General features: G+C 39.1%; 7 protein-coding genes and 1 pseudogene across 15 annotated transcripts in view; 6 read left to right on the forward strand and 2 right to left on the reverse strand.

Annotated features, from left to right (window-relative positions):
* LOC145486788 (proton-coupled zinc antiporter SLC30A8-like) overlaps nucleotides 1–7,134 on the forward strand; it is an 18,736-nt gene extending 11,602 nt beyond the window's left edge. For 2 of the 4 annotated variants that reach the window (XM_081465500.1, XM_081465499.1), the window contains exons 2-6: nucleotides 699–953; nucleotides 1,453–1,547; nucleotides 2,548–2,902; nucleotides 4,054–4,174; nucleotides 4,821–7,134. In XM_081465500.1, the coding sequence (XP_081321626.1) occupies nucleotides 720–953; nucleotides 1,453–1,547; nucleotides 2,548–2,902; nucleotides 4,054–4,174; nucleotides 4,821–5,125 (1,110 nt within the window). In that variant the 5' untranslated portion in view covers nucleotides 699–719 and the 3' untranslated portion in view covers nucleotides 5,126–7,134. Of the gene's footprint in view, nucleotides 954–1,452; nucleotides 1,548–2,547; nucleotides 2,903–4,053; nucleotides 4,175–4,820 lie in introns of those variants that run through there. The other 2 variants (XM_081465498.1, XM_081465503.1) reach the window with 2 other exon arrangements.
* A 3,306-nt stretch (nucleotides 7,135–10,440) lies between these two features.
* Nucleotides 10,441–20,629, forward strand: LOC145486789 (uncharacterized). Its single transcript, XM_081465504.1, has 5 exons — nucleotides 10,441–10,713; nucleotides 11,041–11,155; nucleotides 17,212–17,581; nucleotides 18,002–18,066; nucleotides 18,865–20,629. The coding sequence occupies exons 3-5, from the start codon at nucleotides 17,219–17,221 to the stop codon at nucleotides 19,238–19,240; spliced, it is 804 nt and encodes a 267-aa protein (XP_081321630.1). The 5' UTR covers nucleotides 10,441–10,713; nucleotides 11,041–11,155; nucleotides 17,212–17,218; the 3' UTR covers nucleotides 19,241–20,629.
* Nucleotides 20,630–21,702: 1,073 nt separating this feature from the next.
* LOC145486725 (uncharacterized) lies at nucleotides 21,703–24,990 on the forward strand. The gene is made up of 4 exons (XM_081465439.1): nucleotides 21,703–22,466; nucleotides 22,614–22,666; nucleotides 23,124–23,277; nucleotides 24,007–24,990. The coding sequence occupies exons 1-4, from the start codon at nucleotides 22,173–22,175 to the stop codon at nucleotides 24,382–24,384; spliced, it is 879 nt and encodes a 292-aa protein (XP_081321565.1). The 5' UTR covers nucleotides 21,703–22,172; the 3' UTR covers nucleotides 24,385–24,990.
* A 5,891-nt stretch (nucleotides 24,991–30,881) lies between these two features.
* LOC145486783 (bromodomain adjacent to zinc finger domain protein 2B-like) lies at nucleotides 30,882–55,337 on the forward strand. Of its 4 annotated transcripts, none has more exons than XM_081465490.1 (41): nucleotides 30,882–31,197; nucleotides 31,549–31,658; nucleotides 31,868–33,547; nucleotides 34,910–34,973; nucleotides 35,636–35,750; nucleotides 36,758–36,850; nucleotides 37,476–37,599; nucleotides 38,610–38,702; nucleotides 39,277–39,369; nucleotides 39,923–39,997; nucleotides 40,279–40,340; nucleotides 40,782–40,847; nucleotides 41,419–41,463; nucleotides 41,657–41,722; nucleotides 41,816–41,878; nucleotides 42,037–42,114; nucleotides 42,646–42,757; nucleotides 43,609–43,742; nucleotides 44,129–44,239; nucleotides 44,691–44,800; nucleotides 44,976–45,050; nucleotides 45,453–45,708; nucleotides 46,197–46,256; nucleotides 46,407–47,499; nucleotides 48,001–48,073; nucleotides 48,207–48,289; nucleotides 48,777–48,958; nucleotides 49,352–49,406; nucleotides 49,867–49,969; nucleotides 50,321–50,379; nucleotides 50,592–50,625; nucleotides 51,144–51,282; nucleotides 51,802–51,891; nucleotides 52,141–52,197; nucleotides 52,436–52,548; nucleotides 52,792–52,831; nucleotides 53,006–53,221; nucleotides 53,670–53,743; nucleotides 54,266–54,347; nucleotides 54,473–54,561; nucleotides 54,905–55,337. In XM_081465490.1, the coding sequence occupies exons 2-40, from the start codon at nucleotides 31,586–31,588 to the stop codon at nucleotides 54,545–54,547; spliced, it is 6,216 nt and encodes a 2,071-aa protein (XP_081321616.1). In that variant the 5' UTR covers nucleotides 30,882–31,197; nucleotides 31,549–31,585; the 3' UTR covers nucleotides 54,548–54,561; nucleotides 54,905–55,337. The 4 variants fall into 4 exon arrangements, with proteins under 4 accessions (XP_081321616.1, XP_081321617.1, XP_081321619.1 ...); XM_081465491.1 differs by having other exon boundaries at nucleotides 31,549–31,652; XM_081465493.1 differs by lacking the exon at nucleotides 39,277–39,369.
* A 2,542-nt stretch (nucleotides 55,338–57,879) lies between these two features.
* Nucleotides 57,880–70,902, reverse strand: LOC145486785 (chondroitin sulfate glucuronyltransferase-like). Its single transcript, XM_081465496.1, has 8 exons — nucleotides 69,213–70,902; nucleotides 66,230–66,458; nucleotides 63,293–63,426; nucleotides 62,646–62,848; nucleotides 61,658–61,921; nucleotides 60,868–61,063; nucleotides 59,721–59,936; nucleotides 57,880–58,964 (listed from the first exon to the last, which is right to left on the reverse strand). Exons 1-8 carry the CDS (start codon nucleotides 70,221–70,223, stop codon nucleotides 58,737–58,739), a joined length of 2,481 nt encoding a protein of 826 aa, XP_081321622.1. The 5' UTR covers nucleotides 70,224–70,902; the 3' UTR covers nucleotides 57,880–58,736.
* A 1,357-nt stretch (nucleotides 70,903–72,259) lies between these two features.
* LOC145486705 (uncharacterized) lies at nucleotides 72,260–88,136 on the reverse strand. The gene is made up of 12 exons (XM_081465414.1): nucleotides 85,473–88,136; nucleotides 82,318–82,388; nucleotides 81,429–81,515; nucleotides 80,830–80,908; nucleotides 79,368–79,447; nucleotides 77,870–77,981; nucleotides 77,031–77,089; nucleotides 76,769–76,888; nucleotides 75,764–75,849; nucleotides 75,501–75,592; nucleotides 75,253–75,339; nucleotides 72,260–74,327 (listed from the first exon to the last, which is right to left on the reverse strand). Exons 1-12 carry the CDS (start codon nucleotides 85,567–85,569, stop codon nucleotides 73,516–73,518), a joined length of 1,782 nt encoding a protein of 593 aa, XP_081321540.1. The 5' UTR covers nucleotides 85,570–88,136; the 3' UTR covers nucleotides 72,260–73,515.
* A 6,255-nt stretch (nucleotides 88,137–94,391) lies between these two features.
* LOC145487360 (cytosolic Fe-S cluster assembly factor NUBP2 homolog) lies at nucleotides 94,392–99,915 on the forward strand (annotated as a pseudogene). Its single transcript, XR_014049397.1, has 7 exons — nucleotides 94,392–95,353; nucleotides 96,235–96,366; nucleotides 96,795–96,883; nucleotides 97,378–97,511; nucleotides 98,102–98,173; nucleotides 98,633–98,723; nucleotides 99,204–99,915. The product of XR_014049397.1 is annotated as a cytosolic Fe-S cluster assembly factor NUBP2 homolog (transcript).
* Nucleotides 99,916–120,666: 20,751 nt separating this feature from the next.
* The window catches only part of LOC145486784 (uncharacterized), an 81,043-nt gene continuing 58,875 nt past the window's right edge, over nucleotides 120,667–142,834 (forward strand). The window contains exons 1-16 of one of the 2 annotated variants that reach the window (XM_081465494.1): nucleotides 120,667–120,854; nucleotides 125,351–125,482; nucleotides 126,473–126,507; nucleotides 129,071–129,109; nucleotides 130,656–130,709; nucleotides 131,838–131,981; nucleotides 132,799–132,870; nucleotides 133,512–133,556; nucleotides 133,659–133,712; nucleotides 134,499–134,552; nucleotides 135,365–135,418; nucleotides 137,151–137,204; nucleotides 138,674–138,727; nucleotides 139,881–139,925; nucleotides 140,902–140,955; nucleotides 142,036–142,080. In XM_081465494.1, coding sequence (XP_081321620.1) covers nucleotides 120,785–120,854; nucleotides 125,351–125,482; nucleotides 126,473–126,507; nucleotides 129,071–129,109; nucleotides 130,656–130,709; nucleotides 131,838–131,981; nucleotides 132,799–132,870; nucleotides 133,512–133,556; nucleotides 133,659–133,712; nucleotides 134,499–134,552; nucleotides 135,365–135,418; nucleotides 137,151–137,204; nucleotides 138,674–138,727; nucleotides 139,881–139,925; nucleotides 140,902–140,955; nucleotides 142,036–142,080 — 1,005 coding nt within the window. In that variant the 5' untranslated portion in view covers nucleotides 120,667–120,784. Of the gene's footprint in view, nucleotides 120,855–120,912; nucleotides 121,974–125,350; nucleotides 125,483–126,472; nucleotides 126,508–129,070; nucleotides 129,110–130,655; nucleotides 130,710–131,837; nucleotides 131,982–132,798; nucleotides 132,871–133,511; nucleotides 133,557–133,658; nucleotides 133,713–134,498; nucleotides 134,553–135,364; nucleotides 135,419–137,150; nucleotides 137,205–138,673; nucleotides 138,728–139,880; nucleotides 139,926–140,901; nucleotides 140,956–142,035; nucleotides 142,081–142,834 lie in introns of those variants that run through there. The other variant, XM_081465495.1, reaches the window with a different exon arrangement.

Here is a 142,834-nt window from a genome sequence, read left to right on the forward strand (position 1 = left end):
TGCATCTTCTCCGCCTTGCAATTGATTGTTTTTCTTTCTTCATTTTTCTTTGCTTTTTCTGTTTCTTGCTGGAATGAATATCCCTGTGATGTTATTTTAAGCTCGGAGGATGTAATGTTCATAACGTCACAAGCGTTAGGCCGCGAGTCCCCTCCTTGATAGCTTAGGTTTTCTGTCTCTTTTGCGCTTTGTTTATAATCCTTTCTTGACTTTCCTTGAGTCTGGTAGAAAGGGGGCTGAAATGGAAAGAGGTGGGGCGGGGGGGGGGGGACACTCCTATATATAAGCTTTCTGGTATGTCCCGCTGTGAAGGGTATCGTTTTCGGGCAATTTAGTCTGGGATAGGGTATGGAGGTCAGACAGTTTTGTTCAAGAATAGGGTATAATTTAGCGGAGACGTGGCCACTGTATAAATAATTTAGTCTAGAACAGCGTCCTTTACCCGGGGGTCTATAATAGAAATTGAAACCCAAAGTGACTTTTTAAGATATTGGTTTAGTTAACGTATGTTAGACTACGATAGTGATAAATTTCTTGTTGGAAAACAGCTAGTCTGAGCTAGGTTAAGGGTTTTTGGTGCCTAGTCTAGAATAGTGCGGCAAAATCAAGCTGATTTTAGTGTCCCAGCGGCACACCCCTGCCCAATTATGTACAGAGTTCTCCCGGGGGCTGAAACTCACTTGATTCGTTCCTCTCAGGGAGATTCAAACCACGTGATCATGTTAGGAGTGGATGCGATTCTTATTATCATAGTCAGCCTGGTGCTTTCGTTGGTGATCGTTTTATACATTGCCCTGGTATTGAAGTTCGTAATGAGGAAGGCGAAGGAGAAGAGCGTTCCTAATGACCCACACACCTCTTTTATCGAGTGCATGTCTGGGTGGCATCCCTTTAGAGTGGCAAATACCAAATGTGTACCTATACAGCCCAGGACGTATGATGAACTTAAAAAGGTAACAGCTATAAGTATTTTTTGATGAGTGCGCGGCTAGGATCTGCTAACAAATATCTTGCGAAGGGAGAGATCTGGGAGCGAGGTTAGCTGCAGTTACTTGATCATTCTTTCTTAATTTATTTACCCTCTTTTATTAAATTCAAGACAAGTTTTCAAAGGATACTTGGACGAAATTCGCTCACGAAAGGATGTGGGGAATCGTAATCAATGAGGGTTTTTATATAAACCACTAATCACATAGAAAGATCATGAACTGATTATATTTCACGGATAGTCTTCAACTTGCGATTGAAGTTTTTGTCTTGATCAAACATCAAATTCTCAGAACTAACGTGAAAAGAAATGCGTGAAAATGAGTAAGGAGAATCGATATTGTGAAGGTGACTTTCATTGAAGGCGTATTTGTAACAACCCCTTGCACGTCTTTATGTCAAGAGCTGGGGTCCTGTTAATTTATGTCAATAATGTGGATTGATGAGTATGAAGATTCTTTGCAGAGCGAGGAGAAGTTAACGGAGACAGGATCTATGACCAACTCACCTGAAAAAACCGCCGGCAAGATCAAACTCTCGTTGCAATACGACTCCATGAGGTAATAGGGTTCAAGACACCTACAGAGCACTTCTTCTCAGCTACATAAAAACGGTTTATTTGTCTTGATGGCCTAGTCAGCAGTCAAAACGGACATTAATAGAAATGTATGGGGAAATATTTTGACCTTGGAAAACAGACTCAGGCTTTAACGACTTGATATGGCACGAATCAAAGCCTGATTATTTTACAAATAATTTCATTTCTTATTGGTAGCAAAACTGTAGTTTGTACAGTCAAACTTCTATTAAGCGGCCCTCTGTTAAGCGGTCACCCTCTATTAAGAGATCACCATTCAAATTCCCGAAATTCGCTTCACGTATTTACATCTCGATGCGGCACTGTTTGGACTTCCCGATTGGCTAATTTTACTGTAATTCCCCTCTGTTGAACGGTCAACTTGTTACATTCGGTGGTCAAATGGAGCGCAGTTTTATGGTCACGAAGAACTCTCATTGGCTCTGAACAAAGTCAGTGACTTGCTTCACCAAATTATGCAACCCTAAATCACAGACGACCACAAGTGATTTTTTCACTTCATGTTAAGTGAGATGCCGAAACTGCTAATGATCCGCTTTAAGGCAAAGACGCTCGACGCTTGCCCTACGAACGAAATTACTATAAAATCTGTTGACTAGTGCGCGGACTCCTTAGATATACTTAGCGTTACAGTTGTTAGCACAATAAATGTAGAGTGCGCGCTTACTTTTGTTTTCTTGTTCAATTTTTTGCTCTATAATGCGCCGCTAAATTTTGATCACCTCTTTTAAAAAGTCAGCCTCTATTGAACGGTCATCTGGATATTTCCGAAGGGTGACCGCTAATAGAGATTTGACTGTAATTGTAAATTGCAATTGTTTACCGTTCAAAGTTTCTCAGGTCCTCCAATTTGCTAGCGCTTGTCGCGATTTTTGCTCTCGCTCTACGGGATTTATGCCTAAAACGATAAATAAACCAAAAGCAGTGAATAACGTCCTTTTTATCTTTTTATTCATTCCCAGGTCTACTCTGATGGCCACCATACACAAGGTTGAATTACAAGAAATTCCATCCTCAAAGGCTGATGACGAAAACTATTACGTCACTCTCAAAATCCTGCCACAAAATCACCGCTCATTCCAGACCAAAGCCGTCAAAAAAAGCAAAAGCCTCGAGTTCAAGGAGCGGTTTGAATTTCGAGTGGCGTACGAAAAGCTTCACGCGCAGAGTTTGAAGGTGACACTATGTAGTTTCGATCGCTTCTCACAACACGAGCCTCTTGGTGACCACACAGTGCATCTCGCTGATCTAGAGGCGCGCGGGCTCAGCCTTTCAAGGGAGATATTGCTGTTTCGTGATATACAAACGGTTCAAAAGGTAATGAACACCGCCGTATCATAGATAACCCTAACAACAAATTTAAACCTACTACAGCCGCCGAACATTTCCTGTCCTCTCCTAACCACACTGCTAACGACATGCAGTTAATCCCCATCGAAAAAATCTTTTCGAACCGAGACTCTATCCGTAAGGTCAGGGAAGCTTTTTTAATTCAAAAAGGCAGAACAATTGATCCTGATGGTCTGAACATCCGCGAAGAAACATATTAATTGTTTCCATTTGTTTTCTTTTATTATGTTATTTTATTTTACCGTATGCTTATCCTTAATTTACACTATCAATTACTTTTACGTATTTCCGGTATTACGTAAATATCGGCTACATAAAAACACGTCCCAATGTAAAATTTTCATTGTACCTGAAGAAGGCTGGTTTGGCCAGCCGAAATATAGTACACCTTCAAAAAAATCATCCTACGTTGTGTCGGTTTTTGCTTTTGTATTCTTCAAAAGGTAAGGCCGCTGGAAAGTCCATGATTGGTTGGTTGGGCAGTCTGTCCACAGACGTTTTTTTGTTTTGCGATTTTTCGTCGAGCGTGCGCGGAGCGCGAGAGCGTCTTTGTCTAACCCCACCCCTTGCGTTTTGGCTCGTTTATTTCTCACGCGCCGGGTTAATGTTTTGCTAAGCTCGACGAACTCGACGAACTCAAGACAAAATATAGCAGTCAAGTCATTCGACTTACTCCAGAAGTATTGAGTACCTGGAATAAAACGAATATCTTCTCCTTCTCTTACATTGTGCTAAAGAATCATTCACGATTCCCTGATGTAAACGGTCCCAGATCAGCTGGTATAGGGAGCCAGGCATTCAAGGGAGACATCCTAGGATTGAGGGACTCCCAGGGGGGGGGGGGAATGCATGTTTCCTTGATCCCTTGAAAGATTCTCATGTTCTCCCCTGTTCCCTAAAATCGTTTCGCCAAAGTTTCCGTGGTTAGTAGAGATATTCCTTGTTCCTTTAAATTAATCCCAAAAATATCTCTTGTTGTCTTGAAATAAATGGTAATGTTCCCTTTCCCTCCCACCCACCCCCCCCCCCCCCCCTGGGAGGCTCTCAGGATTTGTAGACTACAATAGTCATAACGGGCACCTGTCCGATGTAATTCTATCTTCTATTTTCTATTTTAGGCAACGGGTGTTCTTGGGGAGTTAATGATTTCCCTGGGATATCTTAGACTCACCGAGCGATTAACAATTGTGGTAATCAGAGCAAGAAGCCTCGCCGGAAGAGAGGACCAAATAGACCCAGGCAAGTAACGATCTGTTAGAGCAGTGATCGAGATCTAGCTTCTCTATAAACTGTCCAGGAGACAGGTGACGATAATAAAGAAATTATCAACCATGGAATATCAGCTTTATCTGCCTCCAAATTCTCAGAAGTAACACTGCCGGAAAGAAATGTATGGTGATCGGTTAGGAAGATTATTGTTTTAAGATTTGGGCTTTGTTGAACTAGTCGGTAAAGTTAATGAGGGGTTTGCTGTCTGCATCACGAATTCATTTAGCCCTGATAAAACACGTAAAGCCAACATTCCAGCCCAGTGGCCCATCGAACTGCCGCTTATATCTGGTGTTCGTAGCATGAAGCGACTAGAAGTGTTTCTACTCCCTCCCCCCCGCCACCCTGGATGAGATTTTAGTCTATCATAGCGTTACCCCGGCATTAAACTCGTTAATACCCCGATATTTTAAAACCAGAGTCTTGCCAAAAAAACACAACACAATAATCCCAGCCCAGGCCACTCGATTCGAAATCTAACACACTAACCACTATGCCACCACGCCTCCCAAAGCCATTCTGAAGTATAAAAGGGGCAATTTTTCTATTACATGTGTTACGTAAAACGGAGATAACACGAACATTTTGATGTGAGATTTTGTTACCTCTTTTACAGCTGTTTATGTGGAAGTCTCTTTGATACACGAAGGAGGAATACTCAAGCAAAAGAAAACAAATATCAAAGAGCCTAACAGGAATCCAGTGTTCAACGAAACGCTCACATTTCACATCCCAGTCGGGATCTTGCATCAAACAAGTTTCATGTTGTGCGTGAAGAGCCCAGTTCTAAAGGGGACTGAGGACAAGTTACTTGGGAGAGTCTTTCTTGGACCAGCAACTACCGGGAGTCAGTTTGATCACTGGAACGAGATGAGAATTAACAGCAAGCCAATAGCCCGCTGGCATAAGCTGCTCGATTGACAGCTTTAATGTTTCAAATAGGTTTTCCTAATGAATGAACATCAAGAGATTGATGCTGTTTATGCTTAAAAGACCATAGTCAGCCACACCTCCGTGTTTTTGTTTACATGCCAGAGTTTGGCTATTATATTTCATTCGGAGCATTTTGAAACGAAGGAAATCACTGTCATTGGAAACTACTAAGCTAGTTAAACATACTTTCAGGAACACAACTTACAGTAAAGCGATAAGATGTCGCTTCACCAAGCAATATCAATAATTTCGATGGCATCGAAAATGGTGGAGGCTAACTAGAGTCGTTTAAGATTGCTACAGCGACACATGCTTGATAAGTAATATGTTTATTGAATTTCTTTTATCAAGTTTCTTCTTCTGTGGACAAGTTATATTTCTTTCCTTTACCAACCCATGTTTCAAAAGAACACCTCAGCATATAGGGTACATATATATATCTTCAAATTTTGTTCTGTTGGATTTGCATGGCGTGTAATTAGAAAGTTGCTCTACTTTCCACAGAATCCCCATATTCATTAAGGTTGTTAAGGGCAAATACCATCAGCTGGGAATTATACACATTTTATCAGATGAGAATTGATCGATTTCTTCAGAAATTGTCAAATAGTTTGTACCTGGGAGCTCAGTGAATTTCAAGAGAACCCTGTTGTTGTAAGCAGGCTTAAAAAAGTGAGTGAAGGAATACAAATCGTGTTTTCACTTCATATTCACTTTCAAACAAGGACGTTAGAGACAGTTAACCTTTCTCAGTTTTCTTCCGTTTTACGCAGTGTATAATGTCTGAGGAACAAAACAATGTTATGGGCTACCGTGGCAAAAATTTAATACATCGCAGGACTGAAGCTAAATCCAAAATTCAAATTTGGAGCGAGGCCTCCTGAAAACTGTCATTTGCTATATTCTTGAGTGTTTTAGCAAACTGGATGAGGCGGAAAACTGGAGCAAAAGCACATTTACGGCAACAATCTCAAGACATATTACATACTAGACATCAATGGTTTTGTGTCCAGTTAAATCAGGGTTTTGTAAAAAGCAAGTATAGCGTTTGATTCTGCTTGAAGTGTTGCATCGATGCAAATTTTTGGATAACCGGATATTAAAAAAAATCCGAGGCAAGTAAAAAAGAATTGAAATTGAAAAGTTGCTGTTAGGTTTTTTAATTTTAGTTTTAGATTGAAGAGCTTAGTCTATTTTATTCCTGATCAACATTTCTTCAATACCAACCGATGTATTTTGAATTCCGTTCTTAAAAACGTTGAATGGGAGAAACGGATAAGAGTTATAACCCTGCATTTTTTTAAATTTCTACAACATTTCAAGAATAAAATTTTGAAAGAAATATGTCTATCTTATCCTAGGGGAGTGTTTATGTAACGTTGAGGCGCCTGGAAATGTGGTCAAACTCTGTCTCGAGTGTTTAATATATCTTCTCAATGGAAACAAGAACGCCGGAAGGAGAAAAAACAAACGGAAAAACAAAATTGTAAAAATCTATGCTAACTTACTACGGCAAGATGACTTTCATTGTATCTTACTTTTGAAGTATTTCACAACTGCTCCATCACTTTGGTCATCCAGAATAGCTTTACCTACGAGTGGAAGAAGATTTATGTACGTCTCCCCTAGATGCAACAAAAAAGAGAAAGGTTTAGTGAGAAAGGGAACTGTTCAAGAGGCCACGGCAGAGGGATGCAATTTTCTGAAAACCTCTAACTACCCAAAAAGCGGTATAAAGAATTTTCCTTTCCGCCTTCGTCCTATTGGTTGACAATGTGCTATTCAGTACAGTAATGTTACCTTATTTTTCTTCGAAAAGGCTTATTTCCTTGACCCCTTTGACATTCTTAAACAACACACTTTATTTACTCCATTTAGTAATTTATATATATACATTTATTTCAAATGATTTTTTGAAAAATTAAAGGTTTACCAGCTCCCTTTCATAACTAAAAAGCTCAGCTAATCAATGTTCAAGCCGATTTCATTAAAAAAAAAAAAAAAACACTCTCTAGTGTGTGTCGATCAGCTTCAGTGTAAGGTGTCATTTTTCAGAACTTCTGGGCACTGATGTATTCTCATGATCACTAGCTAAAGCCTCTTCCAGGCGTTCAGTTAGTTGAGGCGCGCAGCGCGAAAGATGGCGCACCCCTTTTTTTCGCGCTGCGGCCTTTCCAGATATAGAAACAAAAACATGCCAATTCCCAATGTTTTGATTTTACATAATACACGTCACATCATCCCACAGTAATCGTAATCTGACACAGACGCACCATTCTCGTATTTCACTCGTTTACAGGACGACGGCAATCTTAAAAGTAGTTTTGAATTTTGTGCCCTGTGCTCTGGTTATTTGCCTTAGAACAACTAGAAGATTTCAACATTTCAAGGTACTGTCGACATTTCCTCTAACTTAAAGTTTAATGCGGATGAAACTCGTGCGGTATGACTCAGTCGAAACAACAGCGGAAACTGCTTTCGTAAAGCATGATAGAAAGATTTGTATTGTTTAATTTCTTTACGTTTTGAAACAAATCTACCTTAGTCATCCTAAAATATAAAACACATCGATTTGAACATTACATATTTAACGAATAGTTATCATTTTTTACTGGGTATCTTTGCAATGGCGCAAAAAGCAGTCGACGATACATTGGCGATACAATTCTCACTCTTTGACTCATTTGCTATTTACAGAATTTTGCCTACATTATAGCCTTGCTTTTACTTCAATGTCATTTCTCAGTATGTTATCTAAATTATAGCAGAACTGCGTTGTTTCAGTACTTGCTACACGCGAAGAATCACAACGTAAAGTGAATTAATTAATATTTTCTGTGCGCGCGTTTAGATTGCTTAGAAAGAAAACATGGAAAAGGCGAAGTGCATTCCCTCGTTCTTATCACCATTGACATCCCTAAATGACCACTGGAATGGGCTAAATGCCAGACGAAGGTGGATATGAGCGAGAATTACTATATCATTTGTTTTTTATTAGGTCCTGACCGCACGCGATAAAATATTTTACTTTATTTCGGAGAAAACGAACACACACGGTTATTATTTTCTCCACGATCAAGTTTCTTGTGGAGTTAGTGACAGTCACGTTTTCTTTTTCGTGGCGATAGCGATTAGTTGATGCGTTCTCGGCTAAATTGTTAGAGGTGTAGTAACCGTTCAAGATGATAGACCGAGTTTGCAATCCACTCAGCAATACTATGGAGGAGTGGCTGGGGCAGAAAGAACACAAACAGAAAGCGCCTGTGCGTTTATCCCAACTCGAACACCTTGCTTAAAGCGTGTCGGCACTCCTACGACCCTTGTGGCACTAAGAGAACGTCTTACAGAGAACATATTGGTGGTTATTGAGGCTGGACATGGTTCTACTATTTGCGAGCAGCGTCTCCTTCGAAATCGAAGGCCGACTCTGCTCGTACTGTATGGTTAAACAGCCTTTCAATTACTGCGGAGGCCGACCAATGTAGTGTTGGGTTGGGTGGAAAAGAGGGTTGGTGTGTTAAATTGGGGGCTTATTAAATAGGCCAATCTAAAAATGGCAAGATTCTACTTTGGCCTAGAGACTCGTGGAATAAAACAAAACAAATTGCTGATTTCTCTAACAACCTCATCACCCTGTTATTTCCCTTAGCTTTGCTGGCAGGTTAAAATGTAAATATATCGAGATAATTTTCCACTGAAAGCGCTGTTATTTATATGACCGAGAAAATTACTTCATTGTTATTGGCTGAAAGCAGGCAAATCTATAGCTAACTTTTTATTTGCTATGCAGTGCAAATAAAAGCGCGCGCATTCGACATTTTCTCGGTCGTATAATAAACGAGTTATTATTTGAAAAAAGCTAGACGAGCAATTTATGATTTCCACTACTCGTGATATTTGAAAATCTTTCAAATTGCACTTGCCTAAAAGCTCGCGCAATTTTGAGAGAATTTTTGAATATCACTCGTGGGGTAAATCTTTAATTCTACTCGCATTTATGTGATTACCTATACTAGTGTACATGTAACAGATCGGTAATTACCGTCAATACCTTGAGCACAATTTCCCGCCATTGGTTGCACGTCTTCCAAAAAGCTCACGGGTAACATTCTTTCTGACTGCCTTAATTTCGTTATAGCTTGTTTTAATGCCGGTAGGCTCTGAAAATTCCGTGGTTCATCGAGACATTATCCAACTTAAGATTTTCTTTCCTCTGTCCGATATAATTGGAAATGAGGTGAAAAGACGAGCGCGTCCTTGTGGTGCTGCAAAAAAACCCTCCAATATCTGAAAGGAGGGTGATCTACGTCTCTCGATTCTAAAAAACATGTCACATTTCGTCGTTTTCCCAAACAATAGAGAGCTTGATTAATTTAACAGCGTTTAATTCCAAATGAAAAGACGAAAAATTAGCCGCCGCCGTTTGCGTTATCCAAAATACGCAGAACTTAGTCATTTCACGTTGTTGTTTTGCAGAGGACGGCAAAAAAATGTGCAAAGGTTTATAACGCATGTGCACAGCTAGCGTTCTGCTCATCAATTAAACCTTTTGATGGCGTTCTTGTTGCCGTTGGATAAGGCACCAGCGGTATTTTATTTGAGGTGAACAGTACCTTATGTAAGACGTAATTCTGGTTTCATCTTAGATCTTGATATTTTTCGCTTTATGTTCAAATAGCGCTATTTACAAAATAGTTGTGGCTTTATATGAATTAAAACACCAAAAACTATCATTCAGAAATTAGTGTCGCATCAACTTTTTAACGGTTTATCTACTGTCCGTTAAAATTATTCTGGAATTATTTTGTTATTTATTATTCTCTCCCGCAGCCTTAGTTCTTGCGAACCGATATCTTAGTTATATTGTTGAGTTTTCTATAGAATAACATATTTAATCGCTAATACAATATTTAAATATCGACTTATCATTCTCTAATGATTACTTGGTTTCTTTAGTCACTTGGTAACTTTTGTTCATATGAAGTTCTATTTTCAGTTCAAATTGAATACGTCGTTTTAATGAAAAATCTTACCCGGAGGCCAAAAATTTAATTTCAGTGTTGCGTAATGCTGTTTGCTAATCTTACTTCACTTAATTTATACTGCATTCGCCTAATCTAATTAATATTAGTTCTGTTTTCTCTCTGAAAAAGCAGTTTCTTTTCGATCAGTGTAGTTCCACTTAAGTTTTTTATCCCTCTCTTAGCGAATTGCTTGCCATGGACGAATTTTCTAGGACTTCGTGATTTTTCCGCATTCTGGCGAGACCGACGGGTTAGAACACGCGCTGCGTGCGTAATCTTATTGGTGTTTACGTTACGCTTTGTTCAAATCAAGCGAACTTAGGGAAAACGTTACTATTTTGCAATTCAAATTAGCCTAATAATGTCAACATGTCTTGAAGCCGTTGGCCCATTAGTATAAATCGCAAAATAACGGGAAGTTTGAAAATCCAGCTGATATCCACCGTGGAAAACGTTACTTAGATTCGCCATGTGAAGTTGAAATGATTGCAAGAGAATAAGAAAGTTGTGGTAGAGATGTTTTCAAAATGGTTTATTCTCTTGCGAGAATTGGTAAGTCAAATTATCAGGCCGTTGTATGTGACGGAATTGAAACAGCTTTGGTGTGAGGTTGATATTATTTTGCTTTGAAAATATCTTGCTATCGTATGCACTGTCATGTGATTTCTACCCGTGTCTAGATCTCTCCGTAGCTTTGGGGTGGAGTAAAAAAAATCGCGGCACCTCGCATTTCGTACAGGTTTTGTATGACTTAGTGAGGCTTGTAATTTTCAACGGCTTTATTAATTTTTTTAAAGCTCATTTATGTAAATACACTTGTATTTTTAGGAATAACAACACTTCTGACAATTCAACATATATTGTTTCTATTCCCAACAGATGTGGAATCAAACCTAGAAATCTTGTTCTTTTCACCTCAAACCAAGCCGGAGAAACTAAATTTTGAAGATCGAAAGCGGAATTTTGAAATCCTAAACAGTTGTCTATTAATCAGGTGAGTAAATTAAGCAGCGACGGGTTTTTTCCACTCATGATTATTTTGAACGTGGTTAATAGATGTTTTAGTCGCCCTCTATTTCAGAAACGTTTGAATTAACACAAAGTGAAATAATATTTAAAAGTAATGAAACAAAACGGTTTCACACTTAGGATTAATGAAAATGCTGAGAATTATGTTTACTAAGTCATGTAAATAAGGAATTTTTAAATGCTGCGGGGTTTGACTTGTTCGCAGGGCTCCTTACTGAGTTCTTGATTCTTTTTTTTTTTTTTCTTTTAATTCTTCACTCAAACTTCGATCTAATTAAAAGCGCAGTTTTTTCCTCTTCTTAACGAGGAAATAACTTTTACACCGCTCAACATGATTACCACTTATGCTCAAATAATTTCATCGTGGAGCTGTTTTCATTTTACCTAGGCCTTTTGCAGCAGCTGGCGTTATGCCACAAAAACAAAATAGGTAGTATTAATAACTAGTGAAAATTTCGAAATAAAATAGTTTGAGAAATTAAGCAGTGGGATTATTTTTCTCTGTTTTTCTGAAGTGGAGAATGGTTTGTGGGCGAAGGTTGTTCCAGTTGGATTACACTTGATGCTTTTACTTGAGACAGTTTGTGTCTGTTTACATATAATCAGTATTATAATCAGAATAAAGATAATCAATCTTCTTGATAGATCTCCAAATTCTCCGAACTGAAATGAAAACAAATATAGAAAAATCAGCAAGAAGAACTGAAACTCCGAACTGAAAAATGACTTAAATATAAATGGAAAAGAACTGCGAAAGGAACCGAAAATTTCCTCCGTGCTGCGTTCGCAGCAACATTTTTCCGTGTTCGCAAAGTTGCTTTAAATCTTCCTGTTTTTGTTCCGCTTTACTTAAAGATTTCAAGGGTGAACTTGCTTTTACATTAGTTCAGCTGTGTATGCATTCTAGTTTTTTTTTTGTCCAATTTCGTCACCAATCTACGAATAGTACAGCGAGTTTTGGCCACGCGCCAGGCTCCATGTTTTGAAAAAATGGCGGGAATTTCGTTGACCGTGTAAACAAAAATAAGTTACGAACTTTATATGCTTTTCCAATTTTTCTGGTAAGCAGCAACATTTTAACGTCACTAATGGAAAGCTGGTGTATTGTTTTCGCGGGCAATCATTTTTTTTTGGACAAAATTAACCTAAAGACGGTTTCCGAACCCTTTTTTTTTCCCGCGGTATACAATAAATTTCGGTGCAAAGACACTTTTTCCACAAACACTCTTTACATATTGCATCCATATAAGCAACCTACTGAATATATAAGCAAGGGATTCTCTCAGCAGGCAGGGGGAGCCTTCTTTTCTTAACAGTGAAGTACAAAAAAAAATTCATGCTTGCCCACGTGTAACTAAATCAACCAAGCGACATCCTCGCGTACCTTATTACAGTCCGCTGTTCTTTCCACTATTGCAGCTTGCATATTAACCTGAGCCCGAAAGTAAGGCTAGGGATGTTGAGAAAGCTGCGCAGTACGTTTTCCAAGCAGAGTTCGTCTTCAATTTCCATTCCGCATCAATCTCATTCCCAAGTTGACGCGCTATGAGGATTATGACACCTAACTGTTTTATTACCTTTTTTTTTAAAAAAAACCTTTTTTCTAAATAACTCGGGCACGGCTTAAGATTTTACTTCCATTTTTTCGGAAATGTTCAATTTTATAGCGACAAAAGTAACCCTCTCAAGGTATTGTGTAACCTTAAATGAGCGCTCTCGCTCGCTTAATAATTCAGGCCCTTACAGTAAAAGGGCCTGGAAGCAGGTTGTACGTCAGCAGTTAGCGTTGCATGTCATTCTATGACGTTCAAAAAATCCGCCAAATCGAGGAAGGGAGGTCCTAGGTACTACACTGGGACTTTTATGACGTGTATAGTTTCAAAGAAATTGAATATCATGTCAATATCTGACCTCTCCTTGCCAGAAGGATTATCATGCTCTCCTGTAGTCCAGTCCCGTAGTCCAGTCCTGTAGTCCAGTCCTGTGGTCCAGTCCTGTAGTCCAGTCCTGTAGTCCAGTCGTTTAGTCCATTCCTGTAGTTCACTCCTGTAGTCCACTCTTGTTCCTAAACTTTCCCTCTTCAGCACCTATATAGAGCGGGGAGTGGGGAAGAGAGAGTAAGGTACTGGACTATTGCTCTTGCATCATCATAATTGTTTGAGGTGTCACTGTGTTCTTAAAAGGGAAATTCGCACTTCAAGTTTGATCGTGAAATTGTTAAGCAAAGTGGTTCTGGTAAATTATTTAACATTGGGCTACTTTGCGTAATAGCCCAGCAAGGCCTAGAACAGAATTAAATCAATATGATATAATTAAATAATTTATCCTCCGAAATTTCTCGAAAAAGGAGTTGTCAATAAGAACGCTTTGAAAACTTGTGGAAAGATAATCAACAAAAATACTTCTTTTTAAAATGAATGGAGTTTGTTTCCGCTCAAGGAAAATTCAAAGGAAAGATGAAATCGCCAGAAGCTAGACCAAGCTAGTCGCTAACAGATTGAAGATATTCTTTTCCGCTGTCTAAGGAGTTGTAAGTGTAGCAGTTTTTGGTTTCGCTTTTAACCTCAATTATATTCAATGTTTTTTGTATCATTTTGTGTTATAGTTTGCAGTAAGTAATATGATCTCAATAAGGAGAACTCTCGCCTTAAAATAATATTTTAGTAAGTTTGAAAAGGCCATATTTTTTTTATAAAGGGGAATACATGTAGCCGATGTTTAAGGCTGGAGAAAATGACTGAGTGACGATAGCGCTTTAATCCGACGGAATTCGACTCAAATCTGATGTACCATATCGTTTAGATGTTCTCCGAGCTTGGAAATCGAGTTTCTTGCAATGTAAATAAGGGCTGTGTAATATTTTTATTTTTCACTGGGGTCGGTGCGTTGAATTTCAAAATTGAATAGCAATGTAACAAAAAAAGAACTCTCTACGCAAAAAAAAAGTTAGCAGTTCGTGCGCTCCTTATCTGTAATCAAGTTCTAGTTTTGGTCCGAGTATTTTTTATAGCAGCAAAAAATGTGAAATCCGATATTACCTAGTCGCAGAATTGCATGTCTGTATTTATGAAGCGCCTCAATTCTGTTTTTAGTTGTCATTTATTTTGATATTGTGAATAAAATTCACTTTCATGTCAAAATGACCACATATCGAGATTAATCTCCGAATGTAAGCAAAACCGTTCGGGCTTAAAATGTTTTTAATTGTACAGTGCCCCAAATTCTGATGACTTCTCTTTATCTAAAAAATCTTTGACTTTTTAACAAAGAAGAAACGCACACACAAATTGTTCTTGTTACTCCGCGAAGGAATCTTGTAAATTCAGACCAACATGTCTTTACAGCGATGATCAGTTTGAAAGATGAAGTGAAGCTAGTCGGGGTTCAAAACATGTTTAATTAGCGTTTATAATTTCGCTGTAAGTGTTCCCACTTTTATACCTTAATAAATTGACCACAAAGAAAAAGTACTAAAAGTTAATTTGCTTTGAATCAGTAATAAGTTTTTTCCCGGGTCCGACCAAACGCTGCTTCAGTGGTGTGGTTTGAAACACGATGAATTAACTGCTGCAGAAAACCTGAGCGGCAAAACAGATCAATCAGTTCGTTCGGCAATTTGGTTTTGTGCAGCAATGATGTGGCGGTATTTATTGGGCGGCAAATAATCAGTTTTTAGCAATGCGGCACCTTCTTAGTCGCAGAACCTACTGAAGATTTTCTTCAAATTTAAGCATCTCTTTAATTTATAATCGATTTGGGTTATGTCGTACCTGTATTAAATTTTATTACAAGAGAGTAGTTCGGCGCCGGCTTCACAGTGTTGTTAGTTTAGATACACTCTCCCTTCTAATCTGACGGATACAAATTGCAAGATAACATGCGAGAAAACCTTTATTTATTACCTTGCTTAAGTAGGACGATTATCTTTATGCGTCAAATGCATTTTTAGGTTGGAACTTTTGTATCTTTAAGAACACGACTGAAAAGTTGATTTCCACTGAATCAATAATGATTTTTTTCTTGCACTATTGGGTACAGTTGAATTGAAAATACAATCCAAATAGCAAGAATTGTTGTATGTAATAAACATTGAACGTTTGAAGAGTAATTTTTTTCACTGGACAAAATAGTCTTGTCTCTATCAATGCGACATGTTGAATATAGTTTTAACTTTTGCCTTGAAATCAAATACATACAAGGTGTTAAAAGTTAATTACAATTGAATCGAAAATTACCTACTAACCGTATTGTTTTAGCTAAATTTGAATTGGCAATGCAATAAAAGTAATGAGAAATTTGCATGTGTAAGCTGTCTGCATTCTGAGTTCGTTCGAGAAGTGACTGAGTTCAGCGAAATTTATCTAACTCCTCAAAAGTCTCTGAGAGAACAAGACTTCAAGAATTTTAGCTTTGTCTCCCCTCATTTGAAACTGAACGATAGCACTTGCTCAGTTAAACAATGCACTGAGTGGGAATTATAAATTATAATAACAACAACCTTTTCCTCGAATTATAAATTGTTAACTGATTTACATTGAACCAATAAATATGTATAGTAGTATTGACTTAGCTGCAATTAAATTGCCTCTATTAGAAGCTAATAGAAATAGCAAGGTTTGTTGTCTGTTCCCTGAGAGATCTTCGCTGAAGTGGCTTGAAAACAAAATGTTGTGAGCAAGTTTAGTTTTTGTACAACCGACAATCAGTTACTCTTTTACAATGCTAAGAGTGCCATAACATTTTAAATTCACACCCCTTTCCATTCTCCACTCTCAATGACAATTAATTTCAGAGCAGAATTCTCGACCGAGCCGCCGCTAAAGTAATTTGAACTTAGTACAGTAGGGCCGGTGTAAGTTCTTTTCAGTCTATCCTCAAAATGGCATATTCAATCGATTTCAACGACTGAATTAATATAAATGCTCTTTTACACAGGAAACTGCATTTGCTTGCCACGTCTTCTGTTTGATCAGTTGTACGCAAATTAAACTTACATTTTAAAATGAGTTGAAACCTAAAAATGAAGCTCAAAGCTTAAATTTCGTTGGAAGGTAATTGCGACGAATTTCTGTATGATTTATCACTTCCCTAGTTTTCTTGGCATTTTTAAACATGTTCTCCAGGTTCCTTCTCTTATAACTCAATTGTTGTAGGGTAATAAGCGATATCTAATCGAGAAATAAAGATACGGTCCACTTTTATTCAGATTCACAGAATGTAACAGTGACTTTAGAGAGTTTAAGTAACTACGACGGTGACGCCGAAGATAACGTCGTTTAAAAAAATTAATTCATATTTTACCTACGAATCTCTCTATTAAGTTTGTTTCTCTCTGTCAAAACTATCTCAAAACTGAATATGGAACACAGTGTTAGATTTGAAATATAAATTTTAATTTTTTTTCGTCGTGGTTTACGTTCTCCAGGCAACGCAGAATTTGGTCACTTCACGTTGTTAGGGAGCTTAAACTTGGTCATTTTACATTCTTGTTTTGCAAAGGACAGCCAAGAAATGTACACAGCTTTATAACGCACGTGCACAGCTATTGTTTTGCTCACTCAACTTTTTGTTTAGTGACGTTCCCCGCCGTTGCCGTTGCTGTTGTAGTTTTCTTAAATTCCCTTGTATGTGATTGGGTTGGTCAGTGGCGTTGTGATACCGCCTAACCAGGTACAAATTCACTGGACTAAATCATAGTTTGAAATGCATTTACTAACTTTGGAGCAAAACCTTGTTTTGTAGTGAAGCGTTCAAGTATATTGTCTCAAAAAATTGTTAACTTGAACAAACCTCTGTGGGTTTCGACTACAGCAAGTTACCTAGCAACCGTGCTACCCAAGTAACGATGACAGCTGGCTCTTTCATCTTCAGTGGTCAGGTTTCGTTCGAGAACTGTGCTTAGTAAACAAGACGTCAGGGAAGCAGAGACAAGGAGATTTCATTCGTATTTGAGTTTGAATAATCAGGCCTTAAAATTGATCCCTAACGTGCTGAGACGTTGTTTTACAATATTTCTTTCAGCTGAAAGATGCAAGGATATGTGGTGGCTGTGTCCGTTATAGCGGGTGGGTGTGTCTTCGCGGTCCTCGCCTATTTAGCGTTACGAATCTTCAAGAAAAACGCAGGACGAAACAACAGCGACGCGGAAACAACAGGATTGTGTCCTCCGAGAATAATACTTACATCAGACAGTCCTGGACAATCTAAAAGGAGATTATACTCGCCAGCAAGAGAGAGGGCTGCGTCGAAAGACAGAGAGGAAAAACTGGCTAAAATAAAAAAGAAAGAGAAACGAAGAGAGATAAAAAGTTTGTGGCTTCCGAAAAAGAAGACAAGCTTGCCTATGATGCAGGCTACAATGGTTCAACCTGCAGTTCCGGAGCAACACAAGGTTTGTAAGCTGTTCTATAACCGCGATTCGTGGACGTAAAGCTGCTTCTTCCTCGCGTGATCCAATGACGAGCGCGAAATGGATTTTCCGGACTTAGATGGATCGTGGCTTCCCGTTAAGCCGGCAGATTTTTAGACCACTGTTAAGGAAACAGGAATTTTTTTCTCGCCAAACCGCGTATTTACTATTTGTTTTTTATTAAGATTTTTTATTAACGGACTAACCGAGAACATTTCAAAGAAAAAAATTGAATACTGAGGCTATCGTTCATTTAAGGCGATAGAGTTATTTGACATTGTTTCTCTTTGCAGACAAAGATAAAATTTACAGATCCTAACCACATTATATTACTGCTTAAAATTTATATCAGAGTTAAAAAGGTGAAGTTTGTGTTGAGTTCTTTTGTTTGATTTGCACCAGGAACAAGGTGGAAGGGGCCGATTAACTTTCACACTTCATTATCACTACCAGTATGCATCCAAGTCGTAAGTTGATTTCATTGTTGTTGCGATAATGGAACGACTGCAGTTGGTGAGAAAAGTACGGAATATTTTCTTAATTTAGAAAAATAAACCACATCAAAAAACGTATGTTTTAGCGTGATGTGGAGATGCTACAAACACATCTAGACATAGAAAATCCATCAATACTGGCTTGCTTTTGTAGAACAGTACTGGACAATAGACTAGAACAAACTGCAAAGTGAGCATTACTAACGATAGCAAAGATGGGCATGGATTACACTGATATATGAACTAACTCGAAAACGGAGACAGAAATCATAGCTAGAAAACAAGAAACCCGACAGTAATGGTTTGATTTTGTAGAACAGTACTAGACAAATGACAGGATTATATTACAAAGTGAAGATGAATAATTAAGGGTGGTAAGGGTGAAAATGGAGTAAATATGAACAAAATCATATTAAACTGACGAGAGGCTGGTTTGAAATTAAGGTCGGATCACCCTTGAAAGTAATAGTTTACAAGTAACCCAGACTACGAGTGGTCTCTCTTTTGCTTGGTCCGTCTTGCGTGACGCAAAAGACTGAAAACAGCCCCCAAAAAATTTCCGCGCCCCAGGATTTCGCGCGGCCGTTTTTTCCTCGAAGTTTATTGATAGTCACTCTCGACGGACTGAGCGAAAGAGGGACTACTCGTAGTCTACAAGTAACCGTTCTAAAATAGGTAATTTCTTTTAGCCATAGCTTTCTGTAACGTGGTTTGAGTTCTTAAAGACCATGGACAATGTAAAGCGATTTTTACTACTTGTTATCCTCCTAGATCTGTGCTGCTAGTTAAGCTGATCAGTGCCCAGGACCTACCGCCAAAAGATGACGAGGAGTTCCTGGACGTGTTTGTCAAAACTCAACTCGTGCCAAGCCGCAAACGAGTTTACATTTCAAAAGTGCACCGAGAAAGCTCGAATCCACTGTTTAACGAGGCTTACGAATTTGACATCGAGTATCAAGAACTGCAACAACAGAAGCTGCTGTTTCAAATCCTTGACTATGACTGCATGTCTCGATACAAGCCTGTTGGCGAGGTCAGCGTTCTTTTGGCAGAATTGGGTACACATGGATTTAACATTTTAAGAGAGGTATCTCTGTGTGTCTATATTTCTAGGCCTCGGAGAAAATCAACGGCCAGCGTCTATTGAGGTCTCTTTATCTTTCACGTGAAACATTTTTATTTGTGCGCGTGGCTGAATCTTTAAACGACTACAAAATAACTCAGAGAGTGTTCCAACATCAATAAAGTAGAAATATATGGACCCAGTAGCACGCAAGTGAGAGAGTCTGTTTGAGAGAATTTGACTATTATCACTGTGGTTTTGCGGAAACGTTCTGGTTCTACTCAGTTCAGGGACGACTACACCACAATGTAAATACATGTATATTTGTAATATCCTGCTTGTTTTCAGGTTTTTTTCTGTCAGATATCTAGGTGCAGGTTTACCTTATATATGTATATATGAAAGCGATTTTCCAGCGACTATCTTGAACGTGAAATTAAAGAAATGAGCCTGTCGTCAGGCCTGCCTTTGTGCAATAAGCCAATCAGAATTCAAGTGACGAATAACAGGCAAAAAGCGCGGGAAACTCCTGTCATCGGCCGCGGCTGCAAGTCGAGTGCACCCGATTGGCCGGAAAAGACTTTTGTTTTGTCACGTCAGAGCACATTGCGTCTTTTCGAACCATAGCTGATTAGTAAAAATTTATTTTTGTTATAATACTATTTGAGAGTTGTTGGTTAGCCTTTGTTTTAGCAAAGTTTGCATGAAAGGAATTAAGGATTTAAAGTCTCAGGCAGTACCAGTAGGTATTTCGTTCTGCACAGTGCAGAGTCTTTATAAGAGCCAAAAATGAAACCATGATTGTTTCTGCAAGCCACGGGAAAATCGCTTTTTAACTTACGATACATCATAATATCAAGTTGTAGATATTTTCACACAAATACACCAAAAATAGATTGAAAAGGGACACAATCATAAATTGTATAATTGTTAGAGAAAAAACTTAAGCCGCATCCACATGTATCCGGATATTTTGAAGACGGAGATTTCTTTCTCCGTTTTAGCCTTCCCTCCACACGTAAACGGCGTTTTCGAGCACCGTAAACATAAATTTTTGAGAAAAATGCTCTCCAGAGTGGAGAACAAGGGCTATAAAACGATTGACCAGAAGGCCTGCTACACCACGTAGATAAGTTCTGGGTCACGCCAGGACAAACATGTGCACGTGGGATAACTTTGTTGACCAAATTGCCAGCAACGCGCAAGCTTTATAAATATAAAGTCGCTATCGTATTTCCATCGTTGTAGCCTTTTCGTGTGGACGGGCGAAAACATTCCAACGGTGGACGCGTATTTTTTTTTTTTTTTGAAAACGGAGAAAAAAATCTCCGTTTTAAGAAATATCCCGGTACGTGTGGACTCAAAATATTTCGCGCGTAAAACGCGCTTGAGTTGTGAACAATTATCGAAGTTCTGTTATTTTTGTTAAATAAAATGATGCGATCCAACGAAAAACCTGGTGTCTGATTATAAGGGACTGAATTAGGTCGAATTAGGATCATTGTGTAAAACTGCAATTGGCGCAAAACACTCACGCATAATTTAACCAATGAGATTTGCGCGCACGTCAGATGTACACGTGCAAACTTGTAAAAACTTCATTCCTGTGTAGATGACCACGTTGTTGGACAAATAACTCTCTGTAGAATTTCACCTTTCGATGATGGAATTTTTCTGGTGTCGGCCGTGAAATTCTTTTATTGGAAATCACAGGTTAGTGAGAAGTGTTTTGTATAACAATTGTTTTCTGTATTATTTGGCCTTTGTGAAAGCATTTGCCGCAAGTGGTTGCATTGTACGCCATCGAATTGCTTGTCGCGATAAATGATATTTTAAATTTGCGCTTATTTTTTTGCTTAAAACCACGTACAGTTTTCGTCACTGAACTAGGGGACGCTTCTCCTCTCCCTACAACGTGAAGAAATAAGAAACTACACACAATTATTTCTCGATAATTCTTAAATTCAGAACTGATGTTGCCAGGGATGCATGAGATTAATTCTGCCCAAAAATGTTTTTAAAAAGTCCACTGTAGCTGCTTATGTAGAAAATAATCTTTTTCAACTTTTAACGCTTTGTGGCTTTATTTACATGCGTTGCAATTGTGCTTGAATGCGCAAAGCTTGTGATTGACAAAAGGTTACTCGTGATATGATTAAAACTGGACTTGGCCAATAATTTGACGTCCGTGCGTGGTCTAAAGTTGCTGTTGTACGGTTTCTTTGCATATTGCGTTTTAATATGAATTTCCTCTATTGGTGTTCACATTTTTCCTCGCGAAACCCCCCTCCTTTACCCATGTTACATGCTTCTTATTTCATGACAAACGGACTTCGTTTCACTTGACCATTGCCATTCGCAATCTCGTTCCCAAGGTCCTCTCGAGAGAGGAAGAGAAAGGACGCTGGGAACGAGGTTTCGTCGTTCGTGCCATTTAGGTCCCGTTCACACTACGCCGAAGAAATGTGAAAACGTAGCTTAATTTCTACGCGCGGTTAAGACTACCGTCCACACTATTCCGTCACGGAAACGGAGCTTTTCCGAAAACGCTCTTCAAACCGGAGGAATTCAGTTGAAAACGCTTGCCACGCGCCTTAGTGTGAACGGAAAAAATTGAAAACGGAGCTTTTCGAAAAAGGTGACATCACGATAATCATGCGATTTCACTGCCCGAGGTTTTCTCAAACACAAATCCAAAATGAACGGTTATTATTGCGTTTTCAAATTTCTCCAGCCAAGTGTGGACGGAAAACATTTGATGCGTTTTCAGAGTGAAACTTCCGTTTTCAATTTTCACCGGAGTAATGTGGAAGAAAGTTTTGATCCGATTACAATTGCGAGATGGAGTACTACTGCGACTTTTCAAACACAGTGCTAATTCTTTCGGTCACCACATTTCGCGCCAATCCTTGTATTCGAACGTAGGGTTATTTAAAACTCCCTGTTATTTTGTTGCCACTAGATTCTCACATTTCTGAGGCCAAGGCAGCACCGTAGCTACCAGTCTCCTGTCCGGATGATGACTACGGCGGTCGCTTATGTCATCCCTTTTATAGTGCTGTTCTTACTGTTTAGTGGCTTAGCATCAAGTGTCCTCATCTGGAGGAGACTCCTGGGACGATTTCGGAAAAAGCGTCGCCGAGAACTGACTTCAGCTGAGCTAAGGCAGAGTGGTATTCCTGTGATTGAGAGCACTCCATTTTGGGTTCCCGGCAGAGTAGGAGAACTTATCGACATTGAGATACAGCCCTCGCCACACCTCGCGATGCCAATCACCTTTTCTACACCAAAACCACGAGGTGGCAAAGTGGTGCGTAATTAGTATACCAGTCAGGTGCAATCGAGAAAATATTGTGGCAGCAACATAGTACTAAGGAATGAATCAAATGACGTTATGATTTCTTCATCAGTGTTCAGTAACGCGGTAGAGTGTACGACAATCCCACTTTTTTTGTAGGATCAAGATCAAATCCCAAAGCTCAAGTTTTCAGTTCAGTATCACAAAGCTAGGTAAGTTGTTGCGTTCTTTCTTTATTGTTATCGATCGTGATTTGATTCGCATGACTTTCCCGCGCCTGCCGAATGTCACGGCTTCCCGCGCTTTCCCGCCATGTTTTCCCGCGCTTTCCGCGTGTGCTTCAAAGTTTGCGATCTGATTGGCTAACTTCTCTTTTTCCACTTAACTGAAGTGATTTCCTTTGGTTACTCAATATTCAACGAGTGTGTGTTGGATATGAGATGGTAGATAGCCAATGAGGCGCATACAGCGCCGAGTTCGCGATAATCATCTAATATCCAACAAGCGCGAGTGGAAGAAGTGTTTTATTAAAAAACGTACGCAAAATATGGAAAACTAAACTAAAATAAAAATAAAAACGCCGAAATTACCCGCACACTTACCACATTTGTAGAACATGGTATAATGGCTCATACATGATGGATAAGCCAATGAAAACTATTGATTTGCATTATCTAATGATCCAGTATATATTATTAACAGCGGCTTCCTGGAAATTCAACTGCTGGAGACAGAGAACCTTTATGAGGGCAGTCTGGAAGCGGAGTTCGTCGAAGATGATTCCTCGGTGTTCCTGTTTGCCAACGTTCAACTTACTCAGCAGGTTAGAGAGGGGTGAATTGTGGATATCCCATTAGAGGGATCTGAGAATTCCACATCCCATTAATTCAATAGGCCCTTTGCACGATCCGATCACATGGTACGGAATTAATTATGCTGGGACGCAAGTTATACAGTGGGACTTCCAAACAAAGGAACTCGTACCAGTCCAGCCCGACTTTCCTTTGTTTTGAAAGTCCCACTGTGTAACTTGCGTCTCAGCATAATTAATTCCGTACCATGTGACCGGCTCGTGCAAAGGGCTTATTGCAAAAACTAACGATTTTTCTACTCGATATCCCGTATTATTATTTTTCCCCCAAAGATCCTGTATTCCGTTAATTTTTTTACCTAAATATCCCGTATGCCCGAAAATCTCTAATAGGGCCTCAATTACATCAGTGCTTGGTATCTGCAGATGGTTGTAGAAGTTCAAAGAGCTTCGTCACAAAAAGTGCACATTTTGAAGGGAACAAATTTTCACGGTTTGCCATTCGTGATCCAACTAAAAGTGGTCTTTCTTGGGCTAAACAATTTTTTTGTTTGCCTTCATATTGTTTGCTGTTTTTTTTTTGTTCTTCTGAGGGTCCTTTTTTGACGATTTTTAAATGCGGATAAAAAAGTGTCCGAAAATAAAACCGTCCAAACTATTTACAGTACAGTATAAAACTTTTTTAAAAAAAAATTCCAATAACGTTTTTTAAAAAAGAATTTGATCATTTTTTTTCTTCAGGAGAAGGCAAAACAGCGGTTACGCTTGATGTCTCGCCGCCGGCGCCGTCGACACAGGTCATTTGAGATCGAGATGGACTATGAAGAACTAACAGTGCGGACATTGCAGTTTTGCGTCATAGGGTATGACGCGTACTCGAGACAGAAGGTCATCGGTGATGTGTTACTGCCACTTGCTGAACTTGCAAACCAGGGAATTGATATTACTAGGGAACTCGTCATGTGGAGGGACATACAGACCCGTCAACCGGTAAATAACAAAACTAAAAAGGCAACGAGAAAGGTCGCCAAACAAAAGATGACCAGGGGCCCGTTTCTCGAAAGCCCCGGAAACGTTTCGGTCCCGAAAAGCCATTTTAAGTTGATCGGTATTTTTTAAAGACAGAATGGTGTATACGCCTGAAACTCCTTGTACGGAATGGAACCTCTGCTTATACTAAGAATATGTGAAAAGAACAGCTCTGTAATCATAAGGTTTGAGGTTTTGCTACGGCTTTTCGGGTGCGAAAACTTTTCAGGACCTTCGAAAAACGTGCCCCTGGCTCCAGTTGTTGAAAGGCTGGATAACGCTATCTGGCGGATGATTGTTAACAAAGCAAACCAGGCTATCTGCTGGATAGCGATTTATCCGTGTCGGTGGATTGTGTTAGAACAACCGAGCAAGTTCAATAACTTTGCACGTTCGTTTTCCATCTTGGTACATTTCCTGGCCGTCCTCTGCGAAATTAGATTCTACAAGGACGTGATTGAGTGCCACAATCGAAAGGTCTCTGATGACGTAAAATGGCCAAATTTGTTTCGTCAACCTCGACGATTCGATTTTCGATTCGGTTCTCTGTTTGATCTCCAGGCTCTCTCTTCTTTGCCTACCTTGTCGCTGAGAAGAGGAGCTCTCCTCAACGACAAAGGAGGCACAGGAGAGAGAGCCTGGGATCAAGGTTGCTGTTTCGTTTGAATAAACGTGATCCACAACAGTAAATTTTTCATGTTTGAAGTTGAGTTTCTCTGGGCATTCAGGTACTGAGCAGGACAGAGAGACACGTTGAAAAATAAATAAATAAATGAATAAATAAATAAATAAATAGATAAAAGCGAGATTCTTGATTACAAATGGCAGAAAAGACCACGATAAACTAGTTGTGAAAACATCGAAATAAAAGCCTATTTCAGAGTCCTTCAGGCTTTCAGATATAAAAACAAACAGCAAAAAGCCTTTTAGATCTTTGTTCCACTAAACCATTGCGAAACAATTATTTTCGTGTTAGAATATGGTGTTCTGATTTCTTCATTTTCCTCACCTGTTTTGCTATATTTTAGCACTCATCATTATTACGTGAGAGAATGGCAGCTGCGGGTCCGGATCTGTCTACCATACAGCCCTCTCGTTCACAGGAAGAGTGTCAGGCTGAGCCTGCGAAGGACAGCGACCAACCAACGGAAACTGAGTGCTATGCTTCCTGAACAAAACCACGATAAGAGCTTTCCCGCCAGAGGAAACCTGGGGCCTATCGACCTGACAATGCTCAAATTATTGTTACAGTTTCAATCGCATGATTCGACCAACATAAAGGGCATGAACCTTTAAAAGACAAGTGCTAGTAAAACAAAAAAGAAAAAAGAGGTCAAAGAGCCGGGATGGGTAACAAATTCAAAAGTTTACTTAGAAGGCTCTATGAAGTGAGTTTGCGTGAATACAAGTCTAAAGTCACTCCCCCGCTGGACAGCTTCCTTCGCATCTATTAATTGGCCGTCACACAACATCGTTTCTTATTCGAACGAACTTTCTTCGTCCCGACACTCGTCAAGCTGGCAACCGTAGAGAATCCAATCCATCCCAACAGTGGGAAGAAATCTGGATGTAAATTAAGCCGAGAACTATTTTTTTCCACTTGATAATTTAAGTTTTATAACTTTTTAAAGATCTGGGTGAGACCAACGTGTTTGCAACAACATGGCTGCACTGTTATGTTTAAAAAAAGGAAAACAAGTTAGTTTTTCATGTACTTACTCGGCCACGTCGTCCAGTCCCTGATTTCTCCCTCCCCTCCCTTCATGAGAGATGAGCCCGGCAGATTTCAGGCTAACTTGCATGCGCATGCTCAGGACGCGGCCATTTCCTCTCTCCCCCTAAACAGGGGAAAAACATATATGACAAAACATTATGAACCGCGCACACCTAGTGACCGTCTATATCAATTACAGGGAGAAACAACTGAACAAACGTCAAAAATCTTACCTACAATCATGGACAGAAGTGTTGACACGTTTGAGCAAACCAAGCGCTTTCTATCGTCGTCCTTCCGTAATTGAAAAAAAATTTTTTGCCGATAGTTAAATCCCCCATCCCCTTTTTCAATCTTGAAATACGCTCCGTGGACACTGTCACGTGGTTAAAACATTGAAAAAGGGAGAGGGGGTGAAATGTGGAAATTGGAGACTGAAAAACTCGCGCGTTCAACGAAACAGGTTTTTTTTCGGGGAGTGCCTCAACTGCTTTTGTCCATGATTGCAGCCCTTATCTGCTAAAAACCAACAGCATGCAGTGATCATCAGCTACTACAGTACCTTCAGATAGAGTACTTCATGATGAAATCGGTGAAAAGTCGTTCTTTGTTCTTACTTATTCTCTTGAGCTCAAATAACTGGTATTTCACGCGTATACAACGCCGTCCATAGAAAACAACTAACAGCAAATTTATTTGTTATCAATTGGCCATGTGTGGTTAGACTGGTTGGGTTAAATTCTCGAAGAGTGCTTCGGAGTTCGGAGTTCGGCCTCCATGCGCGCGCGTACACACCACACTCTGATTGGCTCGCTTTGAGCATGCGCGTGCAAGTTATCCTGCACTTTCTCATCTCCCGCAGTCAACCCCTATATAGCTATAGAGCAGAGAATGGAGAGTCAGGGCGCTTTCCATTCGACCAAAAATTCCGGTGGGAATTTCCCGAAATTTCCATTGGCGAATGGTACAGACTTTTCCAGTGTGGAAAACGACAAGCCGCACAGTTTTGTTCGCTTGGAATTTTTCAATGACTTCGAGGTTTAAATCGCAAATATAGAAGCAAACAGAACACTAATATGTCGACATCGTGACTTTTTATAGACCACAACAGCGTGGACCTTGTACAAACCACAACGGTGCGCAGCGAAAACGTCGCAAAACAAAGGGTTTAATGAGCGTTATAAATCTTACATTTCTTAGCCAAGCTATGCAAAACAAACGAGTACACCACAGGGGCATTATTTTAAAAAAACGCTTTCTTCACGAATTTAGCTGTAGCTAGTATTTATCGACATATAAGTGGAAAGATTGTAAAGTATTTCAATTTTCGAATACCCGTCGCCGTCATCCTTGCGTGAGATGTCCAACTCGCTGTCATCGCGGCCAAAAGAACTAGCGCTGATGAATAGGAAATAGCGAATTTGCATAATTTCCGAAAAAGAGGACAACCTCGTGAGGTATACCCAAATTTTCGAACATATTTTCCTGGAAATTTCTGTTCCATTTGATTTTCATCCCGGCATTTCCAGAATTTTCGGTTGAATGGTCCGCTTTTCGGAAATTCAACAATTTCCGGATTTTCTGGAACTTTTCCCTGGAAATTTCCGTGCCATTTGTCCCCGTTTCGAAAATTTCGGAATTTTTGGTCGAATGGAAAGCGTCCCCAGCCTCCATAAGAGAAAAAAACACAATTTGCATTACTTATTATACTGTATACGACATGAAGGACGCCATGTTGAAAACGTTTATGTTTAGTAGCAGATATATGCCCCTGACGATTTACATTGATTTCTACCATTTCACAGGGGCCGCTACTTTTTGCCAGTTCAAATTAAAAATATCACTATTAATCATTGATGCATTTGTTGCAAAGAGGTGTAAAGTTGGACTCATCAGGTGGAATGGGGGGGGGGGGGAAGGGCTTAGCCAATAGGCCTTCTCTATCCGAGAGAGAAACAAATCATTCTTTGTGGTAAGTTTTTCCCTCCTTGGTGACCCGTAAAATTGCGCTCCTTTCGCTCATGTAGGGAAAATTCGCGGGCTCTGAGGACGCAATAAGCAAAGAATACCAGGCAAGAGCTAACCAAAAGGGTTAGGAGAGGAGGACGGGGTGGGGGGGGGGGGGGAGGTCGTGATCCTGTTTCACGCACGATTTTAACAAAATTCACGCGTCACATATACTTTAATTTACGAATCACGTATTTCTTTAAAAGAAAAAAGAACAGAAAAAGTTGCTTTTCACGCGTCATACATTAATTTTTGCCCTGATCACGTGTCATCCTTTGTCCCCCTCGGGTTTATCCTCGATTCTCTGTTTCAAACAGTGCTGTTGAGAATCCCTTTCCGATCTCCGTAATTCTCTCCCTACTCGAAAGTGCTCTACTTGTAGAACACTTCAGAATCAGACGAGCTCTCTTCATCCGCTCCATGTCCGCAGCAGATTTGACTACATAGTTCAACTTTGTCCCGTGCAGCACAGCTTGCTAATACCGGAAATCCTTCCTTTAGACTATAGTCTTCTTACGCAAATAAATTAAATTATATTCACGAAAAAAGTCTTTCTAAAATCGCGAATATTGCTTTGCTATGTTTCGGACAAACTATCTCTGAACGTCCGGCGAAGCAAACCTCAGCGCCCCATATAATCTAACCAACCTTTTAATATATGACCAATGACATTTTTTTTTTTTATAAAAATATGGAATTCAGTCTAAATCAGTGTTAAGTTGGGAACAAACCCAACACGTTTATACAAAGCGGCCTGGTTAAACTGGTTTACTCCCTTCGCGCTAAGTAGGGGTGGTTCAGCCGGAAATCAAGGATCAAATAATTGAAACAACAACTTTATCCCTACTAAACTTCCCTTTGGATCATAACTTCAGACGCGTGACTCCTGATTCGCGACAAAGCTTTATATCACGCATTCTCTAAGAGGCACCGCAAGTCACGCTTTGAACAAATTTGAGGTAACTTGAAATATGAAACCGGCACGTACAGAATAATAAAATGAGAGCATCGTTCAGAAACGTGCTAAAACAAGTTTTCCCACAATAGATCTTTCTCCTTATTTGTTAGGTTTAGAAATATATGAGATTTACGTTTTCAAGCAGTTATGTGTGATTAATTTGAGCAGTGTACCAGCGCCCGCAGAGCAGGAAGAAAAATGAATGAATGAAAAAAAAAAAAAAAAATATAACAAATACAATTTTGAAAACAATAGGAATTGCATAGTATGCGCTATCTACAAAATATTTTTACCTTTGGCAAACAATTTTCAACCGAAAAATAATAAACATCTACCAAGGGAATGGCAGTATGTCTATTTTGCTATTTTTAATCGGTCTGATCAATTTCTACCACGGCATTCAAATTTACTACATGTGCGCCCGTTTTATTGGACCATTTGCCTTATTTTGCTTACCTATCTCAAAGGAAATTGACTTAGCCTGGGCAAAATTTGCATTTCCAAAAAGACAGGGTTCTTTTCTTTGCTGTGTGTCTTATTTAATCCTTTTCTGTTCGTTTCTAAGGGTAAGCGACTCCTGGTTTGCCGAGGGCTTTGCTTTGTCGACCCGATCTCGATGGAGCTCCAATTAACCGCTTTGTTTGGGTTTTCTGGATTCTGTTTTTGTCTCGTTTTGACAGTTGATGAACGAAGTGCATAAAATGCAAATATGTGTATTGAATTCTGACCAATCAGCGTACGAGAATTCAATAGTTTTACGGGTAATGACTCTGTTATTTAACAGTCGCCGCGGACTCGCGAGTTCGTAATATTTTTACATCCCTGAGAGAATTCATGTTCTCGAGTGTTTTACATAAATCAACTTTTCATTTCGCGGAACCAATAATGCGCGGCGTCTCTGACAGGAGAAAAATTCTTTTCGCGTTCGATCGATGGCTGGATGTTTTGTAAGATCGGAAAACGGTGCAAATAGCCTCATTGAGTTATTGTTACTGTTTGTATACTGTTCCTGTAAAATTCCTGCCATCGAAAGGAAATAAATTTCCGCAATAAAACCCTACCTGACTGATATGTTTAAATAATGAAAAAGCCGCATTTTTTAATTGTTACACGTCTACGCTGTTTTCTTTGAATCTTGAAAACCAAAACTTGTGTTATATTCGCCTAAAGCGACAATATTTTCCTCGGTAATTTGAGATTTGGAGGGCAAACAACTACTTCATTTTCCTGTCCTGTGGCGGAGTCTGTAATGTTCAAGGTATTTCACATGGACTGTTTGATTTTCGCCGTGTATTCGTCATTTCTAACTGTATGAAATGTTCTCTTATATATTTAGATCATTTCCACACTAGTTGCGTCCCACCATACTGTGATCTTGTGTATTTTTAGACCACCGTAGCGGGCTAAACCACTCGGACGGGGTACGATTATAAAGTTCCTCAAACACCACCGATTACGGGCCGATCGCTCCAAATCATTACACAATCGAAATAACTTCGCTCGCGTCAGCAAACACGGAGAAGAATACCACTGAAAGTTTTCAATTTTGAAACGTTTGATTTTGGCAAATTTACATAGTCACAACCAAGGGTTTTCCTTCAGGCTCCATTTTTACCAACCGGCGAATTTCAAGGCAAGTGTTTTCGCTGTCGTGGCTAACTTTAAGTTCGTGATCGCAAAAGATTCCCTCAAGGAATGCTAAATAAGCAAAAATGTTGTCTACGAAGCTTTTCCGGTCGCCGACTGGCGAGTATTCGAGGGGAGGAGTAATGAGATGAAAGTGGTAATTCTTTACCGTAACTCGTGGCGTAGCGAGTCAGTTTACTTTTGATTATTTCACGAGGCATTGTTTTACAATTCTGTGACGTCACGTACCACATGCGCTTTATGCTTTCCTTCGCCCTTCTTTCCTCAATATCGCACCAAACAACCCTAAAAGGTAAATTTTCATGTTGATTCCAAGTTTCGCCGCTTTCTTCAATACTCCATAGTATTTCGAACTTCGGAGACTCTTAAGTTGTTCATAAACTAGATTTGCACACGTGTTGCAGCATTTCCAGAGCTCGATTTGCAGGTTTCTTGAGCTTTCGAGACTTAAAATTCCCTCAAAACGCCATCCAAAATGGCTGTTTTTGTCTTTCTCCGACGAAGGCCAGATGATATGTAGGGGACAGGCTAGAAGTTACAGAAAAAGCTAGAAGCATATCAAGAACAACTTTTGCCGGTAAGAACTCGATTTTAATGTATTTCCAGGCTTCCTATCCTTATCAAATAGTTTGTAACTTTCCTCTGCGAACTTCGCTTGAATTTTGTCGTTAAATTCAGGGCGGGGAAATAGTCGGCGAAGCAAATCGCTTTGGTGTGGAATCTTGACGGTTTTTTCAACTTTGGTCGATCGAACAATACTCTAAAATAGTTTTTCTAACAGTTGTAAATAAACATGTGTATTAACAACGCATAATACGTCCCTTATAGCTCGATATTCCTGATTCGGCGTAAGCACGCATTTCGTGGCCACCAACATACCTATTTAATCTATTGTTTCGTCCGTTGACATCGTATTTCTAATCCTCAGGCATAGCTGCAAGTCCTTAATACCTCGCAGCCCTGGAATGGATCCTCGAGATGTCCCAAATCACAGTCCCGCACATACACACAGCTTTTTCGATGGCAATCCAGGTGATGGTGTGTTTTAACGTCCTGTCTCGTTCAAATGGTTTCCTAGCGTTATTTCGCCGTTACAAATCAAACCTCGTAGAGATTTCGTTTTCGTTGTTTTGTGATCTTTCTTCAAAGAATGCTTTCTTGAAAGTTAGCCTGGTTTGTTTCAGAGTTTTCGTAGTTTAGTCTCTCGGTGCAAACTGGTCACTCGTCTTTTGAATCTTTTGTTGTAGGCCATCCAAACACGGTGCTTCGTTCACCCCCATTGTCCCACGATCCTTCTTATGGAATGCATCCCAGTGCGTTTTCTATGATGGGAAGAAGACCAGGTTTGCCAGACTTTAGGGGGTCTTTAGATCCAATATTGGGCTCCCAGAGCAGCCTGACTTCCCCAGGGGCACTGCATGGTTCATTAACTGGTGGTGCTGGCAGCGCTGGTTGGTGGATGCCGCCCCATCCTCACGCCCACGGAATTGCACCGGAATACTTCACAAGTCACATCCCTGGAAGTTGGCTTGCCCACGAACATGACTGTACTCTTGCCAATCATGACAGACTTGAAGAATGCTTATATCCATCGGCCAGGTCCAGGAGTACTATGATGAATGGTGTCAATTCTTCTAGTGTTTTTGGAAGTGGCTCGGGAATATTTTACCCTCCACCCACAAGTCCACAGTCTATGCACAGTTTTGTTCATCAAGCTAGTCCCACAACCAATAACTCTAAAAGTGGACTATCACATTGGAGTAGTCATGGCAACCATGATGGAAAGGGCGTTCTTGATCTGGGAGACAGCCGTGATCTGGACATGATACCACGATTGAACAGAAAACTGAGTAACTGCAGTGAAGAAGGTAATGATAAAGACAGTGAAATGAGACCGAGTGATGTGGTATCACATCACAAAGAAAGAACAAAAGATGCTAAAATTGAAAGAACAATGGCCACCAACAACATTTCTGAAAATACAGACACAAGATCTGGAAATAAATTGCCGCCTGAACGAAATTCAGAAAAAAACAGTTCAAACATTCAAAAACAGTTGGATCACTCTGAGCATAGTGAAAAGAGCAGTGTTCAAACTCATCAAAATAGTTTGTCAGTGAAAAAGAATGAAAGTAAGACAACAACAAGAATTTCAGAAGCGGATCACTTGTCACCAAGTATTGCCTCGATTTCGGAACCTAGTAAGTCTTTGCCAACACCTCCAAAACTGCAAAAAGTGAAATCTGGCCCTCCACCTCGACTGCAAGTGCCAACTTCAATTTTAAATAAAACTGAAGGAATTGTTCCCACAAAACCCGAACCTCACATTAAAGCAGGAAAAGCGATTTCCTCTTTACTTAAAGAGGAAATGTTGAAGCCTACGAAAAAAGTGGTTACAAACTCGACAAAGGCTAAACAGGTACTATTGAAGGCAGATACAAAAGAGAGCGCAGTCTCTGGTGAAGTGCAGAGCAAGTCAAAAAGTACACTTTCAGAACAGAAATTGGCAAGCTCCTCAAAAGGTTTACCTGGGGTTGAAAAGCCGACATCTGGCCCAGCTCCAAAACAGCCAAAGGTTCCATCAGGTAAGCCACCTTTAATAGCACACTTCCGCGATGTAAAGTACAATGAGGATAGCAGTGATGACGACACTGACAGCAGCAATGTAAGTAGTGGCAGTGAAAGTGGAAGCGGCAGTGATGACGAAAGTGAGGAAGGCGAGGAAGGTGAAAATGAAGTAGACAGCAGCGGCAGTGACACTGACAGTGATGGCAGTGATGAGGAAGAAGAGGGAGGGGAACAGCATGATGATGACGATGATGAAGAGGATGAGGATGATGTTACTATGGAAACCCAGGAAAGTGGGGCATCTTTTGAGGAAATACCTTATTCTTCAAGCAAAAGGAAAACAGATCAAAACTCTACAGGTAATTAAGCACAATTTAACTTCGCAGTAAACTTGAAAGTGTTATGTACAGTACCTGGGATTCCTCTGATTGGCTGTTAAAAAGGGCAACGCTTGAGAAAAAAAGTTCTTGAACGTTAAGGATCAAGGACATGTAAAATGTCATGTTTCATGAACCTGATACAATGCAGCATACATGTTGCTGTTTAATGAAATTGCTAAAGTTGTATACCGCATGCAGGACTGAGGTTTATAACTGGCTTTGGTTTTAAGTTCAGCTTGTTGTTTGTTTTCTTTGTTTTTCAGATTATTACTAATATAAATATGAGACAGTGAGACTCTAAACTTGCTTGAAATATTTCATACAGAAAACAAATTTAAAGCTGCATGATACAACTTTTTAGCAAGAAATGTTTTTCTTGTGATTATAAAGTTGCACTTACATTGTCTGATATTTAAATATGAATTTCTAGTTAAACAGTATAGAGAGGAAAATGCATGGGAAAGTATAGATACAGAATATCTCTTCGAATGTTCAATGCGATATCTCAGAGTGAGCGCAACACATGAGTGAGTTACAAAGTTCAACATGTGAAGAGATCTTCCATATCTTCAAGCAACCATGTATTATTTTGTTTATTATATAAACATACCGGTAACAGCATTTTTGACAATTCTCCGAAGATTTCTGACCACTTTCCGAAGATTTCCAAAGATTCCCAAAAAATTGTCCAAAGCCCACATCAGCGTTTCTGAATATTTTCCGAAAATTTCAGAAGATTACCAAAGATTTCTGAAGGTAATGGAAGATTGCCAAAGACTTTCAAGGAAGATCCGAAGATGTTTTGATCATTCATGAACAAATTTAAGTACAGTTTAATGGTCAAACATGACATCAGTGAAGTCATCAATATCTTTACTAGTGAGGAGATGGAAAATACAACACCTGAGTCCCGGATGTGGTTCCTATGAATTTTACGAGTGGTGAATTTTATTTTATCGATTACACTTGAACTTTAAAAGTAATTGTGTTTGGTGTCAAGGATCGAAGGGTTTTTTAAATTGAGACAATTAAACTTTATGTAAATACATACATGTGATTGTTCCAGTAGGAGCAGCAAGAATTTGCTTGGCAGTTTACTGGGAATCACTATCTTATGCACTTAAAAAATAATGTCAAAATGTCTGGCGTTGCTTGTGATTAAACGCTTTAAATTTTTGTCTGAAACAATAGAATGCAGTAATTGGATTGCAGTTCAATTGTTATCTTAAGCTCTTTAGAATGTATTAATCTGCCTGATTTAGATACATTGCAACTGCATGCATGTGTCCAGTTTTCAATAAAACAGTTCATTCATTTACATCTTGAAAAAATTTGTTGTAGGGACTCCTAGAAAAAGACGTCGAGCAGTGGATGAAGAAGCAGTCCAGATTCCTCTAGCTAAGGGGTACATGTGACAAAATGCTTCATAAATTGTTTTTCTCAAAATAGCTTTACATAATCAAGTCAATTAACTCCTACTAATGCTTATTTGAATGATCATTTAAGAAACTTAAAATTCCATAGTTTTTCAACTCCATGGTATTTTTAACTATTCTCTGTTACTGACTGCAGAAGGTATTGTATATTGTGCTCTTCTAAGGAGACTTGTAGTATGTAGTGAAAAATCCCAAAGTAAGCAAGAGGATTATCTAGGAGCAACATTTATTTCACGATAAATGCCAAACCAGTCATATTCAAACTTGTATGAGATTGTTAAATAGCTTTAATCTGTTTATTATTGAATCAAATTGAACATTTTTGTTCTGCTTATCTTGCTTTGAAAGTGCTCAGCTACTCTATTTTTATTTCTCTCTGTTATCTTTAATTACTAACCTTGCAGATTAGAAATGGAAATGAGATATTTAATCAACTATAAATCTTAGCTTTAAACAGATCACAGAAGTGAATTTAATATATATTAAATAGTTTGCTTTAATCTTGTCTAATTTTGAATATCCATGCGTGTTTTATCTTTCAAGTTCATGAGACAGAATATTTATTTATTGTCTAGAACATATTGATATCCAGACTTCCTTTGATAAGTGGGAATTGTGTTTTGTTTTGTAGGTGGCGACGTCAGACCCGCCTTCGTCAAGTTGGTGCTTCTGGTGGTCTAAGAGGCGATGTGTACTATTTTGCTCCTTGTGGGAAGAAACTTCGTACATATCCCGAGGTTACCCGAGTGAGTATGGGGAGTATAGCTACTTTGCCAGTGAGAACTTGATTTAGTATGTTCAGGGCTCAAAAAAAAGTACTATCTGGTCATCCAGGACATGTAGATTCTCCTGCTGGCAAGTACATGTAACTTTTCATTCTAACTTGCTCGATGGACAACGGCTCAGGCAAGTCATCTGCTAAAACTAAAATAATAAAAAAGTAAACTAAGACCTGGTAGAGAAAGCAAAATTTGAGAGCTGCTTGTGCAAAGGGAAAGCCTGAATTCAATTTTTTTTTCAAGTTCTGAGTTCAATGTTCTTTATCACTGCCAATGATCAAGCCAGTTGAGGAAACAAATAAAAGCTGATCATGGTAAATTCCAGCAGTACTCAAGACTCACTTCTAACAATTTAATATGGTGGCATAGTGACTGCTGACATGTCAGGTTTTATTGGCCAAAACAATTTTGACTAGTCAGGTTTTGGTGTAGTATTCTGTGCATACCTCGGTACTGCTCTTAAGATCTGGACTTGAAACTTTTATTAAATTTTTGGTATTAGAGAGGTTGACTTCAAAACAATTACAAATTCAAGCTGTCCACATTTCACCTTTACCTTTGTGTTTAGTTTGAATCACATGGCAGCTACCTGTATGCTGAGTTTGAATTTTTTCAAATACTGTAAGAATAGCTGTTTTTACAAGCTAAAGAGACTAGAAGAAATACATGTAGAACCTACATGTACAAGCCAAATTGGAGCTTGGACAAAGCTGCCATTTCTGTCTTTCTAAATTTACCAAGTTAGAAACTTTTTGATTGCTTTAGCATAGGTTTGCCTCAATCTTGTTCTTTCAACTGATACATACATTTACTTCCTGGTTGTCTGTCACTCAGGTGTTAAAAACAAGAATTTCCAGCCATAATCATTTTTGAACAGGCATTTTTCTGAATTGGAGGTAAAAACCAACTCAGGAAGAGCCTATTGTTGTTAGTCTTTAGGAATTAAAAAGAGATTGTTTTTTTTTTCCCCATAGTACCTTAACAAGAATGGCATCACTGATGTAACTCTGGAAAACTTCAGTTTTAGTACAAAACTCCATATTGGAGAGTTTCTGGAATGTAAAGAGGTTTGTTGGTTTTGCTTTAATGCATGTGCACATTTAGTGTATCTAACACATTATACTATTCCATTAAAAAACTAAAATATGGTTCTTGTGTGAGTGTTTCAATGGCCATGTTCCTTGTTGATTGTAATCAGTCAGGCAAATGCAATAGGCCATTTCCAAGTGTCCTTTTGCCTCTGCATCAACACGAGTCTAAGTGCGAAACCATTCATATAAAAATGAGTTCTCCTTACCATTTCATTTTCATATAAATCAAAATCATTTTCATAAGAATAGTTTTGCACTTAGACTTGTTTTGAAACAGAGGCAGAAGGGAACTCGGAAATTGCCTTTTTGGGTGCTATTGGAAGAACTTGTCAAACAATTAGACATATAGTTCATTGTTAAATGTTGATTTAACTTTTCTGGTCTCAAGCTTGAAATATTAACTCTCCTCACTTCACTATTATGTTAGTTCATCTGGAGAATCTGCTTCTGCATCTGGTCACCCTTCTCTTGGTCTAGGCTCATGGTTTTGTTTATTCTCAGCACCTATCTTGTTGACAGCACTGTGTCTTGTACGGAGAAGTTAGACATGTGAGATGAATACACTTGAAACTCAGTGGATTTTTATCTTGTTTCTTATCAGGGATCTGTTTTTGAACCTCTGCCGGAGGAGGAAGTTCACAGAAGAAAACAGGCTGAAGAGGAAAAGAACCGAGCCAAAATGGAAAAACTAAACAAAAAACAAGAGAAGAAGCAAAAACAAGCTGGTATGATTTAACGTACTTTGTTAATTCTTAGTATAAAATAGGCCAATTTTGAAATGTTAATAAAAATGATAGCACTGAGGCTTAGAGGGTTAAAACAAAAGAAGAAAATTTTTATTTATGCCTCAGCCTCAACATGATTTCTTTAGCTTTAGTCCTCTAAGCCTTTGAGCCTTGTTAGAAAAATTTTAGTATTTTGAAATTGGCCTGTCGAACACTTATGCATAACTTTTGATTGATGTTTTGCTGAGGTAAACTGCTTACATGTTACAAGTACAGGGTGATGTGATGTAGTTTGATCTTTTGTGAAATACAGTGTGTTACTTAGGTGTGAAGTATTTTGAATTTGTGTAGTAAAAAGCTGAAATATTTCTGGTTATTTTAAGCAGCTGTAAAGGTGAATTGTTGATATCACTTATATCACTTAATCAATTGAGGAGAATAAAGCAGATTACACTGATGATATTTCCTACAAATTATGCATTTTTTCTTTGAATTCACACTTGCTTTGTTTGCAAGAATGAATACTGAAAACGATAGGAGATCACCATTATTTACCATCTGTGTGATACTGATAAACTTTGCGAATGTTTACCAGCCTTCTGATTGGTTGATGTACGTCTGGGATTGCCAAGTTTTTAAATATCTTTTTGACAGTTAACTGTCCAGTTCAGATTGTTCTGAGGAATCAAACTATTAACTGATTGAGTTGATGAGAAAAGTGTAATGTTGGATTTCTCACTGGCACATGCTGCTGTATCTACCTCAATAGGGCTCCAAACACCTTCTACATGTATCTTGATAGTGTACAGCTAATGTTCAGTACCTTAGATGAAACCCTTCAAGTCGAAGCTACTGAGGCTCTACAAATGAAAATTTTCTTCAAGCTTTGACTCCCTTGAGAGAAAACTGGACATGCGCTGTCTGCCAAAAAAACTTGCTTCATACTTTTGCAAAGGTTTGAGTTGTGCTCCAAATTTGATTCAGTGAAGGTGATTTCAATTTCACTGCAGAAATGGTACAGAAAGCTGCGGAAGCTAAACTTTTAAGAAAGGCTCAACGGCAAGCTGCCATGGATGCTGCTAAGATGGCCAAGAGAGAAAGAGGTTAATTAAGAGTAATGCTAATTTGTAATGGTAATAGAACTGAGTGGATGCAATTCAGAGAGTAACCCAACAAGTAACACTAAAAGCAAACCGGTGTTAATTTGGAGGCTGATTTGAAAATGCTGGTACAATTATTCCTGAATTGTAAGACACAAAGTCCTATTGCCAATGAATCATATCACTAACAAAATTCAAGACTCAGAATGCTTTATTAGCCTTTGTTACCAAAAAACTTAGTTATGTTCCATTGGTTCTACTGACAGAACCAACAAATCAATGGAAATATTTACAGCAGTTATAATTGGACACCTGTGATGTGTGTGCTCCAATTTACGGCAATTCAGGTCTGTGGAGAACCAATCACAATCAAGAATTTTGTTATTGATATGATTAATGCTAACTTAGTTATTTAACAGAAGCATATGCCATCAATCATGTAATGTGATGGTGTGTGCGTCACAAAATAATTCCAACATGTGTGTCTTATCAGGACGGTGTCACCTGTCTTAAGACACGCTTGTCCACTTAATCTTGTACTTAACATTTTTGGCCATGTCTGACCATTTCATTTCAGAAATGGCCCAAAAAGCAGCTGCAGCTAAACGACTAGAAAAAGTGCAACGCGAAGCTGCTTTGGAAGCAGTTAAGATGGCCAAAAGAGAGAGAGGTGTTTATTAAATTCACATATTTATGGCTTGCTGGCATTGCTTTTAAAATTTTGAGAGTTTTAAATAAAATACTGTTGTGCAGGCATGGCAATATTATTGTAAAAATATTGAATAATATTTGTTTTGTGTGCTTGTGTCACTGTAAACCACTCCCAGATCAGTGATGTTAATCATTCCAAATTTAAAAATTGTTGGAAATCATCATCAAGTTAAGACAGGTTTGGTATGTCATTCTCGTCAATGGTTTATTGTGAAGCAAGCGACTGTATGATGTTTCAAGTGATGCTGGTGTCATAAGAATTCTTCAGAGTGTTTGGGTTTGTCATGTTGTTCGTTTGATGCAAGAATGGTTTTTCTCTGGCATCAAACTGTGTCTTTGGATGCAGCGGTGTAAAATGAGCTTCCCTGTTTCATTTCAAGATGTATCTGACGAAAGAGACTTGTGTGGTGTTTGTTGACGTATCATGTTCCATGTTACAATATAAATGTTATTGATACAAAATAAAACCTTATCACGGTACAAATGTGACGCGTCTGCTTGATTTCTCATAGCTGAGGCAAGGATGCGTAATAAGGCAATGAAGCGAGAAGCTCTACAAGCAGCACGAGAAGCCAAAAAAGAGAGAGGTAAATAATGCATAAATAGATCTTTGCTGTTTATTTTTCATGGCTGGGTTGCCAGGATTTGCCAGCCATGGGAGCATCTAGGAGCTGGCTGCCAATAGTGCAAACTCCTGGGTGTCTCGGGTACCCAACATCCACTTTATGAGGCAGTTGTTAAGAGTGTACCTGTATATTGCTACTTGCCCTGCAATCTCTTAAGTCCAAGTGGCCATATCTTTTATACTTTTTGAAGCGATGGTATTTAGCAGACTGATCTGACAGAGTTTACTTCTTTTTATTTTCAGTGAGGATGCTTGCAGAACAGAAGCGGCTCGCTAAAGAGAGGGCTAGAGAGCAGAGGCAGCTGGTGAGCTACTGCATATAATTCTTCCTGTTTAGCTTGTTTCCACAACTGGCAAAGCTCCTAATGTAGTTAAAACTTTTATCAGATAGCATGCTTAGGTGACATGGTAGAAACAACAGTGACTATAAAACCAGAATGCAAAGAAACTTGTGTTGAATAGCCAGGGTCTGGTGGATTTCATAGCTGGTCTTGTGGGTCTGTCCTGATGGGTAAACTAAGGTTTTTTTGGGAACGTTTTTCAAGACATTCAGATTACTTGCAAGTCTGTGGAAGTATAATTAAGAGATTTTTTTTGGGGGGGGGGGGGGGAGGGTGGGCCGAGTGAGAAAGATTTGCAGGCTTGTTTATCAAATTAACTCTTGAAGGGCAAACATGGAGATTGGTTTCCTTTGCACCCTGTAAACATTAGTAGTCATACAGACTGGTAATTGATCATTTCATCAGGCTCGTCGAAAAAAGAAGGAAGATGCAGCTAATGCCAAGTATGAAGATGCCATGAAGAAGGCAAAGGTAAAGAATAGGCTGTGGGTCTAGTTCTTTTAGAAAAACAAACTTTTCTGTTTAGATTAGGGAGCTTGAGCAACAACAACAGAGATGCTGAGGATGATGCCTTGTCCAAAATGAATTTATAGTTTACCAGCAAAATTTGCAATTGTCTAGTTCCGTTCAGTATGCCAATGGCTCTAAAAAACCTGGTCAGGCTTAATAAGCAATGACAGTGTTCAATTCCAAATGGAAATATAAAAAATTAGATGTCACTGCTTGCGTTTCTCAAACTATGCAGAACTTGGTCATTTCATATTCTTGTTTTGGAGAGGACGGCCAAGAAATGTACAAAGATTTATAATGCACATGCACAGCCATTGTTCTGCTCATTATACCTTTTGTTTCATGACATTCTCGTTGCTGTCATCGTCGTGGTTTTCTTAAGCTCCCTAATAACTTGATTGTGGTTTGACTTTGAAGCAGAAACTAAATATGACATATTACACAATGTAATGGAATGTCATGTCATATTTCCTCTCTGCTGAAAGTGTCCTTGTTTGAAATGGCGTCTCTAATTTTCATTGTTTTTATTCAGGAAAGGGAACTTAAACGACAACAGGCTGTCCTACTTAAGCAGCAGGTATGTAGTATGCTTTTAAAAAATGTTATTTATAGTTTGGCCTGAAATGAGGCACAATAAGATAAAGCTTGGGCAGACTTCATACACAAACTAGCATACAATCATGTAGAACTTTACTTTTAGTTGTCTAATAGTACTTCTACTGTAAGGTTGTTTTTCACTGGATTTAGCTTTGCCTTGATCTTTGCTACAGGAAAAAGAACAGAAGAAACAGCAGCAAATGATGATAAGAGCAATTGAATCTCAAAGGAAACAAGAGGTGTGACATTCATATGTATTTACCTGATGTTATAAAAAAAACCAACACCAAATAAAAAGTTGAGAAGTAAGTCTCTGTCCTGCTTGTTTTCAGGAGCGTGAGAGATTAAAGGAGGAGAAGAAGATGGAAAAGAAGTTGTTGAGAGAGAAAAAACTTGTAAGAAATGTGATTGTTATATCTTGACCACCAGTCACTTTTTTGTTTAATTTGCTGTTCTATTGCTATAAATGTAGAGGTTGTTGTCCACCTACATTTGTGTCATCTGTTTCATACATAAAACCCTCTTCTCATGTTTGGATAACAATCTTTTATAGGAGCAAAAGAGAAGAGAAATGATCTTAGCTCGTGAATTAAAGAAACCAGTAGAAGACATGGTACTCAAGGATAGTAAGGTAATAATTCATTTTTGAACTGAAAGAAGATAAAGTAAAGCCATGAGGGCATGTCGAATGTGCCCTAGTTTTGAACTCTAATTGGAGTGTGGAAGGTGTGGTGGCCTCATGGTTAGTGCATTCAACTCTGGATCGAGCAATCTGGGTTCAAGCCCTGGCCAGGAACATTGTGTGATATGTTCTTGGGTAAGACACTTTACTCTCACAATGCCTCTCTCCAACCAGGTGTATAAATGGGTACCAGAGAACTTAATGCTGGGGGAGGGGGGTAACCGTGCGATGGACTAGTATGTCATCCAGGGGGGAGACTAGTTGCTTCATGCTACAGAAGACGAGATAAGCTCCGGCCTGATGGGCAACTTGGCTCAAATACAGACTACCTTTTTATTATAACTGGATGGTACTGTTCATCAGTTTCACTTGTGTTCTCACAGTTGTCACAGTTTGTCAATTTATCATTAAGTTTACAAATTCAGCTTTCCACTATATACTATACAGACAATAAATTAATTTTCAATTTTTTTTCTTAAGGCCTTACCTGAGTTGGCACGAGTCTTAGGTCTTCAGATACCTGGAGGTGCATTTGCAGACTTACTGATGGTACAAGAATTTGTACACAATTTTGGTGAAGCTTTAGATCTGGGTAAGAACTTATTGAGACTTCTCAATGGCTACTTTCTCATTTCATTACTGATGCATTGTCAAACAGACAGGTGATAACAATTTTGAAAGTCAAGAAAAAATTGAAATTTGCAAATGAAGAGAAAATGTACTGAGCTTAAAGCTAGTTTTCGGATGCACCCTTAAACAGAGTAAACAAATTGAACATAATATAGTTAACAATCTCAGATATTAGGAGGCTATCTAGTTGGCTTTTTGCAAACTTGAACTTGAGACTGCCAAGAACAACTCCAGCAAGTTTCAGGATGAAGGTCGTGAACCAGGGATTACAAAACAGCTGCATCAAATCAATATGTCGGTTGCCTCTGTCAGTTGGGGGAGATTGTCTTTTTATTGAAGCATGACCAAATTCTTAGAACTGACAAAAAAATGATATGCCAAGCTTAACTACCAAATGTAAGTCCAGGAAAATTGGAGCTCCTTAAAGCTCAGTTGAAATAGATGACAAGGGCAGATCCAAGATTTAACAAGGGGGCGGGGAGGGGGGGGGGGGGTGATGGCTGGTACCATGGGGTTGCAGAATCAATGATGCATGCTCTCCAAATGTTTCAGTTTGAGAATTGGAACCTAGTTAAAACTTGTTACACTAGAAATACTAGCTATACCACAAAGTACAAATTACAATGAGGTACCTGTCCAGAGAGTTTCCCTTTATTTCTGCCATAATCAATTTTGTTTTATTTTTGCTTCTCCAAAAATGGTTGCTAGCCACCCAATCTGCCCCCTCCCCCCAAATCCGCCCCAGAATGATAACCACTCCCTACACCCTCACCATGATTAGTGTTGCCCTGAACATTTTATTTTTGTCTTCAGATTCTTCTGAGATCCCTTCTTTGTGGGAGATGCAATCATCCTTGTTAAACGACAGCAGTGAGGATGTTCTGGTGCCTCTGTGTCAAAGTCTACTTATCTCTGCTTTAGAGGATCCAGGATGTGAGGGACCCAATGTGAGTATTAAAATAGTGTTTGGCAAAAAAAGTGCATGTTGTCTTCTTTACTCTGTCCAGAGCAGTTGAGTTAAAAAAAGTTTGGTCTGCAATGTATTTCTTGTCCCTTTCGTTGAAGTCTTTAACACGTCTCAATTTCAGCGATATTCCTTTTTGTAACTCTGGATTAGTTAATATGTTTAAGTTCAGTCAAATTATATTGCCTTATGTCAAAATGGGATCTATTCTAACAGGCACTAACAGATACTAAAGTTGTAAATCACCAACTAGTAAAAAAATGTTGTCAATGCATTGGCTCTTACCAAGTGAACATGGATTTGTCAAGTGCAGCATCATAATACATGTAGTATTAAATTGTGACTGGCATTTTTGTCATCTTTCAACAGTCTTTTACAACGTTAGGGGTTGCATTAGCCAAGGTGGAGCTGAATGAGGCAAATTTCTCAGAAGTTCTTAGACTTTTTATATTGTCAAGAAATGCTGGAGATCCACACCCGGTGAGGAACATCATTACTTGAAAATTTTTTTAGCTGCTTTTATTTTCTTTCACACTTGCAAACATTATGTTTGAATATAACTGATTTCTGCTTTCAATATAAAATAAAATAATAACATAATAAAATCCTTGGTTACCCACAGTGTCCATTTCACATTGTGCTCTTTTTACAGAGCTTTGCAATATAATTACAAAGAAAATTCTGATAAAAAAAACATAAAATGTCAAAAAATATCAACGCATAGTCTATCTGAAACATGTTACAAGGATGACAAAGAATCATCAGCTTGTTTTGATATAATTATCCAAACTAAGAATAAGAGAAATTTATAAGGTATTGACAGCAAAAGAAAGTCATACAGTTGAACCTCCACTAACGGCCACTTCTTTATGCTCCCAGTGGACAGTCCATACATTCCCTGCCATACTAATTCTGTTATACTATCTACCAGCTCTCAGATGCTTTGCTGAGCACCCCATTCCAAGCCCTAACAATGTCAGATAAGGCTGGAGTTATGGCTTACCTGTGCAATGAGCTGCTTTGTAGCAGAACTATCTGCAGGTATGTTCATTATAAGTTTTACTTCTGCTGTACTATAATTTAAGGTTACTGCTGTATTTACTGTTTCTGACACAGGTACTGCATCAGAGATTTACCGTCACTGGTTTTAGTCTGTCTAATTGTGTCTAATAGTGTTAATGTCAGTGTTGTTGAATTTTTACTATGTATTTCTCAGGGAAATTGAAAGCAGCATCGAACACATGTCCAATTTACGGCGGGAAAAGTGGGTGGTGGAAGGCAAAATACGAAAGTAAGTCATTTACGTATTAATGTAATGAAGTAATTATTCATGATTTCACTTGCAGGAATTACTTGGGAACACAGTAGCTCTCATTTGATGGTGTATTTTTTACCACAAGAGTATCTCAGTATTACATATCTCTAATCTTTTGCTCTACAGATTGCCAGAATAAAACTTGTCATGAGAAGTCAATGGATATAAAACCATGAACAACTTAAATTAACTTGCTACTTCCCTAATATAATGTGAGGAATATCATTAGCAAGAACTGCCCATCACTTTCTCTAGAAAACAAGGCTTCCAAAGTCTACTGGAGGGCTGCTTGGTACTGTTTTTCCTAATCTATAGTTCTGTAAGAACTCTTAATATTAAGATCAATGAGAGAAACTTGTGATTTCTTGTCTGATTCAGGCTGAAAGCTATTCAAGCTGAAAAGTATCCAGTTGTAAAGGTGAAGAAACCTCCAGGCCGTCCGAGAGCTGATGTCAACATTGCTGACCCTGAGGGAGAGAACAGCAACTCCATAGCTGATGACAGTATGCAGGGGAATGAAGAAGATGAGGAGGAAGAGGAAGAAGAAGAGGACGATGAGGACGATGATGATGATGATGATGGGGAGGGAGGTGGTGACGGAACGCAGTCCAGTGAGGAGTCTGAGGAAGATGATGTGAGTGAAGATGAGTTGTCATTGTGATCAATGTTGAGTCAGGAAGGAGCTTTCTGCTAGACTATTATATTGAATATTTCACTTGCTGAAGGCTGTCGCTCCAGAACTCACATGATAGGTTACATTAATCAGCTGCTGAACACCCAGGGCTTAATGTCTTTCATTAAGGTTGACATACACCAAGGGACATGTCACAGTGATAAAATCATAACTACATACACCAAAGGAAAATGTAGCAACGATATGTTGCAGCAACACTTCCTGTGGCTCAAGGGTATGTGTTGTGTCAAAATGTAACTGATAGATTTCCTTGTGTGTTTAGTACATAGAGTGTATGTGAGGTTTTCTGCTGTTAAAGTAACATGTCCCTTTGTGTGTGGCTACCTTCAGGCTTCCATGCCACTCTATACCTCAAAACTATGAATATGCACAAGAAAAAAGTTAAAAGAAAAACAGAAATTTTAAGCAAAGGAAATTATATTTTTTAGGATGGAGCTGAGCCCACAACTCAAGAGGAACTTGAAAGGAGGCTGAAGAAATTTGAGAAGGTGAGAAAAGAATGTAGAGTGACTACTTTTAGTTTTTGTGAAATGTTCTTGTTAAATGCCCCTCTTGCATTACTCTATTTTTAATCCACAATTTAACTTGGCTGCATTGAAATAAAGCAAATAACACTTAATTTAAAACTTACCTTACAGAAACATGCAAAGTTTCGTTCCAAACTGTTTGGTTCCTCTCATGCCTTGCGAGCACTTTGTCTGGGTCAGGATCGGTACAAGAGACGTTACTGGATTCTGCCTCATGGAGGAGGAATCTTTGTTGAGGGAATGGACACAGCTGAAAAAGAAATTGTCCTCGACTGGAAACCCGAGGGTGAAGACATCAATCACTCTGAGGTCAAGCATGAAGGAATGCAGGTTGACGGTGTAAAGGAAGGACAAAAAATAGAGCCATGTAGAGATGCAGGGGCAGAAAATCACACAGGAGCTGACGCAGGCTTGAAGTCTCCAACAGGACTTAAATCTCCTCTTAAATCACCTGTTCGTTCTTCCTCGGAAAGTGTTCTCAAAGCAGACAATAATACAGGTATGGCCTCATCAGGCGACAACAAGGTTGAGGTAAATAACCATCACGGAGGTTCACAGACCCAGCCCGCTCAGCCAAAGCTCCACAACACACACATTACATCTGCAGCAAATAGGAATGCTTTGGAAATCCAGAGAATTGAAAACCTCTTTAGAAATGAGGCATCAACTTCTAAGTCTGGCTTCACTCAGCAAAAGCATTCTAATGTACAGCGAGCTCAGGAAAGAAATTCTTGGTTTAGTCTCCTTCCACGCATGCCTTGCGACGAATCTTCACTGACTCTTTCCCATACCCACAACAGTGGGCACTTTGTCCCCACGTACAGTAAGAGAGGTGATACAGACATTATGAGTGCGCCTCCATTGAAACGACCACCTGGTCGACCACCTAGGATTTCCAATACAAATTATGAAAGTGCAAATCGTCAAGCTGGCCCTAGCTCTTTGTCACAAGGTGTAGTTCATCAAGCAGCCACCATTCAGTTTCTTCCTCAGCTACCCATGAAGAGGCCCCCTGGACGGCCACCTAAGTCATCTTACCAAACTTTGAACTTGGTGTACGTGGATGGGCATCCCCAGGGCAATATGCCGACATCTACCTTGGCACTTAGCACACAGTCAGCTTCAACTATGTCACTGTCATTTGAGGAGTTGAAGAGGAATGTACTGGAGTCCCTGATGCAGGAACCTGCACCAATTCCACCTGGTAAATGATTATACTTACACTTCATTAGTAAAAATAATTAAGTTTGGAACTTGAATGTATTACTCTTTAGCCTGTTCTTGTGCTGAGAGTGCCAAAGAACAACACTTTTAATTAAGGAAAATTTGAAATGAACAGCATGATGTTAAATTACTGCTCATTGGTAATTGGTAAACACCATGTGTACAAATGATATTACTACATGTTGCTGTCCTCGGCTGAAATCCTATATTCATGGTGCTAACTCAATGAGCAAAAGTGGAAGGAGATATTGTTAGTGGTACATCTTTTAAGTAATTGGATAAAAATTGCTACAATAGGGATCGGCACAATAACAAAACCAGTCCGCAATTGACCCTTGATTCCTGGTGAGAACTCAGTTTTATCTGTTTGTCCAGTGTCTGCCCTTCAATAGTGAGCCAATCTAAATTATGTTTTGCCTTGACATGTGAATAGGTTAGTTACAAGGAGAAGGTGTTATTGGTTGTTTTGTTCTTTGTTTAGAGTTGCAACATGGCTGGTGGAGAATAACAGAACCATCACAACTGAAGGAACTTGTTAAAATTCTACACTCAAGGTAAGTGAAACAGTCGTGCTCAATTCTTATTCCTTTTATGACTTACCATTCATTTTCCACCTTATAACTCCTCTTTTACAATCTGCTATGGTAGTTTTAAATCAATCTTGTTTGGCATTCTTTTGCTGTGCAGAGGAATAAGAGAAAAGATTCTTCAAAAGAATTTCCAGAAGTATTCAGAGTATGCCAACAGCTCATGTACAAAGGGTGATCAAGGTACGTAAAGTTCTATGTAACAAAAATGTCAGTAAATTGTGATTATCTCTGGCTTGTGCAAAGCCTTGTGTTAATTTTGTTTTAAAACCTTGCAGTGACGTTTGCTATGAGGTGAAGTGGCCTTGCTTATTCCATTGTTTTCTGGATCAAGAGGTCCAGGATAAAACTCTGGCAGAGTTCATTGTTCTTTGGTCTTAAACAAGGCACTGTACTCTTCATTGTTTCTCTCCACCTAAGAGTAGAAAAGTAAATGCCTGTTGAAGAGGAACCAGACAATTCTTTGGGGATGATGAGGTGATCTCAACCAGAAATTGAAAGGGGGGGGGGGGGGGGGTCATGATGCAATACCTTCATGCTGCCACAAATACAAGACAAAAGCATGGACATAACAATTTAATTAAAGTTGAGTTCAATTCCTTGATCATTTCATAACTGAATATTTTCAATTAACAAGTATCTTTTGTTTCTCTTTTCATGAAAACTAAAGTTGAGAGTGATTCGGATGATGACAATGAGACACCAGAGAAGTTGTCATGTTCTGAGAAAAACAAAGGCAATCCCATTGATGATAAAATGTTTCCTGAGGTAGCATTTGCGGTTGACAAAGCTATTCTTAGAGAAGTTGAGGAAATGGAAGAGAAAGTATTTCAAGCAAGTTTGCAAGTCAAGGTAATTTTTAATAGTTTTTTTCTGAAACTTTCAGAACCTCTCCTGTTTACATATAAAGAAATAAAGTAAATAGATCTTGCTCTACAGGGGACTTTTCGGTGTTAAAATGTTTTTAAAATGTTTTGGGCAGTTTTACTGCTGTTCTTCTGGCATTGTATTTCCAGCTCAATATGGCATGTACATGAAGTCTGGTACAACTGATCGTCAAGTAGATCCTGAACAGTTTCAGTTGGCTTTGCTGTATCAATGGCAATGTTAGCACGATTAAGAAGTACTGACGAAAAAGCGAAAATTCAAGCAGATTGTAATTGGAATGGTTGAGGTGTCCACTCATCGGATTCTCTCTTTACTGTAAGGTTGTTTTAGCTAAAGTAGGAAACTTGTTTGTTTCAGGGCTGGAGGTTGCCTTCTAAAGCTTCAAAGGGCCTTAGTCATAATCCAATGTCTGGTGAGTGAATCATACACTTTTATAGGTTTTCCGGTAAAAGTTTTAGAAATCATAGCTTATATACTGTTCAAGGATTTGCCAAATTGGTATTCAGTGTTTGTATTGATTAGGATTGTGTAACTTTTGTAATGTTGCATGGAATAAAATTGGTTTTATGATCATTATTTATACATATATGTTCAGTTGTGGTGATCTACACCGAGTATTCTCTAGTGCTAAAACTTTGGCTCCTTTGGTGGTGCAAATAGAGTGAGTTTGCAAAATAACTGTTGCAGAATGTTAGCCTCATTACATGTATGTCTTTTTTGGATCTACGTACATAGCACCTTGTGGTGGTTCCTCTCAAGCACTGGCAGAATTGTGGCATGAACAGATTACCTTTTCCATATGTTTATCTTTTACAATAGATTGTTTTCCTTCTTCTTGCTTTAAGTATTACACTTCCTTTTAATTTACATAGAAACAAGTTCTGAGGACAATCCATTAGCAATTGCAATAACAAGACTGCTGGCATTGGAGCAGGCTATAGAGAGACGCTATCTGAAGCATCCCCTGAGAAATGAGTAAGTCACTGCTGCTTTATTCCATCCAGTAATCAGCAAGACATTTGTGGCTGCAAGTCAAATAGGCCATTACTGAACTGGAACTAGCTTGTAATGGAGGCTCAAAAGGGGCTAATATCAATAAAAAGAGATTAATGTCATTTGCATGTGAAAAGACTCCCCGCATTAGCCTCATTTGCAAGCTAGTTCCAGTCCAATACCAAGAATATGAAAATGGTCTAATCTTCAGCAGGAGTTTAGAAAGTCTTTGAAAAAAATGAATAGAATTTAAAGGTTGAATGTACCATTTAACATGTGAACACTAATTTCAAATTCAGGTGTTAAACTGTTGTGAATGTATATTTTTTCCAGTAAACTACACATTCCTGCAAATATTGGTACAGCAGCTGCCCCAGGGGAGGTACCTACGGGTAAGTTTGTTTCTGTCAACAATGGTTTTTTTGCATGGGTCTTGTTTGGAAAACTTGAGTTTTCTTGGTTCTGGTTGATTTATTTGTTTATCCCTTGTGGAAAATTGTTAGGTGTAACATTTTGGTCACCACTATTTTCTTTGTTTTTAAATTGTGATAAGATTTTTTCAAGCAACTTGTGAATAGTTTTTCCATTTGTTTTATTTTTATAGAGGATGGGCAACCAAAAGAAGCAGAAAAGATGGAGTAAGTGACATTTATTTATGCATTTGATTTTGAATCTATGTTCCACAGTATTTACATAGGGCACTTTCCATTCAATTAAAATTCCGAAATTTTTAAAACAAGGACAAATGGTACGGAAATTTTCTGGGAAAGTTTTACAGAAAATTCGGAAATAGTTGAATTTCTGAAAAGCGAAACATTCAACCGTAAATTTTGGAAATTCCAGGTTAAAATCAAATGGAATGGAAACTACTTTTATGAAATTTCACAATAATTGGGATATACAACTGTACCTTTCAAAGGTTGTCTTCTTTTCCAGAAATTCCGGAAAATGTTGTTCCATTTGCCACAGGAAATTTCTGTAGATTCACACGGGAATTTTTCATCAAATGGAAAGGACTCAAAGTCTTCAAGGTTTCTTTTAGTTTTGGTTATCCTGGAAAATTGTTTCAAGTTGAGGAAATTCGAATATATGGTGTTGTAGGAATGTGAAACAAATTGAAATTTGTTGAAACTTAGAGTGGTGTTATCATTTGTAGGGTTGATATGGAAATGATGACCCCTGCACTAAAGATATGGCGTAATGCAGTTGTCACCTCACAGTCTGCCTCTCAGCTGGCCATGTGCCTGTTTATGCTGTATGACTGTGTAGCCTGGGAAAAGTCCATCATGAAAGTGGTAAGTGTGTTGAAAACTACTTGTGTTGAAAACACCGGGTTTAGAGGCATGGGTGTTATTTTTGATGTGCATCATGTGTAGGAGACGATAATGATGATGAGGACAATAATGTTGATGTTGATGATGATGATGATGACGATGACGATGACGATGACGATGACGATGACGATGACGATGACGATGACGATGATGATGTTAATGATGATGATGATGTGGCCTGTATAAACAGACGTATAGCACTCTACGGAGCTATGCCATAATTATGGAATTTTTCGGGTCAAATCTTGAGCAGAAAGGGCGGGGTGGGGGATAAATTGAGCGCACCACCCGAGACGTGTGTTTACTTGGGCTTTGGATGGACTGCCGAGGCGACCTCTGTGTGTTGGAGAGTAGTGGGTTTGGAGAACAGCACTTGAGAAAACTGATGATACTTTCCAGGCAGCAAGGCCTGCAGAGTGAAACTATACAAACAAATTTGTGTCTTGTTTAACTTTTTTTTTTTTTCAACTTTCCCTCAAGTTCTGCCAGATTTGCCGCAAAGGTGATAATGAGGAGTTACTTTTGCTGTGTGATGGCTGTGACAGAGGCTATCATACGTACTGCTGCATGGTGAGTCGCGTGACAGCATTCAAGCTAAGAATTTAAATAGTAGACTTCTCTGTTTTTAGAATTTTGAAACTTTTGAAGTTTAGCGTAGTTCCTTTGACATCTTGCAACAATCATATAGCAGCATGGTATTCCTTCAAGATATTGTTTTCTTTGCAGTCATTTCATAGTTATTTGGTTTGAGTTTGAAGTGTTTAATGTTGTGTGGACTCCACGACTGTTTCCGATTAATTGCATTGTGTTTGTCCACAGCCCAAGCTGTTGTCGATACCCGAGGGGGACTGGTACTGCACTGACTGCATTGTTCTGGTGAGTATGCGCGTTACATCAAGCCAGTTAACATTCCCTTGTTGATTATCTCATGTATTCTCCTAACCTGGCTTCTTGGTAGTGCGTTGATAAAGTAAGATGAAATAAGGTTTTCATAACCCGTGGGCAAACGTGTAAGCAGTTTCTAGCGTCACTTATTTCTTCAACGTAGTTTCTAGTGTTGACGAGTTGGATTTTGTCTCGGTGGTCACATTGTATTTGTCTGATGTCATTTCAGGCCGCTGGGGGTGACAATTGCTGTATGTGTGGCGGAGCAACAGGCAAGATGGCCAAATGTGACAACTGCCCAAGGAACTTTCACTTGCAGTGTCTTGAACCGCCACTTAGCAAGTACGGATTGCTGTTAAGAAACAATAGGCCATTTTCGAGTTGCCTTTTACCTCTGTGTGAAACCGTTCAGATGAAAATGTGTTCCGCCTAGAGGTTCATTTTCATGCAAATCAAACTCATTTTCATATGAAAGGTTTTCTACGCGGACTCGTTTTGAAACAGAGGCACAAGGTAACTGGAAACGTTTTGATCTTTCTTAAGCCGTTTGTTTTCTTTGCTTACCTAATGAACTTATCTTTGTAGGGTTCCGAGAGCATCATGGACCTGTCCAAACTGTAAAAGAGTAAGTTTAATGTTGTTCTTAAATCTGTGTACTTGTAGTTCTTTATTCTTTCTTGGTGCCGAGTTTAGGCTCATATAACCCTGCTCTCCTGGGGAAAAACTGACAGTGAAGTACAAAGGACGAACTTGAATAATTTCCGCTCGGTAAAATTTGATCTTATTGTTGTAACCGTAGAAGCGAAGCAAGCCACGCCGGAAGCGGAAGTTCAAAGAAGAGGATGACGAAAATGACGACAGCCGGCCTCTCACCCCTCCCCCTAAGGAAGAAGTACGCCCACATGCTAACCGGAAACAGGCTTCCAAAGACATGGCACCGTGCCGCATGATCTTAGCGGAAATGGAGAAACATGAGGATGCTTGGCCGTTCCTGGTTCCGGTTAACCCTAAACAAGTGAGAGCCATGATCAGGCGTTTTCTAGTTGTTTGTCAAAAGTTAGCCCTTGATTTCAATTTACTCGTGGACGGCGGAGAGAGGGAGAGGGGAGGGAGAGTATACTGGCCGTCCCTCTATTTTCTCAGATAGGGGAGCCGCCATTTTGAATACCGTGACGAAAATACTCAAGGAACTGGGTACGAGGTGGATGAGTGCGTGAATCAATATGGCGGCTTCACGAGCAAGTATTGCAGTTTGTCGGAAAAAAAAATGAAGACTGTTCACAATGGAGGGGCGGGAAGAGAAGGAGAGAGTAATAAAGACTGGGAATAATATATGTTCGTCTGCTTTTGCCCAAAATCTTAAGAGCACAGTCTTTGTATCGACTTCTTTGTATCGTATTTAGATTCTCACGTTAACATCTTTGAAGCCGCTAGTAATTGACATGCTCTTTGTGTTACTTTAGTTTCCAGAGTATTACAAGATAATAAGGAGACCAATGGATTTCCACACAATGAAGATAAAGCTTCGTGACTGTCAGTAAGTGTTATGTATGGCCCTTTCTGCATGGTTTAGAATTTCCTTCAAATCGAAGAAAACGTAAGTGACGTTTTTTCCGGGTTCAAAAACGCCAAAAATGAATTTAAACCAAACCAAACCAAAAGGGAACTACATTGAGACGGATTTAGCAAGATGGGTCATATTTCTTCATTATTGTTTAATGTGGACTGTGTAAAGCGGTCAGTGTGCTTAGCTACACCTAACTAGTTCACAAGCATGCCACTTAAACTGAAAGAAACAAATATATCAACTAAACATAATATGCTGAAAATCTCGACTGATGGGAGGCGGACCAGTCGGCTATTTACCAATATGACCGAGGAGTTGAACTGGGGTCTACCAAGAAACAACTCCAGCTTAGTGGTCAGAGAGGGACTTGGACCCGCGACCTTCGGATTACAAGTCCGTCGCCCTAACCACTCGGTCACGCTGCCTCCTCCACTGTTCAAATGCTGCTGAAATATTTTAAAAGTTGTAATCACGGGCTAATCTTATCAACAGGTATCCAGGACCCGCTGATTTTGTGGATGACGCACGAACAGTTTTCTTAAACTGTGAAGAATTTAACGAGGATGACTCGGAGGTGAGTCACGTGACTTACAGTGGAGCTGTGGCCATCGGCGCTCAATGCTGGAAAAATTCCTCGATACACTAAAGTCCATTTGATTAATACGTTAACGATCAAATGTTTCTCTTTTATTTCTTTAGGTTGGTCAAGCTGGCAAACGACTTTTCCAATTCTTTGAACGACGCTGGGAGGAACTGGCTCCAAACAGCGACTAAGGTTGGGAGGGAAGGTACGAATTTGCTTTTAGTTTCTTGGCCTTCCCACAAGCCTGCTCGGTAGGCGTATTTTTGGCGCTCGAGTATTAGTCTGCCATCTTGGATTTGGTAACTGTGGAGGGTTGGGGCGAGGGAAAATTTGCCGAGGGAGTAGGTGAGCCCCATTCCTCTATCGGTTTAGCATTCAATTACAATCCAAGATGGCGGCATCGGGAACCTGGTTTATCGAGCGTTCCGTTCCAAAATAACGCCTGTTCTGCAGGTTACCTTCTCATCCGCGACCAAACTTTCTTCCCCAGGTGAAGTTTCCTTTTTGACTTACGTGTGTCTTTTTCTTCTTTTTTTTTTCATCAACAGATTTACTGAGATGAAATGAGAATAACGCACGTGGTTTCAGTAGTTTCTTTTGTTTTTTTTTTTCTTTGAATGCATCACAAGCAGAGGTTTAAGAGTTTGAATGAAGTGAGAATTTGGTGATCATGATGTTATTTTGGGGATGGAGATAATTTTTTCGTTAATGCAAGTCACTGTTGGAGTTTTGTACCGAATAATCAATAACTATGTAGTCGCTAACTGCCACGTCAGTTGTAATCTGTCAATCAACAGAAACCTGTAAAACTTGTACATAAAAGGATTGACTAGTCAGCCGACAATACGTATTTAAACCAGTTAGGAACCGTTCGTACCCACAGAGATCAGTCAATGGAGTTTTAAAGTAAACGCTTTTGTATGACATTTTTACTCTTGTAGGCTTGATGAAATAATAAAAACATGTTTTGGCTATTTTTAACTGCTCTCGGCTGAGACCATTAACTGTCTGCCACTGTCATGCGCGTGACTTGGAAGTTTGGTGCCCCATCCACACTACGCCGAAAGAATTTGAAAACGCTGTTTTCCGTCCACACTACGCCGGAGGAATTTGAAAACGCTGATTTCCGTCCACACTACCCCGGAGGAATTTGAAAACGCTGTTTTCCGTCCTCACTACCCCGGAGGAATTTGAAAACGCTGATTTCCGTCCACACTACCCCGAAGGAATTTGAAAACGCTGATTTCCGTCCACACTACCCCGGAGGAATTTGAAAACGCTGTTTTCCGTCCACACTACGCCGGAGGAATTTGAAAACGCTGATTTCCGTCCACACTACCCCGGAGGAATTTGAAAACGCGGTTTTCCGTCCACACTACGCCGGAGGAACTTGAAAATGCTGTTTTCCGTCCACACTACCCCGGAGGAATTTGAAAACGCTGTTTTCCGTCCACACTGCGCCGGAGGAATTTGAAAACGCAATAATCGGCGGCCATTTTGGATTTGCGTTTGAGGAAACTCGGTCAGGGAAATCACATGATTATCGTGACGTCATCGTTTTCGAAAAGCCTCGTTTTCAAAATGTTTTCTGTTCACAGTAAAACGTAAAACCGGCGTGTTCAAATTTCTTCGGTTTTTAGAGCGTTTTCGAAAAGCTACATTTTCGTGACGGATTAGTGTAGACGGATCCCCGGGGGACGGAAGGCCTGATCGGAGAAATAAAGCTCCTACGGTGTATTGTGGACGGGGGCTAATACCAATATGAAGAATACTCATTGAATTGTTCACAAAAAGTAGCTTGTGAGATAAATCAGAAAACCTTGTTGCAGCGTTGCCGCGATCAAACGTTCAACTCCACTTCTCTTCGCGCTTTCAATGCTACAAGGAAAACTTGGCGAGACGTTCAGTCCGCGGCGTGTTACAATAGGCAGTTCAAGTGTATCTTTCGTCTAAGAAAAAATTGCCTTGTGTTAACGCAACTTTTATTTCCAAACGCGCGCACACATTCCTGTACTTGTTATTTTTGTGGGATGCATCTTCGTTTGGATGATGAGAAAGTGTAGAGGATATACGAAGGTAAAGCGCGACAGAAGATCGGAAATATTGACTTCAGGTTTGAGTGATCTTTGGGGACAGTTAATTCTCTAGTGGTTACATTAGGAATTCAGTACCTAATAATGAACAATCTAGAGCCTGCTGGTCTGGTGCAGTCCTCACACCCTCCAGTCCTGATATTTTGCTACCTCGGTCGAGCTGATAGAACACTGTTACACTGTTCTTCGACGAAGAACGCGATATTTATAGAGTCGGCTGGTAGCAAAACCCAGGCAAAAAACCATACTTAATAGAGGGGACTGGTTATGAAGCCCGCCAAACATCAAAGAAGCAAACAACGATGTCAAGATTTATGTTGGAAGGTCCACAACCGTGCACATTCTTTTGTTTTGCGCTCATACACTATGCATGAAGTACGTAACCAAAACGTTTCTGTTGGTTTGTTCCTCAGTACGGAGTAAACAACTATCGTGTTTTGTGCACGGTCGAGGCCAAAAAACCGAACAAAAACATACAACGATCTCCCCATTCCCCTCTGTTAACTATGAAAGAAACCCATCATCATTCACCCAAGAGCCATTTCCAGTCACGTGTCATTTGGAATCACCAGTCATGTAATCACGTGATTGCGGACGATGCTGCCAGCCTAAGTTCAAGAAACATGTGAATAATCCTAATCAGTGTAATACGAACAAAACTGAATACAAGCAGTCAAGTTCTCTTCACGCTAGCTGTGTCTGCATGTTGTTCTTTAAAATACACTGTAACCAAGTACGGCACGTTCATGATATGATGACTGGGTTATGTTACCCCAGTTTATGGTATTTACCTCATTAGCATACCGCGCATCTAACATGCGACCAGGCGAGTTTATAAACGGACTGAATTTGCTTCTTGTCTTTTACCGCTGGCTCAAGAAACTACACTCGTCACCTCAGAAGCTACGTGTATCAACTCTGAATAATGAAATTTGAAATTTGAAAAAATTGAGCTAATTGAAAAGAAATTTAAGCCCGATGTATTTTAATACTCTTTGTGCTACGCACGGATTTAAAACTCAAACAAAAAAGTTTAGGATAATTAAAGGGTGTTACATCCAGCAATTTTGCCGTTTTTGAAATCTGATAATCCGTTCAATACTACACGCAAGGAGGTAAAAAATCCAGTCAACACGAAGTTCAAAAAGCCCTTTTACCCGTTACTGTTTCTGACGCATTTTTTTCCTTTTGAAAAAAAAAAAAAAGATTTGCCAATGGGCCACATTCGTATTCTCGGTATTGGACTGGAACTAGCATGTAATGGAGGCTGATGCGGGGAATATCATGAAAAAGAAATGAAAGTCATTTGCATGTGAGAAGACTCCCCGCTTTAGCCTCGGTTCCAAGCTAGTTCCAGTCCAATATCGAGAATACGAAAATGGTCTTTAAGGCTCGTATAATCTGAGGGAAAGATTAAAAACTCTCGATACTATCACTTTCTCCGATAACTCATTTATTGTAATTTTCTTGTACAAAATTAGAAGATCTATCGTATCTTTACTTACATATTCCTATAAGTTAACATTCATTGTTAGCCATTTGTTAGACTAATAAAAACTGTAAAGTTTCTTAGTCGCCTTTTCGTTATGTGGCAGATTCCTTCTCATCGTAAAAACTACAAATACTGTTTGTCATCTAGCAAATACTCAGAGTAAAAACAAACATGATTGAGAGAATGCTAATCTAACAACATTCATTCAGACTTGAACTTTTTCCGTTTTGTGGAGGAGCGATCCAACCCCAAACAAATCACAATTACAATCCATTCTCGGATTTTCTTTGGCAAGGGGCTGATACTGTTACCGCAAATATCTGCTGAACGGGGCATCCCTTACTTAATAGCACTCCTCGGGAGGTTAAATATTGAACACAGCTTGTTAAATAAGTTGACATAAGCTTATCTTTAAATAACAACTTGCTTTTATGTAAGAGCATTAAGAGGAATGAAATATTTGTTGACCGCTGAAACCTTAGAATCAAAGATACAAATTATTATCGCTGCTCAGTAAACATTTGTCACACGTAAGACTTAATTTTCCTGTTGACCAGTTCTATCATTTCATGACCCGCATGCGAGACTTGCTATTAAAAATTTGAGATATTAACTGTCGATTATTAGAACTACGTACACAGATTTTCCAGGAAAGATTGCGTGACAAGTTCAAAGACCCTCTCCGGAGACGGTTACTACTAATTGCGTCGTTACGCAAGTGTTTTTTCAAGATTCTTAAAGGTTGTGAAGGAGATACTGTTAATTATTGCTTTGACTAATAGTGATACTAACTAACTAACGTAATTGGTGCACTTCTGTCGCCCCATTCCCCTGAATCTTCTGTTCCATCTCGAACATAAGGAGAGCGAGCTGGGAACGAGACGCCATTCCTTCTGCTTTGATTGTGAGGCATTCGTTGTACTCATCTTCCTTCAGATGCGGATCACACGTGACGTTTTGAAATCGTTTTCTTAAGTCAATGTCCACAGCTTGGAAAACATGCAAGGGACTCGCGGAAAATACCTGCAAAAGAAAAGGGAAATTGCTTGATATGATACCAGATTATCTGCGATCAAGATTTGTTTATCACGACAATGCGACTAGTATGCGGGGAGACGCGGGTTCGAATCCTGCTCGGGACACGAATTTTTCTTTCATTTCAGAGACTTGTGTCGAAAGCCGCCTGTAAGTAATTTACATCTTTCTATCATCGTTTATAAGGCTTTCCTGGCCCAAATAGTTTCTATTCTACTTGATTTCTATACCCAGAAATAAACTGCGTGAAAAAGCATATCCTTTACAGCGGCACATACCCACATAGCTTACATATGGGAGTACCCACCCTAGTCTCCCACGCAGACGCTCTTAGGGCTCGTCACGCGTTCCTCCCCACGAACGTGGGAAAGAACGCGTGACGATCCCTAAGAGCGTTAGCCTGCAGTGCAGGCGTCTTATTGGGGCGAGTTAGCGTTACAACCTTGCGACCGCCTTTTTAGACCGCCATGTTAGACCGCCATGTTAGACGGTGGGGGATGGGGGAGGGGAAAAATGAGAAGACTAACTAAGACTAGATTTTCTTCGCTCCACCCCTCCCCTGTCATTCACCCCCTTGGTAAAACTTTCTTTCTCTCCCCAGTCTTCCACTGCATGAAAAATTCAAGATGGCGGCTAAACTTTTTACGATGTGAGCGCTCGCTCGAAAAAATCTCGCCTGCTCTGCAGGCTATAAGAGCGTCTGCGAGGGGGGCTATACCACAATAAATCAACTCTCATCTTTACCTCCATTAAATCCAGTGCTGGTGTTTTGTGCTCTTTTAAGAAGTCGTCATTACTCATTCTCAGGTCTTTATAGTCCTTGTTATCAAAGCAGGCCATGTCTCTTGGTCCTTGGGCCCAGCGTCCCGTGTCCCTGTGCACTGGAATCACATCCGGGACCGGCCTTTGACGATACACAATACTGGGATCGTAGTATGCGAAGGGAATGGGAAAGAACACCTAAATGAAAAGAACAAAACGCATTAACGCACTGGGGAGCAGGGATGGCGCAGTGGTGAGAGCGCTCGTCTCCCACTAACCTGGCCCGGGTTGGATTCCGTCCCGGTGTCATATGTGCGTTGAGTTTGTTGTTGGTTCTCGCCTTGCTCCGAGGGTTTTTCTCTGGGTTCCCCCGTTTTCCCTCTCCACAAAAAACAAAACAACTCCAAATTCGAATTCGACCTAGCCTGTGTTGCGAGCGTTCCCGTACGAGCCGCACAAAATTGGGCCGCGGAAAGAGCTGCTTCCAAAGAGCTTTTTCGACCTGCTAAGGCTAACGTGGCTCTTTTCCCATCATTACATGTAAGGTTCGGGGTGAAGGTTATGAGTTTCCATTGTTGAATCCTTTTATTTAAGTATCTTTTCGAGACGAACTGATCAATGTAGTAAAACTTTTACAGTAACTTCAAACTCAAGACTTTCGAAAAAGATGCCTTGGGGCGACCTGGGGAGTCTGACACTTGTTTAGCTCAGAAACTTGCTACATTTTCAGAGAATTCCTGAAGGCTCAAGGTCGTAGAGCTTTGAACGAAAAAGTACAAATTTCGTGCAAATAAATTGAATTCAGGTGCTTTAGTAACGTTTTCGCAACAGGAGGGCAAAATTATGTGATCTGAACTTGTTTGTAAGAAAAACCTTTCCAGTAGATGGTTAAACCAGCCGGACAAAAATCGTCCTCACAACTGGTCAATTTGCCTAGTGCCCTGCCCTTAATGAAACTCCTACAAATTATTAGCTTGCTTGCACGTCCTCTTGGGAGATCTTAGCGAGCTTGCTTGCTAGGCCTCCAGGCTTACAGCCAGGCCTCTGGGTAGTTTCCAGTTCCTACAGTTCAAATTCGCGGAAACTCCGCGACAGCAGGGACTTACTTCCACGCTACCAGTTTACTCACCTGCTCACCACTGAGAGCGTTAACACGACACCGGTTTAAAAAGTTGACGTTGAACTCGACTCTAAGAGCCGTGAGGAAGATAAGAGCATTGGCAGGCAGCTTCATGGTAACTATGTCCATTAGCAGCGTCACAGAATTGTACCTCACTCCAATCTGTATCCATGGCAACTGAGCCCACGTGTACTTCTGTTTGTACCTGGATATCAGGACATGGATTAATGGGAAGTGGGTCTAACAGATCACTACAGGGGTGAGGTAAGTCTTCGCAACTGCCGGTGCTGAATACTGGTTCATGTAGAGCGAACACACTAGGAGAGTTCCTAGCTCCGCCCATCCACTCCTGGGTAGCCTGTTCCAGGCTCTCGGTAGTTGGGTCCTCCCTCGTTTTTTTCTCTCGCTCGCCCTCTTTTTTTCGCTCGGCCCTAACTACTGAGAGCCTGGAACGGCCACCTCTCCACAACGGTAACGGCCACTAAAGCGCATCCTAACTGCCAAAATAACCTCTTGCAACAGCCAGTTAATAAACGACTGACGAATGGTGTCTACGAAACTTGATCCGTACCACCCGCCGTTGGTCCCTGTTTCTGTTTTATTGATACCTTTTCAATGTGTTATGGATGTATACACTACAACAAGCATTTTTTTAAACAAATTTGTTGCACCTCCGAAAAAAAACATTAGTCGTATTACAAGCCCACCTCCCCATAACAACCACCTCTCTACAACAGTCACTTTCCATTGCTCTCAAGATGGCCGTTGATGAGAGGTTTAACTGTATATCACTACTTACCGTGCAATAAGGGCCTTCCCACCCGCAAATGGGTCTTCTCCGGTTTTCTTAATGGTTCCATCTCTAACGTTCACAAAGACAGTAAGTAACACGACGTTCTCACCAGTCTGTAGACAAACTTTCTGATACATCTGCAGAAATTCATCCAGTTTGTCCGTGTCTCCCCTTGTGACCGGAAGAACAAGATGTATTCCACGCTGCTCAATGGCAGTTGGCATCTGGATGCTTTCCACCCTGGTGTACGGTCTCAGAAGATGAACGCGTCTGAAGGAAAATATTTAAAGGAGCTCAGTTCCTGATATATTGCGTATTCCTGTTTCATTAGTCTCTATTAATCTGATATTTTGATGGTTTATATCTATTTATTTTGTTTTGTTTTGTATATTTAATCTTGTACCAAGTTTGTGATACTTATGTGTACCAATGTATTTGTTGTGCCTCTTTCCTGACTCTTACATTTTTAATTAATATAATTACGGTCACCCAACTAGTTTAGCTTTTTAGTTATTTTGGGTGTCCCACTACTGTATGTACTGTACTGTTTATTTATATATTTATAATTACAATCTTGTAAATTCTTTTAGTTGTTTACAGTAGTAGAAATAAAACTGTTGTTGTTGCACATGATTTCTACAATCTTGAAAAAATTGGGTACGCTTATTGTGTATAGTTGGATAAAGTTTAACTGAAAAAATAGTGAAACTACACGCTGAACAATTGCATGCTCACAATACATCATTTTTTGAGTTTCTGATCCAAGAAAAACAAATTCTCTTTTTCCTTTATGGTTAATTATTGCAACCAGGAGGTCCGCTCTTAGGCATGGTTAAATCTATGTATTACAAAGCTTGAAACATCGGTGCTAAACGTAAAAGAAATTTCATTTGGGCTTCATCTTTGCAAAAATATTTTTACCAAATTAACACGTAAATGATGCGGAAACTACCAGGTAAACTATATTTTTGCGAGGCATTTACCAGCAACACACCTGACAGTCGAGTCTTCCTTGCTTCCAGTATTCTTGATTCCTATATCCAGGATATATTCAGCACCTCGTCTCGGATCAACTCGTCGGTAGCCGTTGATAAGGCGAAACTCTTTCTGTGCACTGCTGTACTCTCGTGATAACATTTTAATTGCTGTTTCCTTGACATCTTCGACGTCTCTTTTGTAGTCACCGCGCAAAGGAACCTGGAAAAAGAATCTAAGGTTAACTACACAAGACATACACACAGTGAAGATATACGATCAGTGTAAAACGAAGACTGCAGACTACAGACTTTTTAAGTATTATCGTGTTATTTCCACTATGGAGTACTGACCGTAAACAAGGTTATTCAGGCTGATCGCAGCAAACGTCTGCACTCCGGTTAGCCTGAATTTCACTTCGGTTAGACTGAATATCACTAAGGTTAGCCTGAATATCACTCAGGTTACCCTAAATAACACTCTGGTTAGCCAGTTTACGATTAGCTCTCAATGATGGAAATGGTATTCAGCTAAGAAGTCCACAGTCTGCAGTCTGCATTTTACCCCGAGTCTGCATTTTACCCGCGTTCCGTTCACCGGAAAGATAGACCAGGAAGTCAGGATTCAGCACTGAAATAATCACAAATTACGACAAAAGTGACGTACCTTGGGATTAACTTCAGTGAATCCATAACTTGAAGTATCTGTAAAATATTCCCACTGCAGCACTTCGAAACGAGACTGAGGTTTGAAAGGTTGACGGAAACCGATAGGCCATGAAGGTCTCTTTTCCGGAACACCTAAAAATACATCGCGATCAGTATAATAAAGAGAAAAATAAGTGTGTATTTCCCTTGGGCAGTGCTACAAGCAGTCTATAGTCTAAGCTTGCATACAGTTTTTTTTTTTATTCTGTTCTCATGAGTAAATTATACTTTTCATTCCCAAGTTTGCGCAATTTACATTTTGGCGCGAAATTAAAGAAGCGCGCGGCTTCCCATCTCCTTTTTTGGAATCTCTCGTGACGACAAGGAAGGCAGTTACAAAATGATCGAAAGAAAATCTTTCAAAAAAACTGTCAATTACAATCTGAAAGAAAGCCAAGGGAATTTACAGGAGAGCAGACAGATTAGGTAAGTCTTTTTGGTCAATTCCGAGGAAAGATGGCCTTCCTACCCAGCGACCTATCCACCTCTTGGAGGCAAGACTATTTCTATTAAAGCTTATTTCATTTGTCGATTTCTTTAGTGAAAGCATTTCAGTTTGAATATTCTTGGATAAGCTTAAATGAGACTCAGAGGGTTATCAGCTCATCGTAATTATCTTATCTTGTATCTCAAATATCTTGATGTGATCGAACATGGATAGTAGAAGACTCTTGACTATCCATGGATCGAATGAGCACGAAGAACACAAATCACCTGGGACCTAATGCATTGTGACTTCAGTGTCCCGTATTTAGAGTTATTTCGGCCACGTACAAAACTACCTTTAAATTGAAGGAAACTTGAAAATAATGGTTTGCTACGATAGAAAAGCACTTACAACAATAAACCATAAAGGAACAAGGATGATCAAGGATGGAGAAGATTGACACGGATTACAGAAGAGGAACTTGAAACATTTAAGCTCCTTTAAGTTGCTCTGTCATTGACAAAAATATATAGCTTAAGCTTAAGCTTTAACTTAATTTAAGCTTAGTGTCAATATGAGTTTGTGATTTAGGCCCCATTTCCTAGTTGGGGAAAAAGATATGATGGTAATGGTGATAATGACCTTAACTAATGCTCTGAGGGTTGAGATTCTGTGTAATAATTAATTTGAAGAAACAACAACAACATCAACAAATACTACGCTTGAAAGAGGGAAATAATACAAATGTTTACTTTGCTATGTAAAATTATAGAATAGTTCACAGAAAAATACATAAATGTTATTTGCCAGTGGGAAGTCCATATGGAGAAAAAACTTGCTTTAGGTTTTGAGTACAGCCTCGAGGCCATTTTAGGGCATTAGGGCAAAGTTTTTCTCTGGGAAATATCAGGTTTTTTTTTCCTTTTAATAAAACTTGCAAAATTTCAACAGCCAGAGATTTTGAAATCATGAGAATACATAGAGTAAAAGAGCCATTCAGTGCCAGCACACACTCAAGAGTGAGGAGAAAAGTTTTCACTGATACAGGGTAAGTTTTTTTTAAGTTTTCATTTCATGAAATGTCCAGCTTAAATAGTTTACAGTGAGCCAAAACCTTACGTTTCTAGCAAGGAGATGTGAGGTGGAGTAGTCCGTAACTTGAGGTCTGTATCATGAAAAAATGCCTGTGAAATTAGCCAATTAAATTCTAGGTTCACTGAGATGCTTGAGAAAATAAGAATCTTTTCCACATATTGGAGTAATATCAGTCATTTTCAGCCTGTATACAGCTGTTCCCTCCCTTCAAGGGGAGAGAGCAGCAGGATACCATTTTCAGTCAAAACACTTCAGCTGGATATCAAAATATGTAAAAATAACATCCCTTAAAATAGTCGTAGTGCAATATCATATGAAAATCCTTGATAATTAACACCCAAACAATTGCAAAATATAAGAAACTCTTAAACACTCTTATAATAACAATATTTCGTTCTCAGGTAGAATATAAGCCCATTTTGATGGGGAAAAATAGGAGAGAAAAAAAGGAGGGAAAAAACTCCCTACTTTCAACATGTCTACTTTCTTTTAGACCATTAAATTATCAGATCTGGAAACATTAATATGGCAGAAATAGTGGTCTTTGGAACATGGGATAAACAAACATAAATAATGTTAATGTTTAATTTAATGCCTTCCTTTCAATATTAGCCCCCTTTTTAAGTGTTCTACAAGTGTCCTTATGGTAAGAGCATTCCTAATGTTAATCGCCTCCTAAAACATTTTACAATATTGATCATGCATGTTTTTGGCGGATATTTTTTAAGGATGTGGCTAATTGCAGACTTATTGCTCACGATCATACATCACCTATACATCAAAGTTTATTTTCTGCTAAAAAAAAATAAATAAATACCCCATCATGCAGGGACTCAAACAAGAGACCCCTGGCTCCAAAAATCAATTATATCATAATAATATGATTCTAAAAAATATATCTAAATTGATAAATAACTGATCTTTCATATATTTACTTGTAATATGATTCTAAGCAGGCTGAGAAGCAGGCTAACTCCTTCTGTTAACCTAGCTAGGTGCTAAATTGAGTCATCAACACCGTTAATCAAATGGTGATGAGTGAAATTAGGGAACAATTTCAAGCGCATTTTGTTAAAATTCTAATATTAAAAAATGCAAGTGAAATTATTTCTTAATTTCAAGAGTATACTGGTCATTTGGTTACCTTTCAATATCATAGGAGACAAATTACGTTTACAATTGTGGGATTTTTACTTGTTTATTGTAGCGAGAAATTTTGCGTCAAACATTGCCATGGAAATTTTGTAACTTCCGCAGCAAAATTAAGGAGTAACATGTCACCTGTGATATTATAGTAAAGAAGCCAATATTTATTAATATTATTTACCCTTTGGTAGCTGTGTGACAAAGTAAATCTGCAACTTGTTAACTTACCATCTGGTAGATATGGTAACATGTCTTTAATAACATTCTGCAATGTCCTTGTCTCAACAAACGTTCTATTAAGCTCCAGTTCAGTGTAGTAGCGGTGCATTTTGTACATAACCAGAGGATCTGTAACAGGGTGCAAGCTTATAACACGAGACATCCTTCTCTCTTTGATCAGATTTATTATGTCATTAGATTCACTGTCTTTAGGAATATGGTAAAATAGCTCTGATGCCTGAAATAAATAAAAAAGGAAATCAATACCTACATTCTGAACACATCTCAATTCTCATTTCGACATTAATGCACTGGTAAGCAGACAAGTAATGAGAAGAAAGAAAACTTCTTTAAAATAATAGAAATGATATTAATAAAACATATTCTTATAACTGAAATTTATTACAATAGAAATATATATGTCTTGGTTTTTTTGCCAGCACATTTTATTGAAACACAGAATATTTTTTACCACCAACAAGTATCAGACTAAACAATACCATAAGCCAATGTGCACAAATAGGCTAATGCAGCAAGGCCAGGTGGTCAGCGCATTGGACTCGCACTCCAGCAGTCCTGGGTTTGAGTTCTGCTCTGACCACTACCTGGATTTGTTTCACAGTAGTCCTGAGTTCAAATCCTTTGCCATGCTTGTAAAAAGCCAACTGGTTTGCCTCCTGCCAGTTTTTTTTTATAGTTTTTATTGATTTCCAAAATTAAATTACAAATAGAGTTGCGAAGCAACAGAGCCCAATATGAGAACATATTTTTATCTAACTATCTGCTAATATATTGTGGTATTGCTGTCTCAAAATAGCATTTAATTTATATAATCAGGAGCACTGCTTTTAGGCTTGGCTAAATATCATTGTATTCAGCCTGAAAGTATTCCAACTCTTCAACATTTTCTTTCAGTGGGCCATGTTTGCATTTTTTGAGCAGTTCTGTAATTTTTCTTCTAACTCATTGACCTTAGCTTTCTTACTGTGAGCTTTTGCTTTGCTATAATTGATAGTTAGCTGTCAAATTTCATATTTTAACAAATCCGTAACAACCCACTTATCAACAACCTCTTTAAATTCTTCCAGCCAACTTTAAATATTTGCATCAAGAGGATCACAATAATTGATTTCATTCACTAAAGTAGAATTAAATTTCCAAAAGCTTAGACCACATTGATGCTGTCATCTACACCATTTATAAGTAATACTATCTCAGAGTGACGGATTTAATAGATGGTTTTATATATTGTGAAATGACATCATCTTGTAAACCATCACTTTTCAACCAAAAGTCTACTTGTCTCTGAATAATTTGAGTTTTTTGACATTGTGTAAAAGTTTCTCTTTGGGATGCCTGACATGCCAAATATCTATCAAATCCTACTTCAAACAAATATCTCCTAAAACCTTGAGCTAGTCTTTTGTTTTCTTGAGACCATCACTCCCGTCTAAGTCTTGGTCAAAAATCACATTGAAATCTCCACCAACCACCACAGCAAAATCTGAGAGAGTAAACAAACCTTTAAGCTCCTCAGAAATTGTTTTGAAAAAAATCACTTTACTTGGCAAGTTTACTTGGCACACAGATGTTAAAAAGTAGAAATGGGAAGTCCTGGATCATAGTCTCAAGAAGAATATAGTGAACTGGCGAATCAACTTCAACAATTTGAAGTCTAACTGATCTTTTACAAGAATAAGAATGCCCCTGCTATTACAAGACACATGGTGTCCTGCCAGTTGGAATTCTTAACAATTTTATCTTCAGTTTGAAATATTTGTTTCAGTTGTTTGCTTGGCCCAGCTAGCTGGTACCAACTAGCCTTTGTGCTATAAACACTGCTGAGGGTAAATAAAAGGTCATTTATTATTTATTTTCATTTGGGTTCTGAAAAATTAACCTCAGTAAAGGTGGTATGATAAAATGCTCACAAACTGAGTTTGGTTGTGCAAGATCGGCAAATACTTGGTTATCAGTCATTTGGAAGGGACTTCGCTGTGCTTCATGCTATAAACCTTAACCCAAATCTTTTTCTCTAGCCAAAATAGCCTACAGCCAATGTGCTGGTGATGTCCTGACTCCAGCAAGCAATGGTCACAAAGATAACAAGAGATTTGCTAGTAACCTCAATTTTTTTAGGCTAAGAGTCTCGACTAATATTGGTAAGTCAAACTAAGGGTTTTCTGGCTCAAAGATTTTGCAATAGACCTATACCCCTCAGAATTAAGTGTTTGTCTAGCTATATCTTTAAGAAAGAGTACAAATGCCACCTTCTGAATAATCAAACTTGATTTTGCTGCTGCCATGTCTTTGATTTTACTTTCATACAAGAGTGAATGTAGTGTATGTATGTTGTTACATGGTGTATGTAGATCTACATGTACCTTAGCTGAATTACTTTTTTTTTTTTTGCTACCATTCACTTGACCATGGTAACTACTTCGGCCACCGCTCAACGTATAAATTTTATCTCCTTATGGCTTTATATTTCTTTTTTTTTTTTTTTACTATTTTCATTACTTTACCTATAAAATGTATCTAAATGCCCTATATAGTGAAATAAAAGAATTGAATTGAATTGAATTGAATCAAGTTTGAGGTCTTTAAGCTACGAGTGTACGACAAAGAACAAGTTCTTGTTGATTTAAGGCCCAAACTCATCAGCGTCTGTAATTACCTAAGGAGGTGAAACTCCCCAGTCCACCACCTTAAGCCCGCCGGGGAAAAAAAACACTCTCGCGGGCAAAACACAATTAACTGAATCAATTATAAACACAACAAAGACTAAGAAAAGCAACAATGTTGATCACGCAAACAGACTACGGCTAGATAATACCGGGCCACTCATTTGCATCCGTATATGTTTCGTTCTTAGAAGCATTGAGAGATATCTTGATATAAAGTGGCCCGGTATCGTAAAATCGCTCCCAAACTACTCACAGCTTCAAACTGTAAGTAAATAAAAGTTTGCGCCTTTGCCCACCGGCCTTACCTCATAACTCCAAGTACACTGCAGTCTGACATTCTTGAATAAACATCGCCCGAGTTCTACGTCTTCATGTTCGGTCAAGGCGTCTTCTAGACAACTGTCCAAGTGAGGGACCAACTTCATCAGCGCGCTTCTTGACAAAGCAACTCCTGCACCACCTTGACAATACTTCTCGTGCGTGTACAAATCGCCATCGCCATTCCCCCCGTTAGCTCTGAATGAACCGGGTCTACCGAGATAAACATCTTTAGAACTGTTCACGCTATTCAACAGCTCCACAAGTTTCTCGGGCTTAAGGTACATCGCGTCTTCCACACGCATAAACCATTCAAAATTGTTGGCATAATGATCATGCATATATTTTAACATTTTAAAGGACATTTTTGTCTTCGAAAAATTCTCATCTTCTACGTCGGCCAATTGCACAATCGGCAAACCCAACACTTTGCTGTACTTCTCGTAAAAGTCAACATCTCTAGAGAAAGGAGTGAAGAATATAATTTTTGGTAAAAGTGGAGCCCATGTGTTATTTACGGCGAGCACTAAGGAGTCAATGTTTTCTTCAGAGGTCAAAATACCAACAAGTAATTTGTCTCTATGACCAAGTTCACTAGCAACGTAGAAAGGCCGTAGACCATAACTGAAATGAGTCACTTTCGGTGGCACTGTATTATGTACAACCGGCTTAGACTCCTCGCTTGTTGTCTTCCTTGATTCGAAGTCGCCAGGTTGTTTTTGGTGACCCAAAATCAAAACTTGCGACTCTTCTAAATCGTACAAACATTGTTGTTCCACAACAGGGATGTAAAACATAGACAAAGCGAACCCAAGGCTCACGCCGATAATCGCCGGTATAACTGGACGAAATCTCATTCCACGAACAGACTTCATTTTCCGACTGAACGAAGTTGAACCTGAAAAATATCGACTGTTGTCGTCTAAAGATGCGCTGGTACGATTAACACCCCCATCCAACGCTTCGTGAGGGTGAGTTTTGCGGTGAAATGTTGCCATGACGGTTATTAGAGAACCTAACCTTGCCGAGTAAAATTGTCGATTTATCCTCCAACATTATTTGAGCAATTTACCTAAGATCATCGAAACCCTTTCTTATTGTTCTTTCGCAGCGGCTATGAAGCAATTCTCGGAGCTTCATTGGTACTCGTGCTTTGATGAATATTTCATGAGTCACTTGTCCATTTGTTGCTCTTTTGTTGTTCCGGCTTGTTGTTGATTCAGGTGTCGATCGATACTCGTGGTTACCGAGGAAATTTACATATTGGCTGTTTGGGTTTTGTTGCTGTGGCCCATAACCTCCTCTTTCTTACAAAGAAGAACTCGATTCTTCTGTTATTCACTTCGAAACTCTGCCGAGAGCCTAAGGACGGATGGATATAGGAGACAGACTGGGCTACCGCGCGCATGTCTTACGCAAAAAATCAAAGAAAACATCCGTCAGCTACCTCTCTATTCAACGCACGCCCCACCCCCTACCCCGTCAATTCTCCCGTTTTGCGCTGGTGTCCAGTTCTCTCGCGATTCTGTCCGTGCGTTCAACGATCCGGATCGAAAAGAGAATGTGGGAAAATAGAAGGCTGAGAACAGTCTAAGCCTCAGCTTGAACAGTAGACAGAGCGGTAAATAAAATGAATACGATAAATGGCAGTTATAAAATTTAGCCGCTTTCCCTGGGCAGGTGGTCGCTCAAGATGAGTTCAAGATTTCTATCGCGTGCTAGTTGGCGCACTCCGAGTCAACTATCACGTGATAGAAATCTTGAGCTCATAATCTAATTGTTTATTAGCTGAGACTTTCCAGTTCTCTTTACCGTGTTAGTCATAGCCCCCTTAACTTTTTATAATCCAAAATATTTTTAGCGATTTGAGAAAAGGTAAAAGTTAGTCCACCGCGCAGAAGCTCTTTGGAATTGTCACGCAATATGAGCACAAAGAGGTAACGTACAAGCGATCAGCAGGTGATCCAGAAAGACAGAGGCTATTTTCTCCCTTTTATAACCATTTGAGTACCTAAATGACGTGTTCAGCACGTCATGATTTATGTCTTTCAGGTGCCTATATGACGTGCTGAGTACGTCAAAGTTTGGTTAAAATCAAATTGCCGGTATACCAGAAACAGCTTTTATCGGCATGCGAGATTCGTAACAGGTTTTACGGGACACTGCTAGTTTCCCATTGCTGTAACGCCATATGAGTACCAAACTCACTTATAGAACTTGTAAACTTCCCGTCCCCTTCAAAATTTGCTGTGCTTTATTGTGAAAAGATCCAGAGATACGAGATCGTTGGTTCATACCGTAAAACTTCAATAATCCCCCTTCCCCTATCCGCCCTCAAAAGCATGCCTCACTAATCTCCAGCTTTCCCCACTAATCTCTCCGGACCTGATGAAGCCATTGGCTTTCATATTTACAATAAGATTTCTTCCGATTTCAAAGCCCGCTATAATGTTGGGAATAAATTTGTATTTTGTTGCACAGTCTTTCTGTTTTTACTGTAATTATAAATCTTATTTTGTGCCTTACATCGTTTCCGCATGTATTTTTTTGCGTGAACCTGAGTTTTCTCAGATTCCAAATCTCTTCCAAGTATAATAGCATTTAATTAAGGCAAAACAATCTCCTCTCGCGCAATCTATGCCACCAAGAGATGATGCCATACAAGTTGTAGGCTGTTACTTGCAGTTTTGTTGCAATCCTTTTTGTTGTCCTATAATCATTTTTGTTTTCTTGTAGAACTCATACAAGCTACAAGATGTCACAGAAAGCGCCGAATTGTACCACCGTCTCATTGTACAAGACACATGTATATCACTGTACACTGCTTGTGTGCGCCAAATATTTTGATTGACATATGCTAAATTAAGCATTTTTTAAAAAGAAAAAAATGTTGCACCCCGAAAAAAACCGGTGTCATATTACATCCCAATCCCCAGCCCCTACCTTAGCCTGTGTACAGCTGCCCCTCCCCTTCCCGATTTTTTTTGAGCGGGGGGGGGGGGGGAGCGGCTGTACACAGGCTACCCCTACCTCCACATAACGGCCACTTTCGTCTGTCCCCAAGGTGGTCTTTGTGGAGAGGTTTGACTGTAGTTCTTTGCACATGATCATATTGAAAGTGAGATCACGCTCGTGATCATTTCAGAGTTGCTGTTACCTCTGTTTCAAAACGAGTCTTGGTGCACAACCGTTCATATTGAAATGAGTTTTTCTGGCACGGTCATTGTCTTGCAAATCAATCTCACTTCCACACGACAGGTCATGCACCATGGTTCGTTACGAAACAAGAGGTAAAAAGCAACTGGGAAATGGCTTATTGGGCTTTGCTTATCCGTGTTGCCGGACTTCGTTATTACAGCCACCAGATTTAGTCACAGAGACACCACATTCCACTGATAAATTCCATTTTATTTTATATAATAAAAACCCTCGTTATTACAGATTAATTCTCCAATACAGGCAATTTTGTCTCTTTGAAGTTCCTACCATCGAGGTTTGATTGTGCATGGCTGTATGCAATGATCACGTAAACATGTACGAAAGCGATGGGTTATTTACAGGGAAATACGAACATTGTGCAAAATATATCTTACCGTGTCTTAGTACGCACTTACGAGACTTTTGGGTTTTTGCTTCAGCTTTGTCCAAGGTGAACATATGTGATACAGTTGGACCCATATACAAAGGACGGGGGTGCTCGTCGGAAATTTTGAAAAGAACCCCTAAGAGGCAGCAAGATCTCGTTTTGTGGGCGTGGCTTGAAATGTTTTCACCCCTAAGAGGTACCAATAGACCATTTTACAGTTGTCTGCTCAGTGACCTGGCCTTTGGATGGCAGCGAGGCTGGAGTTGACCTTGTTCTGATACAGACCTCACTGCTTTTGTTGTGTAAAACAAGTTGTTCTGATGCTAACTAGGTGCATTTACATGACAAAAGCAGTGAGGTCTGTATCAAAACAAGGTCAACTCTAGCCTCGCTGCCATTCAAAGGCCAGGTCACTGAGCAGACAACTGTAAAATGGTCTATTCCAAGACAACACATTAACTGACACTGACTTTTTTCGGCTCAACACCCTAAAAGGTAGCGCAAAAGCTTCCGCTGTGGACCTTTTGAGGCTGAAAACCTCAAGAGGCACCAAACCCGCTTCTTAACCCCTAAGGGTACGACGATCGTCCCCGTTGTTTTTAAACGGGGGTCCTCCCCCGCCGGGTCAGAGTTCCCACCAATACATTTTCAGAGAATTGAATGCAAAACGATTGCAAATGACCACAACCGGAATCCTTTCACAGTCAAACAATCCCTTGAGCAAAATGTGCTGTTCTTTGACTTGAATCTAATGGTTTTCTTGTACTAAAATCGCGCGGTGAGCTTTGAGAAGAAGTTTGTTCATCATTTCCGTCACAACTATTTACAACTTGCAGTCCGCAACTATTTTCAAAGCTTGTGCCGGCATGCTTCATGCGAGCTTTCCCGGGAAGATGGCCATTCTGTCCATGTTTAGGCACCAGATGCGTGTCTCTACATACGAGCACTTCAGTTGCGTTATTCACACAACCATGTACGTGGAAGTTAGGAGAAGAGGGATTGCTATTGTTTGATGTGTGAACACCGTTTGTAAATGCGTTGAATATGGAGCCTTGCGTAGTCTCCTCGGCCTGAAGAGGCGTTTCATCGGGAGCTAGTTTTGCTCCAGATTCACATGTTTCTGGATTTTCGACTGTTGCCTCTTCTGCGATGATTTCTAGGTTTGCGGAGTCTCGCTTCCCTTCGTCCGCTTGCAGCCAATCGCTCAATAAAGAAACATCTCCATCCAATGGCCGGCCCGGATAACAAGCAGGCCTTGCCGAGGAGTCTGACAGCAAATTCGGCAAACTACAGCTTCGTTTGTCCACTCGAAGGTGTCCGTTTTCCGTCAGTAATGGCAGATCTGTGTGAACAGGATGTAACATTCCTCGGTCCAACCTAACACTCTCCCCAAACTCGTCATATGCGCTGTCGTATGACGTCACAGAAACGACACTCTCTTCAGTGTAACAATGACTCCCTCGTCCTAGGCTTAATCTAGCTGCAGACTTTTCTTGAGGTTTCTTCTTTTGTCGAACTACCGAGAGACGAAAAGACGATGGAGCACAAGCAGCCTGGCACTATTTCAAACAAAGCCCAGTGAAAGAAAATTTAGAGGAAGGCAATGAGGAAGAGAGGGAAGAAGGAAGGAAGGAAGAAACGAACGAACGAAAGAAGATAAAGGGTGAAATGAAGGAAGGAAGGAAGGAAGGGAGGGAGGGAGGGAGGGAGAGAGGGAGAGAGGTAGGAAGACGTGGCAGGAAGCAGATGGAAGGGAAACGGCAGAAAGGGGGAGAATTTCGTTTAACTTCAATGCCTGAGACTTCGTTCATTTTGAAAATGTAAAAGAATTTTGGCACTTACAATGCTAGGAGGGAGGAGGGAGGGGGGAGGGAGGGAGGGAGGGAGGGAGGGGGGAGAGAGGGAGGGAGGGAGGGAGGGGGGAGAGAGGGAGGGAGGGAGGGAGGGGGGAGGGAGGGAGGGGGGGAGGGGGGAGGGGGGAGGGAGGGAGGGGGGGAGGGGGGAGGGGGGAGGGAGGGAGGGAGGGAGGGGGGAGGGAGGGAGGGAGGGAGGGGGGAGGGGGGAGGGAGGGAGGGAGGGGGGAGGGGGGAGGGAGGGAGGGAGGGAGGGAGGGAGGGGGGAGGGAGGGAGGGAGGGAGGGAGGGAGGGGGAGGGAGGGAGGGAGGGAGGGAGGGGGGAGGGAGGGAGGGAGGGAGGGAGGGGGGAGGGAGGGAGGGAGGGAGGGAGGGGGAGGGAGGAGGGAGGGAGGGAGGGAGGGGGGAGGGAGGGAGGGAGGGAGGAAGGGAGGAAGGAAGGGAGGGAGGGAGGGAGGGAGGGAGAGAGGTAGAAAGATATGGCAGGAAGAAGATGGAAGGGAAATGGCAGAAAGGGGAGAATTTCATTTGACTTCAATGCCTGAGACTTTGTTCATTTTGAAAATGTAATAAAATTTTGGTACTTACAATGCTGCGCTAATCCACCACCAAAATTACGGTATACCTTTACTGCAACGCCAAATATTATTATGGTAACCACAAGGTTCATGGATCCTGTATGAGAAACAAACCAAGGCAATACAAAAATAGGGGAGTTGAAAAAACAAAATCAAAAAAGTTAACAAATATAGTATAAATTTATTAATTGTCAGTTAACAAGTTAAAATTTTTACATAAACAGAGCTTTGACAGTGTTACTTTGATGTCAAACTTACCTAAATAAACAAAATGCATGAAAGCTTCAGAAGGGATATCTTTTCCAGTGACTTCAAACTCAGCACAGCCATTGCATGTACGAGTAGTAAACCTGCCACACGCAACAAAATATCCATGATCAAATTGATAAAGTTAAGCACCAGCTGAAACAACTTTGTTAAAAGTAAACATTTTAAACACAAGAAACTCCAAGGCACTGGCATTGTAAATTAAGAGGTGTTGTATTTTAAATTACTCACAGTTAAAAAGAACAGATACTGACCCATAAAGTTTGTACAAGAAGTAACCAATCCCAGCAAGGGTCCAGGTAAGGAAAAATATCATGAGCACTCTGTTCTCACGCCGTGCCTGATAAAAAACAATACAAGTTTTAAACCACGTTACAATAGGCCAACATTTTAGTTTATTATATGGCTAGCTCCGTGAGCGTGCAAGACAAGTTGAAGTTCAACATGCAAATCAATCACCTATTAAGTCTTGAAGCCAATGCAAGTTAGAATTTTATTCAATATATCGAAATTGGACATTCTCACGATTACAAGTTTCATTATTTGATCATTAATGTCTAACTTTCAATTCATTGTACACATTTCCCATATTAATGCACTTTTAGATGAATTACAGCAACGTCATTTTTAACATTTTTTTTTCACAGACTTTGTTTAACATTACTTAGTATTGAACAATTATGTTTCAAATGATTGCGGTGTATCATTCTTTGTATTAGAGCAGTTTTCACTTGAGTGTCGAAAGTGATATTATTTATATTTGCTTCGTTTGCCATAACTTCAAAATACAGTTGGCTTAAAAAAAGACTCTTGCTACTTTGTCATCCAATAAAAAGTAAAACCAAAACAATTTTGTGACTTTCTCGCACACATTCCTTTGCATCAGTTGCCTGTATTTGATTGGTTTAATGGATTGTGTGCATCCTTGTGATTGGCCAGAGTGATATTACTTTGGCTTTGATGTTAAGAAACTCAGCAATTGAAAACCGATATATAATGATGACCAGGAATTAAGGCCAAATCATTCAATTTGGTGCGGTGATTTCAAACTGTTCTTCTAAATGTAGGTAGTCTACGTGATATCATCTTAATGATGAAAGCAAACAGTTTTTACTATGCATTCCACTCAATTCAACAAAATGTAAAAATATTGATAATTTATGGGATGGTAAAGAACTATCTATAGTACTACGACAAAATTGACATCATTTTTTTTTTCACATTTTAAATTTCCATTGTTGACATCATGTTATGCTCACCGCATAGTAGCCCAGACCAGCATACATTAATGTTAAAGGTATAAATGACAGGCTCATGAAATAGAGAATGTTATGTGAGTCCCGCAACAAAACAAAACTGTGAACGATGGCAAACATTCCCTGTTTGAAGAAAGAGTGAAAAAGAAAAGCTGTTAAGTACAATGTAGTGACAATTACTCTGCTTGAATCACTTTACGTAACTAAGATCTATAATTACATGTACAAAACCGAAAATAATAAACTAACTTTTCAGACTACTCACCAAGTAAAGAATTTCCATTTTCAAAAGGCAAAACAGAAGTTCATACAGTTGATAAATTCCTAAGAAGATATTAACAAAATCTCATGTTAAAAAAATACCAACAAATTTTAACTTACCGCCATGCATTAATCTACAGATAGGAATAAACATTAAATTTTTTTTTACCTGGTAGCTCAACTGTCAGATATTGTGAAAGTTTTCGCTGCCAAACGTTTACAATGCAGTTGTATTACAGCACAACTACTTGAACTTGGGTACATTGAATAAAGTTAACAGTTATCAAAAGGTTAATAACATTGCAAACAAAGGATAGCAATATTTTTTTCAATTTTTTTTTTTTTTTTTTTGCAAATGAACCAATAATATTGTAGAAAACAGATGATGGTTCTACCACCAAGTTTGTAACCCATCAAACTTACAGCACGTTGGAGACCTTTCAGGCAACTTTTGTCATTTTTTTTATGGGTTAGTTTGGATTCAACAGCTTTATTCTGGTCATCAAAAAATGAGTTCTCACGTTTAATTTCTCGGCTAAAATAAGGAATCACCTAGGATGTGATTTTTAGATTGAGTTAATACAGTATAGAGGAGTTGACAGTACAGTGGAACAATGCATTATGTAAACCTAATTAATAAGGACAGTCCCTTATTACAGACCATTCTTTGTTTGTCTCAAAGAAGAGTTCCAACCTAACTTTAAAATTGGCCTGTTTAATAGGGAAACTGCTTGACAAAGGCTTGACTATACATTGAAGATTTGAAATGTTATGCTGACATAATGGTGCCTCATAACTTAGAAAAAATCATAGGCAAAGAGCTTATTTATAACTGCCTCCTACCTCTCAGCCTGATGTTAAAACGCACTCTTTTATAGATTTTCCATCCAAATTCCATGTACAGTTTGTATGAGAGGTACGTAAAAACAATATTAAGAATCAAAAGGGTCATTGCCTGTAAAACAATAACACCTGGTTATGAAACGCAAATCAATTATTTTCACCCCAAAAATTGACAACCTGCTTAGTTTAGTTCCTTTCCCCCAGGTGGGGAAACAAAAGATTTCTTTTTTTCTTGTGCAAAAAAAGTTCACCAAGAGATACTGCTAGGAAAACTGAGTTTTTTTTCAAATGTGTCTCAAAAAGTCTGGAAATTTTCAAGGCAATAATGTTTTTCTATTAAATTGAAAACCACAAACTTAGCATGATTCTTGACCAACCCCTTCAATTAGTTTGATGCAAGCTACTTATGTGTAGCTAGTCTATACCCAAACACATGGTTGACATAGACATCACTTTTCAAAATTACCATACTTTTCCCTGATAACAATAACATTTCACTGACCAAATAAATACAAATGTCAGATATAGTAGCAGCTTCTAGCCTCCCCTTATAGCCATCCTTTCTACCCATTTATTATGAGCATTAAATTTTCAACAATTTTTCTTCTTCCTTATGGAAAAACGCTGTTGAGATCACAGTGACCCCAAATGTTTCTTCACAGCCTTCCATGGTATTAAATCAGTGTATTACATTATTTCAAATTTCCTTGGCTTTTCTTCAAAATGTCAATTTCCCCTGCTTCAAAATAAAATTCCCTGACATTTCCCTGACCTTGAAGAATTTTCTTCCCTGACCATTTCCTGACCTGTGGTAACCCTAAAACAATAATTTGCTGGCACTCATTTCCTCTGGCTGGGGACAGAGTACATGCATGTAACTCTGAAAGTAAGTCACAGGCTACGCTGAAACTCAATTTTTAAATCCAGAATCAAGTATCGCGTCCACAGCAACATTAAGTGTCTTACTTAACATTGTGGTGGCGTCATGGTTAAAGCGGTTGTTTCTGGATCGAGCAGTCCAGGCTTGAGCCCTGACCAGGGACACTCTGTTGTGTTCTTGTGCAAGACACTTAACTCTCACAGTGCCTCTCTCCACCCAGGAGTACAAATGGGTACCAGCAATGGACTACCATCCCATCCAGGGGAGCAGGGAGCAGAAACACTCCTGACCGCTTCATGCTACAGAAACTGGGCTAAGCTCTGGCAGTTATGACCCAGTCGGCTCCAAGGCTTCACTTTTTAACATTAATTGCTACTGGCAAATTTGCTACCGTAGCAAAAGGGAAACCTTTCCCCATCATTACATCTTTGAACTCTAAAAAGCCTATAACATTTTTTTTAATTACAGACTTTTTATTTCAATAATTTTTATATTTTTACAGATAGCCTGATCAGAATTCACTGATCAACTGAACAAATCAAGATTGGAATATTTTGGGATATTTTGTCTTGTCAAGAAGGCTCAATGAAGCCAAACATTTCTGCAAAATTTACTCACATTGGCTATTACAATCCTTGGTAGAGCATCACTCTCACTGGTTCTTAATCCGTTATATTTCTTGAATCTCACATGATAAACTGAAACAAGAAATGCCAAATTAACTTGTTAATAATATACATGAAAAAATTACTGGATTCTGATTGGCTGAGAGTGGTGCAGGTCAAGTGTAACACCAGTGCAAAAAGTGTAACACTGGTGCAAAAAGTGTAACATCAGTGCAAAAAGTGTAACATCAGTGCAAAAAGTGTAACACCAGTACAAATTACACATCATAATTCTAGATTGTGATTGGCTGAAAGAAAATAGGAAATTTTCTAAGCCAATGATATCACATAAAATAATGACGAAAATTTAGTGCGGAAACTTTGAAAAAAGTTTTCTCGAAATTGAGAAGAAATGGCTTCCTCCATGCAAATTTTTTCATGTTTATATCATTAATAAGTAATCATACGGTTTTTCTCGTTCAATTTGGAATTAATTAGCACTCGTGAGTTTTTCAAAAAGCTTAAATTGCACTTGCCGAAGCGGCTCATGCAATTTTAGCTTTTTGAAAAACTCACTCATGCAAATTAATTCCAAACTGAACTCAAAACCGTATGATTACCTATACTAATGGAATATTATTTTTCAATTATTAGAAAGAACATAAAAGCAAAAGATGTATTTTACATCTGTTAGCATAACTGCATTAAGTATGGGTTATTGACCAAGTGTGAGGTCAAGACAGCTGGATATTGGCCAAGTTCTTCTTTTTGTGTGTTTATGGACCTTGACTCTGTCTTGGTCCATAAACTCGCAAAAAAAGAACAAGGCCAATATCAAGCCATCTTGACCAAACAAGCTTGGTCAATAAAGGATTTATTATATGGCTTTCGGGGAAATTTTTCTTGTGGGACATGGTGGGTAGTCTCGAGCAGGCAAGATAGCTCCATCTTGCCACTCGGGTAGCCAATCACAGTGCAGGATTTGATTCATCTTGCCCGCTCACAGAGCTAGCCATATAATAATATGACTTAACTGGTCAGCAATGAAAAGGAAAATTGTGATTGGTTCCCTTAGTGGTCCGAATATTGCAATTTACTACAGAGCGCTTACTTGAAGCACTCGTGAATTAATTTTAGAAAATTGCTTTTTCAATTCATTGCACAAAATAAACATTGTTTCATTAGGTAGGAAACTTTTTACATTTATGTTAGGAGAACGATTTCAGTTAACTGTTCACAATTATAGAGAAACTCAGAGTGAATCGTGCAGATGCATTAAATTATCACCAGATTAAAAAGAGCCCTTATAATAAACGCTGTATTGAACTAGTTTGTTCAGTCAGTATGGGAGAATATTGGACTTTTTGCAAGTTAATGCACAAAAAAAAGAACTCAACCAATACTTCTCAAATATGGCCCTCATGCTCATACACACACATATCTGAAATAGACAGATATGGGGAAACATGACTCACGTTGGATGAAGCTGTATGCAAGAAATCCAAAGTTTTGCAAATCAAAGGCTATAATTTCCATAAAGTTCTGTCGCTTAACCTGTTGAGGACAACATAACATTAATTAATATAACATACTTTATTTCCTCACAGTTTAGATTTAAAGATAAAATTCGTATGTTTACAATATACATTTTAGATGTTAAAGTGAGAGCATGGGGGTCATTAAGTAAACCATTCGGTTTTCTACTTGGCCCCCATATAATTTTACAAAATTAGTTAACTTTCGGTACAGGTGAGGAACCACTGAAAGGAGCGGAGAACATAATAAAACTAACAGATATACTAAACCTACAAATGAACAAACCTTATTACGATTAAAGTGAAATAAGATAAAAAAAAAAGTAAGGTATAATTAAAAACAGACAAGTTTTCGGAGAGAGCGAGTTTAAACAGAGCAAATGAGAATGGTTACAAGAAGTCAGTTATTCTGGGCAAATAATTTATGAAAATTAAAACAAATCTATCACATGAAACCGTAAATTACAATTTAATTCACTCAATATAAATTTAAGACAAACAATGAAAATCTGATAACTTAATTATAAAATTTGACTTACAGCAAATAAGCAGAGAAGACATGTGTAAAAAACAGCACCCATGTAGATTACCATATAAATCCTGCGACCTGGTCCCATTCCAGGATGCTAATAACATAGACCCAAACAATACATATTATGTACCAGCATGAGTTGAGATAACTAGACCAGTATAAGAAAAGGCTATAGAGTTACATAAATCTCCTCCAAAGTTCTTGATGTGACCATCAAAGGAAGGAGTTAATAAATTACTAAATGTCAGAACACAGGAAGGATCATGTCTCAGGGTCATGACTCTCCAACAGAATGAATGATGTGCTGTTCACCCACGGAAGACATGTTCCTTCACATGATGTTGTCACTGCTACTGATCTGAAGGGAAATTTGAGGTTTGACTCTGTGAAATGCCATTTCCTTCATATCTTGTGACTCAGATGCATAAAGACAAAATTAAGTTGCCGAAATTGTCCCAATGATGTTTTATCTGATGGTCTTATTTTCTGTATTTACTTTGACATACAATCCATGTTTACCAGACGAATTAAGCGTCTAAGACATAATATTTACCTTCCTACTGTAGATAACTGATTCAGCCATTAGTCATTAGTCTAACGGATCAGACTTATTCTAGTTGTAGTCTCATCTTGATGTGATCAAGTCTCACTCTGGCCACAAGCTGAAGTTGGTTTATGGCAAAGCTGAGTTCAATCCATTGGCCACACTTTTAAAGAGCCAATTGAAGGGTATACATCCTGACAATTTACATCCTTCATTTTGTTATTTTTAATTTGAATTAATTGTTTTAAACATTTAATAGTTCAGCCAGGCCACTATGCCCTTTGTACTACGAACATTGACTATAAGGGAAAATAAACTAGGGTTATCTATTTTTATATATCACAGAAAATACCTTGGTATTATTGTAGGCACTGAAGTCTCCAAGAGCAATCATTGAACTTTGAAACACTACTACAGCAATGACTACAAAAAAAGAACAAGCCATATTATTATAAAAAACACAAAACTAAGCCATGTACTGTATCACATCACCAGCTGTTGCAGGGTTTTCGTCTGTGTTTTTTAAGCTGCAGCCACCCTCCCCCTGGTTTTAGAAAAAGACACAACAAGACTTGGGAGAAAATATTCCAAAAAGTTTCAAGGTTTGTGGGCTACTCTCTCTGACATTTGCCTTGCCAAAACAGACTTAAAGTCATTATAATTGATATGAGGAATCAAGGCATTCTGTTTTAGGAAAAGCCATATATTGGTTAAATGTGTGTCATGGAAATCCATGCTATGGGTATTATTTCCTTTCCCAATTTCCCATCAACAGAACAACGACAAAAGGATCAAAGAAATGAAGCCCAAAGACCTTTCTATGTGGAGGCTTTGAAAAGAGTCATTTTGAACAGTTCCACAAAGAGCTTTTTAAAATTTTTCACGACATTTTGTAAGAGGAAGAAATAACTTTTCCTTCTGTAAGTTTTTGATTTTATTAAGCTGTAAATCGTGGTCAAAGAGTATTAGAGGTTTCAAAATACATAACTATTTCTGGAATTATAACAGTTTCATTAGGCGCGAGAATTGTGAACAACGTTCTTGTTGTTACTGCAGTTTGGGTGCGTTTGTATCCTGATTTACGGGCAAAAAGGTCAAACCCCCAAGTCAGAAGGTGCCCCTACACCTATGCTTCAGAGTAACTGTATTTGCCAGTGGAGTAAATCAGTGCCAGTCACCTTTGCAACTATAAGAAAATATATCAGACTTGAAGGAAAGATTAGTCTCAATGTCTTGCAGTCATGGATACATACAGTGGCCATGCTCCTTCTAAGAACACAACTCAAGAAGATGGCTGTATTAAAAGTTGAAGCCTAGTTATACCGGTATTGTTATTGAATCAGATGTGTCTCTTTATCTTCTCCACCTAACAAAATCTGTATTTTTCAAGAACTCTGCAGACTTTGAAAAAAGTAATTGTTCATAATTTTAAGATTTGGGTTGCTGAATGGCAGAAAAGTATGTGTCTAAGCAGATGTTGCAAGAACGAAATGACATTCTATAACCTCTCTGTAACAAGCAGAATTCTTAAACTGTAAGAAATAAGAAACTAAATTATACCACAAAAAGTTATTTTTAAATATAATAGTTTATATTTACAACTGAAAAAATGTTAAGACTGCCCACCAATCAGTGGTGGATCCAGACCTTGAGCTGGCAGGGGGGGGGGGAGGGGGGAGGGGGGGGTGAGAAGGGCTTTTCTTCCTTCTGTGATTTCTTCTTTTTTGTACCCAAAATAGGGGGGGCCAGGCTCCCCCAGCCCCTCCCCTAGATCTGCCACTGCCAATATTAATGACCAGTACATTGAAAAAATCAAATGGAAAAGTGACAAAGTGTTCAAGAATGAGTTAAAAAATACAACAAAGATGTAGTTTATACAAAGAACACTCATTTCCATGATTTAATACCACTAAAGTGCACGTAAAAACATCACCTGTAAAAAGTAAATTATAACCGAGTGGGCTCGTCAGTTTCTTAAATTTTTAATCAAATTAAGAATTGCTAAAATATATATATATTGTTATACATGTAAGGCTAGATGCATGTAAATATGAAATTTTAATATGAACCTTTTACTCATTCAAGAAATAGTATATCAGCCACTGCAATGAACACTGTTAAATACTTTCAATAAAAATGTATACAACGTAAAACAATATTGATTCTGCCTGTAAAAACGTTTTCTGAATTATTGCACATTGTGCAAATTCAACAATACAATAATGATAGAAATTTTCTGTCCCTATCACTAATAAAACAAAACATTGAGACAATGACTTTTGAAAAACTTGTGAAAATACTGCCACCTTTTGCAAACAATATGGGACACCTGTCCCACCAAACAAAAAAGATTTAAATTACCACTTTCACTGCAGTCTGTGAAGGCAGACGTATTTCTGGCTGTCGCTTATCTCCATCAAAACAATCACCTCCAAAGACTCAAAGTAAAATTTAAAGCATATTTTACAGAATTAACACTGTTTTTACTGATTCAAAAATTCAGAAAGTTTGCAATAACGCATAATTATATAAGTGTTGTGTCAGTCCCATATAATTAAACCTTTTATGTACAGATGAAAATATCTGCATTTCCATTACAAAACAATTTGGAACAATTACGAAGTCAAAAATAATGTTTTGCTATGACAACTTTGAGGCAAGCCAAAACTGTTTTAAACTTGGCTTCATAAAACTGGCGATTAAACAATTATTTATTAACTGGACCACAGTGAATAGGCTTGCCAAAAAACAAATATTGTGCGGTTTTAATTGCTCACCTGGTCTAACAAAGATGAAAGAGTGCTTTTCTTTCTTAATTCTCTAGCCGAATTTTAAAATTTTGAAGCGAAAATGAAAAAAAAAAAAATTACTGAACCCCTAAGACGGATTTCTTTCTTTTTTTTTTGGAGTAAACTACTAAAGGAGAGCCATTGTAATGATAATAAAAACTTATTTCAAAAAGAATATCATTTCGTAACTACCTGAAACCAAGCTTATATCGATCGCTACGCACTGGCCCGAAGTTCAAAAGTCGATTTGCAATAAATCTCTCGTATTTCATAAAGTTCTGATGACCTCCGGACACCTGAAGAGGAGAAACTGAAAATTGTGCCCTTTTATCTATTCAAACGGAAGATTAGACGTGCTGTTGGATTATGCGGCAGAGCGACACAAGTGTGTCAAGTGTTCTAATGAAAACTTTCATCAGCTTTAATGGTTGTGACATATTAAATCGAACCAATGAATTGAAGTTCTTGAAGGTAACTTATACGTATATCAATCATCAATGAAACAAACTTTGTTTACTAAAGAGAAAAAATTATAAAGTTAAAATTCAACGCTGGTAGCAACACAGTAGGTTAATAAACAGTCTAGCCTTTGGTTTTGAAAAGAATAAGATAGAAAACAGCCTAATTACATGCAACAGACAGAGTCGAAGGAATTTCATTTTCCAGTTAGCTTATCAATTATCCATCCAGATGTACGAATCTGAAATGTAAACTTTACCTTGAAAAATGTCGCAACCAAAGAATATCTTCGATGCTCTGGACAGCCCAGTTTGACTCTGTTCTGGCGGTCGACGAACATCCAGCACTCTTTCCATCTCAAAACAAAAGCTTTCTGGAAGTACATCAAAACCCGCCGCCGGAAAATCAGGAAGTTTAGAGAGTTGTAAAAGAGCAGTTAATCACCAGTGCGATGATGGCACCGAGAGTTCACGTGAAGTCGACAGACCATGGAACGGAATACTCCTTTGCTTAGTTGCGCCATGAAGCCATGTTCAAGATTACTGCAGCTTATTTACGTGTGCGGTAATGGATTTTCTTTTCTTATGGCTTATTGGTGTGTACTTGATTTTCCGTTTCCAACTCAAAACAGTGAACTTCGATCGATCGCCGCTGTTAAGAGTGTGGTCATTCCAATAGACACAGGTCTTTTCGTTTATCACCCAGAAGTCTTTGCGAGCGATATTCGGGACACAGTCGATCCGCGGGAAAGATCCCCCTCCATCTTAGCAATGGGCTCCTGATCTTAGTCATCTTGGGAAAAAACCTCATTCAAACCGCATTCAGGCACTGTAGCACCATCACACGCGAAGCTGCGAGAGACGAGTGGGCGAAGGAAGCGAGCCGGCGAAAACGAGAGCCTCTTTTCGTGCCGCCCTCACCAGCCCGTTTCGCGCGCCGACTCATTTCTCATTCCTTCGCATTTGCTCGTGCTGCAAAGCTTGAGAGCCTGCTCACAGGCCAGAAAGGGGTGGGTGATGGTTCAAATTACTGTACTCTAAAAACGACCGAAAAAAACGAAATATAGATAAAAAGCGTTGCATGAACACCAAAAAAAGAAAGAAAAACATAGACAAAAATCCCCACAAATCAAAAAATTTCTCCATGGCCCCACCGCTTATACTTTTAATCTCAGCTCTAATTTGCTCCGTCTCTGGTACTTAAAAATAAACTCAATTAAATGCCTGAGATGATTGTTGTCAACTCGGTGCTACGCGGCTCGTTGCTATCTACCATCTCATATCCAGCGCGCGCACGTTGCACGTTGCGCGCGCGAAAATATTTAACAATTATTCCATGAAACCGCGTTGGATATGAAGTGATAAATAACCAACGAGCGCGTAGCGCGAGTTGGTTATGATCACTTCATATCCAACAAGGTCGAATGGAATAATTGTTTTAGTATATTCTTAATCGGGTTTTTGCCGCCGATTTTTATTTCAACAATTTTACAGAGCGGAAAATTTTTAAACTTGGCGCACTGTTTTCCATATAAGGTAAAACTCCGACTAATGGCTCATAGTCGGAGTTTTTGAGCCAATCAGAGAGCTAGAAATGCAATAGTCGGAGCTGAGAATATACTAAATAAACAATAGCCTCCATTTGGCGCGAAAGTATGCTCGGATATTTGTCCTTGAACATTATCCGTTCCGAAAAGCGAACAGTTTTCCGAGAGCGAAGCTCGAGGAAAACTGTGAGCTTCGAGGAACAGATAATGTCCAAGGACAAATATCCGAGCATATTTTCAAAGTCAAATGGAGGCTATTGTGTTTATTACCCTTCAAATATTTTTCGCAACACGCGCAGTTTCGAAAATTGGGGAATATTTAACAATTATTCCATGAGCGCGCGTTGGATATGAGATGGTAAATAGCCAACGAGGCCCGTAGGGCCGAGTTGGCTATGACCAATCTCATATCCAACAAGCGCGAATGGAATAATTGTTTTATTAAATTCGTTGCGTTTGTATACTTGGAAATTATAGCTTAATTTTATTGGGTTTTAATTTTACAAAGCGACCGGAAGTCGACGTGGCGAAAACAACAACAAGTGGGAAATCACATGACATGCGCGCCGTTTGTAAAATTAGTTGAATGAAAAATTTGAAAGCGAAGCAAGCGAATTTGCTGAATGAAATTACAATCAAGTAGAATTCAAGGAACGTATATCAAATGAAGGAGATATAAACTTGTGCAGAAAGTTTGAAAAGCGTTCAAGTTCGAGTCATGGAGAAGAGCCGAATAATTGTGTACTTGCACATTGCCGTTGTAATAACGCTGCGGAAAACTTTGATCGCCATGCGACACAGACGTTGTGCTTTCAGAATTCCCATGCTTTGAAAGCCATGGCATTTCGAGCTGTATGGGTGGAGTTCACTGTTGGCCAGATTCAGAATCAGAGACAGAAACTATCTTAGCGTCAGATTCATCTTCAGAATCTCCGAGGCCACCCTGATGGTCTTTCGTGGCTGGTAAAGAACCGGGCTTACTTCGGTTCAGCTCAAAACACTCAACTCCTTGAGGTGTTTTTCGTAAGGACAGCAATGATGCCTGTTTTCCTGAGGCCTTTTACAAATGCTCTAATAATTTATTTGCCTGGTCGGAGATAACGGTAAACGGTTTGTTGGGCGGCGGCGTGCGAAGGAAATGATCAATGGTGGCTCTCCTTATGGATTTAATCGACGAACTTTTGCAATACGTGCCATCTTTCTTCCTCGCAGACTTGTAAAAACACTTCAAACAAACATTCAGTTCTTCTTTTGACATTGCTTATATCGGTTTCGGAAATTTGGTGCCACCAGGACTAGCAAGCCATTCTGTTAAGGTAAACATTGTTTTTGTTACATAATCTTCATGAGTGCGTAAAATCTCGACTGTCATATCTTAATTTTGCATCCTTTAGAGGAAACTTAACGTATACGTACCGTTAAATTATCTTATCTCGAACTTTGTGGCTTTTTTGTTACTGGGAAGGCATTGTCCATAATTTCCTATATTTCTTCTGTAGATAGCTCACCGAATCTGTTTTTTTCGTCCATGTTTTTCTCGACGAAACTTGGCTTCCCGCGAGAAAGTTTATGCCGAGCGACATTTATCGCATTCATTTCCATATAAGGTCAAACGCAGGTATAATGGCTGGTAACCGAGATCCAGTGAGCCAATCAGAAAGCTAGAATTGCATTATCCGAGGTTGAGAATTTAATAATCTCGGATATTTCCCAGTTTCAGCTGGGGAATATTCGGTCACGTGACGCGTTTAGACCAATCGCGCGCGAGCGAAAATATTTGATGGATTATAATCTCGGATATATGTCCTTGGACATAATCGTCTCCTCGAAGCTCACAGTTTCATAATCTCGTTCCCAGATCTCTTGTGGGCGAAGAGAAATCTGCGAACGAGATTAACGAAGGAATTCATACATTTTTGGTTAACCCTTTGAATACCAATTACGCATATATGCGTAATTAATGGTCGTGCTCTTTGTACCAATTGTGACGTCATCAATTTAAATGTCATCATTTTTTAAACTAATACGAACTCTTTTTACTCTTATTTATTTTAGCTTGTAGTAATTTATTAGATAACTCTTATTTATGTCATTTTTAGGTGATTTTTATTTAGGAGGGCTCCACTGAAAACCGCCTTTGGCGAGTTGGATTCCCTCACTAATTATTATTATTATTATTATTATTATTATTACTATATCAGATATTCTTGAAAAGCAGATAGTAGTACTAGGCTAGGCCTTTCCATACAATGGTCAGGTTTAGATATCGACGACATTCCGACGTCGCAAATCGAAAAACAACGTTATCAGTTTTGGTGCAAAAACGGTGGTAAAATGGTCCACTACGCCTATAATTGATCGAGGTCCATTTCTAGGCTTCGCCCGTAATTAACATCCAACTTTTCACGGCAACCAGAAAGAACATGCAACGCAAAAGGTAGCCAGTGTAAAAGGGCCGAGAAAAAACAGAAAGGAAAGGGGCAACAAACAAAATTTGGAACGGTTAATGGCAAAAAAAAAAAAAAGGAAAAAAAATTGGCTTATGCGCGTGCCCGGAATTGAAATATTGCTCGATTTTGTACCTAATAATCGAAAAATCTCTCCTTTTAGTAAAAAAAGCTTTCTTAGCAAAATTTAGGCTTATTTAGCGTCATGGCAGCTAAAAAACCTGACTAAACGGTTAAAAACGGTATTTTTTGGCGAAAGTTTGGTATTCAAAGGGTTAACAGTTTCACCGCTCGAGCTACGCTCTCGGAAAACTGTTCGCCTCTGCAATTCACGCTTCATTTTGTCCAAAACTCCTATTTATTCCTTATTCTCCCTCAGTTTCTGCTGCAAAAACTTGCAGGCACAATCGGTTCAAACTATCAAAACTCAAATTGTTACCAGCCCTGAAACAGGGAGAGGATAGCAGAAGAAGAATATAGCTTGTCTCCTGATAGGCTAACTTAACTGGCATGTTTAGTTAAGTCCTTGGTCTTACTGTGCCATCTAAATCAAGATTTAGAAAATGTTCACAGTTGGCCGATAGCAAACAAACTCACTTAAAATACGACTAAAAGCGAATTCATGCTTCTCGGATATAGGCAGAGGCTAAGTACTCTCATGATCACAGAACCTCCGACACTTGCAATTAATGACTTTCAAGTTAGCCAGGTCACTAACGCAAAATCACTTGGAGTGGTCATCGATGACAAACTTAATTGACCAGACTATTCAAAACAGAAATGCGTTTCAGAAATCATTTGTATGGAAAATACGAGTGAAAACTGGAACAACAATCATTTGCAGAGAAACAAGGTCACAGTTCGGAAGCTGCGTTTGTTTCTTCCAGAGGCTCGGTCGGTTTATTCTGGAAAAACTGAACTGTGACCGCTTTAACCAAATAGCAAGTCCAGTGACAATTCAAGTCAAATTTGTTTGATTGAAAATGGCACAATTGCTCCTGAAACTAGTGCGGTACTTAATGAGTACTTCGCTTCTCATACAATTGGAGGGTGGCAAAGGTGGGTTACCAATCACGCATCACGCTGAATTTTCCTATTAAATTACACATCACGGAGAATTTTATTCACCAATCACGCGTCACGTAAAAAGAAGTAAGTACATCGCCAATTTCACTTTCTCGACTCTAAAAGCGTCGTTAAAAGAAGAACTTTGCCGATTCAACCACAAAAATGCATCGGCAAATATGTGACCTCTCACGCGAAAACGTTCCTTACGGTATCCGTTCGAACGGCTGAACGCACAGAAAGTGAATTAGCCTGCGAACAGGCTCCCAGCGAGGGTGGGAAAAAAAATCCGGCGGGGTGGGGGGGGGGGGGGGAGGGAAATCCGGCAACCGAAGCGAGCCCTTAAGCCCGAAAAAAAAAAAAAAAAAAAAAAAAAAACGGTTAGTAATCACGAACACATAGAGTGGTCTGCCTGTGCTCTAAGCATGCAGGGTCTAACATATTGTGTAAGAATAGTTAACTATTAACCCTTTTGTAACTCAGTGTAATACAGTGTGCGATCAAAGACTGCTCATAGCACAATGTCCAGTCGGTCAATGCATCAATCTTGTGTCTTAAAATAGTCTTTTGGAAAACCCGTTGGAAGTTAGGGTTCTTAAATTATTGATGGCCGGTGTCCATACTCGAATCAGATTTAACCGCTTGATCGTGGTTAAGAAAGTGTCTGTCTCTTTGTTTCGTGATCCATCAAATCGCTTTCGCCGAATGTCGAGCGATTTGATTTCGGGGCATTTCGGGGCGTCGTAGAATCTTCGTACGCTGGACCACGTGAGTCTAACACTTGTGGCAACGCAACAACTCCATCTCCCGTTTTCCCGCGCTTTCAGTGTCAACATAATGGATGTGATGCGGCCAAAAGCGAGGTGAAAAATGCACCAGTACATTTAGAAACTAACGCCAAGGGAATTAAGAAGCAATCAGTGGTCTCTGAAGTAATACTTTGCCTGTTATGCACATGATGCAATGAAAACTTAAATACGCTGATTTGATACTTTGCAAAACTTATTATCAATTCCTTGCTATGCGCGAGAAATTCACACATTTGATAATGAAATTCAAACTTAACGACGCAGTTTCCTTTGTCCATGCGCACCTAAGCCAAATTTCATTTTCAAATTTCTCAACCGACGTTTAGTTCAGTTTGAGCTGTATCCACTTCGCGTCAGGTTTGCCTACTTTTAGCAATGCGAGCGAACCTTTAAAAGGATACAGCGAGTTTTGTTTAAACATTGAGCATTTCATTTCACGTGAACAAGTTTCTTGAAGCCATGAGACTGAAAGCTCGCTTGACAAGATGGCAACGATCCTTCAAACGGTTTCATTCAAGCATTGCTGGGCTCTGTGGCTCTCACCACTTAGGACATTTCAGGACTGCACTGTACTAATCTTTAGTGGCAACCGACAAACAGGATAAACGATGCTGAAAGATGCAATCCGCCTTAATTTCTTCTTCACCGGTGAAACATTTAGACTACAGTCACCATGTTGAAGTATGCGGAGACAGATAAGAGAGGCAGGTGCAATGGAAAAAGCCTTCTTAGAGGTAAGTACGAGTTTCTCATTCTATATAATCAGCAAATAGATTGAACTTTATTCTAGAACCATTTCTGGACATTTTACTGGTCATATGATATTTTAAAAGACTAAACAATCTCTTCGGAAAGTGACTTTCGGGTTCAACAACAATTCACAGTGCCAGCAAAAACTCGATGTTTAATTTTCCTAGAAAAGCTTCAACACCAGTACTGTGGAACAATGATCTGAAAATTATATTAAAATGCTTGAGTTAGAAATCGAGTGCATGGAAAGTAGTTACGTTATCCGAGGAGATGACTCTCGCACATTTAACCTTACACTCTTTGTAAATAAGTTTAAATTTTGATAAAAACTCTTTGTTATAAGACCCGAAGAGACCGAAGACAACATGTAATTATGAAACGTTTAAACTTAGTTTTCCTTTGTGAATTATCAATCTAAACACCTATTTTTCTCTAGATTAGTCCTTGAAGTGCTGATTACTGTGCAGTACGTACATCACATGCATATCGGTGTCGCAACCCCGGCAGTCTACTGATCATCAGCCTGGTTCAGCTGTGGCTTATAAGGATCCATACCATGGAAGAACTGGGGTAATTCCTGGCCGGAGAAATGCCTCGAACAGATGAATTCAGGGAAACAGGAAATTTGAGAAAATCTTCCAGTGGGAGTGGAAAGCGGAAAAGTCTTTCCTGAGAGCAACTCGGCTGTGGACAATTCTGGTAACGATAGGATAGGTAAATAAGGACACAGGTATCGACTTGTTTCTTACAAAAATCCGAGATCAGCGCTAAAACGAGCTAATGAAACGTCCATTTTGAAATCGGAATGATCGCAGACGGCAATCACGCATTCCTAAGCTGGGTGGAGAGTTTCGCGCGCTCCTCTTAGTGCTTGTTTTACTTTCACGTCCAGAGGTGTGGTTGCATTCGAGAAGTCGACTAGTCCAGTTCCGTGCTCGCAAGTTGGAAACCTATCCTGTTGGGCACAGCACGCAGGTATCATGAGTACCATGCGACAATCCACTGGAAACATGAGTCTGGGTGGAGTGTCGGAATAGGGTGGTTGATTTCTGACCGGGCCTGAACTGCCTCAGCGCTTCTGGCTCATATGAACCCCCCGAGGACTGTGTCTGTATTTCAAGCTGGGTTTGCAGGTTGCAGTTTCTGTTTTTTTTTTTCCTGCAGTCACAATTCTAAAAGAATGCATGAATGAACACTTGATCTGGGTTTTTCGAGAGCTAGTTGGTCTTCAAAATAACTTGGACGAAGAAAGAAATGTGGACACAATATCCGCCGGATTGTATGATGAACTACGAATTGGAGCAGATGAACTTCTATTCCTGTTTAGCTTTTTGAGCTTTAAGCAGTTCATGTTCCTATACAGCAATAACGCCATTGGCTATTGAATTGATATTACATTTTTTATCTCTAGAAGCACTTACAAGGGCAGGAGTAGCTGTTATGTCGAATTAATGCTTCACCTAATGCATGTCATGGATAAAGACTGGTTTGGAGTCTTTCTTACATCAAAGTGGACAAGTGTGCTTAAGCAGCGTTTGCCTGTTGCTGTTTCTGCATGAAGAATAAATATTTAGTTATTGGGTAAATCGAGAATGAGAAGAACTTCTTCATGAAAATAAAATTTATGGGTAGTGCTGAAGTTACGCTCTAAAATTTGTGGGGTTGTGGTGAAGTTACTAATTATTCTCTTTTGTTGTTTCTAAACAGTTTATTGACTTGTTATAAATTACATAAGACAGAAAAAAGTTGCTTGCTGCTTCCTTGCGATGTTCTCTACGACGAAGCCTGTGCGATTTCTTGGCCTCAACGAACAAAGAACTTGGCTAATATCCAGCTCTCTTGACCTTACGCTTAGTCAATAACCTATATGTAATGCTATGTTGGACTATGTAAAACAATGGGGAATATCCAATTACGTATTGCTCTGTAGGACTTTGTAAGGTGTTGAATGACATTGTACTTTAAAGTTATTTTCTGGAATGTAACTGACCAAGCTCAAAGTTTGCTTATATGTGGTTATATACATGAGTTTACTAAGGACTTTGTGCTACTATCAGGAAGATGTAGGGCTCTCGGTAGGGCTATATCAGCTCAATTGTATGAAAATGTATTGTTATGTAGAGCTATATAGGCCCATGTGTGGCTATGTCAAGCAATTTAGGGTTGTAGAGTCTTGGAATGCGTGAGAAAATAGTTCTCTATGACTATTTCTAACTTTTGATTGGGCTTATACCACGTTTATTCCGGAGTCAATCGAAGCCTGGTTATCGGTGTTTAAATCCTCCGAACTGTAGCTAAACGCATCGTAGAACTGGAAATGAAGACAGGAACTCACTCACGGTATCATTCATTATTTACTCGTCCGATCTTTTGTGACCTTCGGTAAACTTCGGACCTCCTAAAAAATTGGAACGTTGTCGAACATCTTCGGTCATCCGACTAATTCGGCAAATCGAGCACTGTCGAAGAAGTCCGCCTAGTTCGACGAAAAGGGTATCTTCGGTAATCTTTGCTGAACATCTTCGGAAATCCGACTAATTTGGCAAATCGAGCACTGTCAAATCATGCGCAGAATAACTTCGGAAATACGACTTATATAGCAAATCGAACATTGTCCAAGAAGTCAATAACATTTGGAAATCCGACTAATGCGGCAAAGAGAACATCTTCGGTAACCTTCGGTAAACTCTGCGAAAATCCGAGTGATTCGGAAAATCGATTTACTGCCAAAGAAGACCATCTTCAGAAATCCGACTAATTCGGCAAATAGAGCATCTTCGGTGACCTTTGGTAACCTCTAGGAAAATCGTACTTTTTCGAACATCTTCGGTAATCTGACTATTTCGGCAAGTCGAGCACTATCTGTCGCTTTCGAATGGTATACCACGGAATATCCCACGAGACATTTGTATTTTCTTGGTATACACACTCACCGCCTAAAGGCTTGTGTTTATACCGAAAAATTCAAATGACTCGTGGGATACAACTATTCTATAAGGGATCACTGTTCCGCCGTTTTATTACTTTCCAGTTGCAAAATTCGTACATTATTCATGTCATCTGGACTGGAGCCCTAAACAGTTCAACCCAAGCAAGTAAGCGGTAGGGCTATAGCCCTTCCTCCCCCTCCGCGGTCCCTCACTTCATTTGTGGTTTTGCACAAATCTTTAAGTAACCTGAAATGCCAGTAATCTCCCACCCTCAGCTTAATCCCCGGGCGATTAGGCTGAAGGCGGAAGATAACTGACATTTGACGCCAACCTTTCAGCATCCTCGGAGACCCAGGGGCAGTTAGTCGGGACGACGCGATATTTTCGGGCCACGCGATATTTTCGGACGAAAGTTTACATCAAGTAAACTTTCGCCCAAAAATATTGCGTGGCCCGAAAATATCGCGTCGTCCCGACTAACTGCCCCTGGGTCTCCGAGGATGACCTTTCAGCTAGCATGTAGGAAAGCTTCTTGAGCCGACTGTACGAGAGGATGATCAGCAGTTTCCTTCTCAAATTCAAGATGGCGGATGGTGAGTACCGTAGTGCAACGAATGTGTTAAAAATTGCTGTTTGCACAAACGGTGTATTTATTTATTTTCTTTAAAGTAAAACTAACCGAAGTATAAGTCCTTTTATGGAATTTTTTTCGAATACAGTTCCAGCTATCTAAATCCTCTTCAGAGACACTTCGAAAATGCCAAGAAGCGGTCGTCATTTTGTTAACACGGGTACACTGCAACTCCACTCACTATCTATCACAGAATAGATAGTGAGTAGCGTGGCCAATCAGAGAACGTTATTCGTGATAGAAAGCTAGTAGATTTATACTAAAACTAGATAGAAACACGGTACATGTTTTCTATTTCTTAAAGGAATAGCACATTACTAAATGTAAATGTCACACAGTGATTTTCAATTTTATTCCATGCTATTCAGTCAGCCACTACACATGCACAAGCTAAAAAATGTCATGATAGGAGATGACAAGAATAAGGACTGAATAGTATAACACCTTCCAGGAACAATGACAAATTAACAAGCTAGTCAGAACATTCAGCTCCTTTCCATCTAAATTGTTCCAAAATGATTTGCAAGCAAACAGCCTGAATCTGAATGTTTACAATGCATTTGAGAAAAACACTGGTTGCTGGCTTTATTATTATTATATTATGCTGGTGTTATTTTATTATTTTTAGAGTTAGTCCATTGTAGGGTAGTTCATTTTAGGGTAGTCCATTGGGGTGGTCCATGGACTGGGGGTCAGTGTTTTGTCCATCACCGCTAAAGATGCATGCTTAGTGACATTGTTGGAACTGTCCTGTCTCTCTAGAGTCCAAGTAGGCAAGTACAGCGAAGGCACTGGCTGTAATTCTCACTGAGTTACAATGTGGTTTTTGTTTGTAAATTTCAGGTCAGTTGGAGCAAACTCTTGAAGAAATGTTAAAATCTATCAAGCACATGATTCTGGTTGGTAAAGGAGGAGTTGGTAAAAGTACTGTTTACGACACAGATAGCATGGACTCTTTACAACAAAGGAAAGAAGGTTAGCTGAAATCTTTGCGTTCTGTTGACTTACCTTTACCCGCATTAAGTCATTGATTCATACACAGTGGAAGGGGCTTGGGAGGTGGGGGAGAAGCTTTATCAGATGATTTTCTATGTTTTGGATTGGTCTTGTTTTCGTGTTTTATGTTTGGGAGAGAGATTTGTTATCAGAATATTTACAGTACTGGCCACATGATATGTGAACTGGTGACACTCTAGGAAAAATCCTGCCTAGGATTCAAACTGTTCACTTTGCCTTCCCCCAGCACCTTCTGTTTTTCCCCATCCCACCCCAGAGTCACCCCGGTGAACATTTGTGGATCTGCCACTGGTAACAGAGAAGTGTCTTCAAGAATGTATTGTTACAGCAGTACTACCTTGATCACAATAAATGGCTAATCTTTGTGTTATCTTGTTATCTTCTAGGTTGGCGTACTGGATGTTGACTTAGGTGGACCAAGTATTCCAAGGATGATGAATGTAGAGGGAAAAGATATACACCAGTGTTCTGCTGGGTAAGTCATAATATAAAGGATTGTCTTGAAGCCATAATTTCAGTGGGAGCCATTCACTACTTAATGGATATAAAATATACTTTAATCTATGTAGTGTAACAACACTCACACTTGTGTTTAATGTGTAACAGTAAAAGAGGGTCTATGAACTTTAGTGGCTCATTACAGGAGAATTCCTTTTCTCCAGTGTGATAGCAAGATACTGACTTGAAGTATTGCAGCTTCTTGTACATGAAATACTGGTCTGACAGGGGCCACTACCTCAAGTCCTTGTAACTTTTGTGGGTGAACTTGCTTGATCTGGGGAAGTTTTTTAATCCACAAAATTTATATTATTTGCAGTATAAATGCTCCAGACCTGTGTTTTAATTATTATACTTTTCATATTCATACTTCTTTTTCTAAACTTTTTTTTATAAGATCAGCTGTTATGTTATTGACATCAAAGTTTGCCTATGTTCTTTGCCGAAGGTGTTTACAAGTATTTTCTAAAGATCACTGTGAACCTTTCTTTTTCGTTGGGTTCCAGTTTACATAGACAAGGACCAACAACTGGCTGTTATGTCAACTGGTTTCTTAATAAACAACAGAGATGATGCCGTCTTGTGGAGAGGACCTAAGAAAGATGGTATTTATTCCTTTATGCTCTTTACTTAATATATATTTTTTGACTTACCTTGACCTGTTCAAGCTTGTTAATCAAAGCTACATCTGAGTGTCTCACCATTAGTGAAACTATACTGAAATCACTTCAAGGAGCTATGCCACCACATGTTGAGTCATTTTTTGTAATGCACAAAATTACTGTGGTTTAAAATGTAGGAAACCTCAAAAAAAAATGTTTTCTAACTTAAGGTAGCTATAATTAGGCTTTATTGATAGTGAGCAAACAATACTTAATTTTCTTTTTTGGGGGCAGTATTATGTCTAGTTGATATATAAAGTACAAAATGTTTTATGTGACACCACCCTATTTGTACAAAAGTTATGCCGCTACTTCCGGAAACACTGTAGCTTTTCTGAGCTTTTGAATGAAAGGAAGATGTTTGAAATCAGCAAAACGTTGTTCCAGGCCAGTGCACCATACTGTCTGCCATGAGCTTTTATTAATGATTTTTGAAATGGAGCAAATTCCATAGAGTGCTACAAATATTTTGATGTTCCAGTAGACTTCCTTGAGTTTTCAAGTGACAGTTACCGGTATGATTTTTTTTTTAGCAATGATCAAGAAGTTTCTATCGGATCTGTGCTGGGGTGACCTGGATTACCAGCTTATTGATACACCTCCAGGTATGATGACTATATAAAATGTTATTTTCAGAGGCTTTTGATGTACTAATTTGTGAGGTACAGTGGCCCAGTGGTTAACATCATACACTATAGACCAATAAGTCTGGATTCAAGGCCTGTTCACGGGTCTTTGCACTGTGTACTTAGGTAAGAGGCTTGACTTGCAATGCCTCTCACCACATAGGAGGAGAAATGAGTACTAACAAGTTGTTGGCCAACCTGAACTGCAAAAATATGGGGATACTAAGGGGTATCCAGCAATAGGCTAGCTCCTCATTAAGAACATTTAAGGGAGAGGTAACAATACTCCATACTAGGAGACTGGAGTTGACCTCCCTTGATCGGATCAGATTATTGTTGACTTTGCTGATAGTACAATAGGGCACATTCATTTTGCATTATGCAGTGTGTAATCCTATCATTATTGCTCTGTCCTAAGATTGGTTTTGTTCAATCCAGGAACATCTGATGAGCACATGAATGATTACAGTTAGTAGAAAATCTGCGACATTACAATCTAGATGGAGCAATTTTTGTCACTAACCCTTAGGTATGCATATTAAAGTATTTTATTTTATAATAACCTTTCTATAAATGTTGTCAATTATTAGTAAGCCTTATTTGGATTTTGGAAAGTTTACGTTTGCTAAAATATGTGTATTCTGACTAATACTTTGTTGATTTAGCCCTGAGAGCATTGAAGAAAGGCCAGCCTTTCTTTTAGGCATTTACTAGCCTTTTAATAGTCAATCAATTCAGGTGGAATCCGCTCTAATCATTGTTTGGCTTAAACCTAAAATTAGTTTAGTATCAGTTGATTGGCAAAACTGGTCTCCAGTTTTGAAATTTTAATCCTCTTTTTTTTCCCTTTGTTCTCAAAGAAAAATATCAGCAGTTGTTAATGGGCATGGAATAATTCTCCATCTTCAATTGCTTAATAAAAGATTTGCAAGAAATTTACCAGAATGAACTAGTATGTAATACTTCGTATTTTGATGGATTTTTGAATGACATTTCTGTTGTTTCTCAGGGTATGGCAGTGTCTGAGGTCAGAAGAGAACTGACATTCTGCAAGAAAACTAAAATCCCAATCCTAGAGTGGTGGAGAACATGAGTGGATTTGTCTGTCCTCATTGTGTTGTAAGTGTTAGCCTCCTAGACAGATGCTCTTTGGAGGAAACACCCAAAGGGGGGGGGGGGGTACTCCCATATGTGGGCTATATCGGTTTGTGTCATGGGATAGGGTGTAGTTTTTGAGGTTCTCAATCCTTAAATAGTGTATCATTTGTTCCCTTGTTGACATTTATTGCATTGACAGTGTGATCTTTAGAAAGGGTACCTACCTAAATTGTGTCCGCTAACATTGCAGTTTGTATTAATGCCCAGCTAAACAGAAAATAACTTCAACACTTGATGCTTTTAAACTTCCAGTGTCACAAAAGTGAAATACAGCTGACCCGTTCATGCCATTCATAGTTTTTGTTTTTTCCTTGAATTTCTTGTTTCGGGCCTTAAACAGGGTATCAGTATCTTTTGCTTCATCTTTAAATACGGTCAGGGTTTTAAGACCTTTCACTGCACACCTATGGGTATCTGGGAGGAACCACTGCCTGACAGGTCCATGCAAAATGCATGTGTGGAGCAGGCTATTCCTTTATATGACATTGAAAAGAATATTTAATATACTACATGTATGACTTGTTGTATTTTTGACTGTTCTAGTGTACCTTCATCCTCAGTGTGAAATAATATTCCACTTTCTTTCTTTTAGGAATGCACAAATGTGTTTCAAAAGGAGGAGGTGAAGCCTTGGCAAAGAGCTGCGACATTCTATTTTACACAGGAAGGGGATAGAGGGGTGAGGGGCAATCTAGATCATGTGTCATGGAAAATGGTCTTTTCACCATTTATTGCACTTGTCTATATTTAAATTTAGTATCAAGCAGTGAAGTATATTTCTGGAAATGTAATGGTCTCATTTGCTGGAAGCTTAAGGAATGTCAATCAAATTTTTTGTTGTGTCAAGCTTATCAAAGAGCAGTACAGGTTGTTTGTGAACTAGTCTACGCCTAGGGGTCATTGCAAATTGCAGAAAATTCCCACTGATGTAATGTGTTCAATTTGACATTGATATCAGTCAGTTTTTACAGAGGAGAGTCTTCTAGCTATATCTTGCTTTCAGCTCTTGAAAGAATAATTTTTTCCTTCTTTGTAGGTTCTATTCCACTGGATCCCAGTCTAACGCAATCCTCAGAAGACGGTCAAGCCTTTATTGACTTGTTTGCTAACTCACCAACACTAAATGGAGTAAACGTAATCACTTCCAAACTGTTAGAAATGGAAAGCAATGGAGATCAGTGATTGAAGGAGCAAGTACTCTTTTTTCAAAAAATGGCTGTTGAGTATGTGGCATTTATACAGCTGGACAAATGTGACTAAGATGGCCAAGTGATCAACCACTGTTTTCTCCTTACAGTGCCAGTCTCTTATCAATCAAACCAGTGGTGGGAATTACGGCAATCATCAATCAAGCCCTGCTCTAGTCATTAAAGAAGAAAACATAGAAAAATTTGGCTTCACTCCTATGGACGCTTTTGCCACTCACTTAAACCAAGCATTGCATTGTTGTGGGAGCATATAAACCATGCACAATAGCCTCCTTCACAAAGTTCTACTTGCTAAAGCAAGGAAGTATGATTACTGAACAGCATCTTGATTTGGGGAAAGCTTCATTCGAATTTTCCTTCGATACATAGTTACATAGTATATGCAACTTCATGACTTGTTTAGTCTGTGACCTCTTCAGTTGGTCACCAGTAAAGATTTGAATTTGGGATGACTTCATGTAACCATGCACGAAAAATATAACTTGATACCAAATAATAACAACTGACAATAATATAACCAGATAGAAACAATAATAATAAGATAGAATTAAACCAGTAAATAAATAAATACATAGACTGAAATAAAAAATAAAAATTATTTATAGTTATACTTGCGGTATCAAGGTTTATGTTTCATGCATGGTTACATGAGGTCACCTTGGATTTAAATCTGTTATGGGGGCCAGATTAAGAGGTCATAAACGAAACTAGTTTTGTAGTTGTATATATTAGTGTAACTGTGTGTTGAAAATAAGATTTGAATGCAGTTTTTTGTGATCAAGGTGACGTTTAATGATTGTACTTTAATTTTGACAAGCAGACTGATGTTGCGGAAATGATTTATGATCAGAAAAACAATTTGAATGAGACATTTCCTAATCCAAATAGTTGTAAATCATAATTTTACATGGCCAATAATATACCTAAGATTCTTTGTTCAGAAACTCATAAAATGTTACAGCTGAAAGGTCAATGAAAAAATAAAAATGGAAATAAATACAAGTGGTACTGCCTCAGTTATCTGCATGGTATTTTGTGATTGTAAGAATTGCATGAATAATCAACATTTCAGTTACTTTTACGTGTAGGAGAAATTAACGCGGGAAGCCTACTTTATGAGGTTTGATTTTAACAAGCGATCATGATCAGTGACTTTGTTTATTAGGACTACATGGAACTGTTTCCAGCAAGACAGCTAAACATCATGCAGTCTGTAAAAACAGCAGATTGGTGTTGATTCTGGATAATGGTTCTGACTCATTTTATAATGAGAACCAATTTAAGTGATACATAGATCTAGCCAAGTCTAGGAGCAGAGCTCACAACTACAATAAGTTAACTTTGCTTGAACCTGGGATCCAATTGAAAACCTGTACCTGGGCAGTGGTCAACTTAAAAAAAACATCACCGACGAGCTCTAAAAATGAGCCTGAGATATGGTTAAGTGATACTGGTCAGCAGATACCTAGTTATGACTGGTGTCAATTGAACATAACATGGATACCCAATATCAAAGTTGTATGCTGTACCCCCCCCCCACCCCCCCCCCCGATCTCCAAGGGAAAAGCCTTGGGAACTAGGTTGTTGCAGAGTGACATTTCACATTGATTTACATGACAGGGCGTACGGACGTACGGACGGACAATCACGTATGGGGCTTTATGGACAAAATACATCATTGTTTTGTTAAATTAATTATTGTTGTGCGTGATAATGCAAAATTTTAAAATAACATAAATCAATTTTGTATGGGATACAGAGATTTTGAATGTCTTACATCGATGTTGTGCAGCAAATAGCGCTTTCCTGAATCATTTGTGCGTGACCGTATACAACTAAAAGATGTGCGATAGAACTAAAAGATGAGGAACCGGAAATAGAAGTGATTGGAAGTCGGCTAAAAGAAGAGGCCTTGGGAATTAACACTTTAATATGGCGGAAATAGTAGAAGATTAGTGAACTCAGGTTCGGAAAGCACCTCAAAGTCCAATCTAATTAATTTGTGGTTCATAAGAATGCCATTAACGGAAGATATTAAAATGCCGCTGAAGACAAGGGTGTGTTTCTTTGGGGTGATCTGAATCAAGATCAATGATCCAAGATCACTTGGAGGATTGGTATTCCATCAGCAGTCTTCTAATATTATTGATTTTAAGTGTTTTTATGTGTAGATATGAAAATATTCGTATTTTTGATTTGTTTTGCCAGCTTACACTTTCAAAGTTTATTTCAGCAATGCACTTGAGCGCCTTCCATCAAATTATTTTTAACAAAATGTGTGAGAAAAATGGATCTCAGAATAGGATCGATTAATACTCGGGAACTAGGAGAAAAGTTTAAGAGACGGGAAATTTTCAACTGGCTCAAATGTAAAAAAATGTCGGTATATCTCATCCAAGAAGCCCATTGTACGGAAGACAATATCCATGATTGGAGAGCTGAATGGGGTTACCAGGCATTAGTCAGCTGTTACTCTAGTAACAAAGCAGGTGTAGCCATACTTTTTAACAATAATTTCAGTTTTCAGCTCTTGAAAGCTTACACCGATCCCAAGGAACGATTCATAATATGTGACCTGATTACAAATGGAAAACACGAGCGTGGGACAAAGAAAAATTCTGAGTCCCCGACAGGAATCGAACCCATGACCTCCCGAACACCGGGCGGGCGCTCTATCCACTGAGCTACGAGAACTCATGGATGAATTCGATAGCGTTGATCCTAGCAGTATGCAGGACACCTATCATATGTGAACTCAGTTATATGACCTTGCTCTCCATGAGTTCTCGTAGCTCAGTGGATAGAGCGCCCGCCCGGTGTTCGGGAGGTCATGGGTTCGATTCCTGTCGGGGACTCAGAATTTTTCTTTGTCCCAAGCTCGTGTCATGTTGATTAATTCACCTTCACATTTCATTACCGAGCTTAAAATTCACCATCTTTATTAACTTATCCCTGATGGAAAACATCGATCGTCGATCATCGGATGGAAAACATCGATCATCGGAAACCAATCGATCAATCGATATCAATCGATAACAATTAGTTAATTGTTATCGATTGCTATCGGCCAATCGATGACCAATCGATAATCACAAGCTCGAGTCCTCAAATGTCATCGTTTGCCATCGAAGCGGTTCTATGGAGGATACAACGACCAGTAAACATTCACACTCTTTTGGTGCACATTTCACTATGGATCAGTGCGACGAGAAATTGCGGAAAAGTGCGCTCGTATGGTGTCCGTACTATGATGACGAAAAATGGAAAAGGTTTTATTATTTGTTGCTTCACCTGTTGTTCTAACTAGAAATACTTGGCTTGTATCTTGATATTTTAACCTATCTTTATGTAGTCACGTCAATACGGGCCATAATGTGTCTGGTAGGGTCAGTGTATTTCTAACTTGTTCTGACTCGCGTCTTGAGATTGTTATTTGCAAGCTTCATGTTCGCAAGTATTAATCTTGTTTCATTTTTGTACGATGGCAATGAGCGTTTTCTTCCCATGGACTGCCAGTAACCAGAAAACTTTAAACCGTAGGTTTCTGTTGTAACTTGAAAGAGTACGAATATTTTCATCCCAGTTTAGTTTGTGTTAACAATGTTAATTTTCTTGCATTATACCCGCATTTAGAGAGATCAATAAAGTTATTGTTACTGTTGTTGATGGTAACAATGATCTTCACAATTACATGTCACCATATTTCTCATGTCAAATCATTTTTTTACCTCCCCAAAAGATATGGTAATTGATGACAATCGATGACAATCGATGGCAATTAAAAAACACAAATTTTTTGGCCATCGATTGGTCATCGATTTCCGATATCAATCGATTAATTGTTATCGATTGATATTGATTGCCATTGATTGTTATCGATTATCGGTTTCATCGATTGATCACGCCGGGAAAACACATAACCTTAGCAAATATATACGCTCCAAACGAAGATGATCCAAATTTCTTTACCTCTGTTTTCAATCAGCTACTCGACTTTAAATGCGAGGAGATAATTGTTGGTGGAGACTTTAACCTAGTACTGAATGTTGACAAGGACAAAAAAGGTGGTCTTGCCAGATCCCACAAAAAATCGCTGGAAGTGATAAACGATTTCTCTGTAAACCTGGATTTAAGGGGGTCTTATACTCTCAGATATAAATTTTTCTCCAGAAAACCATTTTTTTGGAACATGAAGATTCAACATCCCTGTCCATTTGTAAATCGTATTTTGAAACGATTTTCCTCTAATTACTCCCGAATTTACGTTTAAATTAAGAAATCTGAACACTTCTAGCTATATTTCAACATAGCAACACCCATAGCAACCATTGTTTACAGTCTAAAAGTACTCACAAAATGGATTCAATTCAGTACATTTTAATGATACTTTACACAAACGCTTTAAAGATGTGTAGTTATGAGAATTTTGCATCATGGTCCTGAACATTATTTCTTCTACCATCTTATACGCTCCTTATACTTGGTTAACATTTCTATGACTGGTGTGTATTCGGGTGTTCAATGAAACATTTATGTAAAACCTTTAAATATACCCCTCCCCCTTCCCCTAACCTCCCCCCCCCCTAGTTCACAGGGCTAATCTGGGTTCTCGGAGACCGAAGTAAAACTTTAAAGCCTTATTTCTCAAAATGACCAAATAGACGGATCATCAATATCTCGCACACGATATCTCCACTGGGTTTTAACCGAATGTTGTCAAATTTTCAACATTGATGAAGGACACAATTATCTAGGTCTTAAACCTCCAAAATTTGCAATTTGTGAAATTTTTTCCTGTTATTTAGTTAATATAGTTAATATTAGTTAATATTAATATACTTTTTCAACATTTCACGAGAAAACCCCCCTCAAAACACTGTTTTCTGAGGTTTGTCTCCTGGACAACTTGCTTATGGACAGGATGAACTTAATTCCATACTTCTCGAACCATTCATTATTACGTTATCGTGTTTATAATGAACACCACTTTTTAACACTAAGAAGCTAGTTACTCATTAACTATCGTGGCACGTGAGCTGGAAAAGCTCATTTTTGAAGTCAGAGTGCAAAGTCCTTTAACGTAATACCAAAACTGTTCCACAGCGTTGTTTTGCAAAAAAAAAAAATTTAGGTATAAGACCACCTTAATAGATGCATGGAGAGTTTTAATCCCTGAGAGTTTCAGATTCACGTGGCGACAAAAGAAACCTGAGGTTCACTGTTGGCTCGACTTTTTCCTAATAAATCAGACCACATTTTGTAACACCGTCAGTGCGGACGTATTACCAGGATACAAAACGGATCATTACCCAGGCAGTGAGGCCTGGGCTTAAAGTTCGGCTTGCTTTTTTTCCGCGTTCAGTCACAAATCGCCGTCTGGTCTCTAAAGCGCATGCGCCACCTGTGCATGCGAACAGCACATGGAATTTACAGGGATTGTCGTCGAGGAAAGTTAGCACGGATTCGATGATTTCTAGGGCGATGAAATCACATACAAACGAACACACCGTTCAAGGTAGACCAACACTAAAGAACGTTAAGCGTTTTCGGAACGGGTCGCTGCAAGCCTTAAGAGAGATCAATTTACGAGCGAACATTTTGCGTGAATCATGAATCATGTTATACCAAAGGAGTCATCAACCGGGGCTATCAACTCTTCAACTTGGTAAAAAGCATCTTCAGAACCAAGCAGAATCCCAGCACGAGCTCAAGAACGTCTGAGCAACAAGAGCAGAAAGGTTAGAGAATTTGTTCACGAATTCATCTGTTCGAGTACACCTAAGTAAAATGCTCTGAGAAAGTTCGTGAAGTATAATAAAGGTAAAATCTCGAACTAAACGATATTCTCTCATTATTTGCTTGCAACAGAGTTATGTTTCTTAACAAGAGTGAAACTCATGTAGCGAATTATTGTACATTTAAGCTGAAAGAAACTAATGTATGTCAGTGACCCCAGCAAAACAATTCTTGGCTTGCACTGTCACGCAATCCTGACGCAGTAAAAAATTTATTCGAAAACCATTTAGTGGGTAAAATCAAGAAATTGTGATGTTACGGGAGATTAATAAAGATGACACTCTTCGAATTTTTAGGTCTGTGCGTTTTCCCAAGCTGGGATATTCGTCGAAATATTTTGCACAAATTTACAGAGACCAATATGGAACCGCCATGTTGGTGTACCTCCGCGGTACGTCTACATTGCGGCCGGAGAATATTGTAAACATCTGGAACTTACTTTGGCTATCTAGGCGACTGATTATCTGTACTGAACAAACAAGCATTTACAGAAGCACTTTTCCTAATACTTTAACTTCTAAATGGGCTAAAAATCACGAGATAAGTATATGATTTCGACAACCGCGTTCGTAGGCCTATGTCACGCATCGCCATAACAATGACATTCAAAATGTCTCGCTTGCTGAAGAAACGCAAATAACAACGACAAAGGCTAAGGAAAATAGACTGAAACGTTTATAGGTTGATATAAAGACCTTGAGTCATTTCACACCCTAAAGACTTGCAAACGAGTAATAAGCTATTAATCGATTCCAAGAAATGCAATCAAAAGCAGAATAGCTTAAGCACATCAATTCGATTGAATTTCGTACAACTTCAAATGCAGAACATTTAGCTCAATTGCAAGATAGCTATTGGCCGCGGTCGCACTAGAGAGTTAACCGGGTTATTTCTAATTAAGTAATTACGGTTAACCGGCTTACCGAAAAATCGTAATGCGTCCGCTAATTTCGGCTGTTCGTGGAACTTAAACCGGGTTTACGGTTACCATGGAAATTAATTGATGAACAATAGATTTTTTAACCGGGTTAGGTTAATTTTAAACCACCCTTTCCCGTGCTTTAACCCAGGTCAGTGGTCTCTTATCAGCAGTCTGATCAGCACTGTGCATTGGCTTTTTCGCAAAATGTGTCAATCATCACGGTCTGCGTGTGAAATGTCCGGCGCGTGTTTCCTTTTGCCATAAATGGCGACAGAATACGACAAAGGGCTTGAAAGGAGTCGAAGCTCATTCGAAAGTGCTCTGTAAAAAAGCCATGCATGGCAGGATTCCTATGGATTTCCCCAAACCATCGCTGGTCTCTCGGATATACCCAGACTCGAGGACGATTCATTCGACGGCGATGGAGAACACTCTGACGTCTACGCGAAATTAACATCATGTTTGAAAGAACTGCCTTAGAAATTTGCGTAGTGCGCATTAGAAGGAAGAGGGACTGCCTTAGCCGTGAGCGGAGAGAAAGGAAACGAAAACAAAGAAAAAGAATCGAGAATATTACAACATGGTCCTCGAAATCTGCCATTTTGTTGGTTTATCTCATGACGTCAATTGAGTTAACCCACTTCATAACCCATTTCAGTGCGGCCGCTCATAAAATATAACCCCGTTATTTTATTATAACCAACCTTTAACCGAGTTAGGTTGCTTAGAATTTTTAACCGGGTTTCTAAAAAAAAACCAATTAACTCTCTTAGTGCGGCCGCAGCCATTGCTTGTCAGTATAACGACTTCCTGGGTACACGCAGCAAGGCGTCTTGTTCCATGATTACATTACAAATCTCGCTGCATTCTAACAACAGAGGGCGGGGCTTTTGGAAACTTAACAGCTCTTTTTTTAAATGACATTGAGTATGTTAATCGGATAAAATCAATCATAAAACAAACGTAATCAAGGTTGAATACGCGCAAGATGATACTGCTAACCCTAATTTACTATGGGAAATGGTTAAATTGAAAGCAAGGGAGGAGTCCTTGAAATATGGAACTTCTAAGAAAAAGAAACTAGCGAGAAAAGAGGAGGAAATAGAACAAGCAATCGCAACTCTTGAAAAACGTCTTCCTGGATTTAATGGGTAACCCGAAAACACTGATCCCCGGTCCGCGGACTACCTATGGACCGGTCCACGGACTACCCTTACGGACCCCCTCTACGGACCACCCCACAAAATAGAATAAAAATAATAAATAAATATTTCAGTTACGGGCTGTCTAATAGATTACTCGTGACGGCGAAATTTCGAAAATTACATTGTGCAAATGTAACAGACCTGGATTCAGGTTTGGGTGCAATTTCTATCATTACACATTGCCATTTCCTTTGCTGTGGCCATTAAGTATATGAAAGACGAAGCCCCCGGGGAAGCCTCGAAATTTGTGCGTTTTCCCCTCTGCCATTTTGTTCAGCCCATTCTCCCGTGGATTAATTCGTGAACTCCTTCCAGGCTTCACAATTTGCTCAGTGGAATAACAGATGCAAACAAGAATAAAAGGCCTAAACTATATCTTCCATAGCCAGATTGAGCCACGAATGGAAGGTACGAACTTTCCTTATTTTTGCCATCGGCATCTCCTTACGCTGAAAAGAGCTTTTAGGCATTTTTTTTTTGGGGGGGGGGGGAAGGGGGTGGGGGGCTCTTCAAAACCCAAGTCTGTTACATTTGCACAGTGTAACACTTGAAAACTCACTGACACGGGTAATCTATTAGACAACCTATAAGTGAAGTCTTTATTTATTATTTTTACTCTATTTTGGGGTGGTCCGTAGAGGGGTCTGTTGGGGTAGTCCGTGGACCGGTCGATAGGTAGTCCGCCGATCCGGTCCGTAGTGGCGGTCCACGGACCGGGGGTCAGTGTTTTCGGGTTACCCGAATTTAATGGCGACGAAACTCGACGAGAACAGGTGTGGTCGGACCTCGAAACAAAGAAACGCGAACTGGCGGCAATAATACAATACAGGACAAAAGGAGCAATTTTAAGATCTAAATCTCAATGGTGCAATGAAGGTGAGAAAAATACCAAATACTTTCTCAATCTGGAAAAGAGACATCGTAAACAAGGAACAATAACCCAGCTCAAAGTCAATGACAACGACCTCATTTGTACAGACAAAGAGATCTTAAAAGAATGTGAATCGTTTTACCAAAATCTTTACAGTTCTAAAGTAGCTACTGACAACCAAGAAGAGGCGTTCTTCTTTCCACAGCAAGAAAACAAAAAGGTTTTAAATAACGATGAACAACCTCTCTGTGAGGGTGAATTTAGGAAGAATGAATGTTTAGAAGCGCTGAAAAGTATGGTGACAGATAAATCCCCAGGAACCGATGGTCTCCCCTGCGAATTCTACAAAGTGTTTTGGAATGACGTGGCGGAAATTTTGATACACTCTTTTAACTATTCCTACGAAATTGGAAAGCTCTCAATATCACAAAGGAGGGGCATCATTAAGCTCATACCAAGAAAGGATGCTAACCTTAATTCAATAAAGAACTGGCGACCTTTAACGCTTTTGAATTGCGATTACAAAGTCGCAACAAAAGCTATTGCAAACTTTCCTGCCAAAGTTTGTTTCTGACGATCAAACCGGCTTCATTAAAGACAGATTTATCGGAGAAAACATTCGTTTAATAGACAGCGTCATCAAAGTTTCAAAAGCAAACTATATGCCGGGACTGCTCCTTTCAGTTTCTTGATTTTGAAAAAGCCTTTGATACCCTAGAGTGGCCCTTTATTCGTAAAACCTTCCAATACTTTGGTTTCGGCCCATCATTGCTGACCTGGTTAAAAGTATTTTACTGCAATAGCGAAAGCTGTATTTTAAACAATGGATGGGCAAGTAATTTCTTTCAGCTCAACCGGGGAGTTAGGCAAGGTTGCCCTCTGTCACCGTATCTATTCATTCTCTCTGTAGAAGTACTCGCCAATGCAATTCGCCAAAAAAAAGAAATTCGTGGCATAATTGTAAAGGACAAAGAAATTAAACTTAGCCAATATGCAGATGACACGACCCTTATTTTAGACGGCTCCGAAGAATCCTTTCTAGAATCTTTAAAGATAAAAGACTATTTCGGTGATATATCCGGCCTCAGACTTAACAGCAAAAAGACAGAAGCTTTGTGGATCGGTGCAAGTGCGGATTGGGATTTTAAACTTTGTCCTGAAAAAGACTTCAAATGGCCCAAAAAAAAAAGTCGGAGCGTTAGGGGTATGGTTGTCAACAGACCCCGATGTAACTATATCTTTGAATTACAAAGATAAAATAGAAAAAATTAAATCGATTCTGGGATGCTGGAAACTTCGCAGACTTGGCCTTTTAGGTAAAATTACTGTTTTAAAAAGCGTCATAGCTTCACAACTGGTATATATTTTTTCTCCTCTGCAAACAAATCATACAGCTATAAAGGAGATAAATGTAATGTTTTACAGCTTCTTATAGAATGACAGAGGCGACAAAATAAAAAGAAAGGTAATGATTAATGATTACTCAGAAGGGGGACTTAAAATGATTGATATAACTTCCTTTAATAGATCTCTCAAAGCCACATGGATAAAGAAGTATCTAGATAAGGAAAACTGTGGAAGCTGGAAAAGATTTTTGACTCAGAACTTGAAAAATATGGAGGTGAAGTAACACTAACTGGAAATCTAAACATAGAAGACAGTCGTAACATTATTAAAGTATCAGATCCTTTTTTCAAAGAAATTCTTGAAATCTGGTCAGAAGCCAATTATGAAGAAAAGATTGTATCAGATTATCACTTTCGGTCAGCGCCCTTCTGGTATAATTCACTTATAAGAGTTGGGAATAGACCAGTGTTTTTTAAAGAATGGTTCCTCAAAGGAATAACAAAAGTAGAACATTTAATGGATGACTCCGGAAAGTTTCTCTCGCTGACTGCTTTCCAAACTATACATGACCTGACAGCCCGACCTTTAACCTTTCTTGGAATCATTTCTTCAATAAAACTTCTTCAAAGATATATACCCCATAACATCAGAACCTCTATTAAACATGAAAGTTTCTTGTCAAAATTTTTAAAAAGCAAAAAAACCTAGTAGACTAGTATATAAGAAACTTGTATCAGGAAAAAGTGAACCACCCAACCAAAGTCAACAAAAGTGGCAGGAAGCCGTCACTCTCACAACGAAACAAGAGCTGAACTGGAAAGAGGTTTACAAAATGGCTTTTCAATGTACAAAGAGCACAAAACTTATAACTTTCAATTTTAAATTTCTTTATAGACGAATATCAACAAACAACTTCTTGAAAAAAATTGGTCTTGTCGATAGCGAGAAATACACTTTCTGCAAAAGAGAAACAGAGAAACTTGCATATTTATTTTGGGCTTGCCCAAAAACTCAATATTTTTGGACCAATTTTAAAGTATGGTTACAGTCTTGCCAAGTCATTGCCAAAGAGACATCCTTAGAACCTGATAGAGCACTGGGTCTGAGGCCGGATAGCGCTAAACATAAACTCCAAATTAACTTCTGCTGCTTAAATGCTAAATATTACATTTGGCTATGTAGACAGAAAAAATGTTCTCCAAAACTAAATGATTTCTTACTGTATTTAAAAAATATCTATGAAATGGAAAAAAAAAATACAACTACAATCGTTTTAAAAAATTGGGAGCCTCTGTTGCCTCTTTTGTAATCACTTGACAGCTTGACCCTAGTCCTCTGAAAACGAAAATAAAAATGAAAGGAAAAGAAACCAGCGCATATATATCATACATATTTTCTGTAATTCGCAATTCGGAATTTACATTACTGACAGGAGTAAACTGGTATGATCTTGCTGTGCTAGAATTGTAATTAAGTAGCGCAAGTGATCTAATTATGTTGTATTGTAAGCAGTGTAAGTATTAGTATTGTTAGTAGCGTGAGTATGCGTATTATATAGAGTAAGTGTTAGTATCGTAAGTGGCGTAAGTAATAAGTTTTTTGTAAGTAGTGTAAGTAACTACATTAATATTGTATTGTAAGCAGTGTAAGTAGTAATTAATTAAAATAAAATAAAAAATGAATAAATAAATAAATAAATAAAAAAAGATCACTTGGATCATGGTGCATCAAAGGAACCGACGAATCCACTCTGGTCACGGATTCATCGGTTCCTCTGATGAACTATGGGTGCGTTCCTTTGGGCTGATCTGGATCCGGATCAGTGATCCAAGATCACTCGGATCATGGAGCATCAAAGGAACTGACGAATCCATTCTGGTCACCGATTCATCGGTTCCTTTGATGCACCATGATCTGCCGTGATCTTGGATCACTGATCCTGATCCAGATTATCCCAAAGGAACACACCCTATGATCCGAGTGATCTTAGATCACTGCTCCTGATCCAGATCATCCCAAAGGAACGCACCCAAAGTTTCTGGATGTGTCGTTAGATTGGTTGCTTGTTTGTTTATTCTGACCAGGTGAACAAGAGTCAATGATTGGTCAGTCTTAATTGCAACCACTCGTACGTGAAAAACAAAAGTGTCAAGTTACCATTTGAAACTAACAAATAAAAATATCTTGTTACATTTATCTGCAGCAAAAACAAATTTCAAAACTCAGCAGTGTTCCCATTCATAAGTAGCCGTCCGTAATTTATTTGGTTTTGACAGAGAAAACCACTTCAAATGAGTATTATTTCAAGGAATGTTTCAACAAGAAGAGTCAGAAGACAGTATTACTCCGTTAACAGCGTTACTAAGTTCCATGTATAAGCCGCACCTTTTTCCTCAAAATTTAAGTCAAAAATCGGGGGTGCGGCTTATCTACGGAAACATCTGTGGTTGGAGTTCTTAAAAGCCTAATTAATATTCATAAAAACGTCCTACGATGTCACTGAATAAAGATACACACAAACTGAAAGCATGTTGATGTTGTTCATTGACTTTTATACGAGTGGTGGCTCCTAAAGGAGCCGTTTGTACAGTGTTCGTGTCTTCAAACATTCACCGGCGTATCTTGTTCTCCAACAGTTCTTTCAAGCGACAGCGGCAGACAGTTTTCTGTAGACGAAAGTTGTGTCCGCCGCTGGAAACTACAACGCGAACGTCTCCTAAAAACTCCATGGAACAAACGAGCGCAACGTTATCGCCCTGCAGCGTTTCCCGACATCGAAAAGGAACTTGCAGCGTGGATAACCGAGAAACGCCAAGGTGGTATCGGTGTATCGACTAATGTCATCTGCCTCAAAGCAAAGTCAGTCGCGCAGAAATTTGGTATTGCCGAAGAATCATTTAAAGCTTCTAAACGCTGGTGTTATGGTTTTATGGAACGCTATGGGTTTTCCATACGACGAAGAACAACAATTGCCCAAAAACTTCCCCAGGATTACGAAGAGAAACTGATCAAGTTCCAGCGCTATGTAATTGCACAAAGGAAAAAACATGACTTTGAACTTAAGTACATCGGAAACGCAGACCAAACTCCACAAACCTTCGACATTGCGACCAGTTCCACAGTATCAGAGAAGGGAGTAAAGAGCGTGTCAATTTTAACCACGGGCCACGAAAAGGACAGGTTCACTGTCATGCTTGCTTGTTTCGGAGACGGAACGAAGCTCCCACCGTACGTTGTATTTAAACGAAAGACACTACCAAAGAAGGTGAACTTCCCAAAAGGGGTTATCGTCAGGTGCCAAGGGAAAGGCTGGATGGACGAAGGACTGGTGCAGGACTGGCTGAGGGCCCTCTGGAGTAAGATTGGAGGTCTGACCAGGGAGAAATCCATGCTGGTGTGGGATTCGTTTAGGGCACATTTGTCGAAACCCATACGTAACACGCTGAAGTCCCTGAATGCAGAGCCCGTTGTTATTCCTGGAGGAATGACAAGCATGTTGCAGCCCCTAGATGTTGCGATCAACAAACCGTTTAAAGATCGAATGAGGAAGAAGTGGCAGGATTGGATGCTGGCTGATCAGCACACGTTCACCCCCAGCGGCCGCATTGGAAAAGTGGAACTGGATCAGATCTGCCAGTGGATTGTCGAGGCCTGGGAGGACATCCCTATCCAGCTGATCAAGAAGTCCTTTCGTAAGTGCTGCATTACGAATGCCTTGGATGGCACAGAGGATGATGAAATGTGGGATGAAGACGACGACGACTCTGATCCATTCGCCGGTATCAATGATGATGACGATGACGCAGACTTGCACTACGCCGACAGTTGCGAGAGAGAGCAAGCAGACATTGATCCAGAAGGCTATCAGAATCTCTTTGGAGATAGTGATAGTGAGGACCTTCATGGATTTTAAGATTTAAGACGACGAACATTCTTATAAACTTTGACAAACACTTTCCGATCGCTTGTAAATATAGTTGTAGCAGGAGCCATAATCGGGGACGGAGACCGTAAGTCTTGGGATCCGCGCGCACCTATGATATGGGACAATTTTTCTATTTTTAGAACAAATTGCGCCATCCTGACGTCATATATCCGCGCGGATCCGCGCACGTGTCGGGGGCTCTCGCGTGGATGTTGTCACGTTGAGTGATCAAATGGTGAGAGCTGCGAGATTCTCTTGCAGATTTTTTCACAGCGATGGCAGGGAATAAGGCAGGGAATAAGAACCAGGACTCTTAAATGTAGTTTTATGCTCTGAGCTAATGGAAAAGGTGAGTTTTTTTTTTTTTTCGCGCTGTGAATGAATAATATCTGCTCGCGCTAGTTGTACGCGTCAGTTTTTCGTTTGTTCTGTGAAGAAAAGTTATGTAAGAAAACTCTTTACTCTGGTATCGAGTTTATTTGTGAGTTTCCCCAAAAATGCTTAATCATAACCAAACCCTGTTTTTGATAGTTTCTTATGGTTTCTGTTTGTTTGGCGAGTTTGCAAAAGTTTTTGAAAGGAAAGTCTGACGCGTACATTCAGTAGCTCATTTGCATTGTGCAGCGCGCGCTCTTTCAAGTCCGAGTCGTTGTTTTCAATTGTCAACAAACCTTGACAAAGATTTATTTCGTGGTCTTTTGTGCCGAGACGCTGCAACAGTTTTCACGAACGCCAAAAGGCCACTAATAGCGGAGCTCCGGCGGCCCGAAGGGCCGCCAAGCGGAGCCCCATACTCATATGGGAAAGAAAAGGAAACCCATGAGTTGATTTTCTCATGGTTATCATGGCTAGCGGTATTGCTCGTGGGCGCGTACGCGCGACGACGACGACGACGGCGGAGTTGCCCAACATGGCGGCCATACTCCAAATAATAGGTTGACAAGGACATGCAGCCTTGGTTTACCGTGTACTTCCTTGATATTGGACATCCATGTTATGATCAATTGACACCTGTCAATACAAGGTATCCGCTGACCAGTATCACGTGACCATATCGCGGGCTCAGGTTTACAGCTCCTCGAGGTTACGTGTTTTCTTGAAGTTGACCGCTGACTAAGCGCTGGTTATCGCGGGCTCATATTGGGTTAGCTTGTTGGAAACAGGGCAGGATTGCTCGGAAGCCAGTTTACGCTAACCCAGGATTAAAAGTTAATCGAATTATAACTTTTTCTTCTATACAAATGTGTTTTGCTGTTTTGTTTTGTGTATATGGTGATTATTAAAACTCAAAACAGAAGGCCAAACAATATACAGAAACCTCACCGCAAAGTTACAAAACTCAAATCAAAATTCTACCTTTTTCTGGGTTAGCTTAATCGGGCTTTGAACAACCCGGCCCAGGAGCTACGCTTTAAGGCTGGCCTAAATCTATATATTATCATGTGTGTTTCTTTGACATAGTGAAATTTTACGCGGCGAAAATAAAAGAAACAAGGAAAATTGATAACTCAACCAAAAAAAAAATCAAAATCGTTATTCGAGTTGATTAAAGAAAGCGTCGTCGTAATTTTGCTGATTGTTTCTGCTGTGTTCACATATTTTCAGCTAAGCTTTTAATATGTTCTCAAACATTTATCAACCTTAAACATATTTAAAAACTAGAGATATTATATGAGTTCGATGTACGTTTTCACAAAAGTGGGAAGTCCAATTTGTCATGTTTTACTGACTGTACAAAACACGCATCGGCGGGCGCTCTTATTCATCGACAACAGACAATTATTTTTACACAAACAAAACTGAGCAGCATCTACAGACATAAACTTTATTGTCGCTTATTGGGCCTTGATAAAACATGAAGCGTTGCTTACAATTCAGGCGAAACTCAAACTTGCAATTACTTTTTTTTGTTTTACTTTTCGGTCGAGATAGACTCTGGCGAAATCCTCGCAAGCCTGTGGCAAGAGGAGGGAAACTTTGAAGTCCGGAAACGCTGCTATATCCAAACATACAACTAGTTTTCTGCTGTGGTTTCGAAGAGCTGTTAATCTTCAACATATGTGAAACTTAGAGTGGAGTAATGTACAGCTCATGTAAAAGAAGCATCCGTCGGAACACAAGTTGGTCAGCGATACCATATCTAAGCTTAAAGCGGAACATACCTAAATTCGATACTGCCTTACTTCACTCAAACTGGAGCAGCTTACGACGAAAATACTTAAGCAAAATTCCAACAGACCTAAACGCGTTGAGTTGTGGGCCAAAAACATGACAAAATTTCGGGAATTTCGGACGCCATTTCCCCCGCGCGACATCCGCAAAAATCCTCGCAGCATGTACGCGCGTGTGCCTCAGGCGATGGCGCAATTTGTTCTAAAAATAGAATTATTGTCTCATATCATGGGGACAACCCCAATACTAGAAATGGCGCGCGCTTACGGTCTCCGTCCCCGATTATGGCTCCTGGTTGTAGTAAATAGACATTTGTTAATTAGAATTTTATTACTCCAAGAAAATGTTCGATGTTCACACGAAGAACAGTAGTAGTTTTAGAGATTGTACTCGCAAAAACATCATTCGCTTATCCTTTAGAGGTGTAATACTAATTAGTGGAATAAATATTGTAATGGCATCTTTGCATGTTCTCTTCTGTGTTGTTTTGCCGAGACCCAGACTCCTCTCCACGTTTGAAAGCTTGGCCGCTAAGCATTCGTTCGTTTCGTTTCAAACGTGTACGAATTTGTCGGAATTTCATCTTCATGGAGTGTTTTGAAGTGATAATCTTTGCACTAAAAACAATCGTTCCTGTCCTAGAATTCACCAAGTTACCAAGCGGCCAAGACTCATTTCATTCGAAATTTCCCGGGGTAAAGCCTTGATGACGAGTTAGTGTATTCCAAAGACTATGATTCTTCGGCTGATTATCGAATTCTGAACTTCAAATGAGTAATTCTGAACTCTTTTGAAACCCATCCACAAAGTTCTGGGCTCAACCTATAGTAACCTCGGAAATGTCAGAAGAATACCTGCTTCTGTTTGTAGAAAAACAAAGGTGGCCGACCTAAAATCAGGAGGAAATTTCCACGCACATGATTCACCTTAACAAGCGGCAATTTGATTGGTTGTTTATAGTAGCTCCAATCTGATTGGTGTGACATACATACATCTCTCACTCACCCATTGACCTATTGACCCGATAATAACATACCCCAGACTCACCGACTGAGAGGTCTAAGAGATATTTTTTTTCCAAAAAATACGCTGTGTCTCTATGTCCGGCAGTTACGCTGTGTCTCTATGTCCAGCAGCCGGACAGGTTTTTCAAAATACTCCGTGTCCGGCAGTCAAAATTATTTTTTTTAAAATTTCAGTTAATAATGTCAAATCCTTGTTTATATGGCTGAATACTAATTTTGGTGAGCCCGGCACCTGGTATATCGGGATTTATAACGTAGACTAGAATCGCTCGTCAGGCCGGCGACGCGGGTTCAATTCCTCTTGGGGTCGCCTGTCATAACGTTCATTCTACGTTCGTTGTTTTACTTTAACAACAAAAAAAAATTCCTAAGTCTCACTGAAAAAAATTCCTAAGTCTCACTGCCGGACACGGAGTATTTAGGGGCTTAAAGCAAATCGCTACGGCTGGCGCTGATACGGCGAGTAAATGTTCCCCAGAATGAGACATTGCGCATGTACGTCGGTTGCATCCAGCCGTAGCGCAATCTCGTTCCCAGAGTCTTCGTTCCCCTTGACCAGTGATCGGAAAACGAGAGCTCTGGGAGCAACCATTTCAGGCATGCGCCGTAGATGCAGACTGCGCAGTGAAACCGGATAGGCATAATCACCAGAATTCGGTTATTTCGACAGTCGGTTATTTCAAAATGGTTGCTCCCAGAGCTCTCGTTTTCCGACCGCTGGTCAAGGGGAACGAAGACTCTGGGAACGAGATTGCCGTAGCGTGAAATCTGACTACGTGAGTCGAGATGTTTTCCCGTAGTGGCAACAATGTCGGGTTCATTTCGCTTCTCTGGCCCTTTTCAAAGGACATATCGGCATTTTAAGAATTCCATTGGATACTATATCCTTTAAAGTCAATTTAGTCAAAGATTGTGTCAAGGTTGCCTCTCATACGCTTGTAAATCCGTATCCTGAATTTACGATAAGTTGTGGCAAAGGTGTTGGAATGGCGAAGTGAGTCAAGTGAAATATTCGAGTTGAGCACGAGGTTGTTTTTTCTTCGGTTAACCCTTTGGATACCAAACTTTAGCCAAAAAATACCGTTTTTAACCGTTTAGTCAGGTTTTTTAGCTGCCATGACGCTAAATAAGCCTAAGTTGTGCTAAGAAAGCTTTTTTTTACCAAAAGGAGAGATTTTTCGAGGATTAGGCACAAAATTGAGCAAAATTTCAATTCCGGGCATGCGCATAAGCCAAAATTTGGACTTTTTTTTTTTTGCCATTAACCGTTCTCAATTTTGTTTGTTGCCCCCTTTCCTTTCTGTTTCTCTCGGCCCTTTTACACTGGCTACCTTTTGCGTTGTATGTTCTTAAGTTGGATGTTAATTACGGGCGAAGCCTAGAAATGGACCTTGATCAATCATAGGCGTTGTGGACCATTTTACCACCGTTTTTGCACCAAAACTGATAACCTTGTTTTTCGATTTGCGACGTCGGAATGTCGTCGACATCTAAACCTGACCATTGTGCGGAAAGGGCTAGCCTAGCACTACTATCTGCTTATCAAGAATATCTGATGACATTTAAATTGATGACGTCACAAGTGGTACAAAGAGCACGACCATTAATTACGCATATATGCGTAGGTGGTATTCAAAGGGTTATATCTCCATAGAAACATAATAACTGGAGGCTGACTAAAAAAACCTTGGTTACTTCAGTCTCCAGACTCATATAGTACACTTTTTTATTTGTCTTTACGTTTCACTGATATATATAAAAAAAAAACTGTAAAAGTACTTGTAAATAAAGTTATTCTTGTTAATCAAAAAGTCTGTTTACGCAAGACGAATGCGAGAATATTTTTAATGGACGTGTGTGAGAGACTTGGTTAGTGTTTAAAAAGCTTGTTTACGCAAGCGAACTGAGAAGAAATTTTTTTCAATGAAAGCGTGTGAGAGACTTGTGCCCCATTCAGTTACACCAACTAAATCCAGGTTTGGGTTTTTCCAATTTGTCGATTACTAATTTTAAACACTTACCATCACCTCTGCACTCTTGCTCTGAACGCATGACTTGTATTTTCAGTTCACTTGCCGTCTGCAGTTCTAGCCTACCTGTAGCCGTGGCTTCCAATCTATATGCTTTCAGTCTGTTTTGGCTTACAAAGAGATTTCACAATACCAGTCACGTTAGAACTGTTCGTTTCTGCCGTTCTTCTGTACCTCAACTAATGGTCCGTGCAGCGTCTAGTAGCTCGAGCGGTGCTTCAGATTACGCCCTATAGTACCCGGTAGACAGGCTCTCTAGTCAAGGATGGGATGAAGAGAAATCGGGAAGAAAGAGGCTAGAAGAGAGGGGAGGGGAGAGGGAAGAGGGGAGACGCCCAAACCCTCACCCCATTCTCCACTCGACAACTTTACTCTTAGCCCTTAGCCAGTCAGACCTGTTCGGAGGAGTGCGTGACGGACGAAAAGATTGTCTCTGCGTTGGATAGAAGACATGGAAGTCTCCTACGTTATGATAACCTACCCAACTATCATCAAACTTGGCGCCTAGAATTGAACAGTTGAAACAGGCCAGATCCAGTATCCCAGAATCTATTAGCGACGTTATACCAAATCAATAAATGTTAACTGCGAATCAAGAAGGTACCTGAAGTCTTTCGACTAACTGTAGCTCTTTGATTCAGTGTTCGCACTGAAGAATGAAGTGGATTTTGAAAGCGTTACCTTGTCTAGACAATTCTGAAACCACACGCACAGTAGGCTGTGAGTGGAAGATTGCTTATCATATTTCGTCAAGTTAAAAGCTTTATTCATTGGTCGAACAATGGACATTCGATATACGCTTCCCATCAGAACTGCCTTTACACGCGCACCGAAGACAAATTTCTGGTCGCTCACAAGGTAAGGTCCAATCACTGGTGTGTTAGTGCTGTAAGCATTTTGCACAGTGCCGGACCTTTTAAAGCGTTCAAACATGGCCCGTACCCGCACGTTAGTCATTTTGCCGTTATTGCTGTTGTTTGCGAGTCTCGCACTGTCTCAGAGTAAGTACGCTTCAAATTATTTAACAATAATCAATTCATTGTGTAAGGCGTCGACTAGATCATTCGCTCTACCTCGTCTCTTCTTCGTATTTTGCTCTTTTGTGCTAGTATAAAGATGTTAGATCTGAAGCAATCTTCAAGAATGACTTGTTGTTGCTTGGATGTTAGATTTTGCGTGGTATCTATCCAAAAATAGGTTTGGGATTGTCCAAGACTGAGTTGAGCGTAGGTCCACTGGTTTTGCAAAGGTTATACGTCGGCAATTTCTAGTTCCTAATGGGACCAAGATATTTTGTTCAAGGTTTGAGTATTACTATTCGGGGAATTTAAATATTTACTAATTTTGCAGATTATTGGGGTAGTTACCAATGTGAAAACATTTCTGTAAATCTCCAAATATCTAGCAGGTAATACGCACGCAAACAGCCGTCGCTGCGTCGACACAGAGCACAGGGACTGTTTGACATAATAAACGGTTGCTCCTCTCCGGGTAAGGGCGATTTTAGTAAACAAAGCCTTGTCTCCAAAAGAATCGTCAAGAAAGGCAAAGTAGGAATGTTTGGAAGAGCTCATTTTTTATTTTCCACTAACAAAAAGAGCATTCGTGACTACAACAATACGTCTTTGTGACTTGTCAGCCCTTCACTATTCACACTGTCTATTGTAAAAAGATCATAGGCTAAAATTCTTATTCAGATGACTTTTTCGGCTTGAAATGGCAAAGCTAAAATACTCTCAAGCTTTGAATGTTCGAAAGACCAGAGATCTTCAAGGTTTGTTTCATTTTGAAGGATTTCTTGTTAGACATACCAGGAATGCTTTCGGATCTGGGTTTGCTGTCACGACAGATACAGCGTGACAAAACAACAGGGTATTCATTCGCCGACGTTACTTGAACCCTTTTCGAAGGAAACGAATGCTTCTTTCGTTACCCGTTCAGTTTTAGAGAACGGAGTATGTATATGGAATTGCTGTTTTAGTGGTTTGAAATTTATGTCAAGAATAATAGTATAATGTTAGGTTTTCGCACATGAATGCTTGTGAAGACGAAAAATCTTCGAGGAGGAACTGCGACCTTTTGATCACCAGTGAAAGAATGTTTGTTGTAGAATCAGCCGGGTAAGATTTTGTTATAAGAAAGTAATTCTTGTTTTTCGATACTGCTACGTTTATGGTTACCATTTCGAAGTAGTCAAGACATTTTATTAGCAAATTCTAAGTCGCGAGTTTTTCACGCAGACGAGTCACATGCACAGGAACCATTATCATCTCTTCAGCTTTCTTCATGGAGGCGGCAACATCAAACCCAGAAACCTTGTTGCGTGAAAAAACTTTTTAGCTCAAACGGAATTTCATGTTGGGGAACCAGTGCGCTGTATCTTATGTTAATTAACGTAAGCTTACTTCTCAAAGTTCGTGGGGCCGTTGAAAAGTTTGAAAGCCGGTTGCGCAGAAGTCGATTAGCCCCTCAACGGCCGGTAGGCAGGGTACATATTAGGCTTACCTAATTGTCAACTCTGTATAATTTTACCGACCAAACGTTATTTCGACTTCGTTCAGTTCAGCTAAATCTTTAAGTTACGAACTGGACGCTTTGGGAAGATAATTTTGGAAAATAACTTGAGTCGGAAAAATGATGGCGACTCGGGTACATTTTAAGCTTACCCATAACTCCGGTAGCGCATCAAGACTCTCACAACGCAATTGAAAACGTGCAAAAAAGTTCTAACATCCTCAAACCTGGTATGCACAATACCGTTAGCACAGGGACAAAGATTGCAAAAATATGACTTTCCTTGTACTTTATGGGCTGTGTGAGGTGAAATGTAGAGCCGCCATATTTTTTTCGTACGGAGGATTACTGAGTAGTTCGATCAATTCGGAGCCATTTTGTAATTTGTGAGAAGCAAGTGGTTGGTTTTTAAATTGTAGTTTTTTTGCAAGACACCAGCTGAAAACGAAATATAAGTTTTAAATAACAAACCAATGACATAAATTACTGAGTCTGACAGAATTGTTGGTTTTCACATGACGTCACTAAAATTCGAACTACAGAACTATTGTTCTTCCTGGATTTAACTTAAATGATGTATAAGAGCAGCTGGAAACTAATATTCATACAAATTTTCGCTCCGAATGGGTTCTTGGTTTTGTGGTACACTGCGCTTGAATTTCTAAGCTTTTGCGTGACGCGGCATTTACTGGACTGCCTAGAGAGCTGTCATTATGGTTAAAAAAAGTGACTTATTTCGGGGAACTTCACTATCTGAACAGTTCATGTCTTAGGAAAAGTATTATTTTAATGTTTTAGATTTCCTCAAGGGATAAATTCATGCTTTTGTAGCAAAACTCAGTGACAGATGTTTCTGCTGGTTTCCGGCCGCCATGTTGGTGCCCATACAGATGGGCACCAGCATGGCGTCTCCATACAAATCTCTATAAATTTGGGTAAAAAATTTCTCTGCATATCTCGCATAAGATAAATTGCTGTGACCAGAGTTTTGGCGAGATTTACCTTCTTTCATTTTCCAGATTCTGGACTTTATCTATTGACCGGTTTTGATTTTGATTTTGATCTATTTTGAATTGCGTGACACTGAAAACCAGCTATATCGAGATCTAACACAGGATTTGAATATTAAAGTGTGTGAGTACATAAAGCGATCCAAAGCAAACAAACAAAACCCTACTACCTTTATGCTTTACTCACATGGAAGACACAGTTCGAAGATGCGTACAGAATCAAAGACTTAATTCGATGACTATATCCACAGCTTATGATGAGAACGATAACTAAGCGATGGTATATAAACTTGAGCTTGTATAACAGTAAATGCTTGTATCTCGACGTTACTTGCACCTTACTTGACCTCGTACGAAGAGATCCCAGGGGGAGGAACTGCCATATATAGGCTATATAGGTATGTGCTGCTGTGAAGGGTATGGTTTTCAAGCAGTTTACTCTAGGATAGGGTATATAAATCAGAGCGTTTGGGTCTAGAATAGGGTATCATTTTTCCAAAACTGACGATTTGGTTGAAGATTTTGTCTAGACTAAGGAAACCAGGAATTGCCACTCAAAAATATAAAAAAATCAAATCGGCAAGTTTAAATTTACGCAAATTAGCTGCAATAGTGTCGATAGATGGGGGGATTTGGGAAGTTTACTCTAGTATAGGGTAGCAAAATTCAGTTGACCTAGCTCTGGTATAGGCTAAGGATTCCAGGGTCCCAGCAGCACATCCCCACCCAGAAATTCCCAGAATACCTCCTCGGGGTAGAGATATACGATAACTGGTTGGTTTGTATGATGCAACTTGTACGGTTTCGAAAAGTTTGTGTCCTCTGATAATGGCTGTGAAACACGATAAACCGTAGAGAAACTATGCAGGGCTTCTGAAAAGTGGCGGAAAAAAATAAAATTTCGCAGTATTTTCAGAGATGAATTCGCAGAAATATGACCGATTTTGCGGGAAATTCATGGGAATTTTTGGGGCAAATTTCACTGAAAAACTATTGGTAAAAAACAGCCGATTTTGTGGGAATTTTCTGGGCAAGTTTTGCTGGAAAGCGATCCGCTTTGCACTGATTTGATGAATGGTTTTAACTAAAAAAGATGGCAATTTGGCCATTTTTTTTTTTTGGCAAACGATGAGTGTTAGCCTATGCAATAACAACAGCAACAGAAACACCGACTACTTACAAGTGTTGCCTTTGTAAAACCGACAATTTTGCAAGAAAATATGAGCAAGTCATTTGGACTATCATACGTGTTTGTATTTGTTTGACCATGAGGGTTGTTTTAAGGACGGTGCCTACTAAATACAAAGGTTTTTGCGCCCAGTTGGGATCATGCGGAAAAAGTAGATCTTTGTAAGGGCTATTGGCACCCACAAAGAAAAATGGAGGTAGCCACACATTTTTTCGAGATAATTAGCCTTGAATCTTAGCAAAAATGCTTACATCAGCATTTTTCTAGAAAAGAAGGAAAGGATATTTCTGCACAAATGCACGTGAGAATGAGTTGACCTCAAAAGCCACACTGTAAAACCACACGACCCCCCAGCAGACCCCACACCACTGCGCATGTCCAAAACAGGGGAAGGCTGCTGACCAGCATTGTTTCGCATTTAACTTAGCTTAAATTACATTTAACCACATTAATTATTCTATATATAATGTATGGTTATCCAACCAAGAGAGGAACATACATGTATTATTCAGTTAAACTGTATAAAGTTAATGTGACATGACCTTAAAACCGTCCTATCAATGCTCAGATCAGGCTAGCTTGCTGGTTTAAACCAATGCCACATTTTGTGAATTTTGTTACATTTATCCAACCCTCCTTTTTGAGGTCATTTTTGGTCCCAATCACAAAGAAATTTACCACACTGCTCCTTATTTAATTAGGAACACTGTCTGGGTTCAAGTGTAAATATGCTTACAACAGGTTTAGACACATACATAAAGCGAGTTTTAAAATCTGTTTCCAGGACCAGGCACATGTCCAGATTTTGGATCAGATTTTGAATGTCCAGCGGAAGCTGAAAACTTTTGTACCGATGACAGTAACTGTGTAGAGGGGCTGAAATGTTGTGATACTGGCTGTGAAATGGATTGTGTAGGTAAGTTAAGAATTTTAGGTTGTACTAAAGAGTTATTAACAATTAACTGTGCATGCATTTTGTTACAAGCAAGTCAAAATGGTGCTAAAAAGTCTAATGAATTCTCTTTAGTTTGCTCGTGAATGCACAACTTACTCCAAGTCAAGATGATGAACATTGTAAGCTTTAAGTGACTATGTTGAAGGGAGACTCGCGGTTACTGTGAAGCAAGTCCAGTTTGACTGACCAAACCTAAAGCAAGTCCTGTTTGACAGACCAAACCTAAAGAAAGTCCTGTTTGACTGAACAAACCTAAACCAAGTCTTGTTTGACTGACCAAACCTAAAGCAAGTCCTGTTTGACTGACCAAACCTAACGCAAGTCCTGTTTGACTGACCAAACCTAAAGCAAGTCCTGTTTGACTGACCAAACCTAAAGCAAGTCCTGTTTGACTGACCAAACCTAAAGCAAGTCCTGTTTGACAGACCAAACCTAAAGCAAGTCCTGTTTGACAGACCAAACCTAAAGAAAGTCTTGTTTGACTGACCAAACCTAAAGCAAGTCCTGTTTGACTGACCAAACCTAACGCAAGTCCTGTTTGACTGACCAAACCTAAAGCAAGTCCTGTTTGACTGACCAAACCTAAAGCAAGTCCTGTTTGACTGACCAAACCTAAACCAAGTCCTGTTTGACTGACCAAACCTAAACCTAAGTCCAATCAGACTGACAAAACCTGTAGTGGATCATAAAAAGGAACCCAAAATAATTACTAATAGGTGATTCCTTCTTCACATTATGGTTTACGTGGAAACACAAAGAAACAAATTTGTCGAATTTGTTGCCTCAAAAAGTTATTGTGTCACTTAATGAATTTGACAGAGACGCTTTGTATTTGAAAATGGTTAGTTACAAAGTGGTCACTTATAGGAAGTAGTCCCTTACAAGAGTGGTTATTAGAGAGAGTTGACTGCTATGTAAAATTGTTTGTTTGGTTTCCTTATTCACATATAGAACCTGACGCACCTCAGGAGCCACCTCCCCAAAGGGTGAGTTTTTAATTTTACGATGACTGAATCTCCTCAGACGTGTGTGATCAGCATTCAACTCTGATTGCTTTTGAAGTTAGGGAGATGTGCCCTTTGTGCAATGCACATATATAATGAACATTGTCATTGAGTAACAAATAGTGTATTAATCTGGCATGCCACCGATAACTAAGCCTGTGTTTTCACGAGAGATGTTTACCTTGGTTTTGTTTTAACTTTAATGAGGTGAAATTTTTAAACGTGGAAACAGTAGCAAACCTCGGTAAATGGTGGCAAAATCAAAAGTAAGCCAACCTTGGTTTGTCGACAGTTGAACGCCTCATCAGGTATGGTTTAGCTTAGTAACCGATGGTAACCAAGGAAAAGCAGACGTTGGGATATCTTGGCAGCAAGTGTTCACGCATTCAGTGCGTAAAGAAGAGAAAAATTGACAAAGATTCCTCCTAATGTAAGAAGGTTTCAAGTCAATGGGCAAAAAAGCTAAATAAACTCATGTTTAGGCAAAGAAATCCCGGACTGCTGTTTCCTGTTCTTCATCAAGTGCTGTAAGTGTTTCCTCTTTGTTAGAAGCTCAGTAGCTTAGTAGCAGTGTACAGGCAGGTGCAAATAGAAGACGAACTAGCACAAATATATATAGAGAAAGAAAAAATCATAATTGTGGTCTATGGCGAAGAAAAGCAAATGTTAAAATTTAGGCGGCCCCAAATAAGAAGAAGTATCAGTAAACATTAACGTAGCCTGGGCTCCATGGCAGATGCCGTTTCAGGTTTTTTTGTGTGAAGAGACCCAGCGAGATATCAAAATTTTCTTTCCGCTATTCATCTACAAAGCTTAACATTAAAGGAGAGTTTGGCTTGACATCACTGCAAGCAAACTGACAACGACCTGTGTTCGGCATTGGAGTGAAGTCAGAAATTTTATAATTTTCCAATAGTTTCTGTGCAACTTTGCAGCACTTGCTTTCCGAGAAAACGTCAAACCGTCCATTGTATGCGGCCTACTTTAGTTAATTAGCTCCGTGTAAACAGCTTCTCTAATAACTGCAGTTTAGTTACGAAACCTCGGTAAGCAGTAACCGTAGTAAACCTCTCTCATGAAAACACGGCATTAATTATCTAAAAAAGGGGTGGATTTTGTCTGTGGACTGATCTCTGTCAATGATTTTGAAACAGTTTGAGTTTTAGCAGCTGTTGCTGTCTGTCCTACCATGCAGCTCATCATCACCAATGTTGAGATCTGAATCATCAAGCAAATCGTCACCGTTGTCACTAAATAGAATGCAGAGGTGATGTGCACGCTGGACATGCTTGGCGACTATTTTCATGTTTCTCTCTCTCATTCCCATCTGTAAAGCTTGGAACCTTTTCTTGAGAATGCCATATGCCCTTTCAACATGTTTTCTTATGTGCCTTATTAAACCTGAGGTGAGCTCCTTCTACATTTCCTCTGAAATGGGGGTTCAACCACTTGTTGCAGGTTTAGGCAGAGTCACTTAGAATAAGTGCTTCTGAAAATGGTCTATGCCCCTGTGGCCCAAAGGTGGTCCACAGAGTGCTTTCTTTAATCACTCGTGAATCATGCCATCTTCCAGGGCATTGACTGCTACAGAAGTAGATGGTGTAATCGGGGTGTGCTACCATGGTGACATTCAGAGATTTAGGATAATGACGGTTGACGTAGGCCTCTTCATTATTATGAGGTGGGCTCAGAGGGATATGAGTTCCATCAATGCATCCTGCGACAAGGGGAAAGCCTGCTATACCTCTGAATTTAGCCGCGATATTTAGAGGCTGGTGTGGCCATCTTATATGAACTCTTAACTAAAGCTTAGCATTGCAGGGACAACGTGATGCATGATAAGCCATACTGCTGATATGGAGATACCATGACGAGTGCATTACATGATAGAGGAAATTTGTACCAAGGGAGTGGAGAAATACTTCCTGTCTTGGCATCGTCTCGTTCTATGTTTCAAATGTGGGCTTATTAATTAAATTTTCTTTTCCCCATTGATTTATAGGGGGTCAGTAAGAGGGTCAGTAGGGTGTCAGTAGGGGGGTCAGTAGGGGGTCAGTAAGGCATCAGTAGGGGGTGAGTAGGGGGTCTGCTGACCAGCGGTCAGTGTTTTGTTGAAAGCCCTCCAAACTTGTTAACGAGTAAATATATTGTCTCAATTAAATGCCTCTTGTACTTATTTTAAATTCAGCTTTGTTGATCCAGTGCTTATTTGACTTTTGTAGTTCATTCGATCCTGGAGTTAATTAGTCTTTTTTTTCATTACATTTATGAGCTAATTATAAGTTTATTATACATCAATATACAAATAAATTGAGGGTCTTATTTACGTATGTATCACAAGACCTGGCATTTATTCGGGACCCAGCTTTTAATCAAGAAAATATAGTTATGTAATAGTTGATTGTTATCCTGGAGGTGCTGATTTTGAGCATGTTTCAGTTTTAGTAGCCTGGAGAAAAATTTAAAGAATTCTCTTGTATATTAACAAACTATAATTAGTTTAATGCAAATCTGTAAATAGAATTTCATTTTCTTGGAATGATAGGTTGGCCCCCCAGGAGAACCTGGACCACAAGGAGACAAGGTGTGTATATATGCATGGCTAATGATATGTCTTTGTATATATTTGGCATGTACCAGCAAAACCAGAAAGAATGAAATGGAACGACTGAGGCAGAAATGAAGCCACTGACTGACACATTTGAAACAAAAGCCCCAAAACAACCACACTGGCCAAAACAAGCAAAACAAGCTCTGTGTGTGCAACATACAAGTTGTACAGTACCGATCAGAAGAAAACTAACAGGGAACACGTTTGCGAACGGGAATGGAACGGATACAGAACAGGTACAGAACGGATACAGAACGAATACAGAACGGATACAGAACGGATACCGAATGGAAATGGAGCAGATACGGAACGGATGCGGAACGGATACAGAACGGATACGGAATGGATACAGAACGGGAATGGGAACGCGTGTGGAACGGAAACAGAACGCGTTCGGTCAAGCATTCCCTGTTAGGTTTCTTCTGATCGGTACTGTATACATGTAAAGTTCCTACCCTTTTTTAAAATCAAGATTGGCCTTTTTTCTGGGCTGGGTAATTTTTAGGTGACCATGTTTCTCGTATAGACGACTTGGAATAAACCCAGGGATTCACCAAATAATCTCAAATTCGTCCACAAATAAATCCATGCCTTTGACAATAAAATTGATGACACATTCTTTAGTAGAGAAGATTTATCTTGGCATGTTACAAAAGTTTATATGACAAAGATGAAGAGGGCAACTTTGTCTCAAACTTTCTGTTTAAGCTGGAACCACATTTATTAGGTCATTGTTTAAGTGCAACATTTTCATTTCTTAATGGTAAATATATGCGTAGGAAATGAGACCTGGGAGGTCAGACGATCACCTCAGTCCATAAAGTCAAAACCTCAGTACTAGGTGATTGTCATTAAAGGTTATTCCAATCAAGGTGTTGAAGCCCTTGCCACATATGATAGCAAAACTGTCAACTTATAATGTTACGAGTTTGTTTATGCACACCATTGGTAGAACCATACATAAGATAAAGCGAGGTGTGGTACGATGAGGTGCGATGCAGTGTGTCAATGCATCGGTGCGATAACAAAAACTAGAAAAGCTAAGGCTAGTGTTTTAAAAGTGGGCACAATGTCCTAACTAAAATGATATGAATACAGAAAACAAATGACTCAAAGTATATTTAAAACTTACATCTGTGTCCTTGAAACATTGCAAACGCCTCATAGAGATTACAAAGTCCATGAAGCTGTATTAAACATATAAACTGTAAAATGTATAATGAAAAATTGTTTACGAAAATTTGTGCAAAAAGCTAGTGTGGTCATCCAGGCTCTTCAGGCTAGGCCTAGACTGTACCACCGCAATGTCTCTCAGAAAATAAATTTATGCAGGTCATGCACGATTCTGCAGTAACAAGTTACAGAAACTAGAGACACAAATTTAGTCCACGAGTGACAACATGTCCCCCATTTTGGCACACTTATATTGGATCTGTTTTCACAAAACTATGATGTCCTTTGATAAATTCCATTTTTCTCTCATGTGTTATTGACCTATTTGGTAATTGGATGTTTGCAGGGTGAGCCTGGCCCTCCAGGTGTAGTGGGATTAGTCGGAAACCGTGGAGAGCCAGTAAGTAAAAATAGTGTCTACTTTGTACACCCAGAGTACATGTAAATGTGACATATTCATTCAGGAAACAGGATATCTATACTCCTCCTCCTGCCCAGAGGAGTTTTTTGCTCTTGGTCTCAGCAGCCCTCTGGAATGTTCCTGTTAGCTTTTTGGCAGCCATATAAATTTTATATTTTGTCATACCTATAAGTGGCATACCAAAATGATAATGCAAAGACGTGCAAGTTCTGTAATTTTGTGAATTTAATGTTATTGTTTTTCCATTAAGTTGAATTGGTTGCAATGAACTCTGTATAGTTAAGATCTGTGCTGACACTGCTATTTATTTTTTCATTGTCTGTTATCCAACATGTTTGATCTCTGAATTGCTGATGTCATTTATGCAAGCAAAATGTGATTTGTTATTTTGGTTCACAAAAAATGATCTTAAGCAATATGCATGACAGATTACTCCATTATTAAGATGGTGTGACAATTTTTGGAACACTCATTTAAGTGCTGTGGCATAAGTGCAAACATTTACTGAAAATGTACTCATGAATGAATAAAATGAAATGTGTAGTTCCAGAAAATATCCATACCTCCCCCACAGTCGTAAAGAACCCCCACCCCCACCCCCCCCAGGAAATTCAATTCCCTTCTGTGGGAGGAGTATGGATATTTTCTGGTACTGCACAATACTATTTAAAACAGCTCACTTTAGTTCATTTCTCTAAGTGACCCTGAGATTAAACTCTCAAGCATTCTCCAGAAAGTTAATGTCAAACCTCGTAAGAATGCTTAAGTGTTAAATAAGTGTGTGCTTAAGTGTTTTTATAACTAACATGAAATGTCTGTTTCAATTGAAATATCGATAACTTCAAGTTCAATTTTCTCTTGTGGGGTCAGCTTGAGAGCTACAGTCTCGATAAGGTCTTCTTAATTGTATTCAGAATACTACCACACCATGAGGTTTTTTTTGGTAACTTAGTTTTTGCCATTATTGCTCGAATGTTCTGTGGAAATCATCTTGAACTTTCCTAATCATGAGCTCTTTTAAAAGAACTTCAGTGAAGGATTTTCAAAGAATAAAGGTACATTTTCTGCTGTGTGCATCACGTGTAGCTCTTTGTTGTCCCTTTGTAGGGTACTCCTGGAAACAATGGTGCACAGGGAGCAGCAGGACTTCCCGGTCCGCCAGGGCCTCCTGGACCCCCTGGGGATATTATTGCAGTACCAACTGGTGACCCTGGACCCGATGGTGGACCAGATCCTCTTGAGATTGGAAGGGTAAGAAACTGCTTTTTTGTAATATATAATGTGGCTAAATATAATTAGGCGAGGTTAATGTCAAGGCAATGCTGTTCAGCAGGGTACCCCCTACTTGGCTCAGATGTGACCTTTGAGCCCTTTGTCAGGGGCACCTTGTGGTTAATGCAAATGCATTCACACTTTTTTGCTTGCAGGCCTTTGAGTATATGTAGGTGTTTCCTTAAGGGCCAGGCTAATTGGGTCATGCCCAATTGCTGCCTGGCTTCACCAAACTTTTTTAAGGTGCTGGCTCTCAGACTCAATTCGTTGATGATTTTTATGTACAGTATAGTTACCTATTCAAAAGTTCAAATTTTCATTAGTTGGGATTGGAGTAAATGGACACTGATCTTTCCATGCAGTTCTTCCCCTGAGTTGACATCAGAGATTAAAGCAGAAAATGTCCACGCTGTTAATATTGCTCTACAGAAATTATCTATCCCAACTCTCCTGGATCATCTGATTGACTGAATCCTCCAGTCTCCTGTATGATCAACATGGACATTTATTCATAGTACATTTACCTGCTTCTCTCCCTTTCCACACCTTTAGTTTGAACTTCTCTTACAGTCAAGTCGCAACAACATGAAGGAGTCAGCGGGTCAGCAAAAGAAAGTGGGAGTGGTCACTGTACAAAAATTTGGGTCCATTCCATGGTTTGGTGGTTTTTGTAGTAACCTGAGAACAACGTGTTTCATGTCTTTCATCCCTCAACTAGTGGGCAGCGATATAATTAAAACCTAATTATGTTCAGGTGTTACTTTATTTCCTTACAACATTTTCCCCTCCTATTTAGCTTGTACGACCTAGTGACTCTAAAGGTCCAGCAAGTGCAGTAAGAGAGGTTATGGGAGAGAAAGGTGATGCTGTAAGTGATCAACATCTTTTTTACTCCTAATTTTGTCAGTTATTGTCAAGCACTTCAGGTGACAAGAATAAAGAAAATCATCAGCATAAGTTATTGTAGATGTCAGTTTAGGTGAGAATTTAATTTAATTTATTGATTTGAATCTTCGAGTTTGTTGGTGTGCAGCTTTTACTACCATTTAAATATTGGTATTAGCATCTGGATGTAAGAAAAAAGTCTCTAGGAGAATATGAGGTTAGCTTGGTGATTGAGTTTTTATTGAATTTTTGTGTCTATTTTAGTAATATTTAAAAACCATATGATTGTAAATTTATGATGTAAATTGTACTTCATCATATGATGGAAAGTTGTAATTTTTGTTATTATAGTTATATTTATTATTATTTGCGGTAGCAGCGCTGAGGATATGGAATCAACTGCATTTAGAAGTTAGGAACGGGGCGGATGCTAATTGGTTTAAGCAGCTGTATTTGTATAAAAGACATATTGTTTTAAGTTAGCTTTTATTGATATCAGGTTAGCTTTGTTCTTGAATTTTTATTTGCATTTATTTTTATATTTAAATGCTTAATATTATTTAATATATTATTATTTATTATTATATAATATATTATTTATACATTCTATTTTGGTTGCAACAGGGACCACCTGGACAGGCTGGAATACCAGGACCCAGAGGACCAGATGTAGGAATAACATTTTTGCTTTGTTTTGTGCTTGTTGAACATGTGATTTGTAATTGGCTGTGCATTGAGAATATATTTAATTGAAGTCATGTTAACTTGCAGGGATCGCAAGGAGAACCGGGTGAAGCAGGTCTTGTTGGGGCTGCTGGTGCACCGGTAAGCTCTGAATTTCATTTTAAAATAGACTTTCTATGATAACTGCAGAAATTCTTGTGTGCTCATTGGTTAATTTTCATTGTCAATAAGTGGACAGGCACATGAATTTATAATTTATGTGATACGTCAATGAGCGAGAGCGGACAATTTGTCAATTTGTTATCGTAAAAAAAAAAAAATTGATATCAGTTTATCATGCTTCTGTCCTGTTACTGACAATGAATTTTGTCACAACATTGTCAAAGTAGTCTGCGGATCCACTCAGCTATCACCTTGTGGATCCACAGCTACTTTGACAATGTTATGGCAAAATTCATTGTCAATAACAGGACAGGTGCATGAAAAACCGACGTCAATTTGTTAAATTGCTGATCTCATTATTTAGTTCTCTAGATTAACAAACTTAAGAATGGCCGTTGTTAAGGACTATGTGTATAAAGTGATGGCTGTGTGATCCATCCTGTACTGCTCTCATTCAAGGAATGGCTATAAATTTCTATCCTTTTTTTTTGGAATTGAAATTTATGGCAAAGATACCCTCTGGTTTTGGGTTCAAGCGACCTCCGTTTTTGCCCTGCATGATAGAGATCTGATGAAAGCTTAACAATCATCGAGAAATGTGAGCTTTTAACTGACACAGCACAACAATTCCTTTGGAAACTGAATAAATTTGCTCTTTGGTTGGCCTCTTGCCTCTTCCAAATATTCTAGAATTCCAGGAATGGTTGTGTCAATTAAAGGATAATTTCTGATATGTTTCGATAAAGTTTATTTTTTGATCTGCAGGGTATTCGAGGTGCAAATGGCCCCCCTGGTGAAGCAGGGTCAGACGGCAATGATGTAAGCATGCACTACATAAATTATCTTCTATTATACTGGCATGAGAACTGGTTAAACACCCAGGATTGTGAATTATTAGATCTTAACTTTTTTCCCTTGACATCCCTGAACTTCAGTACTGAAACTAAGCACGAGTTGGCTGGTGAATGATCACAACCGCTCAAACAATTTCTAGGTACAGTTGTACACTGATATTTCTTTCATGAAGCTGGGGGTGGGGCACTTTTGCCTCCTCCCTTGTGTATCTCCAAGAATATTCACCCTACTTCTAAATGAAATGATACAATTCACCCAATAAATAAAACTTATATGGAGAGTATTAAGCATCAAAACATGTTTACTTAATAAGTGATAATTACATGTCCAGTTTAATTTGTTATCACAGAATGCCACAATTTAAATTATGGATTGGATTTCAAAAGTGTTTCAAACTGATTAAAAGAATCATGAACAATATAAGGGAAAAGTAAAGAATTTGGAGTAAACTTGACTTAAATCAAAATTTGAACTGAAATAGCAATTATGCTTAAAAAATAAGGAGTCGGAAAGTCACAAAGACTGATTACTGTAGCTTGAATGCTGTTTATTAGCAAGAATGCCTGCCCCTTACAACTCCAGGTTAATTCAAAATTAAACCAGCTGCTACATTGACATGATTGTGAAGTGACCTTTACAGTTAGATGGTTGAACCCTGGGAAACTTAAAGCAATAATGAACCCTGCCTGTTCACTGAAGTGATAAAGGATTTTGGTCAAAATGGACCTTTGTTTCTTTGAGTATTTTAATCTCACTTTACATTTTGTTGTCACCAGGGTCAACCTGGGCCAACAGGAGATCCTGGTGATCCAGGACCCAGTGGCGAACCGGTAAGTCATTACTGATCATGAGCTGTGGCACCTTGTACCTGTGCCCTAATCATTTAAAGGGACTAGGTCACATTGTGAGATGGCACACTAGTTAATAATATTATTACATGTAAGTCAGGTTACTGTATTTCAGAGCAGCTTTCTGTAATTATCAGACACAAGGAATGCAAAATGAAATGAAGAAAAAAAACCCCACTGTCCTGAAAATCCATTTAGTAATGCCCAGAATGTAGCTTAAGAGCAGATAAAATATACCTCTTTTGCAATGTCTGGATGGGAACCGGCCAGAACAGAAATGGCAGTGGATGCGGGAAACTTGTACTAGTCCTGTTGTGCTGCCAAAGACAAAATGCTTAATATATTGTATTTTGCGTATAGGACGACGCCTTCGATGACTTGAGCTACATAAAAGCTTTTCACAAAACCAATGACATCCTTTAGAGATGGCAGAAATATAAATCTTATCCTAGATGATGATGAACAGACAAGGCTGAAATTATTCTTCTTTATATAAGCTTCTAAGAAGCAAACATCCCTGATCTGTCAGTATTTTAATAAACAAGGATCCAGAATTTCCGCATGAAGAAATTATGCTGATGATCTTATCAACTTGGTTCAGATGGCTTTTTGCCAGCAGAGGGTTTTATAGTTCTGTTGAAGAATATTTCAATTTCCATTTGTAATTGAAACAACTAGTAATAATAAAACAAACTTTACATCAAGTTCCGGGTAGCATGGAAAAATGAAATAAACATCAACTTGAGAATGTGCATTCATTTGACGGACAGTTGCTTTTAGGACATGCCGCAACAATTGTATTTCCAATCAAAACTTTTCGGAAACTGCTCAAACTCCGGCAAGATTCTTCAAAAAAAAAAATTTTGCACATTCAGTGAAAGCTGTGCCCAGTTAATGAGAAAGAAAGATCGAAAACTGAGAAAGCATTGTGGCTACTCACTGGCAACATATATGATTATCCAAACAATGTCACGTCATGTCACAGAGAGTGGGAAAATGAGTCTGCAATGTCCTATGTTTTGACTATCGTAGCAGTCAGCTGTGAGAGATCATAGAGGTTTGTAGCAGGTGTTTCTGCTTAACTCAACACTGAACTCGAAATTGTTTTACTCAAAATGTGATATTGAACAAAAGGATTACAATTTTAAGCTGTAGACAAAAAGCAGTTCTTTTCATTTAAACTAATTGCATTGAAAAGGCGAAAACCAGTTATTAAATCTTGATGTGTTTTCGCTCTCAGATACATTCGTGAGATTCATAATGTTCCAAAAACTTCCAAAAAGTCGCAGACTACCTTACTTGCTTGCTAACAGACCTAAAGACATACTGGTGACTGGCTAAAGCCAGTAACCACAAAAAGGACTGGGTTTTGCATTTTTATGATTTTGTGATATATGTTAGAAGTTAGAGTGGTTTTTACTAAGTGTTAAACAAACGTTTTTGGCATTTGTTTAGTTTTCATTATTATGGCTTAAATAAACTTGTGCCACTTTAATTAGTCATCCACTTAGAAGTAAAACCAAAACCAATCTTCTCTTACAATTGCATGTATTTTCCTGTGCTCATGGTAGCAACACTGATGTATTCTTCAGTCAGTGACTACTGTGGTTTTGCTTAATTTATTATGACACTCCAATGAAAACTGCCCTGAGTTACCAACCATGGTATTAACTACTATGTTTATATGTTATTAACCATGCCCCACCTTGTTTAGGGATCTCCTGGTATTCCTGGAGTACGTGGTCTTCGTGGCGTAAAGGGTGACCAGGTAAGAATTTCTGATAGTTCAGTTCATTAGGGTAGTTTTGTCAACTTTCTCAGGGCTTGAAAAATATTTGAATTCCCGCTCACCTTTTGGGCAAGTAGCTCTCAAATGTTGCTTGTCCCTGTGCACTGTAGGGTAAAAGAAAATACCTCTTATGGTCTAGTTTTAGCTAGCTGATTTTTTTTTTTTGCTACATTAATTTGTTTGTGGGTTTTGTGCTGTGGGAAATAGTTCAAGTGGCCCAGTCAACTGTATCTTACAAAGTAGACTGAGAAAATGACACCAATGAGATGAAAACATTCAAGTCAGCACATATGACTTTTCTGTTATTAATGCCTGTGTTCTTTTTTTTTTGGGGGGGATGCATAGTGCTTACTTATTTTGATCACATTAGGGGGGGGGGGGTGCTTTATGGATAGGGATGGTTCCAATTAATATTAGGTTTAAGTTTCAGTAAATATTTGCTAAAGGTCTTTGGTGTTGTTTATGAAGTGTTGCCTGGACTGATATGATAAAAGTACAGCCTGCTGTTTGTGATATTGATGAAGGAAAATGCATTATAGGTTAAAGATTGGGAGGTGGTTTCAGAGAGGAGATGGCTCAGTTCATGTCTAGGCCAGAAAAAGGAGATTATTACAGAGTGGAAAAAACGATAAACGGTTTACAATAATCAATTTACAATAATAATAATAATAATAATAATAATAATAATTAATAATAATAATAATAATAATGTTTATTAGTGGCTTATAAAAAATCACAACTGTAAAAATTCTCAGGACACCGATCAGTGAAGTCGGGGAGGAAGACGCTGGTATAAACCGATGATCAGTATCTATAAATTACATGGTAAAAAACAATAATCAATCAAACAATACTAAAAAAAACAAAATAGAATAATCTAAACACTGCATTTATGATCAGTCTTGTCTAAATCACTAAAAAATTTAAATAATAATAATAATAATAATAATAATAATAATAATAACAGTAATAAAAGCTTTATTTAAAACTGAAAGACCGATCAGCGAAGTCCAGGAGGAAGACGCTGGTATAAACCCATCATCAGTATCTATAAATTACATGGTAAAAAACAATAATCAATCAAACAATACTAAAAAAAAAAAAAATAGAATAATCTAAACACTGCATTTATGATCAGTCTTGTCTAAATCACTAAAAAATTTAAAAACTTTAGTTTTAAATCAATCAATCACTGCATGCAATTAATTACACAATTGATAAATGGGAATTAGGAGTGGCACATCCATAACATGTCTAGATTTGAAGTCATTCTAGATCAAAGTCATTGGAAGCCAAAGAGTTTTGTTTTTGGGGTGGGAAGAGCTGGAGAAAAACCCCTGGAGCAAGGATGTGAACCAAACACATAGTCAACCCACTTTTGATGCTGGGTCCTTCTACCTGGATATCAGATATTTATAATTAAACATATTGTATTATTCATGCAACAGGGAGCCCAAGGACAGCGCGGTGACCAAGGTGACCAGGGAGAACCTGGCGTTAGTGTAAGTACAAGACAATTCACCAGAAGTTCAACAACATGTGCATGAACGATACATGATCTCCAACATGGAGGTGTATGTTTGTGTTTGATACAATCAGTTGAATTTTGAACACACTCACTAATTACAATTATCACAACTCAAGTCCTAAGGACAGATAAGTAGATACAGTGGAACCCTGTTAATCCAGTCACCAGCGGGCCACAAAAATCTAGCCGTATTAACAGGGTGGCTGTATTTGAGGGGTTCTTTAAATAAGAATATGACTGACTGGGCTTTAGTTGAGGTCAGAATAAAGTGGCCATAATAGCAAGGTGGCCATATTCACGGGGTGGTCATTAGGCAGGGTTCCACTGTATTAGAAAATATCTTGACTCACTAGCTGGCAACTTTTAAGTTGAGGAGATCATGATAGAAATTAAGTTGATTGAAGTTATTTACCTTCAAATAAGTACTGTATACATGTAAAACACATTCAATTTTTTGTTTGAACTCATTACTCAATATCATTACTTGTACAATCAAAACAGGTTGAGTCATCCGCCTAAAATAGCCTAATGATTATTTGTAGATTTTAATGATTTTTGAAAAATTTATGCTGCGATGCATGCAGCATACAAACTCCTCAAAGTCTATTTGACCTGACCCTTACTTTATGAACATGTCCATTTCCAATGTTACGACTTGGTTTAAAGAGCCTTTTGATATTTATTTCTTTGCAAAACAAAACAAAAAAATTATAAAAAAATAAAAAATAAATAAAATTGCAGGGATGGCCTTTGTTGGAGTAGTTGCACTGTAACAAATTTTCTAAATCTTGGTCGATTTAAATGTATTGAAATAGTATTGCCCATTCATTGTCATGAAATTAAAGACCCACTTAGACCACACAGGATTCTTGGTATGGTTTGGATAAAATTGGTACCTGTTGAGGCCTGTTTCAATTGTCACTCGTGCTTGAATTACCTCTCTCATCTCGTGGTCCATTAGCATAGGCAAAAGTGGACACAAGTACCAATTTTATCCGATCAGTACGAAATAATTTGTGTAGTACAAATACCTGTTGCCTGTAAGTTGTAGCAAAAATTTTATGTAGTTAGGTATGTGTAAACTGTATCTAGAGCACTTTTTAATGTTGAGATGTTTTGTTATTTAGGGACCAACAGGTGAACCAGGAAGGGATGGTATTGATGGTATTAAGGTTTGTGTTCATTTTCGTTTCTATTTGGTATCTCCATAAAGTACACATGTTAGCTTTTATTAGATTATCAATGATAAATATATAGTTGGCTTAATTCTGGTAATGCTTAGGGAAGTGAAGAAAGGTGGTAGTTAAAGGTGGTAGAGATGCATGTATGTGAATGTTACTGGCCAGAAATTAGTGAACAAAATGGTGTGTGCATTTCGATCATGCTTATTCCAAAGAGAAAGAAAACCTGAAATGATATTTGCCAACATAGCAAATCATATCATGATCTGAAGGGAATAATTTGCATTGGAAAACAGCAGAAGAATACAAATACTTAATTAAGTGGTCTACTGCAGAGCATAGTTTCAACAACGTACCATTCTTTTCATTCTGATCAGAAATGATCTGATGCTTAACAGCCAATTTATTTCTGTCAATGATTCTGGAGAACTTAGACTCATGATGCTTTGTCATCATGTGAGGTTTCTGTAAACAAAGGGAGAAAATAACCTGAATGGATTAAAAAACTCACTTTGAGTCAGTGAGAGGCTCTAGATACTGTTGGTAACATGGCAATAAATGTACAGTGTAGCAACCAAACCCAGGGGAAATCACAGGAGGCAGAGTGGCTGAGTGGTCAGCACGTCGGACTTACAATCCAGCGGTCCTAGGTTCAAGTCCCGCTCTGAAAACTACCTGGATTTGTCTCACAGTAGCCTCGAGTACAAATCCTTGGCCACGCTTGTAAGTAGCCAACTGGTTTGCCTTCGACCAGTTGGGATTCTTGACAGTGTTATGTTCAATTTGAATTATTTGTTTCAGTTGTTTGCTCGGCCCCACTAGCCTTTGTGCTATAAACACTGCCGAGGGTAAATAAAGGATGCTGTTGTTTTTCAGTCAATTTTGGTTTGAGTTGAGTGCGAGATTTAAGTTATTAGATAGGGGTCAGGAGTCAAGTATAAATTTATTGAATGCTTTTTTTTTGTAGGGAGACCAAGGACCGCGTGGACGACAAGGAAATCCTGGTGATTTTGGCCAAGTTGTAAGGATGAGTATTCGCATTTTTGTTCTGTTCTGTCCAACTTGGACAGATTGATGAAGGATAAAAAAACAACAACAACAAGGATTGCTTACCTGGGCTTACCCTGCTATAGACCATGCACAGTGGTTTATGTTAAAACCATTGATCAGGACACTGTTATCATTGTTTTCACAGGGTTGGAAAAGTGACACTCAAATTATGCCAGATCCTTGGAAATTTGAAAATGCAAAAAAGCTTTCTTTAAAGAGTTTGGCTATTATATTTTATTTGGAGTATGTCGAAAGGAAAGAAATCACCGTGAAACTACGAAAGATAATTAAACATACTTTCAGGAACACAACTTACAATAAAGCAATAAGATTTTGCTTCACCATGCAATGTCAATAATTTTGATGGCATTGAAAATGGTGGAGGCTGTCTGTCGGATTCTTAAGATGTCTGAGTATGTACTAGTTATGCAATGCTTTCAAGTGATGTAACCATGATTTGACCCATGAGTCACTTGAATTTTCTTGCTGTTCACATGAGCCTTTAGGGGAGTGCGTTTACCAAGAAGATGCAAGTGACAAGTGGGATGTTCCATGGTATATCACGAGAGAGCATTGCATAACTACTTTATACCATGCCATAGAAAATACAGTGGGCAACACAATTAAAGGGACATACACATGGCGCATGATGGGAAGGTTGAATGTAATACCATTGAATAAACAACAGCCTTCCTGTATTCTGATTGGTTGTATTTTCTATGGCATGGTATATAAGTCCTGTAATTATATTGAGAAGTCGTTTGATGCTACAGGATAAAACATAAGCAATATTTTGCCACCAAAGGATGCAGGTAGGGGTTGACACACTAGATCTAAGTCAATTTGGATTAGGTTAATTTACCCCACCCTGGCAAGAGTTTTACATATCTTGACACTTAAGATGATGGTCTTCATTTAAACCCCTTGCTTGTTGGGGGGTGTAAAAATAAAAATTCAAAAGAAGAAAATTAACATATCAAAATTAAAAATCTTTTTAACATGGCTTCACAAATATGTCTCTGAAATTAAAAACTGTGATTTATGCTTGAAGGGAAATCCTGGCCCTGCAGGATCACCTGGACCAGAGGGACCAGCGGTATGTATAATATTCAATATATTAAAATGAACACTGCAATTCAGGTTTACTTTCATGCAACTTTAATTGATCAAGTCTGTTCTTGTGTAAGCACACGAGAGTTCTTTTTGAGAAGATAAGGGCATGCTTGAAATGACAAAATAATTGTCACTATGGATGGCACAGATAGCTCCCCTGTTAGCCTAAATAGTGCTTTAGGTTAGCCTAAATGGTAATCCAGTTAGCCTAAGTAGGGCTTAGTGTGGCCTAAATTTCACTGACCTGAAGATGGCTAGCTCTCAACAATTGTATGGGTTAACCATATTCCACATTGTCAAGTGCCATTTCATCATAAAATGCCTTTGCTTAATGTCGGTAGTGCAAACAGGTAAATTCTAATAGGTATCAGGCTCTGTACCTCCAACCACTAAACAAGTTCCCAATGTGCAATTCAGTTATAAATTTTACAATAACTGTTTAATTTCTTGTGTGCTGATTGGCTCATTTTTATCATCAATAAGAGTACAGACAGATAAAATTTTAATTTATGCAAGCTTTCGAGTTTAATTTTCAGCTGTCAAACTGTCAGCTTTTTAAACAATAAGATTTTATGGACTTTTTTAAGTAGCAATCAAAAAGCGAGAAAAGCTCTTGACAATGTTCGCGTCATTTTGAATAAAATTCACTTATCTTTGTTTACGGCAAGTTTACAGCGTCTTTTTCCCTCATTTATTCGTGACATTTGACCATTTTGGGGTCTTGTCATTGTAAAAAA

The sequence above is a fragment of the Orbicella franksi genome, chromosome 5 (genome assembly GCF_964199315.1).
Source record: "Orbicella franksi chromosome 5, jaOrbFran1.1, whole genome shotgun sequence".
Classification (NCBI taxonomy): domain Eukaryota; kingdom Metazoa; phylum Cnidaria; class Anthozoa; order Scleractinia; family Merulinidae; genus Orbicella; species Orbicella franksi.

Bases quoted from the DNA above. Each gene is read 5' to 3' on its own strand.
- LOC145486789 (XM_081465504.1), top strand. From the start codon at position 17,219: ATGCAAGGATATGTGGTGGCTGTGTCCGTTATAGCGGGTGGGTGTGTC. The intron at 17,582-18,001 runs GTTTGTAAGCTG...GATTTGCACCAG, and splicing joins CAGTTCCGGAGCAACACAAG to GAACAAGGTGGAAGGGGCCG. The intron at 18,067-18,864 runs GTAAGTTGATTT...TTATCCTCCTAG, and splicing joins TACCAGTATGCATCCAAGTC to ATCTGTGCTGCTAGTTAAGC.
- LOC145486725 (XM_081465439.1), top strand. From the start codon at position 22,173: ATGATGACTACGGCGGTCGCTTATGTCATCCCTTTTATAGTGCTGTTC. The intron at 22,467-22,613 runs GTGCGTAATTAG...CTTTTTTTGTAG, and splicing joins AACCACGAGGTGGCAAAGTG to GATCAAGATCAAATCCCAAA. The intron at 22,667-23,123 runs GTAAGTTGTTGC...CTATTGATTTGC, and splicing joins GTTCAGTATCACAAAGCTAG to ATTATCTAATGATCCAGTAT.
- LOC145486783 (XM_081465490.1), top strand. From the start codon at position 31,586: ATGGATCCTCGAGATGTCCCAAATCACAGTCCCGCACATACACACAGC. The intron at 33,548-34,909 runs GTAATTAAGCAC...AATTTGTTGTAG, and splicing joins AACAGATCAAAACTCTACAG to GGACTCCTAGAAAAAGACGT. The intron at 48,290-48,776 runs GTACGTAAAGTT...TGAAAACTAAAG, and splicing joins ATGTACAAAGGGTGATCAAG to TTGAGAGTGATTCGGATGAT.
- LOC145486785 (XM_081465496.1), bottom strand. From the start codon at position 70,223: ATGGCAACATTTCACCGCAAAACTCACCCTCACGAAGCGTTGGATGGG. The intron at 66,459-69,212 runs GTAAGGCCGGTG...TATTTATTTCAG, and splicing joins AGTGTACTTGGAGTTATGAG to GCATCAGAGCTATTTTACCA. The intron at 59,937-60,867 runs GTGAGTAAACTG...CTTTTCATTTAG, and splicing joins ACGCTCTCAGTGGTGAGCAG to GTGTTCTTTCCCATTCCCTT.
- LOC145486705 (XM_081465414.1), bottom strand. From the start codon at position 85,569: ATGGAAAGAGTGCTGGATGTTCGTCGACCGCCAGAACAGAGTCAAACT. The intron at 77,982-79,367 runs GTGAGTAAATTT...ATTGTTTTACAG, and splicing joins CAAGGATTGTAATAGCCAAT to GCAATGACCCTTTTGATTCT. The intron at 77,090-77,869 runs GTAGGAGGCAGT...ATATCTTCTTAG, and splicing joins TTTTAACATCAGGCTGAGAG to GAATTTATCAACTGTATGAA.